The sequence below is a fragment of the Notolepis coatsorum genome, assembly GCF_963971535.1.
Source record: "Notolepis coatsorum genome assembly, chromosome: 10".
In the NCBI taxonomy this organism is placed as follows: Eukaryota; Metazoa; Chordata; class Actinopteri; order Aulopiformes; family Paralepididae; genus Notolepis; species Notolepis coatsorum.
This window is the reverse complement of record NC_140174.1, coordinates 134,635,406-134,763,666: the sequence shown is the minus strand read 5'-3', so window position 1 is coordinate 134,763,666 and position 128,261 is coordinate 134,635,406. Positions and strand designations below refer to the sequence as shown.

At 44.8% G+C, this 128,261-nt stretch overlaps 2 protein-coding genes across 4 annotated transcripts in view; one reads left to right on the top strand and one right to left on the bottom strand.

Annotated features, from left to right (window-relative positions):
- Positions 1 to 26,471: 26,471 nt before the first annotated feature.
- On the top strand, positions 26,472 to 77,903 carry npc1l1 (NPC1-like 1; the record flags this gene model as incomplete). The annotated part of the gene is made up of 21 exons (XM_084323192.1): positions 26,472 to 26,513; positions 28,494 to 28,655; positions 28,892 to 29,782; positions 32,243 to 32,536; positions 32,927 to 33,150; positions 42,208 to 42,308; positions 44,292 to 44,464; positions 48,698 to 48,826; positions 49,753 to 49,935; positions 50,098 to 50,212; positions 50,489 to 50,754; positions 51,298 to 51,387; positions 52,272 to 52,462; positions 58,835 to 58,965; positions 60,304 to 60,424; positions 63,865 to 63,920; positions 64,055 to 64,205; positions 67,330 to 67,561; positions 70,318 to 70,431; positions 70,679 to 70,841; positions 76,761 to 77,903. 21 exons carry the CDS (start codon positions 26,472 to 26,474, stop codon positions 76,991 to 76,993), a joined length of 4,062 nt encoding a protein of 1,353 aa, XP_084179318.1. The 3' UTR covers positions 76,994 to 77,903.
- A 10,962-nt stretch (positions 77,904 to 88,865) lies between these two features.
- LOC311235984 (rapamycin-insensitive companion of mTOR-like) overlaps positions 88,866 to 128,261 on the bottom strand; it is a 121,560-nt gene continuing 82,164 nt past the window's right edge. The window contains exons 30-37 of one of the 3 annotated variants that reach the window (XM_084323536.1): positions 117,411 to 117,640; positions 115,962 to 117,081; positions 112,850 to 113,097; positions 93,276 to 93,476; positions 91,556 to 91,708; positions 90,228 to 90,351; positions 89,389 to 89,527; positions 88,866 to 89,041 (exon numbers count right to left, since the gene is read on the bottom strand). In XM_084323536.1, coding sequence (XP_084179662.1) covers positions 88,955 to 89,041; positions 89,389 to 89,527; positions 90,228 to 90,351; positions 91,556 to 91,708; positions 93,276 to 93,476; positions 112,850 to 113,097; positions 115,962 to 117,081; positions 117,411 to 117,640 — 2,302 coding nt within the window. In that variant the 3' untranslated portion in view covers positions 88,866 to 88,954. Of the gene's footprint in view, positions 89,042 to 89,388; positions 89,528 to 90,227; positions 90,352 to 91,555; positions 91,709 to 93,275; positions 93,477 to 103,021; positions 103,066 to 112,849; positions 113,098 to 115,961; positions 117,082 to 117,410; positions 117,641 to 128,261 lie in introns of those variants that run through there. The other 2 variants (XM_084323537.1, XM_084323538.1) reach the window with 2 other exon arrangements.

Genomic DNA, 128,261 nt, shown 5'->3' with positions numbered 1-128,261 from the left:
CTGGAAATCCACCCCTTTGGTGGGATCAAGATAATCCCGTTTTTTTGGGATCAAATACCAATTCTGTGTTGTCGGTTTGAACTACCCATTTTGAAGATTTTATCCAGATTAAAGCTTGGATTTGATTTCCTGATCTGATCGGTTATCAAAGTGATCCTACTTGGTTTTGAACTATCCAAAATCCAAATATTATCCGATCAGATAGGGATTAAAGGTTTTGAACTACTGGGCCCTGGACCTTTCGGTGGCCCCTTTAATATAGAGTTCTATGTGCCTGGATACAGCGACAGTGTTTTCAAAATGTTTATGAGTCACAACTGCGTGTGGATATAAAAGTATGTCCTCATAAAAGCATAACCCGTTCAAGGTGAAGCTGATGACGAGATAGAGAGGGAATATTACAGCTAGGGAAATAAACAGCATAATATTACAGCATATCATTTTCTTTATGTATTATAGATTATGTGCTGGCTGTTTGTCATGACTCATCATAATCATCATCATCATCATCAATTCTGATGCGATGTTGTGAACTATTTCCCATATCCACACAGAAACTGTGACAACAATCATCCCATCACTTATCTCAAGGCCATTTCAGTTTATCAGGTATTGACAAGCTGATTCCCCAAAAGTCTGGCAATGGAACCATATTTGTCTTACTTTATCTTGACCTTGAAATGTGATCAAACTTGAACGTTATAAAATTCATGTCAGGTTGAAGGATGGAATTAAGGGCATGACCAATTGCTACTGTCTTTAACTCATTATTGGAGTGGATTCTATTTGGATTTTCTACACACAAGCACGACAAGGATGACTAATGTGCTGGGCATTATGGAAGAAAACAGGGGATAATATACTGTGTGAGAGAAATATTATCATGTCATATAGTTTCTGTGTTAAAAATACATATTCTATCTCTGATAGCCTTGACTAGTTTAATATGATCAACTAGTATACAGCTTTAAGACACTAGGCAACAGTCTTGGCAGTGTTCTTATAAACAACAGCCAAGGTTGAGGAGATGACCCCAGTCATCACACACATAATAAACCTCTCCATAAAACAGGGACACGTCGGGGCTTCCGGTATGAGAGCGGAAGAGTAGCACGCATGCGGTGAGGCTCCTGGTCAAAAGAGCGAAAAACGGAGAAATAAAGACCCGAAAAGTGACAAAGTGATCAAAAATCAAGATGCAAACGAGAAGGAAGGAGGAGAAAACAAATATGAAGGAAAGAGAAATGGAGAACTCACAGGAAGAGGAGAGTTCGATGGAGCAGAACCCCCGAGGCGAGACCGAGAAGGAGCAGGCGGAGGAAGGGGGAGTCTCGGCTGAGACGGACAAGGAAATGCCAGGATGGGCCATGCTCATGCAGGCCGGGATATTGGCGACCATAAAATTGAACTCGGACACGATGCAGGCGACCATGAAACTGAACTCGGACACGATAAGAAATGATATTGGGAAGTTACGGGAGGAATTGAGGAAGGAACAGGAGGACTTCAGAGGTGAAATGAATACAGAACTCAAAAGGGTGGATGAGAAGATGGCGGAACAGGACAGAAATGTAACAGAGGTACAGACTAGAACGGCGCAAATGGAGGAATGGAACACAGAGATACACGAGGTGTTAACGTGTGCGATTAAAAAACAAGAACAGATGGAGACAAAGATATCGGACATGGAGGGGAGGTCACGGAGAAATAACATCAGAATATGGGGATTGAAAGAAGGAGTCGAAGGGGAATCGGTGATCCAATATGTGGAAGAGCTTATCAAGGAACAACTGAAGGAGACGGGACTGGAAAATATGGAGATACAGAGGGCCCACAGGGCGTTGGCTCCGAGACCGAAACCGGACAGACCTCCGAGGGCGGTGATTATTAACTTTCTGAGATTTGAGATTAAGGAATTGATACTCAGAACCGCGTGGACCAAGAAGATAGAAATCGAGGGGAAAAGACTGTCGTTTGATCAAGATTACTCGACAGCGGTAGCAATAACACGCAGGTCCTACGCGGGACTGAAGAGAATTCTGAAAGAAAACGGAATGAAATTCCAATCACCCATGACCTCGCTAAGGATTCACTGGAAGGAAGGGACGGTGACGTACGCGACGGCGCGGGAGGCGGCGGAGGAGATGAGGCGACGGGGGATGCAGATGGCGGAGGACAGAGAAGGAAGGGGACAGGAGGGACAGACGCGGAGCCTGCAGCAGAGATTGGAGAAAGCACGCAGATGGACCAGAGTGGGAGATCGAAACCCGGGAGAGGAGGGAGGAGAGAGGAGAAGGCCGAGGTGAGACGTGACAGACCGAAGGCGGAGACGGATGAGGAGGCCAGAGACGGAGAAGGAGAGGAGAGGAGGCGGGAGGAGACGAACGGATGAGTACACGCACAAGAGATTGAAAAAACTATCCAAATAGAGACAAAATATAGAAACTGAAATAACATATACATAAACACACATTCCCAGGTAGAGGCAGGATATAGGAACGAACATAACGTATACATGGACACATAATACACATGCTGACGGAGGAAATAAATGGAAATATAATTAGGTATGATAGACGGAACACAGAACATATTGAAACAAGTACATAGACACACGCTGCGAGTAACACAGTTGGAAGGGATTAAGGGGATAAATGGACATCACATAGAAAATAGAGAGGAGGAAAAGAAAGTAAAAAGGGGTACACAGAAGACACCACACACGGGTTTGGGAGGAAGGAGGGACATTGGAACATATGAGCCACATTGAGAGGGACCTAGGAAATGGGGGTCTTTGATCAGAATGAAGGACAGAGCGCTTTTGACCAGGAGCACGACGGCAATAAAAACAGTAAGAAAGCTGGACAAATATGACTAGCGGTTGGGGGTAAAGGTTTCAAACCCCCAAGCCGTCAGGAGGAGGCCTCTCACTAGGAGAGCAATTACTCCTCACCCACCAGCAGGGGACAGGGGGGGACACAGGGACCCCCCCGAACGCCTTGGGAGCACTTTATGTAAAGTTTATGTTTTTTATTTATGTTAATCATTATATGTATTCGGTGAAGAGAGCGGAGGCTACAACCGGAGGGGGGAATGAATGTGACATGGGGGGGACTGACAGACGAAAGAAGAAGAAAGATGACAATGGTTAAAGGTATAAAAATGATGTCGTTAAACGTTAATGGAATGAATAATACGATAAAGAGGGGCAAAGTGATGTTGAAGTGTAAAAAAAGTGAGATGGAAGTGATTTTTCTGCAGGAGACACATTTGGTAGCACAGGATCATGAGAAACTGAAGAGATTTGGATATGAAAATGCATACTATAGTTCCTTTAAACGGAACCTGAGGAGAGGAGTAATCACGTTAATCAAACGTTAGTCAAATTTGAATTGATCAAGGAAGTAAGAGACAAGGAGGGAAGGTTTGTTCTGGTGAAGGGAAAAATGGAGGGTCAAATGATTACGTTAGTGAATGTTTATGCACCCCCAGAGAGTGAGAGGGATTTATATGAGACCATTTTTGATATGATAGTGATGGAACTAGAAGGGATATTGGTATGCGCGGGAGATTTTAATGTAGTACTGAATCACGACCTAGACACCACGAGTACTAGAAAAGGACGGGCACCAATCAGTAGATATATGAATATTCAGATGACGGAAATGGGAATTACAGATGTTTGGAGGGGGATGCACGCCATGGACAGGGAATACACACATTACTCACACCCGCACGTGACATATGCGAGAATAGACTACTTTTTGATGACGACGGGGGACAGTTACAGGGTACGGGAGAGCAGAATAGGAGTAGCGGACATATCGGATCACAGTGCCATATATCTGACAGTAGATCTAGAAGGGAGACGGAGGAACACGATCTGGAGACTAAATGTAGGAATATTAAATAACAAGGGGGTGGTGAGTCAGATCAAGGAGGAGATAGCCAGGTATAAGGAAGAAAATGACAACGGGGCGGTAGATCCGAACATTCTATGGGACACACTGAAGGTGGTGATAAGGGGGAAATTGATGGAGAAGACAGCAATGCTGAAGAAGGCCAGAACGGAGACATATCACAATCTGATAGGGAGACTGAAGAAGCTAGAGGGGAGACACCAGATATCAAAAGAACAGGAAACGCTCGGAGAAATCAAAGAAGTAAAGGCCAGGATAAATAGGGAATTATTGACGGAAATAGAAAAGAAAGCAAGGTTCATGAAACAAACGTACTATGAAGGGGGACCAAAAGCGACCAGATTGTTGGCTAGGAGAATTAGGACGCAACAGAAGTTGAACACGATACACACAATAAGGGATATAAAGACTAATGAAATATTGAGAGACCCAGCTGAAATAGAGAGGACATTTAGAGAATACTATGAGAAACTATACACACAGCCAAAAGCAGCGGGAGAAGAGGAAATAGAAGCATATCCGGAGAAGCTAGAGTTACCATCGATAGGGAAAGATGTAGTGGTTGTGGTATTCACTGACCTTTGGGAAGTATTTTGACATGTACATGGGCACCCCGGTTGTATAGTGTATCTTGTAGACCAGGCCCATTGCAAGTTGCTGTACTCTGTCGTCTACTCTAAGCCATCCTAGGTTGGCAAAGTGGGCAGGGGTGAGGTGGGTTCTGGGGTTCAGGTCAAGTAGTAGTCTGACCAGTTTGTTTTGTGATGTTTGTAATTTTGTTTTAAGCGCCTTTGAGGTGCTTTGGTACCATGAGGTGCACGCATAGTCATAGTACCCATGACAAGAGATTCAAACCAGGGAGGTTAGACCATGGATTCAGAAGGTGGGAGAGGGGGGGGGGGGGGGGGGGGGGGGCAACAGCGATATGCAAAATGATAGAGAAGGGGGAAATGCAGACACTACAAAAATTAAAGGAGAAATTTGGACTAGAAAACAGGGACCACTTCAGATATCTACTGGTTAGAGACTACTACAACAAAGAAATAAGGGGGGCCAAAGACGAAGAACAGAATGGAATAATAAAGATGATAGTATGGGCATACGAAGGGGGGCAAGGAAGAGTAATATCAGCAATATACCGGGCTATAATGAACAGCAAGGGACACACGACCGATTAGATAAGGGAGAAATGGGAGAGAGAGCTAGAGATAGAAATAACAGGGAAGGAATGGGGGAACATATGCGAGGTGCAACACTCAACAACAGGATCGAGGATATGGAAAGAGTTTGGATGGAAAAACATAATCAGATTCTTTATAACCCCAGAGCTGAAGGGAAAATATGCACCAACACAAAGAGCATGCTGGAGGATGTGTGGGAAGGAGGGGGCAAATCACACGCACATATTCTGGGGATGTCAGAAGCTGAAGGGGTATTGGGAGGAGATAGGGGAGGCAATGATCAGAATATTAGGATACGGGTTACCACAAACAGGACTGGTGCTTTACTTAGGAGACCTGACACACGAGGGAATACAAGGGGGGGACAAATATTTAATAAAGATAATGTTGATAGCGGCCAGAAAAGCAATAACGAGACTGTGGTACAAGGAAGACCCACGCCAATAGCACAATGGGTAGGAATAGTGGAAGAGATACAGGATATGGAGAGGATAACACACATGCTGAGGTTACAGGAAGAGAAATTTGGAGAAAGATGGGGAAAGTGGGAGGATTACAAGGGGAACGAAAACGACATCACAGAGGAAGAACCAAATACACCACAAGAGGGCGAAGGGTAAAGGAGGAAAGAGGTTCAAAGAGGGTCTCTGAACCCATGTCACACACTTAATGTTTTCTAATTTTATTTTGGTTTAAGGTATGACAACTGTTTTATGTTTTTTATTTGCTTAAGTCAGTATTTTTTATTTTTCGTCTTTTGGGTATTACATTTTTTCTTTATTATTTATGTCTGTTTAATAGTGTTGTTGAGGTTATTGTATATGTCGTGTTGTTTGTCTATAAATGTTTAATAAAAAAATTTAAGTTAAAAAAAAAAAAAACAAGGACTTCAAAATTGCGAGAGTAACACCCCTGCACAAAAAAGGCAGTAAATTAGACCCAGGCAAGTAGGCAACTACCGCCCTGTTTCTATCCTTACCTCCATCTCGAAAGTCATGGAAACATTTTTATACGAACAGGTCGAAAAAGAACTTGCGGAAAAAAATCGAATCTACGAATTCCAATCTGGCTTCAGAACATCCCACTCCACTGACACATGCCTTCTCTATTTAAATGACTACATCAAACAAGAGGTGGACGCGGGCAAATACTGCGGCATGGTCATGCTGGACCTACAAAAGGCCTTCGACACTGTCAATCACACCATTCTGATTGACAAGCTAAAAGCAATTGGTTTTGATAGTCTATCAGTGAGCTGGATGCAATCCTACCTGGAGGGGAGAGTAGGGTGACCATGTCAAAATGGTTCAGTCGCAGGACAGCAGCACTGCTTTTGCGGGACAATGCGGGACACGTAGGTGAGGGGGGGGGGGGGGAAGAAAAAAAATAAGATTTTTAATTTTTTAATTTTTTTGCTAATTAAAATGAAAGAAATGTATTTATTATTTAAATGCCTTTATTTCATATTCGACGCAGACGGTAGGCTATATATAGCACATTTAGTTATTAATCTTATTAAACTGTATAGATGCTTCACCAATCACCTTCTCAGCCGCTACTGTCTATGTCACCAACATCTTTATTTAATCACACTTTCATCATTAAGCAGGTAACCCAAGGCCAGATTAAGACTTCAGAGGCCCCTGGGCCAGATTCTTGTGGAGGCCCCCCCACACACACATACATGTGCACGCACGCACAGTGGCGTTTTTATATGTCACTTTAAAAAATATATAGAATATTTAGAAGTGGTGGGCTCTGAGGGCCAAGCTAAAAGGACTTTGATCACCCCTGCCCACTTTGACAACCTAGGATGGCTTAGAGTAGACGACAGAGTACAGCAACTTGCAATGGGCCTGGTCTACAAGATACACGACACGACCAAGGTACCCATGTACATGTCAAAATACTTCCCAAAGGTCAGCGAATACCACGATCACAACACCAGAGGGAGCTCCACAAATCATGTTAAACCCAGATTCGGCTCAAACAAGGGACTAAACACGTTTCGCAATTATGCCACATCAATGTGGAACGCCCTACCCAAAGCTGTAAAGGAATGTGAATCACTACCCACTTTCAAAAACACTCTCAAAAAACACCTATACGGGAGACTGCAATTCGAAACTGGCCCCTGTAAATGTCCTAACCCAACCCCCTCCAATGTACAGTAAATTACCAAGTATGGTCTTGTCAATATTCCAATGTACAGTTTTGCTTGTACAGTTGTACAGTGTCCCCCACCCACCCCTCCTAACCAAACCTCCCCCCCCCCCCCCCACCCACCCAACCACCTCCAATGTACAGTCCCCCCCACCCCCCCCACCTACCCAACCTCCTCCAATGTACAGTTTCTACGTCAGATGTATATACTCTCTTTTCTGGACTCTTTTCGTATCACAAACAGTACTGTATTTGCAAATCTGGTATGTCATAAATGTATAGATGTAGCAGTACTGTCTATCTGTATGTCATGTGTGTCATATATGTTATGATGAATTGAAAATGGGGGACCCTGATGTAAACAAGACGAAAGTCTTTCTCTGGTCTGCATCCCCTTAACAATTGTATGTATTGAGCTGTACTGTACTGTACCCATTCTGCAATCTGTTAATAAAGTTTTCAATCAATCAATCAATGACATTCTCCAGTTTTCTCCAGTTCTAGTGTGAAGCCATAACAAAGCCCTAGAGCCAATCTTTGTTATTTCATTCTCTCACTAGGGCATATTTTGTTTACCTTTTCTGTCATATCTGGTATCTCATGTACGTCATTTCAATTATGTATTTAATCTAAGTTCTGACCAGAGCTCTTTCTCACTTTCTGGTCAGACGTTTAGCATGTCTGCTCACTTTCTGGTCAGATGTTTAGCATGTCTGCTCACTTTCTGGTCAGATGTTTAGCATGTCTGATCACTTTCTGGTCAGACGTTAGCATGTCTGATCACTTTCTGGTCAGATGTTTAGTATGTCTGATCACTTTCTGGTCAGACGTTTAGTATGTCTGATCACTTTCTGGTCAGACGTTAGCATGTCTGATCACTTTCTGGTCAGATGTTTAGTATGTCTGATCACTTTCTGGTCAGACGTTTAGTATGTCTGATCACTTTCTGGTCAGATGTTTAGTATGTCTGATCACTTTCTGGTCAGATGTTTAGTATGTCTGATCACTTTCTGGTCAGATGTTTAGTATGTCTGATCACTTTCTGGTCAGATGTTTAGTATGTCTGATCACTTTCTGGTCAGATGTTTAGTATGTCTGATCACTTTCTGGTCAGATGTTTAGCATGTCTGATCACTTTCTGGTCAGATGTTTAGTATGTCTGATCACTTTCTGGTCAGATGTTTAGTATGTCTGATCACTTTCTGGTCAGATGTTTAGTATGTCTGATCACTTTCTGGTCAGATGTTTAGCATGTCTGATCACTTTCTGGTCAGATGTTTAGTATGTCTGATCACTTTCTGGTCAGACGTTAGCATGTCTGATCACTTTCTGGTCAGATGTTTAGTATGTCTGATCACTTTCTGGTCAGATGTTTAGTATGTCTGATCACTTTCTGGTCAGATGTTTAGTATGTCTGATCACTTTCTGGTCAGATGTTTAGTATGTCTGCTCACTTTCTGGTCAGACGTTAGCATGTCTGCTCACTTTCTGGTCAGACGTTAGCATGTCTGATCACTTTCTGGTCAGATGTTTAGTATGTCTGATCACTTTCTGGTCAGACGTTTAGTATGTCTGATCACTTTCTGGTCAGACGTTTAGTATGTCTGATCACTTTCTGGTCAGATGTTTAGTATGTCTGATCACTTTCTGGTCAGACGTTAGCATGTCTGATCACTTTCTGGTCAGACGTTAGCATGTCTGATCACTTTCTGGTCAGACGTTAGCATGTCTGATCACTTTCTGGTCAGACGTTAGCATGTCTGATCACTTTCTGGTCAGACGTTAGCATGTCTGATTGTAAACTGAGCTACTGTATGTGGAAACAAATTAATAAACTATGTTCTATGTTTTATATATACAAATTGACTCAATCTGAATTCCTACAGCTTACTGTCTTGGCTCATTTGAATATTCCACAACAACAACAAAAAAGATTTGCACTAAGTTCTCTTTTACCTCCTATATTTATTTCAATCATACATTCATTTTTTTAGCCACTGTTTATACTGTATATATAGTCCTGTATAGTGTATGTACATCGTGTCCCATATGTTACTTAAGTTTATAGTGTCCTATATGTTACTTTATGTTTATATTAGATATTTTTTTATATACACCGTGGGAAGGGGGAAACGCAATACAATTTCTCTGTATGTCTTGCACATTATGAGAAGCGACAATAAAGCGGACTTTCACTTTGACTTATATTGGCAGACATATCTTTCTATATTATAGAATTAGTATTTTTGTGAATTTATACAGAAAGAGATTTGCTCTTCATAGATAAAAGAAACATCAGGACATACTTTTGTATATTTGCTAATTCTGAGCCTATTCTTTCAGTCAGTATCAAGTGTTATACATCATATGATTGTGGGCAACCTACCCTTTCTTTCTGGGGCAGTAAAGTCGCCATCATTCTTTGTGTGAGCATGCCATATTTGATTAAAAAAGAAAAGTTGGATAACTCCAAAGTCAAGAAGCTGAGACCCTGACACTGGTAACGTCGAACCGTCCGACTACATGCCAGCTGGGTCAGTTACCCTCCCCACTCCTCCAGACCATAGCACCAGACATCCTCCCATTCCTAACTGCAACCATCAACTCCTCCCTCAACTCAGGGGTGGTCCCCACCTCCCTAAAACAAGCCAGAGTCACACCGCTCATAAAAAAACCAACCATGAACCCCACCGTCATAGGCAACTATCGCCCTGTCTCTCTTCTCTCCTTCCTTTCTAAAACACTTGAACGTGCTGTATCCAACCAACTTACTGCTATTACAGAAAGACCTCCTAGACCCTAATCAGTCAGGCTTCAGGACTGGCCACTCCACAAAAACGGCCCTCATAGCGGTCACAGAGGCACTTCACTTAGCAAAAGCGAAAGGCCTCTCCTCTGTCCTGATTCTCCTAGACCTATCTGCAGCCTTCGACACAATCAACCATCAGATCCTCCTCGCATCCCTCGCAGGAATGGGAGTGGCTGGCTCTGCGCTGACATGGCTGACATCATACCTCAATGACCGCTCCTACCAAGTGTCATGGAGAGGGACCCTGTCGGCCACCCGCCCCCTGCGGACGGATGTCCCCCAGGGCTCGGTCCCCTTCTCTTCTCCCTCTACACTAAATCTCTGGGTAACATTATCACGTCTCATGCCTTCTCGTATCATTGCTTTGCCGATGATACGCAACTCTTCCTCTCCTTCCCTCCCTCGGATATCCACATCTCTGAGCGGATCTCGGCCTGTCTGTCCGACATCTCTGCCTGGATGACGACCAACCACCTCAAACTGAACCTAAGCAAAACATAATTGCTCCACCTGCCGGCCAAATCCTCCCCCCTGACCAACCTTTCCATCACAGTCGAGAATGCAGCTGTGACCGCGTCCCCAACGGCCAAGAACCTTGGTGTTGTCCTCGACGACCAGGTGAACTTCTCTGCTCACATCGCAGTGACAACCAGAACCTGCAGATTCCTCCTGAGCATTGTCAGAAGGATCCGCCCCTTCCTGACAAAAGAAGCCAACCAACTCCTCATCCAATCAACAGTCATCTCCCGCCTCGACTACTGCAACACACTGCTTGCTGGCCTTCCGGCCACTGCCACCAAGCCTCTTCAGCTCATTCAGAACGCAGCGGCATGCCTGATCTCAAACCTACCGAAGTCAGCCCATGTCACCCCACTTCTTAGGGACCTGCACTGGCTCCCCATTGCTGCATGAATCTGCTTCAAGGCCCTCGACCTGTCATACCGTGTGGCAAAGGGAACCGCTCCCGCCTACCTCCGGTCAATGGTCTCTAACTACACACCCTCAAGACCCCTACACTCTGCATCTTCTGGCCCTCTCAGACCCACCACAGTTAGGACAGCCGAAACCCGTCCAATCTTTCGCTGTCGACTAAAGACTCACTTCTTCAACCATTATCTGAAATGAAAAAAAGATAATTATATATATATATATTCTAACCCTAACTAACCTTACTGTCATGCACTTGTCCTAATATACTAACCTACACTGTAGCACTCAACACTTTGATGAACATTGTTACTCAGCTGATAGAGTTGTGCCCTTCCTGTTGACTTGTCGTACAGAACTTTGCATGATGATTTTTCTTTATTGTGTAAGAATTAGTGCTGTCGCTTTGGATAAAAGCATGACTAAATGTAACCTGGGAATATATATATTTAGTATTTAGATGTTTTGAACCTTGTTTTTTATTTTTATTTATTTATTTTTATTTTTTATTTATTTTAACCTCCACGTGAAGTCTAAATACACCTTTACCTCAGTGAGTTACAAACAACCCTTCATTTGGATATTGTCCGGGGCGAGGGCTTTTAGCAGTTAATGCAAAACCTGTGTTTTGTTAGATAACTCAAAAGTCAACTAGGGTTTTGGGAATGTGTGACGAGAGTCTGAAACTGTCTAAATCCCTCAAAACATTCAAAAAAATCACTGAAAGAGGAACTGCTTAAATCATATCTCTAAATAGAATCATAACTTAGGTATATAAATTGTCTGTCTTTATGTATCTATGTTGTATGTCAGTTAGTAGATAGGTGTGTAAGCCTACCCACGTTGTATGTTTTGTTTTAGTTGTTTATTTTTTTTTCTATATTTGTGACAGGCTTCCTCCAAAAGCTTTAAATAGCTTCTTGGGAGACCTGGCACATGCACACAATTGCGTCGTTGTTGTTTCACATGAAGATATGTACATGTAATATATCGTGTGTGTGTGAATAAATTCATTCATTCATTTTCAACTTGGAAAGTAGTATTTCGATATTTCAAACCTCCATGTGAAGTTTGGTGCAAATACACCTTTTCTGCAGTGAGTTAAAGTCCTTTATTTGGATATTTTCCTGGGTGCTTTTTTAGTATAGCACTATCAGACATTCTCTCTCTCTCTCTCTCTCTCTCTCTCTCTCTCTCTCTCTCTCTCTCTCTCTCTCTCTCTCTCTCTCTCTGTGTGTGATAATAGTGAGATTGTATGTAGGTGAAACTATCAGTCTAAAGTAGCTATAACGTTCGACAGGGGCGTTAATAGATCTGATCAAGGGTTGCAACCAGCCAGCAGCTGGCCGTCCTACTTTGTTCCACGCCCTCATGGCAAAGGTAGGGAGGCAGGGATGGGCTCCCCAGCCTAACTTACCTCTCAGATGAAGGTCTAAGGTTCATGCTATGGGATGTAAAAGACCTTGTCCTATAAGCCCTGATAAGATTATTAGAAAATGTACAAAAGGTGCAGTTACCTTGATTGCCCCTCATCGTTCTACCAAAGCCCATGGGAGCACTGGTTGAGAAAATGTTTAACTGATTCAGATCAACTAATATCTACGATAGCAGAGGAGCGCGACCATCAGTAATCCTGAACTCTAAGCTGTCACAATTTAGTTAAATCACAGTGTATATTTATGAATCAGGCATATCGGGGATAGCATGGATTCACCCTGACTTACCGCGTTTGCCACAGATCTGTGAACGTGATAACTGGAATAGTTTTTATTCAAATCTTTTACAATTTGCTGTGAACAATGACAACCTCTAGAGGAGGTTTTATCCAAAGTGCTTTACAATTTTGTTCCTCACGTTCACCCATTCACTCACACACCGACGTCGGATGCAACCATGCAAGGTGCTACCCTGCTCATTGGGGGCAATTAGGGGTTAAGTGCCTTGCCAAAGGACACTTCGACATGCTGCTCGGTAGGAGTAGGAATCAAACCGGGAACCTTCTGATTAGCAGACGACCCCTCTACCCCCTGAGCCACTGTCACCCCCAATTTGGTGACCCCATGACCTTTCAATATTCCAATGAGCATATTTCCTGACCTGTTAATACAATCACAGACATTATACCCAGAGATGCAGCTCTTACTTGGGCAACAAATCTGCCATAAGGATCTATGAAGTCTGCCATACTGGGTTTTCACCATTTTGGTTTCTTGAAAGTTGCTTTTTTTCCAGACTCCTAAGCTGTTCACCTGATTCTCATGAAACCAATGGTGATCCTGTTCTCACAAAACAAAACAAAAAACGACTCAATCATGATCACATTTGAAATGTGCTGTTCCTATGTGATATGATGTTATCAATATGAAAGTGATAGGTAAAACAATATGGCCGCCATTTTGAACAAACAGTGTCCTACTCCTCCTAGGCCATTCACTTGATTACCACTGACTAAACATCTTGTATGGCATCTGCCATCTAGGGACCACCATTAATAAAAGTTGCCTAGAGAAAGATGGTATAGGCCAAACCGTTTGATAGGATTGGCTGTGTTTCTGGGATATACAATTGGCTGTCAGCTGCCAACAGCACAAGTCTAGTTTATTGAAGGCAGTAAAGCTATCTAGAGTAACTACTTACCTACTTACTAATGAGGTTGTCTATCAGTACAGTTCTCTCTCAGCACAGTCCATGCTGTTCTTCTGGATACCTGCAGCTTCAGCTAGTTATAGCCACAAAACCCATGTCAAGTAATGGGGCTAGACTGTATAAACATGAAACCGACTCCATAGATTAGGTAAAACTTTATTGTCATTGCACAGGGTACACGTACAGAGTACAATAAAATGTAGTTGGCATCTAACCAGAGTGCAATGGAGCAGTAAAGTGCATTGTACTGTAATGTGTGTAAAGTGCTTTGAGACACTGTAAGGTGCTATATACAATAAATGTATAACTTTTTTTTTCATGTTTTTTTTTTATTTTTTTTATTATTATTATTGCAAAACAAAATTATTAAAAGTCAGTACTCAACACACAATGCATAATGAAACTAACAATTAAGATGGCTAAAATGACATGCAAGCACAGAAACGGAAAGCAAAAAAAATATATAATAATACTTTACCGTATACAGTGTATATCCAACGAAATTACCAATTATACCAATGTCTTATACAGGATATACCCCTAATACCTGTTATCTAAAACCCTACACACATATGCTCCAGCTCGAACCCCCCCCCTCCCGGACCCCTCTTTGGATAGTACCTCCATTATCCCTCGCTCCTAACCAGACACTACCATTATAAGCTAGCTTTTATTCTCTCCACCACTTCTAACCACATTGACATTTTGGATTCATTGAGACCCAGAATTCTTGCTGTAGATATTTCTTGATAAATCACATCGAGATATGTAAGAAACCAAACTTTCCGGCACATTCTTTCCGGTTGAAACCATCGTGATGCGATCAGCTTTTTAGCTACTGTGATACCCGATAAAACCAATCTCTTTAGCTGTGGATTTACTGCAAACTCAAAAACATCATTCAATAGTAATACAGGGGGGTGTACTGGTATATTCCAAGATACGAGTTTTGATAATTGTTGGGTCACATCTTTCCAGAATGCCTTAACTGGTGGGCAGTCCCAATACATGTGCATAAATGTCCCTTCGTCTCCATTTGTACATTGGGAGCATTTGGAGTCTTGTTTAAGACCCATTCTGTTCAGTCTTATAGGAGTCAAGTATGTCCTGTGAATATAGTTAAGATTGATTTGTTGATGGTCCGGGTTCCTTGATGTAAGTCGGACATTTGCCCATGCTCCTTGCCAATCAAAGTCACTTTCCAGGTCTGGTATATCCCTCCTCCAGACAGAGTCTAGTTGGAGGGTTTCATATGAGGACGTTAGTAATTGATGATAAAAACCTGAAACAAAACCTCTCGATGTCTCTCTTTCATAGAAGAATTTGTGGTATCTGTGGTGTTCAATTGGTATGTCTAATGGAACACCGTGAGACTTCAAACATAGCCGTAACTGTATGTAAAAAAGCCATGTGGACTTGGTGAGATAAAATGTTGTGCATATGTTAACCTTCTGTAGTGTGGTAGTGAAAGGGTTAACCTTCTGTAGTGTGGTAGTGAAAGGTTAACCTTCTGTAGTGTGGTAGTGAAAGGTTAACCTTCAGTAGTGTGGTAGTGAAAGGGTTAACCTTCTGTAGTGTGGTAGTGAAAGGTTAACCTTCTGTAGTGTGGTAGTGAAAGGATTAACAGTAATAGCATAATCTATGCTTTTTTCATCGAGAAAAAACGGATAAATAGTTTTTTTTACCATATTTCTACACATTTCCGCTGCCACATTACAAATTATGAAATCTCGACGAAATACCTCTGAATAAGAATTAAAAAAAAAATTAAAGATTCAATGACTAATTCGGCCAGAAACGGCTTTGAGGCGAAGCGTTACTAAGCGCTTCTGTAGTGTGGTAGTGAAAGGGTTAACCTGCTGTAGTGTGGTAGTGAAAGGTTAACCTTCTGTAGTGTGGTAGTGAAAGGTTAACCTTCTGTGGTGTTGTAGTGAAAGGTTAACCTTCTGTAGTGTGGTAGTGAAAGGGTTAACCTTCTGTAGTGTGGTAGTGAAAGGGTTAACCTTCTGTAGTGTGGTAGTGAAAGGGACCCTGATAATAAACAAGAGACAAATCAAGTTTCAAGATTTTATTAGCATTTAAAATAACACGAGATAAAAATAGACATGCTAAAGTCAATGTTCAATGTTCTGATGGCCTCTCCAGATGATCACTGTGGTCTTTTTGAACCGCCGCTGGATATTTTGGCTGGTGGTGCTGGGCATGTTATGTCCTGGGCTTCCTCATCACAGAACTCTCTGATCTTGTGGAACAGATAGTGTTGTCTTGCAGAGTCCAGTCCCGGTGGTGGCAGCACAGGAAGTCCATCTATAGGCGGCAGGACACGGACGTCACGGAGCAGCTGGAATCTGGTTTCAGCGCCATCAATAGACATCTTTGCCACAACCACACCAGGTTCCTTGGAATCAAAGTTGCAATAATAAAGTGAAACGTTAGTACAGGGCACATAACAATATCAATGCATTTGTATCATTTGCCAATGACATTCTTTGCACTAAAGTGTGAATAATTAATTACAGTAAATACACAACACACAGTGACCACACCCACCTAAAGTGCTGGTACTGCTTGATCTGTGGCAGTGGCTTGAAGTAAGGCCCCAGATGTTCCTGCCAGTTGTAGGACTGCACGATTACAGTGCCATCTTCCTTTCCCACTAGCTGTGGTATGTTGACTCCAGCCACTGAGCTGTCCCTGCAATCTCATCAAGAGTGTTCACCTTGGTCTTTCTGAAACGCTGCTTGAGAAGCCCAAAGAAACAGTCCGGGGAAAACTTTGTGTGGCCTACAATCAGCAGGTGGAGATTGACACGATGGTGAAGACCATGTAGCGCTCGCCACGCTAAGTACCACAACATGTACTTGTTCTTGTTTTGGCCACTGCAGTTGTCACAGTGAAGGTCAACATCTGTCTCCCCAAGACCATGGTCTTTGAAGAAGTGGTGCAGGTAGCTTATGACAGCGTTGCTACCTTTGCTGGACTCCATCCCCTCATCCACCAAATAGTTGACTTGCCGTGGAATCGCCTCACAGCAAACACCGAATATGCTGCACTTGCGTGGAGCCAAGAAGTACATGGGCCCTGGCTGAAGGGGGTCTGATGGGTAGTGCACCTGCAATAAATGAATAAGGATTTTAGAAAGAAAAAAAAGGGAGCAATGCAGTAGTTATAACAATTATAACATGATGGTTGTGAAAGAGGGCTTGGTATGTAGTCACCTTTTGAGCGTAGTCGAAACTGTAATGCATTGTCATGGGCTTGCTTGCCGGTGGCACATGACCACCCAGAGAAAGACCATCACGGATCTCCTTGGCGGCTTTAAGCATGCCCTTGTAGGCAGCCCGCTCGGAGGTTACATGCCCCAGATGTTGTTCCTGCTGCTTCAGCTTTGCAGACTTCTCAGCCTCTGGCAGATTGGCACTTCTGAAAATCTGAAGAAAAAAAAGTTAAGTAAATGATGATTAATATTAATAATAATAAACTGTATTTGTATAACACTTTTCATACAGAAGTTGCAGTTCAAAGTTCATAACACTGTGATGTTCACTAACCAGATAATTGTTCTTCTGACACACCCAGCAAAGATCAGACATTGGTTTGATTGCTGTGATATGACTCAGTAATTGCCTCCAGAGGGACTTAAATGTGGACAGGCCCACTGCTCGCTGGTCTGAAAGATTAATAAGAACACATGTTAGCACAATGTCATTCATTTTCAAGCTTTGTTTTTATTTGACAAAGACCTATTTGACCTATTTCTTTGACAAAGATTTGCTTACACCTACCAACTGGCATTGCCTTGGTATATAAACGGCACACAGATGCCTTGAATGAATGAATGAATGAAAACTTTATTTAACAACTTGCAGAATGGGTACAATACAGTACGGCTCAATACATACAATTGTTAAGGGGATGCAGACCTGAAAAAGACGTTTGTCTTGTTTCCATCAGGGTCCCCCATTTTCAATTCATATAGACATTTATGACATACACAACATACATGACATTTATGGCATAGGGACATATAGGTATTTAGTACTGATACATTTGTGACATAAACGGTATTCAAATATACAGTACTGTTACCCCTAGATCCTGACAGAGTATATATACATATGTTGGGGAGGGGACTGTACATTAGGAGGGGGTGGGTGGGTGGGAGAGAGATATACATATGCGGGGAGGGAATATGTACATGCGGTGGGGAGGAGACTCCCCTCCCCCATGCTGATATATGACGCCCGAATTTCGCCAAGGGGATCAATAAAGGAATATCTTATCTTATCGTATCTTAAAACAGGCATAGCCTATGCCTAAAACAGAATTCTAACAGGGGGAGAGGTAACCTCATCCACCCGTTCTCTTCTCGATATGCAATTAGAAACTGGCCCCGGTAAATGTCCAAACCCCCCCCCCCACCACCAACCACCCAACCCCCTCCAATGTACAGTTTCTTCCCCTTCGAATGTATATATATATTTTTATGATCTCTTTCTCGTCAGTACTGTATATGTGTATGTCTTGCATGTCATAAATGTCTTGATGAAACAGTACTGTATATCATGCCATGTATGTATGTCATAAATGTCTTGATGAATTGAAAATGGGGGACCCCGATGCAAACAAGACGAAAGTATCTCTCGTGACGAAAGATGGTAACAGCTGACCGGTAAAGTTCTTTTGGTGTGCCTGGCGTCCAGGGAGGTGAACAGCATGATCTTCTGCATAATTTAACACAAATTGAACTACTTTTTCGATCTCCTCATATTTTATGCAATGCTTGTTGTTGCGTGGCGATCGCTTCTTTGTGCGAAGGCACATGCCATTTTCTGACATGTGTTTGCTTATTGCAATCAAGCGATCCTTACCTATTCTTGGGAGAGAAGAGGGGGGGGGGGACAGAGAGAGAGATAGTTAGATCATCATCATCATCACAAGTACCGGTACCTGTCTGTACCACACCCAGTCTACATGATTGTGGAGACAGAGAGAGAGAGAGATAGTTAGATCATCATCATCATCATCACAAGTACCGGTACCTGTCTGTACCACACCCAGTCTACATGATTGTGGAGACAGAGAGAGAGATAGTTAGATCATCATCACAAGTACCGGTACCTGTACCATGATTGTGAATGAAGAAACCTGAAAGAATACTGTCTCAATAGAACATGTAAACAATGTGCCTAATTTGATAAATTTTAGTTGAATTGTGGGACAAATCAATTTAGGGAGAATAATTTGATTAAGATATGTGTCCATTTTGTTTTGATCGAAGGTCGTTTCTGATTTATATAAGTCGGAGTAGAATTCTTTGAATGTATCGTTTATTATTTTGGGGTCTGTTTCAAGTACTTGTTGTGCTCTAATGGTAGTTATATCTGCAAATTTTGCATTAATTCTTAATCGCATGGCTAATAGGTGACTAGGTTTAGAACCTTGGGAGTACTGCTGTTGTCTTGTGCTGCGTATTTGTATTTCCGATTGTTGTCTGTATATGGCATTGATCTCTATTTTTAGTACGTTAACTTGATTTTCTAGTCTAGTTGAGTTGTTGTATTTTAAAGAATTAAATAACGTTGAGTAAAGCGTTTCCAGTTCAGACAGTTTTGTGCATTGATTCTTGCGCATTTTGGAGGAAAAGCTATCAGTGAAATCCTTGATCATTCCCTTTACCGACATCCATATTATTCTGGGGTCTTGCACCGAGTTTGCATTCTCCCGTAGGAATACTATAAGAGCTTCTTTGAGTTGTGTAATGAATTCCTTGTTATTAAGCAGCATCGAATTAAAACGCCATCTTGGGGCTTGGGAAGATAGTATACCAAATGTTCCTTTTAGGAGTAAATAACAGTGATCTGATAGTGCATTGGGTATCATTTCCACTTCATATTTATCAAATAGTCTCGGGATGCAAAGACATAATCTATTCTGGATAATGTGTTATGTCTCGCCGATCGACAAGAGTACTTTCGGGTCGTGGGATTAAGTGAACGCCATAAGTCATTTACACCTGTAATCTTCGACCAATCCTTTAATGCTTTAGATGAATTCTTTTGTTCGCTGGAAAAGGCGAGGTAAGATTTGTCGATCCTTGGATTCCAAATGGCATTAAAATCTGCACCTATTATAAATGAGTAATCGGGAAGGTTTAACATTGCATTGGTTAGTGTAGAGAAGAAACCCTCTTCGTACAAATTTGGGGCATATACCGCTGCCAACGCTATTTTCCTGTTATTGTGTACAATCCTAGCTATAGTTATACGCCCATCTGCATCCGACCATACTCCCTTTAAGTCAATATTTAACTTACGTCTAACGACTATGGCTACACCTCGAGTTCTCGTACCAAAAGAAGAGTGACTAATATTATGATATGTGTTATCCGCTAACGTATCTATGTCTTCCTCTAAAATGTGCGTTTCGCTTAGTAGAGCCACGTCCACATGTTCTTTTTTCATCAGTGTGAGCACGCTTTTGCGTTTGTGTTGTTTATTTATCCCACCAGTGTTCCATATCATTATATTCAAACTAGCCATAATCTATACATGTTTTTGTGTAGTTTTTGGTAATGCTTCTGGAGTGCGAAGCTACAATAGATGTACATCCAATTATTGAGGTCCCGTTGAGAGCCGAGCTTAAAAACATATATATATACAAATAAAATCCCCTTTTTTCCCCTCTCCCAGAGAGTCGTACAGGCCTATGTTCCATAAACACATCCTCCGCGTATGACTCCCTCCCTTAGGCCACCGGATTGCCCAAACTGAGTTTTGTAATCCTAATCTTCCTATGCTAATTGCCATAGGATCTAACATTTTCATTCTAATTCAATAGAATGTCGCTTTTGGTCTTGTGCCTTCCCTTACTGTAATGAAATATTATGAAAAATGAAAAAAAAGAATATACCTTCATTGATATATTCATTTGAACCTTCTACTAACTTATGTAGGAAACATCAGAAAAAGGAAAAGATTGTAGAGAAACACTAACACCTTAATATGAAGAACAATGGGAAAGAACAATGTAAGATAAAAAAAAAAAAGGAGTGAGAGCTAAAATAAAACTCAACGTGGAGAAACCACTAGAACAGAATTGAATAAATAGATAAAAGAGAAAAACAGAGACTTTTAGAGCTACATTGTGCCAATCTCTACATCAGTGGAGTGATTATTTAAATTATTAGAATAACCTTGTTGTGCTCATACGTTTAGGTGTGGCTGATTTTTTTTTAAAGCCTTATTAAGGCCTGATTAAACTTCAGTCAATTGATCATATGCTTATGCTTATACACACCGGATGTTAATGTTAAAGTTGCAGGCCTTCGTTGTAATGGTGTATTACTATTATTATGAATGTACATATGTATAATTAACAATGTAATGATATGAAAATGCTAAGGTATATACAGTATTAACTGTATTGATGTACAGTATAAACAAGTGAGTAGCTAACCAATTTAGCCAGTGGTTTAAAATAATATGAGTATGTATGAAATATATATAGAATATGGAAAATAATTAAATCTAGGGTATAAACATACTGTATAGTATGAACAGTGAGTAAACACTATAGACTATAGACAGTGGTAATAAATCTGAATACTTTATGAACTATAGGTTGGATATAAGTAATATAATGAAAGTATATGACAGATGTACGTAAGAACTTACCCCCGAATGGCAGATTGGACCGTAGGACCATGATCATCCTGGTTCTACTACTTTCGGGAGACATTCATTTAAACCCAGGCCCGGTCTTGACCAGAACTCAGGCGAGAAGACTTGGTCTGGCAGCGCAAGAAGCGAAGGTGGTTTCCATCGCGACCAACATCAACAACACGACCCGTGGCAACATCCACTGCGCGGACGGCAACTGTTCCCCAATGACGCCGCAGCAGACGAGCACACGTGAGGCAGAGACGAGAGGAGGTGAACCGAGGGTCGAAACCATGACGACCAACTCGACGCGGGATTTAAACATCTCGACGCCCGATAGCCGGCTAGCTAGCAGAGCTAACAACGGAAACATCCAGGAACGAGTCCTTTGTTGTCCCAGCACGGCGCGGGACCAGACCCCCCCCTCCCCCCTTCTTTGTTGTTCCAGCACGGAGCGGGACCCGACCACCCCCTCCCCCCTTCCCACCCTCAACAACAAAGCCCCCCAGCCCCACACAGAGGAACAGATCACAAACGAACAATACTTCGAACCTGCCAACATCAATGAAATAACCAACGCCAATGGACTGAACATTTTTCACATTAACATTAACAGCTTAAAAAACAAATTGGATGAAATCAAACAATTATTCATAAATGGTAAGGCAAACATACTGTGCTTCTCAGAAACTAAGCTTGACGATTCTGTAAAAGATCCAGAGATAGAGATTGAGAACTACTCAATAATTAGGAATGATAGGAACAAACATGGAGGTGGTGTCTGTATGTACATACACAAGGACACCAAATTCATCAACAGAAATGACCTGAATCATAAATCAATTGAAACTGTATGGGTGGAAATCCTATTCGAAAGGGCGAAATCCCTACTGGTTGGCACAGTCTACAGGCCGCCAGATCATAGTGACTTTTATGATACACTGGATGGGTGTTTAGCTGGAGTTGAGGATGTAGACAAAATTCTTATTGGAGACTGGAACACGGATATGCAACGAAAAGATGCACCCGTCTTCAAGTCATTCAGTAGGTTTTGTGATCTGCACGGCCTCAGCCAGCTAATCACCCAACCCACACGTGTATGTGAATCAACTCAGACTACCATTGACCTCATTCTGACCTCCGACAAGTCCAAGATCTCCAAGAAAGGGGTTATAGCATGCGGGTTAAGTGATCATTATATGATATTCTGTACCCGCAAAAAACTAAAACAAAAGGCTGGCTGCCACAAAACAGTCACATCTAGAGACCTCAAAACCTACTCTAGCGAGGCCTTTAACCTTGAACTGGAGAGCCTGGACTGGTCAGATGAACTCAATGGTACACTGGTTGAAGAAACATGGCTGGGTTTCAAAACCAAATTCTCAACAATACTAAACGACATGGCCCCCCTAAGAACCACCAGGGTAAAAAATCGCGCTGAGCCGTGGATGCACTCCGAAATACTGGCCGCTATGAAAACCAGAGACAAAAAATGCTCTGAGTTTCGTAAAAGTCAGTCAAAGCTTACTAAAAGCACGAGCAGTGAACTCCAAGCCCACGTGACTGAACTCAAACTAGAAAGAAACAGACTAAGAAACGACGTAAACTCCATGATCAAAACTGCAAAAAAGAATTTCATCAATGACAAAACTGAGGAAAACAAAAACAAACCACGTGAACTTTGGAAATTACTCAATAATCAACTAGGATGCAGTAAAAAACTTAAAACCAGATTCTCAAACATAAACATAAAAACGGACAACACGCTCATCACAGACAAGCTGGATGTAGCCAATTACTTAAACATTTTCTTCACAAACATAGCCACAACACTGGTAAACAAACTACCCTCCCACTCAGGGCTTTATGGGGTAGAACACATAGTAGCTTACTACAAAAACCTAGGGGTCCGCAAGGACGACTTCAAGCTGGAAATGGTAACAACAGATGAGGTACTCAATAAACTGAGCGCCCTCCAACCTAACAAGGCCACTGGCCATGACAACATCCCCTCCAAATTCCTCAGAGACTCAGCAGCCGCCATCACCCCAATCATCACACACATAATAAACCTCTCCATAAAACAGGGACACGTCCCCAAGGACTTCAAAATTGCGAGGGTGACCCCTCTGCACAAAAAGGGCAGCAAATTAGACCCAGGCAACTACCGCCCTGTTTCTATTCTCACCTCCATCTCGAAAGTCATGGAAAAAATAGTCTACGAACAGGTCGAAAAGTACCTAGCGGAAAAAAATCTAATCTACGAATTCCAATCTGGCTTCAGAACATCCCACTCCACTGACACATGCCTTCTCTATTTGAATGACCACATCAAACAAGAGGTGGACGCAGGCAAATACTGCGGCATGGTCATGCTGGACCTACAAAAGGCCTTTGACACGGTCAATCACTCCATTCTGATTGACAAGCTAAAAGCAATTGGTTTTGATAGTCTATCAGTGAGCTGGATGCAATCCTACCTTGAGGGGAGGGAACAGATGGTGGAGGTAAACGGTACCCTATCCCCCCCCCTCACAGTGAGCTGTGGTGTTCCACAAGGAAGCATACTAGGACCGCTACTGTTCCTAATTTATGCAAATGACATGTCGTCAGCTTGTGACTGCAACTTGTTCCTGTTTGCGGACGACTCAGCCCTGCTGGTCTCTGACAAGAACAAGTTACAGGTTGAAAAAACCCTCAGCTCGGAACTAGGCAGAATCTGCATATGGCTCGCTGATAACAAACTATCATTACACATGGGCAAAACAGAGTCCATTCTCTTCGGTTCAAATAACAAACTCAGCAAGACCGACGGCTTCTCAGTTACAGTGGGTGACAATATTGTCACAAGGAAAGATGAAATTACCTACCTGGGTTCCATCCTAGAGGCTAATCTCTCCTGTGACAAAATGGCATCCAATGTAATAAAAAAAGTCAACCAACGAACTCGATTCTTGTACCGGATCTCCTCTCTGGTAAACAAGAATACCCTGAAGACTCTGGCAGGAGCACTCATTCAGGGGTACTACGACTATGCTTGCACCTCATGGTACCAAAGCACCTCAAAGGCGCTAAAAACAAAATTACAAACATCTCAAAACAAACTGGTCAGACTACTGCTTGACCTTACTCCTAGAACCCACCTCACCCCTGCCCACTTTGACAACCTAGGATGGCTTAGAGTAGATGACAGAGTACAGCAACTTGCAATGGGCCTGGTCTACAAGATACACTACACGACCAAGGTACCCATGTACATGGCAAAATACTTCCCAAAGGTCAGTGAATACCACGATCACAACACCAGAGGGAGCTCCACAAATCATGTTAAACCCAGATTCGGCTCAAATAAGGGACTAAACACGTTTCGCAATTATGCCACATCAATGTGGAACGCCCTACCCAAAGCTGTAAAGGAATGTGGATCACTACCCACTTTCAAAACCTCTCTCAAGAGACACCTACGGGAGACTGCAATTCAACACTGGCCCCTGTAAATATCCTAACCCAACCCCCTCCAATGTACAGTCATTTACCTAGTATGGTTTTGTCAATAGTCCAATGTACAATTTTGTTTGTTTGTACAGAGTCTCCCCCCCCTCAATGTACAGTTTTGCTTGCTTATACAGTGTGCCCCCCCCCCCCAACCACCTCCAATGTAAATTACCCAGTATGGTTGTCAATATCCCAGTGTACCCAACCCCCCCCACCCAACCTCCTCCAATGTACAGTTTCTACGTCAAATGTATATACTCCCTTTTCTTGACTCCTTCTGTATCACAAACAGTACTGTATTTGCAAATCTGGTATGTCATAAATGTATAGATGTAGCAGTACTGACTATCTGTATGTCATGTATGTCATATATGTCCTGATGAATTGAAAATGGGGGACCCTGGTGGAAACAAGACGAAAGTCTTTCTCTGGTCTGCATCCCCTTAACAATTGTGTGTATTGAGCTGTACTGTATTGTACCCATTCTGCAATCTGTTAATAAAGTTTTCAATCAATCAATCAATGTAGGCAGTAGATACAGTATATATATATATATATATATATATATATATATATATATATATATATATATATATATATATATATATATATATATATATATATATATATATGGATATGAGTATAATCAAAGTTCAGTCTCTGGAATAAGTTGAGTGGGGGTGGGGAGGGACGATGCTGCGGGCCTTCCTCAGACACTGTGCTGGACAGTCTCAATTGCAGGGAGTGGTGTACTGGTGACGCATTGGGCGGTTTTCACCAGCCTCTGCAGTGCTTTCCGGTCCGAGGTAGAGCAGTCGCCGTAACAGACTGTGATGCGGTCAGTGAGGATGCGCATCGGTAGAAGCAAAGCAAAGAAGTTTGTTTTCAAGTATGATTGAGTGCTTTTTACAGTCATCCCATTAACTTCACATTTGCTTTGTGGCTACGTAAGGAGGAGATGGGCATCCAGTATGAAGCACGGCATCAACCACCAACTGTGCTGAGAAAGGACTGTACCCTTTGACCACATTATCGAGGAGTAGGAAATAGGGATAGGAGTCCAAAATTCTGAACTTGTCCTTTAACTACTTTATCTACTGAGAACAAAGAGCCCATAAATGGTCATTGATCCAATGGTATTTGCATTTACTGTAGTTAAACAAACACCTATCATCTGTCATATACAGGAATGTGGAACACCTAAAGTTTACTCTCTCTCTCTCTCTCTCTCTCTCTCTCTCCCCCTCCCTCAGTCATATAACAGAAAGAATTGCAGAGGGGCACATTTTATATGAAGAGTAAGCAGTTGAGTGTCAGTATTCTTTTATTTTATTGTTAGTATTCTCGCATCCATGGTTTCTATGGAACCTCCCAAGCAACCCACTGTAATCATCATCTAACCGTGTTAATGATCAGACAGAGGAAGTGCTCGTTAATAGCTGTGATTGGCTACATCAGGCCAGATAAGACTGGCGTGAGAATGAGATCACACCGCTGATGACGCTGGCCATGTCATGATGTCTCCTCGACTCTTGGCTCCTCAAAACTAAAACAGATAGGGGGAGGGAGAGAGAGGACTGAGACTCAAGGGGCTAACTAATATACACTCCATCATAAGTTGAGGATCTTGACTTTTATTCATAGCTGTGGGACATTGTGGAATACTACCATGGTCTATATCATTGCCCTGAGTACACTTTTGGCTTGTTTGGTATGTCTATCCACCTTATATATTCTGAAAGTCTTATGGACATGCTATGGTGATGGTGGCTGAGATAGCATTTGTCTGGTCTGGCACTGGTCTATGAGCAATTTAAAATGTGTATTAATGAATGTGAATAAGATCGATGTCTGGTTGTAAATAGTAATGGTTTGTTTGTACCTTCATATTCCTGAAGTATTTCCAGCTGTTGAAGTATTTGTATTAGATGACTGTACGTTTAGTTACCGTATTTAGTTACTAAATTAATTGCATATCAATCAATCAGACAATTAATAAGTACAATAAATTACATACAAAATCACCATAAAAGGTCATAGTTTAAAAGAGAATAAATATATATTAATGTCTTACAAAGAGACAACTGTACCAATGTCTCCACAGCTGGGATTGGTAGCATGTAGTACTAAACCTTGTGTGTGATAAAACCAAGGTGGTCATGAGTCATGAAGCTGGCAAATAAATGTATACATGAGACTTCTTAAAATCACTTGGAAAGTATTGATTCCTGCAGCCACAAGCATCTCACTTGCAGTACACCATAGGTCTCTTAAGTAATATTATTATGGCATCATTAGAAGCTACTTGAAGTCTCTGTAGGCTTGCTTATTTTTTGCATAGACTAGAGTTTTCATTATTTGTGCTAATAAAAGTCATTATTATTATTGAACTCTTATTTGCTCTTAGAGTTGTTGGATGTAAAACAAAAATATATTGTAATTGACCCTTGACTATTGATACAAAGGGGTTCGTTTTGTACTGTCCAATTCAATTAGGAAACCTGTCAGAAATATGCATTCAATCATGTAACTACAAGACCCATTGGCAAACCTTTGTTTAAAACTACAAAACAGAAACAGTTGGAAATCAACCTTTTGCTTATGCTACATAGGCCTACATCAATTGCGGTTGTAATCCAACCTTGTACAAGTCATGCAGTGTCACTTTTGTTTATTTATGGATTTACTATCTGCAATGTGACACAAATTACCTCAAATGGCAGACCACACACCACTGTCAGAGACATCATATTATTTAACTAACTGAATTAGATGTAAATAAAATAAAATAAGACCTTTATTGATTTAAGGTAACAGTGTCAACTAAACTTTTTAAAGGCCTAATCAGTGATCCAAACATAAACAAATGGTTAGTCCCACCACCAAAAATGAGAAATAAGAATGGAGACAATGTTTTCAATCTCTAGTTGATTGACTGAGCTCTTGATATACAACTGAATGGACTGAATGAATGAATGAATGAAAACTTTATTTAACAGATTGCAGAATGGGTACAATACAGTACGGCTCAATACACACAATTGTTAAGGGGATTACATCAGGGTCCCCCATTTTCAATTCATAGTGGGCTACCTCTAGTCTAGACAACAGTTAAATGTGAGTTCTTAATTCTATTCAAACAGATCTACAGATCAAACTCTTCAAGAATGTGTGTGAATATACCCCACATTATGCAATGATGATTAAATAGTTTTGGAAGAATCACGGATGGGACTTTAAAGCAAACTTTAAAGAAAATTGAAGAAAAAGCAACTGTAATGATTGAATAACCATATAACTAGAGGTAGTTTAGACACATGCAGAAACAGACATTGCTATGGCCGAATTATACTTCTGTGTGTGCTGCCGTCACGCTGCTTTCTCCGACCATCATACCTACACATTGCCGCTGTCGCCCGACATGCGGTGACATCTTTGACCAGCTGCACACAGACCTCGTCCTGGCCTCCGACGCTGGCAGCGCTACCCTACCCTAGCCTAATAAAGTCAGCTTTACAGTGTCTTCGAGGTTTTAAAACTGAAGCTACATCTACTGTATATGGGAATATAGTTGATCTATTTCAGTGTTTTCCCCTCTACTTTTATTCAAATCGTTCGAGGTGTTTGGCACACATTCTCTGTGTCCCTGCTGCCATGTCTGATTACAGTGTCTCTGTGTCTCCCACCCAAGGTCCTGTCTGAGGCCCAGCACGAGCCGGGCACCTGTCTGTTCTATGAAGAGTGTGGTAAAAATCCCTCACTGGGGGAAACTCTCCTTCCTCCCATTGTCCCCTGTGTCAACCACAGCCCCGCTCGAGCCCTCAGGGGAGAACACTACCAAAAACTCAAAGAGGTTGGTGGCTGCTGCCCGGCGTCTTCCTGCAGACAGGAAAGAGGGGGCGGGGGGACAAAGGACAGGACGGAATAGAGAGGGAGTGTAACAGGGAATATAAATGAAATACAGTCTGAAAGGTGAAAGTAGAAAGGAAGACGAGAGTGGAGAAAGGGCGATGATTTTTAAGCCATCAATTTTAATGAACAACAGCAATGTGAGTCTTGAAGTCAACCTAACGTCTGTTCCTCTTGTAGGTGTGTGCCATACTGGACCGTGGGGTGGACAACACCTTTGCCTGCTGCTCCATTAAGCAGCTCAAGTCCCTGCAGAAAAGTCTGTTTCTGTCCAGGGCCATACTGAACCGCTGCCCCTCCTGTGCTGACAACTTCGCCCACCTTCACTGCATCAACACCTGCAGCCCTAACCAGGCCCAGTCCATCAAGATCACCAAGACTGTGAACATCACTCACCTTGGCGTGGACAAGGAGGCGGTGATCGGCTACCAGGCCTTCCTCTCAACCACCTTTGCAGACGGCGCGTTCCAGTCCTGTAAGAATGTCAGGATCCCAGCCACAGGAGGCTTTGCCATTGGTACCATGTGTGGCCCCTACGGGGGCAAGCTGTGCACCCCCCAGCGCTGGTATGACTTCCAGGGAGACTCCAGCAATGGCCTGGCCCCCCTGGACATCGACTTCATGCTGATTCCTGAAGGAGACACAGAGGGATTGCCCACGGGTGTGGTTCCCTATAATGGGAGGGCTTTGAAGTGTAACGAGACCACTCCGGCCGGAAAAGATGTCTGCTCGTGCCAGGACTGTGAGGAGTCGTGTCCCTCTGTGCCAGCTCCCGAGGTCCCCCCCGGACCCTTCAGACTCATGGGGGCAGACGGCTTCCTGGTGATTTCTATCATCCTGCTCTGTTTCCTGCTTCTCTCCTTCCTGCTCTATATGCTTGTCTCCTACTGGGTGAAAGATGCGGAGAGAGCGAAGGGGGAAGGCAAGGACCAGAACGGGAACGATGTGACTGAGCAGTTGATCCACCCCTCCGAGGTGACCTGTGCGGACCGGAACAGCCTGCTCGCTCAAGAGTGCCTGAGCTCCCTTTTCCAGGCTTGGGGAACTGTCATGGCCTCACACCCCCTTAAGGTTGGTTCCCCTAGCTTCGACTTTAGCATCTCTAATGGAATAAGTGGAATGTACTGTATGCAGGGTTCGTACGGGTGCTGGAAATCCTTGAAAATGCTTGTATTTCAATGTGGTGGTTTCAAGGTTTGAAATGTGCTTGAATTGTGTATAAAGTGCTGTAAAGTTATTGAAATTGTAATTGCACTGTATACTTTCATAATAAATCGCTATCTGACTTAATAGTTAGGTTTTTAGATAAAGAAATACAATTCGGAGAGCGCCTAATTGCTTTCGCCTTTCACGCAAAAAGAGGAGTCCTCTCTCGAGCCTCGCCACGGCACCCCCGCCCCTCCTGAAAGCTTGCTTTAATCCCAGTAACGTTAGCAAGCTTATTTATTTTTTAAAAACGTTAACAAGCTAGTGAGCTAGCGTTGCCACAGACGGCTATGTTTATTGTTCATGTTGACAACAACAAGCGACACCGTAAGGTGAGTTAATAAATTCACTCTGAAAATCTGCTCCGCTCTGATAAACGGACTCTTCGGTCAGAGCGTCCAGTCTGCACAACTTGAGTGCGCTCGCTCTGACACACTGAAAGCCAATTTACCTTAAAACAAATTTCGTTTTGCTAACGCCATTATGCATCGGAGCTGTGGTTTCGCTGTGATCAACATGACTAACAAGCAAATCAATTCTTTCTATTTTAAGGAATGTTCTGTAGGATATGTCGGCAACATAAGAAGCCAGCTACTAGGGGTAGCTGTTTGTGTGAAATAACAAGAGAGGAGACTAGAGCATGTGTCAACTGTGCGTCTGTATTGCAACCAATACCGTGGGCATCATATAGCTTACATCCTGGTCCCTGCTGGGACGTACCAACTGAACACACCACTGTGGAGGGTTATATAAAAATTCTAGGTTGATTTGATTTTGTATACATTTTAAGGCTCAAGGAGCTGATTGACTGCCTATCTCAAAGACTGTTCTCTTATTTTGCACACTTTCAGTAAATATTTGATTGAAATTTAAGTTTTATCTGGTGATTATTTGAGTGATTGTTTCATATTGGCTCAACCAGGTTATATAGGATGCCATGTCTACATCATTTTGGTTGTTTATAGCACAATCACATCTGATTTAATGCGATGGAAGAAGTGAAATTATCATTTGTGTAAATATTTAATTTACCACAGCCGTGTAAGATGCTGGAAAAGCTTGAAAAAGCTTGAAAAGAGCTTGAATCTTGCTTTGGAAACGGTGTATGCAGAGATATCACGCAAATAATCACCTCATTAAAGTTGCTATAGATTAAAAAACAATAATACATCCACCAAGCTTTTAGAAATGTGTGGAATAAAAGTATTGCTTTTCCCCCCAAAATAATTATTGATGAATGAATGTTGTGTGCATGTATCCCCTCCTTACTTCCCATTTCCCCTGATTGGATAAATGCTGGTCCATTAAATGGTCCATTTGCATGTTCTTGGTATCTGATTCTAGGGACATCTATGGATCTCAGGGAATGTATTCCCAGTGTCAGAAATACTGTGTCTGTTACTAGGCTTGAGTAAATTGTAATGAACCAAATGAGAATATAAATTGAATTTATTTTTTATTTTTTATTTTTACTGTGAATAACACCATGCTAAAATTGACCAGACCTGAAAAATCTAAGCAAATGAATAAAGGGAAGATGATTAAACAGAAGGTTTTGTAGATACAGTACTGAATTCTGCCATCCGGACACATGCAATTTGAAATATGATTATAGAATATAAAATATCAGGGCGGCTGGGTGGCGCAGCGGACATTGCGCTCGTCACCAACGCAAGAGACACCGGGTTCGAATCCGGCTGTCGGCGTTGCCTCCGGCTTGGGCCGGCCGTCATACTAACTCAATTGGCAGAGTTAGCGGGTGGAAGTCGATGGGTGGTAATCTGAACGTTGTGGACAGCGACTCCTACAGGTCGGTTGGGGGACGCCTGCACAGCAGAGACAGGAAATGGCGGGGGTAGTGTGAGCCTCCCACATGTTACACCTCGCCAATGAGAGTCCGCGCTGGCAGGTGAAAAGATGTGACAGGCTGCCTCCTCGTGTACCGGAGGGGACACGTGATGCAAGGCTTCTATCCTCCCTACAACCGGCCAGTGGGGGGCATATGTGAGCAACGTTCAAGACAGGGGAGGGGAGAATTGGCACAGCGAAATTGGGATGGGAGAAAAATAGAAAAAAAGAGGAGGAAAAAGTGGATACAAAAAAATGAATATAAAATATCAGGCCTAAAATGGTTATGTGATTAAAATGCGATTAATTAGATTAATTAATTACAAATCCTGTAATGAATTAGATTACATTTTTTATCGCCTGACAGCACTAATTATAATTGAGAGTAGACCCGTCAATGTGATTCTCTTTGTGGAAATGTGTGTGTTTCATGTGTGTAGACACTCATGAATCAATTCCTATTCCGTTTGACTCTAGGTGCTCCTGGCATCAGCCATAGTTGTAGCCATCTTCTCTACTGGCCTCATGCACATCGAGCTCACCACTGACCCAGTTCAGTTGTGGTCTTCCCCCAACAGCCGGGCCCGCATGGAGAAAGACTTCCATGACAAACACTTTGACCCATTCTTCAGAACTAACCAGCTGATCCTGACGGCACCGAGTAGCGAAGGTCACGTGTACGAGTCCTTGTTGTTCGGGACGCAGAACTTCAGCGGCATCCTCTCCAAAGATCTCATTACTGAGCTTCTGGAGCTCCAGTTGAGGATACAGGTGAGTCACGCGTTTACAATGATATCCCTGTATCGTGGAATATGTAAAAAGAGAAATAGAGTCTGCATGTTAGAATGCTCCCATTACATTATAATTGATTCAATCGATGTTTCAACTGCACTGTCCTTTCACAAAAATCTTGAAACGTTGATTGAATAAATGGTTTTGAGAGTATTCTAACAAGTCGTGCAGACTCTATTTTTTCCATTTGACTCTTTCTTCTGTCCTGTGCCTTGCACACATCTTTGGGCGATATACATGATCTAACATTCCTTTCTGTATAATGTGATATGTAACAATTCAAATTAATTCAAATGACAAAATAATAAGTCTTATGTAAATGCGGTCTTCTATATATTCATACCAACGTTATCCTACATTTGCTTATAGAACATAGAATTCTGGTCTGAAGAGCTGAACCGCACGGCATCTCTGAAGGACGTGTGCTTCGCGCCTCTGAACCCGTCCAACGCATCCTTGACGGACTGTGCCGTCAACAGCCTGCCCCAGTATTTCCAGAACAGCCTGGACAACCTTAACAAAAAGGTCAACATGACAGAGCTAGGAGAGACCAAAGAGGTGGACTGGAGGGACCACTTTATCTACTGTGTCAAGTAAGATCATGATGAATGATGAAATTCAACGGTTCACACTTCACAGTGGAGTTCACTGAAATTCAAAATATAGGATAACCTTCGTTATATTTCATTAGCTACGCTTTTCTGCTTCGCCGATGGGACAACGGGCGAAGCAGGGCGCGTAGCCCCAACAAATGCACCCCCTGAGGTCCCCTTCACGACCATCAGAAAAACATGGGGTGGGGTCCGGCCCCTCCTAACGAGGAGCGGAGGGAAGGACGCCAATCATGCGTAGTGGGGCGCAGTTACCCCAAAATGCACAAGGTGAGTAGATAATGCGAAAAACCGCTGTCTACCTCACCATGCACCCCGCCAGCCGCCCGGCAGCGGGATGCAGAAGGGGTTCCAGCTCCAAGAGCCGCACTTCTCCTTTACAGAGGCGGGGTCCCCGGCCATGGCCGCAAGACAGAACCCCCCCAAAGGTCCTCACCCGGATTTACGACAGCGCCCTACCCCCCCCCCCCCCCCCCCCAGGGCCACTGTGCTTCCTATCGAGCCGAGAGGGAGTGCGCACGTGCTTGACCGATGAGTCACAGAGGGTGCCACGGGGGCCAGCTGTCCGAAACAGCTCCGCCGCGGCCCACCCCCGGGTGGACCCCCCCCCCCTGTGACGGCAAGCCTGCCCCACCCATTCCCACACCGGAAGCTCCGAGCCAGGCCTGCTGGGGCCTACAGGTGACCAGTACAGCAGAGCATGCCTGACACCCGGTGGACACTAGGTTAAGACCGACCCCGCCCGGCACGGCCAGGATGAGTCCTGTGTCCCGTAACGCAGCTGCCCCCCGTAAAACAGACAGGGGGTATGCGTTTTGGCCGTAAGTCACAGAGGCGCTAGAGGGACTGACCGCCCGAGAGCAGCATTCCACTGGCCTGTGACCACAGGCCTGCCCCGTTACCCTTCCTTGGGGGTCCATGGCTGCGTCTAACCAGACGAGCCCTCTCACAGAGCCCCCCAGGGGTTACAGGGCATGACCAACCTACAGGCTGACCAATACCTTAGTAAGAGCAGAGCTCGATTGTCTGCCTGGAAAGAGGGAAACCTATTCCAAAAAACCCTCTTCCCCATCTGTACGCATAAAAAACGCTGTTTCATGCCGTTCCGACAGATCTGGGGGCGGGCCTGGTTCCCAACGGCAGTGTTGACAAACACCCGGAACCCGGAAGCACTGACTTCCAACTACCAACACCTCAGGCTGTAGGGGGGCAGAAATAGGCCCACTACCCCCCACCGTATTGGCCCGGCACCCCACGTTCAAGGGGAGTCGGCGAAGTCCGCCACGTGAGATGTGACACAACCCAGTGGCCGAGGTCCCACATCAATGATCGACCAACCAATTGAAAAACGATCTTTTCATTTCAACTTAACAGATTGGAGAACGGGTATCACACCGCACGCTCAATACACCCAGCTGTTAAAAACGATCAGAGATGTGGAACTCAGTCTAAAACTACTCGTCATCCACCCATATACGAGTCGGGGGAAAAACACAGCACAGTGCCACTGTGCGTTCTCGCACCCCATATTCGGGTGACAGGCAGGGCCACAATGCGGGCAGACGTCATCCCCCTTTTCAGCAGGAGGGGGGGCTGTCTAGCAGCCTACACCGAGGATGGGAACCTTCACTACGTCTCCACTTAAAATCAACCGATCGGGAGACATGCGTGGCATGGGTCTGTGAAAACGGGGGCAGACCCTCAAACCAGTTCCGATTGCTGGGACCGGAAAATCGACCTATTTCGCCAACAAAATTTCAGAATGAACCGATTTTGTCTGGTCGTCGTGGCTGTGGCACCTGCTTTATCACAGCAGAGCCAGAAACAGCGCAAGACGAAAAAGAGCCTTGAGTAAACAACTCGAACCAGGGAAGTGCGCACGCAACTCCCCTGGTTGCTAATGCCAGAGCTAGCGAGGGTCCCCATATATCCGCAGACGGATAGCGGGGAACCCCCTTTATGCAAAAAACAGATATGTAAATACAGCCCAGGCGCCAAACTGCCTGGGTGGGACTTCCATGTACACGTCACTACGTGAGGAACGTAGCGCCATCCCTCCCCAGTTTAACATACAAGTGACACCTGAGTTACACTTGCCACCATGTCTAAAAAACACCAGGCTCCGTCACGCCGAAAGAGAAACACCCCCTTAGAGAGCTTTCTCTCCCCAGACAGTATCATATCACAATATGTACGAACAGACTCAGGCGGTTAAAACCCTGCAGAGTTGAGAGACATACAATATGTCACCACCTACCTTCTCCCAGTGGGAGCGGCAACGCGGCGTGTTGCTCGTGCTCATGGTTGACCAGAGGAGCTGGATGTAAGATATTTAATGAATAAATATAGTACAGCCCCTCACATCAGGCCTTCTCCCGAGGGAGAAGACCGAAACGTCGTATACACATATGAATAGATTGTAAAGGACCCCCTTCAGGTATAACGCTGGTCCCATACAGCGGCTTTAATGTTATTATAAATAACACAGACTGTAGCGTCACTGAACAATATAGTATCAGACACAGTCAGAAATCATACCAGGTATATTCTCATGGGGGATAAGACTAAAACACACACGATTAAGTTCAATGCCCCCGCCGAGTGTAACGCCAGTTCCAAGTCTTCAAATAAAAAGAAATGGAACCCCAAGCACCGCTCGCAGTTCTCCGGGCTAAATGCCAGGAGGCAGCGGGGTCAAATCATATTACAATAATAATAGAATCGGTGGGGCACTTGACCAAAACCAGCACACCAGAAAGTCATTTTTACTTTACTGAAAAAGGACCCGTCGATGACAAAAAATGCAAGACCTGCTACCATTGTGCCTCCCCACAGGCGAGGCAAAATGGTGTTAAGCCGTCTAGCATCATATCAGGCATTTTCTCATGGGGACATGACTAAAACGTCATACCACAACAACATGATTAAGTTCGAGGACCCCCGCTAAAAGTAACGCCAAAACCAAGTCTTCAAATAGACAAAATGGAATTTCAAACCACCGCTTGCTGACCCTCGGCTAAACACCAGGAGGCAGTGAGGCCAAATCATATTACAACCATAAATATGTGGTGGGGGGTCCCGGACAAACCTACCCTACAACAGTCAGTTAAAAACCGTGTTGATAGAGAAAACATACAAAATGCCTACCACCCAGCTTTTCAAAACCCTATGAGAAAAGGTAATCGTGGCATCGTCTGGTATCACATCAGACATGGTAACGGAGGAATAATTGCACGTTTGTTGAACAGAACCTGCCGGTTTGACCCAGGCTTTTTTATTTACAAAAAAACAATATAAGCAACAACAAACATAAATGTATATACAGTGCAAAGAATAGAGGAATTATGTACAATGTGGGTGAAAGGGGGGAACCTCGCCGATCCTCCATCTCTGCGCAGGCCACCGTCACCTCGCCGATGGATGAGCCAAAGAGCCCGTCATCGGAGAGGGGGGCGAGGAGAAGAGGCAGTCTTCTGCGTTCCTCCAGGGAGGCCTGCTCCAACCACAGAGCCCTGTGGGTCAGAGTCGCCAGCGCCTGCATCTTCCCGGCGGCTATGCTCTGCAGCTGTACGAGATGCAGAACAGCCCCCATGGATTGAGCCACAACGTCATTGTGAGCCACAACGTCATTGTCGTCCAGGCTCAGCAGCTCTCCATTTGACACCAGTTTCGACATGTATGCCGAAATCTGGGCAATGTTGCTGGTTGCGGCCAGGCTCTGTGTGGCGGCCATGTAGGTTTTGTCAGCCCACTCCGCCAGCTGACGAGCCAACCTGCCTTTCGGCACGGCCTTCAGGCTGGGGTGCCACATCATTTTGGGACATAGGACGGATGCCAACGGTTTGTCAAGCCGTGGCACACCTGTCGTCATCCCCTTCTCCATCCCCTCTACCTGGGTAAAGGGGAGGTAGGCCTTGGTCAGACCCCTAATATGTAGAACCTCCCGGCCCGTGGCAACATATGAGAGGACCGAGGGGAGGGCCGGGCACAGCAGGGCGGGCTTGCCACGTGGGCCTCCCGTGAAAAAATTACCTACCAGGTCGTCTTGCGGAGGTCCTGGTAGCGGTACCGCCGCCATCACTTGTGGAAAAATGATGGCCATCTCTTGACGCTGGACAAGCTCCTCTTGGGCGATGTCCTGTAGGGACGGGTGGTGTACCTGCCCCGCCTCCAATGACGACACCGACATGGGGATGTCTGCCTCGTCGTAGCTGGGCCCAGCGTAGGCCTGGTGAAAGGCACCGAGGGCCCCTAGGTGGGGGTCTATGTCGGGCTCGAAAGCCTCCGGCCCCGCATACTCGACCTCCACTGAACCTGAGGGACCACTCAGGAGGCTCCCCTCCCGGGAAAGACGCCTGGCCGAAAGCCCTCGTTGTAGGTCCACAGTGCTGGACAGGCCGGCGTCCTCCAACGACACGTGCAGCTCGCCGCCATTGCCGCCGCACCCGCTGTCGTCTTTCATCCCGTCGAGTAAAAGCAATGGACGGTCGGGGCTCCGTCGCCACGAAACGGCGGTCCAAAGGAACCCCCGGGCGCGACATGGCGACCTGCCGAACGAAGCGTCCCGGGAGTCCCACCGAATATCTCGTCAAATCCATTATTTTTCTTTCTTATACAACACTTCCCCAGCTAACTACACGTTCACACTGCCGAAGTCTTATGAGCACCAAGTTTCGTTGAACAATGAGGAAGGGGGAGTTGACCAACCACACCTGGGCCCTCATTTATCAATGTTCGTACGCACAGATATGTGCGTAACCCGTGCGTATGATCATTTCTAAGCAAAGTGTGGGACTTATCAATTTGAACTTTGTGCCTACGCACAGCTCCGACCGTGCGTACCTGGCGCCCGGTAGTAGAATATGAATATTGCAACACGGAAATAAGCTTCCGTGCATTAGTTTCAACACTGGCGTGTTCTGTATGGCCCATAATTCATTATAGTTCATTGTAAAATAGCGACAGTAGTGTAATTATTGTCAAACCCTATAAATATAGCATTTGGAATAGGTCTTTCTCTCCGAATGAATGCAGCATGGTTTACATATAGCGTTATCGGGTGCACTGACTGCGCTGGCGGGAACTGTTTACAGAGATAGCAGATAGGGATGAATGAATGAATGAGGGGCAGTCTAATTGCAGAGAAAACATAATATTAACTAGAGTCCACTACCCGAGACACCTCCTTCATTTGTACCACAATTTGGGACCCAAATTGGAGCTATAAGCTTAAAAGCTTTTCCGTGCTTATTTGAGAGGGTCCAGCTGCAGAGCCGGAGAGCAACGCTCTCAGGGCCAAGATAGCACTTATACTATTTTGAGAGAGACAGCAGAGAGACAGACAGCAGAGAGACAGACAGACAGACAGACAGACAGATAGACACTGTGTGTGTGTGTGTGTGTGTGTGACTACTAGTCTCCTAGTAGAGACCCCCCCCCTCTGGACCACCTCCTAGTAGACACTCACCCCCCCCCCCCCCCCCCCCTCTGGACCACCTCCTAGTAGAGACTCACCCCCCCCCCCCTCTGGACCACCTCCTAGTAGAGACTGTACGACCTGCTGCGAGGAGGAGGGGGAATTGCAACCACCGCAAGCTAAACTTAACCCTTTCACTGCAGTACACGGCTGTAACCAGAAAAGGCACACGTTAACCCTTTCACTGCAGTACACGGCTGTAACCAGAAAAGGCACACGTTAACCCTTTCACTGCAGTACACGGCTGTAACCAGAAAAGTCAAGTCATTAATCCTCATCTTCGTCTTCTTCCTAGAGAAGTCTCTACTAGGAGGTGGTCCAGAGGGGGGGGGGGGGGGTGAGTGTCTACTAGGAGGTGGTCCAGAGGGGGGGGGGGGGGGGGGGCTGAGTCTCTACTAGGAGACTAGTAGTCACACACACACACACACACATACACACACACACACACACACACACACACACACACTGTCTATCTGTCTGTCTGTCTGTCTCTCTGCTGTCTGTCTCTCTGCTGTCTCTCTCAAAATAGTATAAATGCTATCTTGGCCCTGAGAGCGTTGCTCTCCGGCTCTGCAGCTGGACCCTCTCAAATCAGCACGAAAAAAGCTATAAGCTTATAAAACGATTTAATATGCTAAACTTCGTTTTAAATTCTTTAATTCACATTTGTTTATTTCATAAAGATTTTCCCGACATAATGCTACCTCCCCCGACCAGATCCGTGACTCTGTTGCGATACAGATGAATTATCTACTCAGAATAGTATAAAGTGGCTATCTTTTATGCTGTAGATCACTGCTGGTACGTGCGTGCAGAACCTTTATTTCAGCGGGGACTGTACGTGTTTATTTGATGTTACTGTACAATATATGTGTGTATTAAAAGATGGAGCTGTCTTTTATTGTAATATAATAATTATTAATATTAAAAATTATAATAATAATTTATAGGCTACCTAATACCGACATCAAAATAGATTGTATGCCTCTATGAATCATATTAAACCATGCAGGTAGAAAATGTACAGATAACTTTAATCCCTGCATTAATCGAACGTTAAAAGAACGAAATGAAGAAAGGCATTCATATTCCAGCATGCATTAATGACACCAACGGCAAACAGTGGTTAATGGTCTTTATTAGTGTTTGCGGTGTCCAGGCAGCAATGGTCTTTTAGGAAGTTAATAGATATAATATCCGACATCACCGTGTACATGTCTGTCAGCCTGTCGTGTATTTCTCCCATAACACGCTTTCGCTCGGTTTAGTAAATTTTTCCACATTTCATGGGGGTGTTCATTACCGTATATGGTTAATTACGGGCGGTTCTATATGCAAATACTTAAAATCGTGCACGAGCGCGGAGCATAGGGCGGAGCATAGGGCATTTATCAACACGGAGTACTTGCCGGTGTGCGTGGGACACGTCTACGCACGTGTGATAAATCCCGATTTTTCTGTGCGTACACACATTCTAAATTCTGTGCTTACGAACGAAAGTAGAACACTTTCTAAGAATTGTTGATAAATGAGGGCCCTGGGCTATAAGCTGGCCGGAGGTGGGCGTGGTCGGACAGATGGGAGGTGCATGTGAACGTTTTCAGTTGACACGCAAGCGCTGAGTGTAATCCCATAGGCGAAGCAGAAAAGCGTAGCTAATGAAATATAACATGAATGTCTATGGTGCATGTACTATTGGAATAACCATAGCTTTCAAAATTTTCAACCGATTTTCAAATGGTTTGAAACAACAATCTTGCAATACTATTATCTCACATAGCCCCGCTGTTCCTGTGTAGCAGGACCTGTATTGTACATACATCCACTAAGTAACTAACGATTATCCTAATTATAGTCATAATATTGTCATATCTTACAGAAAGGTGATCCCACGGGTTCTCGTTTTGAGACTACGCGATTAGAGCATCCATATAGGCTGCACAAAAGTCAGGCATCTTCACTGGTAGGCGTACTTCTGTAAACACAAAGCCAGCAATTTCCTGTATCATAATGTAAGATGTTTAACGAACCAAACTGCTTGGAAATCATGTGCAACTTAAGTTATGTTGAAAAGAAAGAGCAATTCTGCCTCTCCCACTGATGTAAAATTGCTGGGTAAACTTTGTAATAGTAGGTCTCACTCACAGCCAGCTAATGAATACAACCACATCCACAAAGATTGTCATTTAGACAAAAGATTAGGTTGTCATGAAATCGTTATTGGTCTCAGGAAAACCTAGCCTATATAATCATTTAAAATCTCGATTGTGGTCTCAGCCTTGATAACTTGCGCAATTAGCTGTGACACACAACTATGCTGCACGATTAAGTAGTTTTTCGAAAAGAAAAGCTGCAATTTCAACATGTCCAAGCATCCTGAGTCATAGCCACGTTAATAACGTTTGTAATAAACCAAACCGTTTGTAAATCCGTCAAGATTTCAACGAGTTGAGAGTATTTTTGTTTGTGCAGATCACTCACCTTACACGTACCAGAATAGTTGACTGTGACAAGATGGCCACCGGTGAACTACGCTGGAAACTCCGCCTTTGGAAATATATATGTTAAAATATACAAAGAGTTATGCTAAAACCAAGAACTTTATGTATATAAATCATGAATAAAATATAAATATACAGAAAGAAACTACAAATACACAACATATATCGCTCCACATGATACTCGGTCACCCAGATGATGTTTTCAAGTTCAGTCAAATATTACAGGCTAACAGTTAGCTACAGAAACCAAACTAGCTACTTCTTACCACATGTCACTATCAAATGTATCATCAAAAATTAAATATAGATTTGCAGATAAAACGTATTATTCAGTTTTGGGGCGGTCGTCCCACAAGACATCCAAAAGTGGCAGTTAAAAAAGAGATTTATTTGCAAATATGAGAGAGACTTACTAACCTGCCAGTTGTTTCTCTGGGTCCCTCACATGTGACTGGCTGAAGCAACATCTGTCCTTGAGGTGGTGTCAAAAAAGTCCCACAATTGTGTTTTCTTGATGGTCGCCCGAGATGATATTTCATAAAATTTACATATTCGGACAACATTTGTTTGTATATTATGATGGGAATATATGTGCAAATGCTTCATCATTTTGTCAATGAATGCAAAACATGTTATGCCAATTATGCCAAATAGGGCAAGGGATTCTTTTAGTCGATTTAAAGTGATTTTAAGCCGGTTGTCCGAATAGAAGTCAATGCTGGACGGTCGCCCCACATGGAGTTTTGACACTTCAGAAAATTACCAATAACTAAAATGTTTGGAGGAGTTAGAGTGGGTATGTTATGGGGAAGGTATTAGAGATATTTGTTATCTTTTTATGAATTTCTATGTTTTTTGAAGGTAAAAAATGCAGTTGGACAGAAAAAATAGGCGTCACGTCATTGAATGGGCTATGTCACCACTCTGCCCCTAGTGGAGGCTCAAGTGAATTGCACGTTGCGTAAGACCAGTTGGCTTCACATCCATGACACTGTGTCCTTGTTATTTGTGTGTTTGTGAATGTGTGTTAACACGATGGCATCGCATCTGTCTCATCCGTAGCTCCCCCCTGTCCTTCCAAGACATCACTGATTTGAAAATGAGCTGCATGGCCGACTACGGTGCTCCGGTCTTCCCCTTCCTTGCTGTGGGAGGCTATGACAGTGAGTGGCACCACTATCACCACCAGTACCACCACCACTGTGTACACTGTGTATAATTCCGTCGAAGCACAGGCAGAGAGACAAGTCGCTTTCCTGCTAATGGTTTATTTGAAGGCTTCTGTTTCTCCTAATTCACTGTGAAAATGAAATGGAAAACATAAGCCATGTTAGCTTAAAAGAACATGCCAACATTTTGGGAAATTAGCTTATCGTCTTCTTCTTGTCTCTCTCTGGAGAAGACGGTAAGCTAATTTCCCAAAATGTTGGCGTGTTCCTTTAACATAAAACAATAGCAGGCACAGCATGTGGAATAACACTTTAAAATACAGACAAACAGAACAAGTACCTTGTTGGCTGCATGATACGAAAAAGGGAATAATCTTCCGTCTTCAGCGGTTTCCTTATAACCGTCACATCAATTAAAGTCTGTTGACCAGCACCCTTCACCGGAGCATAATGATGTCCATGTGTGCTGCTTGCTTGCAGGTGTCACTTTTGAGTCTTAAACGCGCGAGAGAGCAGCACAACGGGGCTTATACATAACTTTGAGCCGAGACTTCAAAATAAAAGTACTATTTTATAATTACTCATGCGATCCGGATATGGCGTGAATCACAAAAAAAATATCCTAACCCACAAAAATGGCACAATCATACTCCCTTATTCAATAACAATGCACTCTTAATTGGAAAACGACCTATAAGATTCCCTATATGGGAAGAGCAAGGCATACACTCATTAGGGGATGTTTTTAACAAACAGGGTTTTTGTAGTGATAAAGAAATACGCAAAAAATTTAATCTCACCAAGTCCACATGGCTTTTTTACAAACAGTTACAGCTATGTTTGAAGTCTCACGGTGTGATTAGACAGACCAATTGAACACCACAGAGACCACAAATTCTTCTACGAAAGAGAGACATCGAGAGGTTTTGTTTCAGAATTTTATCATCAATTACTAACGTCCTCGTATGAAACCCTCCAACTAGACTCTGTCTGGAGGAGGGATATACCAGACCTGGAAAATGACTTTGATTGGCAAGGAGCCTGGGCAAATGTCCGACTTACATCAAGGAACCCGGATCATCAACAAATCAATCTTAACTATATTCACAGGACATACTTGACTCCTATAAGACTGTGCCGAATGGGGCTTAAACAAGACTCCAAATGCTCCCAATGTACAAATGGGGACGAAGGGACATTTATGCACATGTATTGGGACTGCTCACCAGTTAAGGCATTCTGGAAAGATGTGACCCAACAAATATCAAAACTCGTATCTTGGAATATACCTGTACACCCCTCGGTATTACTATTGAATGATGTTTTTGAGTTTGCAGTGAATCCACAGCTAAAGAGATTGGTTTTATCGGGTATCACAGTAGCTAAAAAGCTGATCGCATCACGCTGGTTTCAACCGGAAAAAATGTGCCGTAAAGTTTGGTTTCTTACATATCTCGATGTAATTTATCAAGAAATATCTACAGCAAGAATTCTGGGTCTCAATGAATCCAAAATGTCAATGTGGTTAGAAGTGGTGGAGAGAATAAAAGCTAACATATAATGGTAGTGTCTGGTTAGGTGCGAGGGATAGTGGAGGTACTTCTCAAGGTGGGGTCCGGGAGGGGGGGGTTCGAGCTGAGTGTGTAGGTTTTTTAGATAACAGGTATTAGGGGTATATCTTATATAAGACAATTAACTAAAATGTGAGCTCATTGGATGTGCCCTGACAATTAATGCTTGTATATCTTATCGTGTGTTGTCATGTTTGTTTATGTGTTTGTTTAAAAAATTATAAAAAAATAAAATACAAAATAAAAGTACTATTACTTGTAATAAATTAAATAATGTATTTAATGAGAAATGCAACTTAAATACATTCTCAATTATGACATTAGGCTTTGAAAAACTATGTAAACCATATAATGGCAACAGTTAGACTGTGCTCACCTTTGACACTCTGTGCTCTCTCCCTCTCAGATGAGGACTACACCAGCGCCGAAGCCCTCATCCTGACCTTCTCCCTCAACAACTACGCCCGCGACAACGTCAAGTTCAAAGTGGCCCTGGAGTGGGAGAGACTGTTCCTGGATATCGTCCAAGAGTACCAGAGAAACCCAGAGACCAACTTCACCTTTGCATACATGGCCGAGGTAATTTAGCTTGTTTCGTCTGTCCCAGAATTCATCATATACAATGGCAATGATAATAATAATAATAATAATAATATATTTGATTTGTAGGGCGCTTTATGATTGTGGAGCAAATCTCAAAGCGCTACAGTGTAAAATAACATAAATGCTAACAAGAGAGTAAAAAAATTATATAAAATAAGCAAGACTAAAACTAGTAAGGAGTAAAAAGAACACTAAAACTAGTAAAAGAGTAAAAAACATAAAATAAGAAGGGCTAAAACTGGTAAAAGAACATAAAAAGTGTGGAGCTAAAACTAGATAAAAATCAACAAAAGGCTATATTAAAAATAAGAGTTTTGAGGCCCTTTTTAAAAGCATCCACAGTCTGTGGTGATCTCACATGGTCAGGGAGAGCATTCCACAGACTGGGAGCAGATGAGCAGAAGGCCCGATCTCCCATGGTGCAGAGTTTGGTCCTTGGGTGCTGGAGGAGGTTTGCCTGGCCAGAGTGGAGATGTCGAGGAGTGAGGGCTGATGAGTTCTTTAAGGTAGATGGGGGAGAGAGAGAGAGAGAGAGTTAAAGGAACATGCCAACATTTTGGGAATTTAGCTTTCTACTGAACGCACAGAGAGGAAACTGGTATCTATCTTCTTGTCTCTCTCTGGAGAAGACGATAAGCTAATTTCCCAAAATGTTGGCGTGTTCCTTTAAGTTCAGTGGATTTCTGGATAGTTTGACGTTGAACCAAGTGTTGAAGCAATAACCTCCTATTTATATTTAATCAATTGCTCATAATTCTATAATTAACTCAACCACCTTTCCTTCTCTTTTTCATCTTGTCCTATCCCCCTCTCTCTCTCTCTCTCTCTCTCTCTCTCTCTCTCTCTCTCTCTATATGGGTAACGCATGTATTCCCGGTAACCTGCCCCATTTCTAAGCCATATAACCCAGGACGTTATACGAACAACATTAAAATCTTTTCTCATGTCAAGAATGATTGTTATAGATGCCAAATAATTCACCTTTAAAAAAAAACATCATGTAAAGAGGGATGGCGGACCTCTAAAGTTGACCTAAGTTACCAGGAATACCAATTCACTATCTCCTCCAATTTAAGAGAGAATTAAAATGTTTTTGTTGTTTTGTAGGGATATCATCATCATGTAACATAATACCATAGTTCTCCCCGAGTTATCTCAAGAGAATTCAAATTTAGCTGAATCTGAAGGAAAAATCCGGGTATGGGATATGAGTCAACATAGTTCATGGCCTTCAATTGATAACAAACATAAAAGGCTTAATTTTCATGGCAGATGCATGATATGTTTTGGGCATGATCTTGGCACCCCAATGAACAACCAAAATGAGTTTAGTCTTTTGTGGCCAATTATTTTAGGAGATAATTACGTTTCACATATTGATCCCAGGTTACCGCGAATACCTATCCTCACAATTACAGATAAACACTTAAATCTCCTATTTTACTAAAGATTGGTGAAATTTTATTTTTTGAAATCATAACAGCAATAATAAGGGTTAGGTGTAAACCAGAATTACTAGAATGTGTTGTGTTTTGTCTGTTAAAATGAGCAAAAACAAGGAAAGGGTATTCCCAGTAACTTAACAAACAAGTGCAAAAAATACAGTTCTAGAACAAGTATTTGAATTTTTTCTATATTCAAGAAAGTGGAAAGGAACCCAACATTTTCAATTGTCTGCACACAGTCGTTGTTTTGTTATTCCAATATGGCATTTGAACAGAATTTTGGAAAAAACAGGTATTCCTGGTCACCTGAGTTAGGGTTCACCACCATGCCCCTAGTCAGTCTACACCACCATGCCCCTAGTCAGTCTACACCACCACCATGCCCCTAGTCAGTCTACACCACCATGCCCCTAGTCAGTCTACACCACCACCATGCCCCTAGTCAGTCTACACCACCACCATGCCCCTAGTCAGTCTACACCACCACCATGCCCCTAGTCAGTCTACACCAACCTGCCCCTAGTCAGTCTACACCAACCTGCCCCTAGTCAGTCTACACCAACCTTCCCCTAGTCAGTCTACACCACCATGCCCCTAGTCAGTCTACACCAACCTGCCCCTAGTCAGTCTACACCAACCTGCCCCTAGTCAGTCTACACCACCACCATGCCCCTAGTCAGTCTACACCAACCTGCCCCTAGTCAGTCTACACCACCATGCCCCTAGTCAGCCTACACCAACCTGCCCCTAGTCAGTCTACACCAATCTGCCCCTAGTCAGTCTACACCACCACCATGCCCCTAGTCAGTCTACATGACCACCATGCCCCTAGTCAGTCTACACCACCATGCCCCTAGTCAGTCTACACCACCACCATGCCCCTAGTCAGTCTACACCACCACCATGCCCCTAGTCAGTCTACACCACCATGCCCCTAGTCAGTCTACACCACCACCATGCCCCTAGTCAGTCTACACCACCATGCCCCTAGTCAGTCTACACCACCATGCCCCTAGTCAGTCTACATGACCACCATGCCCCTAGTCAGTCTACATGACCACCATGCCCCTAGTCAGTCTACACCACCACCATGCCCCTAGTCAGTCTACACCACCACCATGCCCCTAGTCAGTCTACACCACCATGCCCCTAGTCAGTCTACACCACCATGCCCCTAGTCAGTCTACACCACCACCATGCCCCTAGTCAGTCTACACCACCATGCCCCTAGTCAGTCTACACCACCACCATGCCCCTAGTCAGTCTACACCACCATGCCCCTAGTCAGTCTACACCACCATGCCCCTAGTCAGTCTACACCACCATGCCCCTAGTCAGTCTACACCACCATGCTCCTAGTCAGTCTACACCACCACCATGCCCCTAGTCAGTCTACACCAACCTGCCCCTAGTCAGTCTACACCACCATGCCCCTAGTCAGTCTACACCACCACCATGCCCCTAGTCAGTCTACACCACCATTCCCCTAGTCAGTCTACACCACCACCATGCCCCTAGTCAGTCTACACCACCATGCCCCTAGTCAGTCTACACCACCATGCCCCTAGTCAGTCTACACCACCATGCCCCTAGTCAGTCTACACCACCATGCCCCTAGTCAGTCTACACCACCATTCCCCTAGTCAGTCTACACCACCACCATGCCCCTAGTCAGTCTACACCACCACCATGCCCCTAGTCAGTCTACACCACCACCATGCCCCTAGTCAGTCTACACCACCAACCTGCCCCTAGTCAGTCTACACCACCACCATGCCCCTAGTCAGTCTACACCAACCTGCCCCTAGTCAGTCTACACCACCACCATGCCCCTAGTCAGTCTACACCACCACCATGCCCCTAGTCAGTCTACACCACCACCATGCCCCTAGTCAGTCTACACCACCACCATGCCCCTAGTCAGTCTACACCACCACCATGCCCCTAGTCAGTCTACACCACCACCATGCCCCTAGTCAGTCTACACCACCACCATGCCCCTAGTCAGTCTACACCACCATTCCCCTAGTCAGTCTACACCACCACCATGCCCCTAGTCAGTCTACACCACCATGCCCCTAGTCAGTCTACACCACCATTCCCCTAGTCAGTCTACACCACCACCATGCCCCTAGTCAGTCTACACCACCACCATGCCCCTAGTCAGTCTACACCACCATGCCCCTAGTCAGTCTACACCAACCTGCCCCTAGTCAGTCTACACCACCACCATGCCCCTAGTCAGTCTACACCACCACCATGCCCCTAGTCAGTCTACACCACCACCATGCCCCTAGTCAGTCTACACCACCATGCCCCTAGTCAGTCTACACCACCATGCCCCTAGTCAGTCTACACCACCATGCCCCTAGTCAGTCTACACCACCATGCCCCTAGTCAGTCTATACCAACCTGCCCCTAGTCAGTCTACACCACCATGCCCCTAGTCAGTCTAAACCAACCATACCCCTAGTCAGTCTACACCACCATACCCCTAGTCAGTCTACACCACCATGCCACCATACCTATCAGGTTACGGGAATACCTATTTAGGTAACCAAGAATACCTAGGCATGGTATTCCTGGTACCTCAAGGTATTCTCGGTTACCCATAGGTTATGGGAATACCTTTCTCCAGTTACCGGGAATGCTTTACAGATACCTCTCTCTCTCTCTCTCTCTCTCTCTCTCTCTCTCTCTCTCTCTCTCTCTCTCTCTCTCTCTCTCTCTCTCTCTCTCTCTCTCTCTCTTTCTCTGTCCACAGAGGTCTCTGGAAGATGAAATCAACAGGACGACAGCAGAGGACATCCCCATCTTCATGATTAGCTATGCTGTTATCTTCGTTTACATTGCGGTGGCACTGGGGGAGTACTCCTCTTGGAAACGCGTATTGGTAAGATGGCAACAAGCCAGAGAATAGTGCCGTGCTACATTCATTCATTACTATTTTCTACTTGATCATATTCACTAGTAAAGATGTCGGAACGTGACTTTGATAGGTACAGTACAGTATGTACCCACAGTAGGAGAAGATAGCACATGAATCACTGATTCGTGTAATCAGTGAGATAGTACTTCATATATGTGTCCCTGCCCAGCGATTGTGCCCACATGTCTCCATATATAAGATAAGAGGAAGTACTATAGAATGAGGATACTACAAGATAGATCATTAATGGTACAAATATATACTAGTCAGTATGTCTGTGTAACGGAGGTACCGCAGTATATCCACAGTCACGTGGTACAAGTAGTTCAGTGGCTGTGGATGGTAAGCGGTACTGCAAGTAAACTCACTCCCCAGAGGCATCCAAACTGAGCGCTTAGGGGGGATATCCTTTCTTGGCGCAGCGGTTTGTGATGTCGGCCCCGGTGCGGGAGACCGGGGTTCAACTCCCATTCAGGGCGATCCCTTAACAGAGGTCGAATAGGAATTTGAAACACAACGCAGAGCAATACGAGACGGGTTACATCTGCTCTTGTATCTAAGGCTCAAATGAAATGGCTTCTAACACAACAACCCAATGCGATACAAGACAACACAATATAATACAAAGAAACACAATGCAAAGCAACACAATGCAATGCAACGCAACACATTAAGTCATTTGGTGCCATCTTATGATTTCATGAGTGGATAACCTATTTTCAGCAGGGCTCCAGTGCAAATGGAGCCCCTAGTGGGTAATTTCAGTGTGTGTTTTGAAGCTGCTTCGTCCCTGACCAGTTGAAGCTGCTTCATCCCTGACCAGTTGAAGCTGCTTGGTCCCTGACCAGTTGAAGCTGCTTCATCCCTGACCAGTTGAAGCTGTCTTCCAGGTGGACTCTAAGTTCCTGGTGGGTCTGGGTGGAATCCTGGTAGTTGGCTGTTCTGTTCTGGCCTCCATGGGCTTCTATGCCTGGATCGGCATCCCTTCCTCCCTGGTCATCCTCCAGGTGGTTCCCTTCCTGGTGCTGGCTGTAGGAGCAGATAACATCTTCATCTTTGTTCTGGAGTACCAGGTGTGTGTGTGTGTGTGTGTGTGTGTGTGTGTGTGGTAACTCAAACATAGGGCTTCATATAGAGAGAATTAATGAAATGCTGTGTATAATATGTTATCAATTTGTAAGATACTTGTGTGTTATCTCCGTGAGAGCTGGTGTCACAGTGCCTCTCCCTTCCAGAGAGACGTGAGGAGGCACGGTGAGAACAGAGAGGAGCACATCGGACGGGTCCTCGGCAAAGTAGCTCCCAGCATGCTCCTGTGCAGTGTCTCTGAGTCCGTCTGCTTCTTCCTGGGTAAGATGTCAGAGGTCGTTTAGCATAGAAAGAAATGCGGATAGACCATTGAAGATGCGCCAAACAATAGCTAACTTTAATACAACAGAACTCTACGAGAACTGAATACAGTCGATGGAAGACACAATGTTCTATACGCCCTCACGTCTTTCCATCCACTCAAATCAATTGTGTACCCATGCCTGTACATTCATCCATCTGTATGAAGGGGCCAGGGCCTCACTATGCTGTGGGTTCATCTCTAACCTCTATGTCTCTCTGCTGTCTGTCCTCCAGGGGGTCTGTCCACCATGCCAGCGGTCAGGTCCTTTGCTCTGTACGCCGCTTTGGCCGTGCTCATGGATTTCGTGCTCCAGATGACTGCTTTCGTGGCCCTGCTGTCCCTGGATGCCCGGAGACAAGACGACGACCGCTGCGAGCTGGCCTGCTGCGTTACCGTGTCGACCAAGCGCCCCAAGAAGCCCAGCGAGGGCATCCTGATGCCCCTCATGAGGAAATACTACGCCCCTGCCCTCCTCCACCCAGTCTCCAGGATCGTAGTGGTAACACTGCAGCTTCTCTTACAGAAATGATAACATTGCATGTTCAGGATGGCTTACATAGGGTTCACAGCCGATCTGCCATTGATTAAGTTCAGGTGCACATTGAGATGTTACTCAAATATAAAGTCATAGAAAAATATCAACTTCATTCAAATATCGAAATAATTATAATATCCACTTATAATCATACCTCTACCCCCTCTATGTTGATACAATTTGTTGAAAATATTTTCATATTATACCATTTTACCTCTTTATGTGACTTCATCTGACATGTCCAAGCAATTGACAATTAGGTCACGGATTGGAGAAACAGGTCAACAAGATGATCTTGCTAATATCAATAATAACTTAGGTTTGTCGTGATATTCAATCTGTAGAATAACCTCATATTCTATCCCCCATGTGCTCTCTCGCTCTCTCCCTCTCTCTCTCCTCTCTCTCTCTCTCTCTCTCTCTCTCTCTCTCTCTCTCTCGCTCTCTCGCTCTCTCTCTCTCTCTCTCTCTGTCTCTGTCTCTGTCTCTGTCTCTCTCTATCTCTAGATGGTGGTGTTCATGTTCATGTTCTGCAGTTCCATCTTCCTGATGTTCCATGTGACAGTGGGTCTGGACCAGGAGCTCGCTATGCCTCAGGTGAGTCGCCACTGCTGTATGAATCAATAGCTCAAGCAAATACAGTATCTAGACAGTAGGGCTGCGCGATTAATCGTAAAAAAAAATCTCATGTTGACTTATTTGCTTCGGAACAATCCCAGTTGCGATATCAATCACACTTACCCGATACGATGTAAAGCAAAAAACGCTATTAATTCAACATTCAATATATTTTCTTACTTTTGTGTTGACTTGTCGCCAGATTCCTGTTTTTGGGTTTCAGATGAGAGGTAGGCGCTGGACAACACAACGGTTCCATAGCCTGAAGTCATACAGTCCAAAGTTTATAAAAATCCCACAGATTTTTTTTTGTAATGTGTGTACCGGTAGAAACAGCGTGATTATCCAAAATGGCCGTCCACTTCATAACATTCTGACACTAGAGTCGGGACAAAGGTCAGAACAGAAAGTGGTCATTTGATGGAACGCTTGTCAAATGACTCCCTGAGCTGACTGACGAGAGCAAAGTGCATGCGCATCCCGCGCATGGGCGTAAAAGAGGAAAATACTCGAGTTATTTTGTATGTTACAAGAGACTTTTAAGTTTAAGTCAAGCACTTTCATATATGTTATGAAGTTTAAGTCAAGCACTTTGATATATGTTATGTTGTTGTCTGTTTAAGAAGGAGTGCAATAAATGTTTTTATTGAAAAAATAAGAATCATGTGAGAGAATCATGATCTCAATTCTTAGGGAGAAGAATCTTGATTCATATTTTACAAGAATCGTGCAGCCCTAGTAGACATTACACCTAAAATAACGCTTCTTCATCGTCTTCCTGAAATGAACGTGCCTGGCTGTGTTGTCCCCTGAGGACATGCACCTTAAAGACACTGTGCTAAGACTACATTCTTTCACTGCAGGGCTCCTACATGTTGGATTACTTTGCATATCTGTACAAGTATTTCGAGGTGGGCGTCCCGACCTATTTTGTGACGACAAAGGGCTTCGACTTTACTACCGGGAGTGGCATGAACGCTACCTGCTCTAGTGCAGGCTGTGATACCTTCTCCCTCACGCAGAAGATCCAGTATGCCACCGAATATCCCGAACTGTGAGTTGGTATATATAATTATTTCCTGGGGGGTGAAGGCATTCTTACATTTTTTAATCAAATGTGTTTATTTTAAACTTTCACAAAACAAAAACACATCATCAACAATATCAACAACAACACACCAACAATAATAATAATAATGATAAAACTATAAGAAATAATTATGTGTTATATATAAATCCCAGACTAATAATACTAAATAAATATAAAATAACAAGTAAAAAGTAAGAATTTAAATAACAAGTCAAAATAATAAACAAACAACACAAAATACATTAGATACTAGACAGACAGACATACATTACCCCCCCCCCCCCTCCCTAGACCGCCGGACTCCCCAGGACCAACACTCCACGCCTATTCCACCATTACATGGAGTTCTTGATAGCGATGCTCGATATTGGCTTTTTTACCGATACCGATATACCGATATTGTCCAACTCTTAATTTCCGATACCGATATCAACCGATACCGATATATGCAGGGTTTCCCCCCCCCCAAAAATGTAATAATTTCAGGTAATTAACATTACATATCTCTTGTTGTGGAATTAACACAACATTATGCATACTTTGACAATAAATAAAATAATAATTTGTTCTTACTTGCTTGCCTGGGTAAATAAAGGTTAAATAAATGTAAAAAAAAATTTTTAAAACCGATACCGATATTTTCCGATATCACATTTTTGGGCCAATATCGGACATCCCTAGTTCTTGACCAACTTGGCCACAGCAGTCCGCAACTCTATGCCCGCTTGTCCAACCCCAACCATCCGAACAGTAGAAATCTCCAGATATATAACATCCATGAATGTCAAGGACCAATTGATTACCTTGAGATTCTCAGGCTCTTTCCATCTCATGGCAACAAGCTTTTTAGCTGCTGTGATACCTGCCAGGATGATCCTTTTCTGTTGTATGGTTGTTGGTAATAAAGATACATCTTTTAACAGTAATGTTGTTGCCGTGAGTGGAATCGGAATATTACAGATACCTGATGTTTAGCTGTTATAGCTTTCCAAAAACGGGCCACTGGTGGGCATTCCCAGACCATATGCATATACGTACCACCACCAGAGAACATAGCGTGCATCGGGAGTCGGCCATCAGTCCCATAGCAAACCGTTTCCTAGGTGTGAGATATGTCCTATGAATATAATTGAAATTAATTTGTTGGTGATTAGGGTTGCAAGAGGCTAATGTATGGCGACTGTCCAAACAAACTGTAGTCACCGAGAGACTAAATCGGAGAAATAATTATACCTGCCAGACGCGCTGCTTGTCATAAAACCACTGCTCCAGGATACTGCGTTTGGTTCGTTTATTTTTTTTTTCACTTTTTCTCCCATTTCTATTTTTCTCCCATCCCAATTTCGTATCATCCAATTCTACCCTCCCCTGTCTCGAACGCTGTTAGGCCATGCCTCCCACAAGCCGGCTGTAATGTGGACGAAGCCATACATTGCACGAGTCCCCTCCGATACTCGAGGTAGCAGCCGTCGCATCTTTTCACCTGCACAGCGCAATCTTTCAGCATCAGGGGTCTGCGTTTGGAGGGCACGCCGCCCCCGTCGCTTCCTGATTCTACTGCGCAGGCGCACCAACCGACCTGTAGGAGTCGCTGTCCACAACGTCCGATCCCCACCCATCAGCTTCCCACCCCCTAATACTGCCAAATGTATTAGTATGAACGACCAGCCAAGCTGATAGCAATGCGGAGAGCTGGGCTCGAACCCAGCGTCTCCTGCATTGGTGGTGAGCGCCTTGCCCACTGCACCACCTAGCCGCCCACGTTTGGTTAGTTTATTGAAGTTAAAAACAGTTCATATACTAGTATCAAAATAAAGTGAATCACGGCTTGATTTATCTATTGTGTAGCGTGCAGTCAGCAAAATATGACTTCCCCGTTCACCCCCTCATCATTTCCATACCTGAAACCCGCCGGTGAACAGCTGACTTTTACTCCTACTACGACACCACGTGACTCCTTTGTGAATGGCGTAACCATAACAACCCAACAGCTAATATAACATTTGTCCAAACGTCGTCCCAGTCAAACTCAGGGTCAAACCTGTCCCCTCGTCAGACTGTATCTAATGTTAGTTTTTTGTATGTGGATTTGATTAAACGTATATAGACATCTGAGACAAATCCTCTTGTGGATGTCCTGTCACCGATAAGGCCGACAAAAGGGTGTGGGTACACCGTGGGCCCTGAGCGCCGACCTTAGTTGTAGGTAAAGGAAGAATGATTCGCCAGGTATGTCATACAACTCTTTTAGGTCCTGAAACGCTCAAGGACCGTTTCTTATCATATATGTCTTCCAGAGTATGAATTCCCCTCTTTTCCCATTTGGGAATATTAATAGGTTTGTGCCCAACGAGTAGCTGCTGGTTATGAAAAATTGGAGAGTCGAGGTGCCATGGGCATTTAACCGCACAGGACCTCTCTACATTACGACACGTTTGGATAACGTGGGATATGATTGGTCCATATCTTAGCTGCCATTTTGATATAGGCATAGTGGTGTATACTACATCCTGTAGTCTTTGTGGTGAGACCGCTGCTGCTTCTAGGGAGCGCCATGACACAGCCATTTCAGGGTCCAGCCAGTTTATCAAGGGCCTCAGAGAGAAATACCAAAAATACAACTTAGAATCGGGGATTGCCAAGCCCCCATCCTGTTTTCTACGTTGAGTGGTAGTTCTTTTGATTCTCTGGCATTTATTATTCCAAATGTATTTGGATATCATAGTTTGAGTCTTACGCCAGTGGTCTATTGGAGGAGGAATGGGAAGCATTGAGCTGAAATGTATCCTAGGTAGTATATTAATTTTAATTATGGATGCCCGGGCCTGTAACGAGTTAGGGAGGCTCGACCATCTATCTAGGTCCTGATGTATTTTATTATATGTACCTGTGAAGTAAAATGTTGTTGTCTGATTCAGTGTGGGGGAAGATCTCTATGCCTAAGTACTTAAAATGTTCAACTATGGGGATGTCAGCCGGTAGTTGCACTGCGTTGGCCGACTCATTAAGAGGTAGACAAGCTGATTTGGGCCAATTAATCTTGAAGCCCGATAGTTTGCCGAAGTCATCGATTAAATTAAGTAACTTTGGGGCTGATTGGGAGGGGTCTTCCATAAAAATTTATAAATCATCTGCATATAGAGCAATTTTGTGTGGTGTCTCATTGATTATTATAGGGGTACTTTCTTCTGATTGTCTAATGAATTGGACCAACGGTTCGAGGGAAAGCGTGAATAGTCCTGGGCTCAGAGGACAACCCTGTCTGGAAGATCTAGACACCGGGAAGAGTGTAGAGCATAATTTGCCTGTCATTATCATTGCTGACGGTGAAGCATAGAGAACCTTGATCATGTGTATAAATTCCTTTCCAAGTCCCATGGCCTCCAGTACCATCCAAAGATATGATCATTCCAGTCTATCGAATGCCTTCATGGTATCCAAAGACAGAACCATGGCCGGAGTTGCATTGCTCTTGCTGTTATCAATTACGTGCAACAGTCTCCTAAGATTATCTGCGGCTAGTCGACCCTGAATAAATCCAGTCTGATCACAGTGTACCGCACCATCATATACTTCTGCAGCCGACGGGCTAGTATCTTGGCAAACATTTTTAGATCTGCCCAGAGAAGACTCAGGGGCCTATAACTGCCGCAGTCATTAGGGTCCTTGTCAGTAGCAAGGAGATCAAGGCCATATTAACGTCTCTCTCGAGAATCCCCCCTGTTCTAAGTTCTATAAGAGTGATTGGCTTGCCCAGTTCCCCAGCCTCTTCCTCGGATAATTTCTGTATTTTGAGACCTTCGACAAACGCATCAAATTTTATATGATCAAAGTTGACCTCTGAGCTATACAGTTGTGAATAAAATTCTCTAAAAGTATCATTAATCTTTTTTGAGTCAGTGGTGATTGCTCCTGGTTGTGTCCTGATTGAGTGTGTTGTCTATTTATGGTATTTATTTCTTTTTTAATTATCATACGTTGTGTATTTATTTGCTCATTGTAGTTAATCTGCAGTGAGGCGTATATGTCCGAGTATAGTTTTTCCAGCCCTTCTAATTTTTTTAAACAGGATTTACATAGGTTAGATGTGAAAAGCGTGACATGGCTTCTAATAAAGCATTTGCAAAATTGCATTCCATAGGATTCTAGGGTCCTCGACCGTGCCAACGTTAATCTCCAAAAACTCCACAAATCTTCCTCTAAAGTCAGTGCAAAAGTCTACGTTTTTCAAAAGGGACAAGTTGAAACGCCATCTGGGAGCCTTTGTGGAGATCTTGCCAAACGAGGCCACGAAAGAGATCCCCTTGTGATCCGAGAGAGCTAAGGGAATAAAAGAGACATCGACATGATCAAACATACCAGGGGATGAGAAAACATAATCTATCCTGGAGAAGGTCTTATGACAGGTAGGACCTCTGACGTTACACGAAAGAAGAAGAAGGTAGGAATAGTCTCTTGCTGTGGGATTGGTTATGCGCCACAGATCTGTGAGCCCAGTGTCCCCTGGCCCACATTTTAAGAGCCACAGAAGATTGTTTTTGATCATGTGTTTCGGAGGGGCCAGATCTATCCATCTTGGAGTCCCAGCACGCATTGAAGTCACCACCCACTATTAAAGAATATCCACTCAGTTCTAACATAACTTTGGTGATTGTTTTGTAGAAAGCTGCATCAAATGTATTTGGTGCATATAATGAGAATAGTGCTATTTTCCTGTGAGAATATTCCACCTTTGCCATTGCTATCCTCCCCTCCGTGTCCGACCATACTTCTAGGACCCTGAGATCTAGATTGCGTCTCGTCACTATAGCGACTCCTTTCGTTTTTCTGTTGGCAGAGGATGAGGAAATTACATGATGTTGGCAGTTCGCCAACCTTGCTACGTCAGCTGTCATTAGATGCGTTTCCCTGAGAAGAGCAATGTCAATTTTCCTTCTCTTTAATAAACAGGACACTGGTACGCTTGTGCGGTGTGTTAAGTGAATGAATGAATGAATGAATGACTGAATGAAAACTTTATTTAACAGATTGCAGAATGGGTACAATACAGTACGGCTCAATACACACAATTGTTAAGGGGATGCAGACCAGAGAAAGACGTTTGTCTTGTTTACATCAGGGTCCCCCATTTTCAATTCATAGTGACATTTATGACATACACAACATACATGACATTTATGGCATAGGGACATACATGACATACAGGTATTTAGTACTGTTACATTTGTGACATATACGATATTCAAATATTCAGTACTGTTACCCATAGATCCTGACAGAGTATATACATATGATGGGGAGGGGACTGTACATTAGGAGGTGGTGGGTGGGAGAGAAATATACATACGGTGGGGAGAGAATATATACATACGGTGGGGAGGAGACTGTACATTAGGAGGGGGTGGGTGGGAGAGAAATATACATACGGTGGGGAGAGAATATATACATACGGTGGGGAGGAGACTGTACATTAGGAGGGGGTGGGTGGGTGGGAGAGAAATATACATACGGTGGGGAGAGAATATATACATACGGTGGGGAGGAGACTGTACATTAGGAGGGGGTGGGTGGGTGGGAGAGAAATATACATACGGTGGGGAGAGAATATATACATGCGGTGGGGAGGAGACTGTCTATTAGGAGGGGGTGGGGGGTTTGGACATTTACGGTGGCCAGTTTAGAATTGCAGCCTCCCGTAGGTGCTCTTTAAGAGCGGTTTTGAATGTGGGTAGGGATTCACATTCCTTTACAGCTTTGGGTAGGGCGTTCCACTTTGATGTGGCATAATAATTGATCCCACATAAATAGGTTCCAATTGCTTCCAGAAGATAAAGAGTTATTATATAAGGGTTCATGGCTGCCAATAGCTAATTTGCAATGTAATGCCTAACCTGTTATTTGCATTATCAGCTACTATAGGGAGAGGACAGATCACTGCTGATGACGGAAAAGATGTAGAATGAACATGAAATTACAAGAGAAAAATAAACTATAGGCTGGATTTAATAGACATTAAATTACTGGAATGTACCCACAGGCCATGATTATTTGGAATTGACCCACAAGCCATGACTACCTGGAATTTACCCACACGCCATAATTATCGGGAACTGACCTTGAAACTGACTTGGCACTGGAGATGAATGACAGAACTAACTTGGCATGGGTAGAACTGGATGTTCTTGGGTAATCTGGAGAAATTGGCACAAAGCTAAAGTACAGCCAGTCATAGTGTTTCCTCTATGTTTCCAACCCCATGGATCTTGTGATCTACAGATCCTACCTGGCTATTAACCCTATGGCCCTAACCCTAACCCTAACCCTTGTGATCTACAGATCCTACATGGCTATTCCTGCTAACTCCTGGGTGGATGACTACATCGACTGGCTCAACCCTGGATCCAAGTGTTGTCGTCTGTACACCACAATTGGTCCTAATTGGGGGAAATTCTGCCCAGCAAACAAAAGTGAGAATTAGACCTTAGAGCATGAAATTAAATATTTGCAGATACATATGGTCAAATGTGAACCAATGAAGTATCTCTGACTAAGACCCATACTCCATTTTTAAGTTGTCAGAGGAACCGTGTTTATTTTAAACGCTATTATCTGAAGATGGTAAGTTAGAGTGTTGTGTTCATTCATACTAAAAGACAGTAGAGGTATGGTTCTTTCTTCTGATATTTTACATTCATACTCCAAGTAATAATAATAATACATCAAATGTATATAGCGCTTTTATTCTATTCTATTCTATTCTATTCTATTCTATTCTATTCTATTCTATTCTATTCTACAGTGGTCAAATATGCTTAAGTGATTTGGATTGACTTTACAACTGTAAGAAAATACATGGATTGTCCAAAAGATTTCACAACAGAGTTACAGTATATTGACACGGTCACTATGATAGTCATCATTGTTTCTTGTATAATAAGGTTGGTTGGCTTTCTCTTGAAGAGAGGCGCAATAAACAGTGGTATTTGTTTATTTACAAAGCTCTTGGTAAGCTACCACTTTACATCACAATGTTGCTGTTGGTACTTTGGACCCAATCTGACTCGCTCAGATGACTTGCTTGTCCTTAAGGTCCCCCTGAGCAAGTTCTTATCTGAGAAGGTCTGCCTTCTTCCTTAATGCTCCGGACTGATGATGGAACATCCTTCAACACACTTTAAAGATCAATACTCTTCCAACTTATGCACAGTTCAAAACCATGATCACAAACCACTGTATATTAATCGGTCTTAGCTAGGGGTGTAACGGTACACAAAAACCACGGTACGGTACGTACCTCGGTTTTGAAGTCACTGTTCGGTACGGGTTTTCGGTACAGTGGGGGAAAGGTTGGCTTTCCATGTTCCACTCAGGGTTGATGTAGTGTGCAGTAACTAACTGTACTTGTAGGGCTGTCAATGAAATTCAACTTGTAAAAAAAAAAATTATATTAGATTGTGAAAAAAGCAGCCCCCAGTGGGCGGTCGTTAGTGGTTAACATACCGTTGTATTCGTTCAGTACACAGCCGTACTGAACCTAAGGTCCAGTACTGAAACGGTTCGGTACGGATACGTGTCCCTTTACACCCCTAGTCTTAGCTGATTCCTTTGTTTTTATCTTCATTTCTGTTTGTTTTAGGTGAATATTGTTGTATTACTACTTTCGATTTCGTCTTATTTATTTTAACTGTTTACTTGACATTGTAAATGAGGGCAACCTAGTTTTAATGATGATGAGTTTGATGATGATGATGATGATGATGATGATGATGGTTCTGACACCATCTTCTTTCCCCTGATGTATTTAGATGATTTTCTTTGCATGAGGAAATGTTTGACCAAAACCAGTCATAGACCGAATGTGGACCAGTTCAACCGGTTCCTCCCTGACTTCCTGGGGAACAGGCCTGACCTCCAGTGCCCCAAAGGGTGAGCATCACACCGCTACAGTACATGTGGGCACATTGTACACATACACAAACAAATACCACAACATTAATTTAACACATTAACTGCCACGCTTATATCCATCAATATTTGATCACTGCCACCAGTCTAAGTCTATGGAGATGTTTACCTTCTTTGCAGGGCTATAACTTTTTAAATTGTATTGCTAAATTGACATTACTATGGCCCATTCAACATCGATTATCTATCGTTCAGGATGTAGGAACGTTTAACTTTTTCATTCACACATTCATACGGAAATACTGTATAGAGTATAAATATGTTTTTATCGTTTTCTGCAGTAATTCCTAGAACGTGAGATATAGGCATAAATGCATATATTAGATTATCAAATGCCGTTTGATACCGATCCACGCTATATTAAAAATTTCAACTGTACATGGTCCTAAACGTTATGACTGATCATGCGCGGGTGAACGGGGGGGGGGGGGGGGGGTCGTTTATAATTCCGTGATTGTCGTTAAATGATTTATGTAGTATGGGTGATATATAGATCAGAGCAGTTTGCATCGATAATAATAAACAAAAACGCTGCACGTCACGGCAGCCTCCTCTTACCGTTGGGCGATGATACTGGAGCAAACAGATCCCAGTTATTTGATGGGGATCGAGGCGATCCATTTCCGGTTTGTATAATACTAATACACGCCCAAATCATGTCGATTATTGAGTTATGGCAGCGATCCATATCCACGGTGTGTGGCTAGAGTCCTGGGATGATATGCGAGTCGGCGGACGTAATTAGGAGACGCACCGATATCCAACCGGCATATCCGGTTTGGCAACTCGCCGATCATCCACCAGGTGGCAGTATTGAAGCGTTGCAGAGTTGTGCTGAGTCCCACAGCATCAGACAAGGCTCCGTGAGTGAAATATGAATACCATGGCGAAAATATGAAATATGATCAAAATAACGTCGTACGCCGTGATCTGGCAGAATTCGCATGAACTTGAAACCCGTTGTACGACGTTTTTGGCGCAGAAAGTGTTAAATGGTAAATGGCTGCATTTATATAGTGTTTTTTTTCCTCACATTTTTACCCATTCACTCACACTGTAGTGGCCGACTGTCATTCCTAGGTGTGCTGACAGTCGTCCACGATGCACCCGCTAATGTGCCTTTTCACGCTGTACCAAAGTTGTGATGTTGAATGAATTGAATGTCCAAAGTTGCCGCCGGTTCGGTTTACAGGGTTTATTGTTGTCCAAAGGTAAAGGATAGTGAATGAAGGGTTAAACAGAACAGTCGTCAATTGCTCCGTGGTCAGTTCCAACAGTGAAACAGTGTTTGAAGGTAAAACCTCTGCAGGTGCATAGGATCATAGTAATCACCTAGGATACTTATAGCTATATTGGGTGGTGAGCCCCCTAGTGTCCAAACATAAATTGTTCAGTGCATGGTTCTGATATATATATATAATATAATATATATATAATAATAATATAATAATATATAAATTCACCAAGTCGGTTTCTGCCTCTACACCAGGGGTGGGCAATTATTTTTCCCAGGGGGCCGAATGAGCAACTGAAAATATGTTGGAGGGCCGGGCCAAAATTCCAAACTCAATTATAATTGAGTTTGGAATTTTGGCCCGGCCCTACATTTTATTTCTATATAAAAAGCAGTAAATGGCATTGTTTTGACCCCTGGTAAGAGTGTATGTTATTATTTGGCAATTAAAAGGTGAGGTTAGCTTTCAAAAATATCATTTATTCAAATAGAATTTATTTCCAAAATGATAAACAAAATGTGAAACATTAATAACAAAGGGCATTTTGAGTTTCATATACTATTGAAACAAGGATTTTCTTAGCTTTCTAAAGACATCACATCATCTTATAGCCAAAATAAACAAGACATGTCACTGAACTGTGTAAAGAAAAGTGTCCCAGTTTTGTATAGCCTTTTTTACTTTACATGCCTATATTAAACATTTAATGTTTTCAGAACTGTGCAAAAAAAATATCAAGTGTCCCATTTCACTTGTTATATTTCCACATTTTAGTGTTCTTCAGTTTTTTTTTTTTTTTATTCAGTGTGAGAAATCCAGTCTCTGTTGAGCTTTAACAAGTCCATCAAAGTCAGGTTTCATGTCTGAGGTGGAGATGCGAAGCACAGCTGCCAGATGTTCATCAGTGAGAGAGGATCTGTACCTGGACTTGGTAAACGTCATGACTGAGAATGTCTGTTCACATATGTAGGTGGATCCAAAGAGAACCAACATCTTCTGAGCATGGAAAGTTCTCCTCCTTGAGAGCAGAGTAGAACTCTAGCAGTGATGCTGACTTAAAGTGCTCTTTCAGTAGTGAATCAGACTGCAGGTCAATGAGTTCAAGCTGAACAACTATCAACACTGCAGGTAAAGGGAGAGGAAACCAGCTGCATTTCATCCTCAACCTTTTTGAAATCTTGAAAACGCCTTGAAAATTCATCATGCAGTGCTCCCAACATGGATGAGTACCTGTGCCGGTGATCAGCTGATGGTTTGACTTCTTTCAGGGTTTTCATGTGTTTGAGATTGTTGCTGCCTAGTTACCTTGAAATTAATTGCAACTTTGTCATGAAGGCTTTCACATGGCTATGCATTTCATGAGAAAATGCCCTTGCCCTGCAGTTGTGTGTTCAGTAGGGATGGGTACCGTTCACATTTGAACCGATACGGTACCGGTACCTGTGAATCGATACCGGTACCCAACGGTACCTTTTTTCTGTACTTTAGTCTCTAAAAATGTAATCTACCTACCTCAGTTGTGAAAAAAAAAATCCAAACTTCAAACCACACTTTCGACCGTTTTCGGCTTGCCCCGACTGCTTTGTTGTTGAATCAAGTCAAATCCTAGGTAAGCGTATATTGTGCGTGTGAACGTTGACATGAAAATAAAAAAGTAAAAAAAAGAATTTATTTTAATTTTTTATTATCATGTAATCTTACGCGGGCCGTACAATGCCCAGGTCTACACACACATTCACACACCGACGGCGGAGGCAACCATGCAAGGCAACCTGCTCATCGGGAGCAATTAGGGGTTAAGTGTCTTGCTCAAGGACACTTCGACACGCTGCCCGGGAGGAGCGGGAATCGAACCGGAAACCTCCGGATTACCAGACGACTGCTCTACCTCCTGAGCCATTGTCGCCCCTAAAATGTATACCTTTTTTTATTAAAATACATACAGGGCGAGACACAATCCAACACACAAACACACACAACACAACATATAAATGCAGTCCATTTACCATTTACAACAAAGCACAACACAACACAACACACACACACCTAAGCTGCAGCCGGACACCATCTGGTATATATTGGAACAATAGAAAATGCAACATTTTCAAGTGTCAGTGGTTTTAACATAATCATATTCCATATCTCTCACCATCTCTTTTACAACAGTGGTCTAGGAGCCTATGACAAGGCTGTGGTGAGAGACGAGACCGGGGAGATTATAGGTAAGGAATCCTCTCCAATATCCTGATATGAAGATGGAATTTATGTCTCTCTCTCTATTTTCACATAAAAGACGAGCATTGGTGACCTCCCATTCAGCGATGTAGTTTGAACTTGACTTCTCTGTCCCTCCCAGCGTCTAGGTTTATGGCCTACCACACGCCGCTGAAGAACTCCCAGGAGTTCACTGCCGCTCTGCAGCGGGTCAGAGAGCTGGCAGAGAACATCACCGAAGGCATGAGGGCGATACCCGGCACGTCACCCGACTTCCAAGTCTTCCCTTACACGTGAGCCAGCGCCGTCTTTCTTACAGTACTCATAATCAGTCCCTGTTCTCCAGGGGTGTAAAGTACTTCGTTACAATACCCTCCTACACCTGCAGGCCCATTTAGAAAATCCCTGAACATGAACGTGCATTGGTTTATGATAGATTATTAGTTACTGGGTATTTCAAAGTACTTTCCAATGATATAAAATATGTGTATGATTATCATCAATATTATTTGTTATTATTATTATGTAGATGCACTTGAACTTGTTGAACTTAAACTTGAAGATAAAAATTCATTTTCAAGCACTTTCCTTACTTGGGATTAGAAACATTTGAGTGCATGGACATTTTGTAGACAATCTTGTCCTCCTCCATACTCTCTGCCTCAACATAAGCCTCTTGCCTGGGGGCAGGGGGCAGCCACCTCCATACTCTCTGCCTCAACATAAGCCTCTTGCCTGGGGGCAGGGGGCAGCCAGAGTCCTCTGGATCTCAACTTCCTTGTTGATAGCCACTGGTTAGCCAGCTGTCATCTCGACTTCCTTGTTGTTATGCCAGCTGTCATCCTCTGTTCTGGGTTGATACAAATGAAATATATTATATATAGAATATGATCCAATAATGAATCAACTAAATACAGCAATGTGGCTATTTCAAAACATTGCATTCGCTAAATAAATACATTGTTCGTCGGGCACGAGCACGTAAATGGTAAATGGCTGCTTTTTTATATAGCGCTTTTATCCAAAGCGCTTTACAATTTGTTACTCACATTTTTACCCATTCACTCACACATTCACTCACACATTCACACACCGATGGCGGAGGCAACCATGCAAGGTGCCAACCTGCTCATCGGGAGCAATTAGGGGTTAAGTGTCTTGCTCAAGGACACATCGACACGCTGCCCGGGAGGAGCGGGAATCGAACCGGGAACCTCCGGATTGCCAGACGACTGCTCTACCTCCCGAGCCACTGTCGCCCCAAATCTCGCAGGTCTAACCATTTTAATTAGTATATTTTTTTCTCTGGCCGAACTAACGTTAACGTTATTAATCCTGCGGCCGCACTTTATTTAAAAACAGCCAATCAAATCCCCATCAATGGAAAATGAACCCGCCCATACCCATGCTGATTGGTCCTTGTGCAAGACTAGAAAGCGGGGATCATTGATTAAACACCTGCTATCAGAAGAATAGACAGTCAGAAAAAAGGTTTTTACTTTGACTTTTTAGTACTTAAGTAGTACATTTAAAAGTAGAAACTTTTTGCCTTTTACTCAAGTGTGTTTTTAGCCAGATACTCTGACTTTTACTTGAGTACGATTTTGAGACGGTACCCATACTTAAGTATAATTTCTGGGTACTTTTTACACCCCTGCTGTTCTCTCAACTCAACTCACCGCTCCCTCTTCCCTCTTCTACAACAATGTCTTGCTTTGAACACGTCTGTGTGTTTGAGCATTTCTACTGCTGTTCCGTCTACACTGTAGAGTCTACAGCCTATGAAAACGCTAACTTCTTGTGCCCAGAGGTGGTGTTGTGGTCAAGACCCCCTGCCTCTGGAACCACATGTACATTTATTGTCCCTCACTGTCTTCCTACTGTCTCAATAAAGAACCTTCTCTCCTGTGTCTCCTCTACTCTGTCTCCCTCTCAGCCTTCCTACTGTCTCAATAAAGAACATTCTCTCCTGTGTCTCCTCTACTCTGTCTCCCTCTCAGCCTTCCTACTGTCTCAATAAAGAACCTTCTCTACTGTGTCTCCCTACTCTGTCTCCCTCTCAGCCTTCCTACTGTCTCAATAAAGAACCTTCTCTCCTGTGTCTCCTCTACTCTGTCTCCCTCTCAGCCTTCCTACTGTCTCAATAAAGAACCTTCTCTCCTGTGTCTCCTCTACTCTGTCTCCCACTCAGTCTTCCTACTGTCTCAATAAAGAACATTCTCTCCTGTGTCTCCCTACTCTGTCTCCCTCTCAGCCTTCCTACTGTCTCAATAAAGAACCTTCTCTCCTGTGTCTCCTCTACTCTGTCTCCCTCTCAGCCTTCCTACTGTCTCAATAAAGAACCTTCTCTCCTGTGTCTCCTCTACTCTGTCTCCCTCTCAGCCTTCCTACTGTCTCAATAAAGAACCTTCTCTCCTGTGTCTCCTCTACTCTGTCTCCCTCTCAGCCTTCCTACTGTCTCAATAAAGAACCTTCTCTCCTGTGTCTCCTCCACTCTGTCTCCCTCTCAGCCTTCCTACTGTCTCAATAAAGAACATTCTCTCCTGTGTCTCCCCTACTCTGTCTCCCTCTCAGCCTTCCTACTGTCTCAATAAAGAACATTCTCTCCTGTGTCTCCCTACTCTGTCTCCCTCTCAGCCTTCCTACTGTCTCAATAAAGAACCTTCTCTCCTGTGTCTCCTCTACTCTGTCTCCCTCTCAGCCTTCCTACTGTCTCAATAAAGAACCTTCTCTCCTGTGTCTCCTCTACTCTGTCTCCCTCTCAGCCTTCCTACTGTCTCAATAAAGAACCTTCTCTCCTGTGTCTCCTCTACTCTGTCTCCCTCTCAGCCTTCCTACTGTCTCAATAAAGAACCTTCTCTCCTGTGTCTCCTCTACTCTGTCTCCCTCTCAGCCTTCCTACGGTCTCAATAAAGAACCTTCTCTCCTGTGTCTCCTCTACTGTCTCCCTCTCAGCCTTCCTACTGTCTCAATAAAGAACCTTCTCTCCTGTGTCTCCCCTACTCTGTCTCCCTCTCAGCCTTCATACTGTCTCAATAAAGAACCTTCTCTCCTGTGTCTCCTCTACTCTGTCTCCCTCTCAGCCTTCCTACTGTCTCAATAAAGAACCTTCTCTCCTGTGTCTCCCCTACTCTGTCTCCCTCTCAGCCTTCCTACTGTCTCAATAAAGAACCTTCTCTCCTGTGTCTCCCCGACTCTGTATCCCTCACTATCAGTATCTTCCTACTGTTTCAATAAAGAACCTTCTCTTCCGTGTCTTCCCTACTCCGTATCCCTCACTGATTGATAAAGTAGGAATACTAAGGTGAGTGGACTGCCAACTCTCCTTTCTAAAAAGTAACTTGTCATTTCCAAGCAGTGCTGGAGTCTCACATGCCATCCTTCCTCCTCTCTCCTTCTCCTCCTCCTCGTCTTCAGTGTGACGTATGTATTCTATGAACAGTACCTGACCATTGTGTCAGAGGGCCTGTTCAACATCTCAATGTGCCTGCTGCCCACCTTCGTGGTGTGCTGTCTACTGCTGGGCATGGACCTGCGATCCGGCTTGCTCAACCTGCTCACCATAGTGATGATCACGGTGGACACGGTGGGCGTGATGACACTGTGGGGCATAGACTACAACGCTGTTGCCCTCATCAACCTAGTGACGGTGAGAATGGGGCTATACCTCGGGAAACAACACATTTCTTGAAAGCTGCAAGCATTCTGGATTCTAAATGCTGCTCCCCCCCCCCCCCCCTCAGTTCACTGATATTGATATCTTTACATTGCAACATGGCCTAAATATAGGTCACGTCTTTCACCACACACACACACGAGCGTTAATGTGCTGTGTAATGCTGCCATGGTTCCCATTGTCATGCAACTTCACGGAATTGCTTGCTGCGCGTCTTTTTATCTTCATGTCTTATCCAAGATCTAAAAGTAAATTCAAAGCGAGCTCAAAGGCCACACCCAAACTGCTCCAGTACTGTATGCACGTGGCCCTGTGTGTGTGCCGAGTAAGTAAACCCTAAGACCCAGGGACACAATTCAGAACCTGATGTTTTTAACACATTGACCGCCAAAAACGGCTTACGACGTGTTTGCTGGCCATGCTAATTCTGCCAGACCACGCTGTACGACGTTATTGAGATCATATTTCATATTTCGCCATGACATTCATAATTCCGCCACCCAGCCTCTGGTGATACAGTGGGAGCCTGCACAACAGTGCAACGCCTCAATACCGCCGCCTGGTGGATGATCGGGCGAGTTACAACCGGAAGTGGATCTGGTGATCTCGGTGCATCTGGGAAATCCGTCCGGCAGTCACATATCGTTGCGGGACTACAGACACACACTGGCGTGCATATGGATCGCTGCCATAACTCAATAATCGATATGATTTGGGCGTTTATTGCGCCATACAAACCGGAAATGGGCGTAGTCGATCGACGTCAAATAAGTGGGATCTTTTTCCTCCAGTCTCATCGGCGAACGGTAAGAGGACAGTAACGTTACTTTCAGCTTGATTGTCTATTCTTTTCACTGCAAACCGATCAGATCAATATATCACCCATACTACATAAAGCATTTACTGACTATCACGGAATTATAAACGACCCCCCCCCCCCCCCTTTCATCCACGCATGATGAATCATAACGTATACGATCATGTACAGTTTAATTTTTTAATATAGCGTGTATCGGCAATAAACGGCAGTTGATAATCTATATATGCGTTTATGCCTATAACTCACGTTCTATGAATTACTGCAGAAAACGATAAAAACATACTTATATTCTAGAAGGTATTTTTGTACGAATCTATGAATGAAAAAGTATACCGTTCCTACATCCTGAACGATAGAGAATTGATGTTGAATGGGCCATAGTAATGTCAATTTAGCAATACAATTTAAAAAGTTATAGCCCTGCAAAGAAGGTGAACATCTCCATAGGCTTAGACTGGTGGCAGTGAGCCTACATTGATGGATAGAAGCGTGGCAGTCAATGTGTTAAGGGGGGGAGCCCATATTTTGTATAATTACTTTTATCTATTGTGTTATATACTCAAATGAGCTATTATTTGCATTTTACTATGTAATAATAAGTTAAATTGGAATATGTAATTTTAAAGCTTTTCCAACTCTGTGGTACAAATAATTTATATTTATGGTTGTTTTTGATAATTGCTTTATATGTTTTATGAAACTACAGGAGGCCTAGTTGTAGAGGCAAAATATGGTCATATCAAAAAAATAAATCACCATTTATACCTGTGGTGCCTCGCCCCAATTCCTGAAAAACGTAATTTTTTTTTGCAGAAATTAGGTTTATTGAAATTGTGAGACATGGGTCTCATTCTCCAACGGACTTATGACAAAAAGGGCTTTCTCTTAGGGCCATTTGAGACCTTTTCGGGCAAGACATGAATATAGACAATATATTATAATATAATATTAATTATATATGTTTTATTGGGACGGTTGGTGAATCCCAAAATCGGCCCAAAAAGGTCTCAAATGGCCCTAAGAGAAAGCCATTTTTGTCGTAAGTCCTTGGAGAATGATTGTCTCACAACTAATGTCTCAGTGCAGGGAAATTCTTCCAGAATGGCTTATTTTTTTTCTTTCTCTTTTTCCCCCTTTCTTTTTCCGTTTTTCTCTCCCATCCCAATGTTAATCGTTATGCCAATTCCCAATCCCCTTCCTGGTCGTTGCGTGCTCTGCCCCCTACCGTCGGTCTGGGAGGGCGGAGACTATCACATGCTTCCTCCGACACATGTGTAGCCAATCCCCACTTCTTTTCACCTGGCAGCGCGGACTCTCACTGGGGGAGTGTAACGTGTGGAGGACACTACCTCCCCCAGGATCCGACCTCGCTGTGCAGGCGCCCCGACCGATCTATAGGAGTCGCTGTTTTACAACGACCAGGACCCACCCTCGCCGGGTTATCCCACCCTCTAACACGGCCAATTGTGTTAGTATGGACGGTCGGCCAACCCGGAAGCACGACAGCTGGATTCGATCCCACTGTCTCTGTGGTGGTGGGCAGACGCTTAGACCGCTGCGCCACCCGGCCGCCCCAGAATGGCTTCTACTTCACTCCATGACACATTCAGTAAAGAACTATCCATCTGACTCTCAAATCCCCCTTTTCTCCCTGCTTACCTCTGAATCTAAAAGTTAACTATCAGTCACATAATATTTGTGCTCATGCTTTGTTAACATAACATATAGTTCCTCATTTGTTGCTAAGTAGACTACTCATTATTAGTGCCCCTAAAGTAAAGTATTACAGCAGCTCCAGAAAACAAGAGCTCTTGCTTTTGTTATCTCATGGCTTGCTTTTTATTATTTAAGTTCAGGACGGAATAAAGGGAGATGAACCATTAACCTCTTGTTTCTACATGGTCTCCAGGCGGTGGGCATCTCTGTGGAGTTTGTGTCCCACCTGACCAGGTCCTTTGCCCTCAGCACTGAGCGGACACATGTGGAGAGGGCGAAGGAGGCCACGGCCACGATGGGTAGCGCGGTCAGTTCACTACCATTGTTTATTTAGTAATACAAATCAATTATAATATATTAGATATAATTCATTCTAATGTATGTTAAATGTGCAATTAATCACAACCTATTACTGTATGTGATTACATTTATTTTAATCGATTGACAGACCTTGTTATATGTTATGATAAAAACGTGAAATTTGTCAAAGAAACTATTGACAATTACAGTGAGATCTGTCTGTGCTTATGTGTCTGTTTCTTTCTTCTGTAAAGGTGTTTGCCGGTGTTGCCATGACCAACCTGCCAGGCATCCTGGTGTTGGCTCTGGCTAAAGCCCAGCTCATTAAAATATTCTTCTTCCGCTTAAACCTGGTCATCACTCTGCTGGGGATGGTGCATGGCCTCATCTTCCTACCTGTGCTGCTCAGCTACTTCGGTGTGTATTTGTGTGTATTTGTGTGTATTTGTGTGTGTGTGTGTGTGTGTGTGTGTGTGTGTGTGTGTGTGTGTGTGTGTGTGTGTGTGTGTGTGTGTGTGTGTGTGTGTGTGTGTGTGTGTGTGTGTGTGTGTGTGTGTGTGTGTGTGTGTGTGTGTGTGTGTGTGTGTGTGTGTGTGTGTGTGTGTGTGTGTGCGCGTGTGTGTGAGAGACAGAGATTACAGTAAGTCAGACATAGAAAAACCAAAAACAACATGAAGAAAAACTCTAATTTGACTGTTCTGATTAATGTATTACATACCTTGTAATTAGGGATGTAACGGTATACGTATTTTTGTTCAGTATGCGCTGTGTACCAAACAAATGCAACGTTACTTTAACCACTAACACCTGCAGAACTTAATTCAAAACTCCAAGTCCCCCCTTCCCCTTCCCAAAATATAACTTGTGCAAAGGGCCAGATGTTGTTCGTACACCCCACGGACACCACTGAGACGTTACCTGTCATTTAGCATAGCCTCATAGTATGGCGAACGCAAAAGACAAGCCAGAGCTAGAAGATCCTCCCATAACGAAAGCTTATCCTATAACCTAGTTATATGAATACTGGCTGAGCGTCTCGCTCTTCGCCACTATGAGATATCTTTTATCTCCTAGCACATAATGTGCTCACAAACAAACAAATGCACTCACATGCACGTGACCAGGCCACGCCCCCGCGTCCACTATATGACGCCGGACATGGTCACACTCTACCTTCCTCAGAAAGATTTCCAACACTGAAAACCCATCCAAGGGACCTCAGGGGGCTAAGAGCGAGACGCTCAGCCAGTATTCATATAACTAGGTTATAGGATAACCTTTCGTTATATTATCATACTGGCCAATCGTGTCTCGCTCTTCGCCATTATGAGATATGGGGCAGAGCAGGTGCATGGCCCGACAAGTGTACCCCCTGAGGGCCCGTAAGCCCCAACCAGGGAGGAGGGGAGTCCCGTCCACCCGCCTGTCCTAACGAAGGGGGGGAGGCAGTCAACTCCACCAAAGTGTGAAAAAAGGGGGAACCAGACCCCCCTGAAAACGCACAGCACAGGCGGGACCACGTGTGACACAGCACCCCGTGGCACACACCCACACACCCCTGCTAGCCCACCAAATGGTGGGACGCAGGAGAGGTCCCAGACCTCAGAACCGCCTGGGAGACAGAACCCCCAGTCACGTCCACGAGGTAAAACCTAACGAAGGGACCCTGGGAGGACCAGAAGGCCGCAGCACAGATGTCCTCCACCGAGGCCCCCCCTAACAGGGCAGCAGCCCGAGGGGGGACCTGTCCAGCCAACGTGCAGCAAAAGGCAATGCCCCCGCACAATCAATGTGACAGGTGCTGCTTGGACAGCGCCTCACCCGCGCAAGGGCCACCGTAACAAACAAACAGTTGAACGGAAGCCCTGAGAGCCAGAGTCCTGAGGTCAACCCCCAGTGCACGGACAGGACACGACAGGTGAAGGCCCGCCTCCAACTCACTAGCATGAGGAGGCGGACACAATATCCCTGGAGCGAAAAGAGCTCCGGACATTCTTTGGCACGAAGACTGGACTAGGCCTCAGAGTCGCACCGCTATCGGCCAAATAGACAGGCACTCAGGCCGCACCGAGAGAGCACACAGCTCACCCACGCGCTAAGCGGAGGTGATGGCCAAAAAGAACGCGGTCTTCAAAGACAGCCGATCCAATGGCGCCTGCTCAAGAGGCTCAAACGGGGCCTCCGACAACCGGCCCAGGACCAGTTGGAGGTCCCACTCGGAGACAGAGAACGTTCCACAGGTTCGAGACACCGAGCGCCAAGCAGGAATGTTCCACGAGAGGGTGGCTGAACAATGTTCTGCCCCCACACTCAACCATACGCCACTCCCCAGCGTAAGCCGTGGTAGAGGACGGAGCGCGCGCGTACCGGATAGCGTTAACCACAGAATAGTCAGGACGCATCCCCACCAGATTCACACTGTCAGCAGTCAAGCCTAGAGGCTGCCCCAGAACAGGAGGCAGAACAGAGTTCCGCGTGCCTGAGAGAGGGCCCGCGGTGACCACGGAACAGGCCACGGCAAGGCCACCAAGAGCTGAATCAGGGCCGGGGACCACACAGCCGAGCCCCGGCGCGATCAGGACCAAGTCCCGCGCTCCCGACGTACCCGCCCCAACAGCTGAGCTATCAGGTGTAAGGGGGGGAATGCATACAGAATCCCGGACGGCCACGGAATCGGTCCCAGACCTGCCCGACTATGTCTGGACGTAGTCCCCACTCGTCAGGGTGAGGACCGCCCCACGACATCACACCTGCACCCACATTCTCCCTGCCGGGGATGTGGAGAGCCCTCAGGCAGCGCAGATGGAGAACGCCCATAGCCAGAGCCCGACCGCTGCCCGGTGCAGACGGGAGGCGTCGGTGAAGACCGTGATGTGTGACAGCCTGCTGCCCACAGGGACCCCGCTGGTGAGGGCACCAGGCCCTCCCCAGAGGACGAGGTCCCCCAGTACTGACATGGGAACCTTCAGCCGCTTCCACATGTCTCTCACCGGGTCCATTTCCATACTGGAAAAAAACCACCTCTGTATCCTCCTCATGAAGAGGAGGCCAAGAGGGACCACAGCAGCAGGCGCATCACGGACAGCACCGTAACCATCCTAGGACGGAACCTCCTGAGCGCACCGAGAACCATCCACTCGCCGCCGCTCTGAGAGGGATGCCCATATAGACCTTGAGCAGGCTGGTGAGGCAGTCCCCCACCTGACAGCGTCTAACAGGTGGGAGACGGTCAACATTCTGAACCTTCCATGGAACGGGTCCAGTATGGGTCTGACACCCCCCCCCCCAATTTCCCGGGCACCAGAGAATACCGGGAGGAAACGCCATGCATCGTGTCCTCCTTTGGGACCACGACGATGGCTTGCTTCACCAACAGAGATTGGATCTCGTCGGCCAGAGCTGTCACTGCTGTTGACCCTGACAATAGGGTATGTACCAAACCTGAAAACGGAGGGTGGGGTTGTGCAAACTGCAACACAAGTCCCCGCCTCAGCGTTCTCTCCATCCACCTCGACATATGGCACTGTTGTAGCCATATGTGATGATAATCCCAAACGCACCCGCCGCCACTTGGCGCTGGTCCGCCAGGAACCCTAGATAGGCGGCCCGGTCCCACCCGCTGTGCGTTGCCAACCCTGGACTCGCCAACCGCGCGAGCAGGGCGTCTCGCGGAGCCGGGATATCGCACCCTGACACTACCAACGAGGCAATCGCACCAAAGGGGGGACCCCGACAGAAAGGGCCGGTTTGATACGGGGGAAGCTGACATCACACTCCCCCACTGAACATCTCCCCGGCAGGGACTGCTGAGGATCTGTTCTGCAGCTGGACATGCAAGGTGTGTGGTCCCCACACTGCTCGATAGGGTGGGTTCCTACACACCGTAGCCCTGCAGTGATATTACTACCACCCAAATCACGTGTGCCTGACTGACCACCGCCGGTCTTCCGGCCGTGGATGGCACTAACGTGATACCCGGCCTGGCGAGGGCGGGGCTGGGGAAACTCGCGCTGCGACCCCCTGGGCCTCGAGTTCCCCCGCTGACAACCTTCGTCGTTGACCGACACAACACCAGGCTCACCAAACACAGACGCAGAACATGTGGTGTGGGAGCCCTTTGACAGCACAGCATTCTCAGGGACAGACCCAGGCCTAGCCAGCAACTGGGTGTCAGCCCCTGTTCCCACGAGAAGCGAAACGTGGGGCCGCTTGTGCTTCACTGAAGGCACGCGGCCCGCAGCCAAAGGGAACAAATCAGAGCCCGTATCCCGCTGGTGTTGGGGGGGGGGGGGGGGGAGTGACCGGAGAGCATGCTAGACACAGCTAGATGGCGACGTTTTTTTAGGGCGTGCTCATCTAATGTAGCCGATCCCTCGGCCGCCAAGGCTGTCGGCCTTGTGATCACCTGTTGTCTTTGTGTCCAGGGTACCTCAGGCGGGGGAAACATGGCCGCTGGTCGGGGGCCTTGCCACAGCCGCTGGCGAGGCCACGCCCTCACCTCTGGCGGTGTGAGGCGGTGTGGGGCCTAGGTCAAATACCGCCCGCGCTCCCGCGGAAAGACCAAAAGTCCTTCTGCAGAGAGGGGAGCCCTGAGGAGGGAAAAACCTTCTCTCCTCCTCAAGAGGAGACTGTTCCAATCAAAGATGTCTGTGAACAAGCGTCAACAGCATTCTAGCCCTCCCTGCGGTTATAGCTTGCGGCTAGGTCAAAAGCTGAATAACCTCAAAACCTTGCGCGATGTTTTGACGTCGGCTGGCCGGCCCCACCACCGACAACATTTTTGACAGAAAAAACAGCAATTTGAACAATGTTCCCAGTCGCTGCTAATTCTATACCGCAGCGGTATAGGCTTTAACAGCCCACCAGCCACCTGCCGGGCCAACTCGCCTCATGGCGTCGGCCGGGCGGGAGACCGTTCCACCATGTCAGAGGCAAAGGACTGATGCCACCTGCTTCACAAGCACGGAACACCAGTGGTGGCTGCAGACCAAAATGTACTACTAGTGAAGCACTGCCCACTAGTAGGCATGCAGCAACCTCCACTGTGGTGTGCACCCATGAAGGGGTAAATGAATAAATGAACGAAAACTCCACTAACACACTGCAGAATGGGCTAGCACATACACACAATTGTTAAGGGGATGCAGACCAGAGAAAAACACCAGTCCCGTCCACACAATTCATAGATTCACAAAAAGCACACCAGCCCTGAGCCTCAGCCCATCGACCCATGTAAATGGTAAACAAGCCCCCGTTAAACCCCCAACATTAGACACCGATTGACCGTCAGCATGAATGGTTAAGAGGCGGGAAGACCTTTTAGTAAAGACATCCCTCGGCGGGGAACAAAGGAACGGCGTCCTAGCATTGTAGCATTAGCATTAGCCGCGCGCTCTAGGATAGCCGGGAAAACACCCAAAACAGAGTCATGACGACCATGTTTTCCCAAATATCCTGCCCCTCGCGCCAATACATCACTCGGCTGTCTCACGGGACAACGAGCAGTATTACTCATGCTAGTATCAATGCCTGACAACGCAGGCTTTACCTGTGCACGACTTAGGTCGACTGCTAACCGTCGCGCGACGTCCCTCAGTCCGCTGTCACGAGACGAGGAAAACCCAGGACAGGCCCGTTGCGCTGTTTAGGATGTGCCGAGAAGATTCCAGGGGCTGGTGAACCTCTGGCGAATACCCAACATTGTGTAAATTCTCCCTGCGTTTTCATAACAGCTAGTTCACGGAGTGCACTGCTACTCCCGTGTTGGAAACAAAAAAGAGGAAGGTAGAGTGTGACCATGTCCGGCGTCATATAGTGGACACGGGGGCGTGGCCTGGTCACGTGCATGTGAGTGCATTTGTTTGTTCGTGAGCACATTATGTGCTAGGAGATAAGAGATATCTCATAATGGCGAAGAGCGAGACGCGATTGGCCAGTATGATAATATAACATTAAGGTCTCCTGTTTGGGATCATTTTGGATTCCCAGTGAACTACAGTAGCAATGGACAAAGACAGGTGGAGCGGACGAAAGCTACATGCCGGCATTGTTCAACTGAGATCGGGTATGTCGCTGGCTGAGCGAGATCAAACTAATGAAAGTTTACGGCATATAGAACGGAAACTATATCTTTTCCTTGGCGTTTTCTTTGCCCCTTTTCGCTGTTACCCTTCGAGAGGTCTTTTTGTCCTCTCACCAGGCCATCATTGTAGTTCTGCCTGGTTAAATAAACATGTTAAATGATTTTCTTTTTTTTAATAAGAGAGACAGAGATTGGGGGTAGAGAGAAAGAAATACAACTGGTTTTCTCACATGTCTGACTTCCTACATGCTCAGGTCCGAGTGTGAACAAGGCGGTGCTGTTGCGGATGCAGCAGGCCAAGGCCAAGGCCAGCCAGGAGATGGAGCAGAGCAAATACACCAGGCAGGCCTACGACAACCTGAGCTACGAGGACAAGGAGAACACACAGTCAGAAATCAACATCTCTCCCTGCAACGGCAACATCCCTTCGGAAGCAACCGCAACAAAGCAGGTGGAGGAAGAACAGGAACATTCTATCGATCTGTGAGCTGTGAACAGAACAAAATTTAGTTTGTGTGTTTTCACACTCTTGAATACCATATATACCTCCATCAGTAAAGGAACAAGGATGCACAGAAAAAGGACAAAGACGGGAGACTGGGGTCCATATGACGTTTATATGACTGGATATGGAGATTTATTAACTATGATTATGTACCTCAGACAGATTGGTGGGATTGAAGACCACAATACAAAACTGTGCAATATTTCCTAGCATGCTTCAGAGGATGACTGTTGCCCTCATGGTGAACTGGGTCACCGGTGGGAAGATCTACATGGCTGTAGATGTAGTGTTCAGCATAGTCAATGAGGATTCCCTGTCTCAACATTCTGAACATGGCCTGCCTCAGTGGGCAGGGGGTGCAGCTGGGCAGGATATACTGTATTTAAGCAATAAGCCACAAGATTTTTGAAACGCTAATGGGGGGTTGCCGGAGTGCCTACACTCCCCCTTAGCTGCTTAACCACGGCCTGGTGTGGCTTATTGCTTTTATAAAACGGTTACTACATATACCTGGCAAGGTTTCATCAAAAAATGCTATAATTTATCGATAACAAATAATCATTCTTCCACAAAGCACTGTAGCATTTAGCAGAATGGTTGCCTAGCAACACACAGATGTGTGTTCATATAGTATTTTACAATGGCTTCATAATCAAGGACCAGAACTATCCGTTTTATAAATATGTATTATATATATTTTTTCAATTGCAGAATTATAAGAAAAGACAGAAAGTGGTCCGTAAGGGATTATGATAAACAAATGTCCTTGAATTAGTAATTTTTTACTTTTAGATTGTTGTACAAATCTTCCTTGGATAAATAAAGGTTATTTAAAAATAAATAATAATAAAGGAGTAGTTATAATTTAGAAGGTTTGACCTGTTGGGGTGCCAAAGGGAAGGTCATGGGTTCACCAAAATCAATAGATTCCCCTTGGGGTTGAGAATGTGCACAGCAAAGTTGATGTCAATCCGGCCATTACTATTCGATGGTAGCGCTACAGGAAAGGTCATGGGGTGACCAAAATCAATAGGTTTGTTCCTCTATGGGTCAAGAAAGTTCACAGCAAAGTTTGTAACTGTGCAACTAACAGACACACTGTGATTTGGGTTATGAGAAGAAAATAAATTGCAATAGCTGTGACCTTTTTGCGATAGGCCACTCCCATAGCCGTGCCCACTTTTAGCCAATTGACATGAACACACACACACACACACACACACCTTCACATACACACGCTCAACCTCAATGCCAGCCTCCTAGGGCGAAACCTGTGGCTGCTAGAGCATGGGGGTAAAAAAAAGTATGTTCAATAATAAAACGGTATTAATATAGGATAATTATACCCTTTCAATATATCATGCCAAACAACCACGTTTTCATAACTTTGAGTTGGCCTGGGAATGAATGCTGGCCTTAGAGCCATTAGAATGATTTCTTACATCCACACCCAGCAAAGGCTTGTCTATGTTGCTGGTCTCAGGTGTGAGCCCTTGCATGCAGATAGGATTTCTATTCAAACTGATTAAAATGAGGAGACAAGACAGTGTTAGGTGTTGTTCCATGGGTTCCCTGTGGCAGTATTATTCAAAATAGTGTTTTCTGTCTTTGTTTCATTGTGTCTTAATGTCTCTTACATTTTCTTTCAGGTAACTATAACATCTTTGCATTCACATATTCCAAAAATAAAAATACATACAATCCAAATATGCTAACTATTAAAAATTGACATTATCTTTGTCTTATATTGCATTTGAATGGCTTTCTGAAGCAACAAGCTTCATTTGGAATTATAACCCCTTTAAGACCGGACACAACCATTAGTTTCTTTTGAGCATTAGTCTACAGGAAATCTAGAAGACTACACTATTACACACCTGGGCCGTGTATGTATATTGGATGGACAAGGTCAGTTAAGTTAATAATGATGTACAAAAGCTAACCAACACAAGCTAACTAAAATTAACAAAAAGCAACATGGGTTAGTGCTAACATTTAGGCTTTCTTATCATACATTTTCATGATATTTTGGATGCTTTACATGATACTAACCTGTTGAAAACAGCTGAGTAGCCCAATGCACTGCTGCCACCTACGGACCAAAACGAATATTGCAAATAATAATGTGTGTGTAATTAGCTTAATTGCTATATTCAAGTAGACTAATAAACACATTGATTGCCATATGTTGTGCATAACAGCCTTTTGGATCTATAGGGAAAGCTAATTGGGCATTTGGTAGCATAAATCAAATCAAATGTATTTATAAGGCCCGACAACACACGTTAATGTCCCCATGGGCCGTACAGGTCTTCTTTAAACAAGTCAAGAAGAAAACATAACAATAAGTCAAGAACAGAACAAGAACACCATAAGGTCCAAAACATTTATGATAAATGCAAATAAATGAAAGAATGCAAGCACTCCCAGACATACCCCACGCGAAGGAAAAACTCACTAAAACCTAACAATAGGGAAAAATGCTCCACAAGCAGTGTGGAGGAGAGAAACCTTAGAAGGGCCATTCAAGGGGGGATCTCCCTTCTTAGATGTCGGTGATAGTAGTGTTGCAGACTAACAGTTGGTAAGCATGCACTCAAGTGTGTAGTGAAACACAGATGAGTGCATGCAATAGCAACTGAACATTTTGAAAGATTAAAGATAGAGCTAATAGCGATAGCAACTGAACATTTTGAAAGATAGCGGATCTATTTGAGGCACAGGGGCGGCGCAAAGAGGGTCACGTCCTCCCCGTCTTAGTCACGGGACATTCAACACTCCGGTCATTGCTCAGGGACAGCCGGAGACAGGGAGATAGGGGGCGGCGCAGAGAGGGTCGCGAACTCCCCGACATCATCGCGGGACGTCCGGCACTCCGGTCACCACTACGAGACCTCCGGAGACGGGGGGCACGCAGAGGGGGGTCGCATCCTCCCGGCCTTCATCACGGGACGTCCGACACTCCAGCACTCCAGGACAGCAACTCACATACATTCGTCACCAACACCGGGAGACACTAGGATTCGCCTGTTCGAATCCAGCTCCCGGCGTTGCTATCAGCTTGGCTGTCCTCTCACGCTGATACAATTGGCTGTATCAGGGGGTGGGAAGCTGAAGGGTGGGTCCTGGGCGTTGTGGACAGCGACCCCTACAGTTCGGTCGGGGCGCCTGCTCAGCGAGGGTTGGATCTGAGGAGAGATAGTGTGGCCTCCCACACGCTACACTCTCCCCGGTGAGAACCTGCGCGGCCAGGTTGGCCTGCCCCAGGCTGCACATGCGTCGGAGGAAAGCATGTGACAGTCTCCGGTCTCCCGGACCAACAGTAGGGGAAAGTACGCAACAACCAGGAAGGGTGGGATGGGAGAAAAATCGGGAAAAAGGAGGGGAAGAAAGATAATAAAAAAAAAAAATACCCTAAGGTGGAAATGGAAAACTATTCAATCGTCAGAAATGATAGAACAAGTATGGGGGTGGTGTCTGCATGTATATACACAAAGATACCAAAATTACCCGTACTTACCTGAATAATGATGCAATTGAAACGGTATGGGTTGAAATTATGTTCGAAAGGGCTAAAACTGTACTAGTCAGCACCATCTACAGACCTCCAGAGCAGAGTGGTTTTTATTATACACTTGATGGGTGTTTAGCTGGGGTGGAAGATGTAGAAACAATTCTTATTGGGGACTGGAACACGGATATGCAACGTAAAGAAGCACCTGTCTTCAAATCCTTCAGTAGGTTTTGTGATCTGAACAGTCAGCTAATCACCCAACCCACAAGGGTGTGTGATTCAACACAAACTACCATTAATCTCATTCTGACCTCAGACAAGGTCAGGATCTCCAATAAAGGGGTTATAGTATGCGGGTTAAGCGATCATTTTATGATATTCTGTACGCTGCAAAAAAATAAAACAAAAGCCGGCTGACCTTAAAACCTACTCTAGTGAGGCCTTTAACCTAGAACTGGAGAGCCTGGACTGGTCAGATGAGCTCAGTGATACACTAGTTGAAGAAACATGGCTTGGCTTCAAAACCAAATTCTCATCAATACTAAACTACATGGCCCCCTGAGAACCACCAGTGTTAAAAATCGTGCTGAGCCATGGATGCATTCAGACATACTGACCGCTATGAAAACCAGAGACAAGAAATGCTCTGAACTCCATAAAAGTCAGTCAAAGCTGTGGTGTTCCACAAGGAAGCATACTAGGACCTTTACTGTTCCTAATTTATTATTATTCCTTATTTATTATTATCTAGAATTCTCAACAATGCCATTTTGGCTGATCGAGCTACTACCACTGCATATTTGAGAGCATACAAGTGCTGTATGAAGATATGGGGGAAGGGGAATCTGATTGGTCAGAAAATGTGATGACTGCCAGTAGACCAAGGTTTTATTTGGTGGAAGACATCCCTAGTAAAGTGTGTACCGGACGGTATGTGCATATGTACTACACTTGAAGTAGCTATAGGCCTACATAAATCAAGTTCCCCATGTAGTGTCAGTCCATCTGTTAGGCCGGGTCTAGTTTTATCCTACACATCCAAAACCTTACGCAACTGTAACTGGGTTCTGACGGCCAGGCTACTCCTGAAATGAAAAAGTAGGTCATGAGTGAGTCATGTAGCCTTTGTGCCTGGGCGGTCCAGTAGAGAATAGCCCCTATATTCATATATAACCTTTTGCTTGAAGAAAACGATTAATATTCTGTTTTTGATTATGTCATAGACAGTAGAATAACCAATAAGAGAAGGACTAGACCAGGGGTGGGCAACTTTGTATATGGTGAGGGCCACAAAATGTCCACAATCAATCTGGGGGGCCGCCAGTAGTACCCCATCACTCAAATAGCCCTAATAGCTCAACTTTATGAATTTTCAAACAGCTGAATTTAAAAGTATTGCTGTGTAACCCCAAATATATACAAAAATGATCAATTATAATTAAGGCTTCTAATAAAATAAATGTATGAACTTAAAGCCCACTGCTCAACAAACACAAAGCAGCATTCCTGCTGCATTTCACTACAACAGTAAATCAAAAGTGCAATAATAAATGATTTTGTTAAATGTATAAACTTTTATCCTGCTACTAAACAAAACATTATAACACTGAATGCATGTTATGGATATGAAGCACTCAGGAATGTTTTGTTTAGTAGCAGGATAAAAGTGTATACATTTAACAAAATCATTTATTATTGCACTTTTGATTTACTGTTGTAGTGAAATGCAGCAGGAATGCTGCTTTGTGTTTGTGTTATTAGTGTTATCTGAACACTACAAAAGTAAACAGGTAAAGTGCAAGTAAAGTAAAGTGCAATACTACTACTACAATAATAATAATAATAATAATAATAATAATAATGGTCCCCTCTCTACACCTCTCCATCATCTCCCCCCCTCTCTACATCTCTTCATCATCTCTTCCCCCCTCTCTACACCTCTTCATCATCTCCTTCCCCCCCTCTACACCTCTTCATCATCTCCTCCTCCCCCCTGTCTTTAATGAGACACTTGTGGTCTCTCCATTTGGCGCACAATAGCAGGAATGTCAACTTCAATGTTTGTGCATGCAATCTGCATCAGATGAAATAATGTTTCATCCGACAGCCTGTTTCTCTCCTTTGACTTGATGTGCTTCATGTTTGAGAAATTGCTCTCACATATGTATGTGCTCCCAAACATACTGGCCATAGAGAGGGCAAAGTCCCTGAGGAGTGGGAAGCGGGGCTCAGGTAGCAGTTTCCAAAACGAAATTCCCCTCTCATTTCTCTTTGCTTGAAAAAAAGGATCTGACTGTAGCTCGCACAGTTCAAGCTGCAACGGTGGGGGCTGCTCTGACACCGTAGCGGTGAGGGGGCCGGCAAACAGCGCTATCCGTGACTGCATGCCGTTGAAATCTTCAAACCGATCATTGAATTGCATTTGCAGTGTTTCAATGTCGCTCCTGTACTTTCCGACGGCTCAGCCATCGGATTTCTGTGTGTAGCTGCAAGTCGCCATAATCAGTGTCCATCTCTTCCAAAAAGGAGACAAACTTTCTATGGTTTAGTGACCTGTTGCCTCCACGAATTAGATTGGTAACCTTGGTAACCAAATCCATAACATGGCTGTAGTTGTCAAGCTTCTTGGCACAGAGAGCCTCCTATATCAGATTAAAAAAAAGAAAAACTATTTAACGACTCTCGCATATTATTTGACTACACTCGACTCGCATTGGTCATTATAGTGACCCACAATAGATGGAAATTATGTTAGCGAACTTACCTGATGTATAATGCAGTGCAGCATTGGACACTCAACGCCACTCTGCCTTAGAAGCCCGGCGAATCCTGTGCGTTTTCCTTTCATTGCCGGTGCTCCATCGGTAACAACAGCCGACAGTTTATCAAAACCCCCATATTGCTGCACGGCACTTTCAACAGCGTTTCATATGTCCACACTAGGGCTGACCCCTATTAGTCAAATAGTCGACTAATCGATCGAAAGGAGCCATAGTCGATTGCCAACTCTTCTTAGTCGAATACAATACAAAAAAATAAAAAAATAAAAAAATAAAAAAATAAAAGATTATAATTTTTTTTTTTTTTATATATATTGGCCTGGGGCCGCATGGAACGTCGGTGAGGGCCGCCAGTTGCCCCTCCCTGGACTAGACTGTAGAATAACCAATAGGAGAAGGACTAGACTGTAGATTGTAGAACAACCAATAAGATAAGGACTAGACAGTAGAATAACCAATAAGAGGAGGACTAGACTGGGCTTAACTATAGACCTATTTACAAATGTCACACACACACAAACCCGTACCGAACCGTGACTTCAAAACCGAGGTACGTACCGTACCGTGGTTTTTGTGTACCGTTACACCCCTAGTCATTAATTATACAATCCTGTTCACTATGTGCATCCCAAAGAATTCAATATCTGCATCCCCACACAGAGTAGACCAAGTCAAGGAAGCGCTGGTGACCCAGTCTGAGAACTTTGTGGACCGACCTACCAGTCCCATCTGTGACATAATCTATAAAGGCAACTGTGAGTTACATAAATTAATAAATTATAAAGACACTTGACTAAATATTAAATTGTATTTGATTCTTCTCTATTCTACAGACTCTGACCCAGACTTATGAATCCATATTTGGACATAAGATCAAACTCTTGTATTCACATGTTCTTCCAACATGGCTGCCTGAATTTTGAAAGAAAATATAGATACTGTGCAGTGGTAGAGTAAGTAAAACACTGGAAAAGCATGATATGACTTGATTACAAGATCTGGTAATCAAATGATAAAAATGTTGTTTTCAACACATAGCAACCGTTGTTTTGCACATAGTAACGGTTGTCTCTTCCAACATGGAGGACAAATGGGCATTCTGATCCATACCAGACCAAGATGATAGATGATGATACTGTATGTTTTTCTATGGATCACAACCTCCAAACTTCCGAACACTACTGAAACCCAATCATGTCCTATACTAGATAGCCTCTGGATTTGTGAGTCCTGCCCGATGTCATGCTGGTATACTATGGTCTCTAACAATCACAACATTTCAGTCAATCGACCTTTGTCAGGTATCTCAATAAACAATAGAAGTTGTATATAAGGAGGAACAGGGGAACATGGTAAAATCACAGGGCCAAGACAATCAGTTTACACAATAGAGCCAATCAACACTTAGAGGGGGTTGGGAGGTCCATCCAGGTGATAAGATTATTACATTTTTTATTTATATTTTATTATTATTTGTATAGTCGTTTTTGCACAATCGAAGCGGGCATGGCCACCTTCATTTCACTATGTCTTGTGTATGTATGTGATGAATAAACCTCTTGAATCTTGAGTAAGGATAATCACAATGTACACCAACAGTATAATCTCCAATATCAGCATCATTCATAAATGTATTTGGTGTATATAATATTAGAAAATATATTTTTTTGTGAATGTAATGATTGTTTCTCTCCGACACACCTGTCCAGTGATACCATGGTGTGCAAGAGGACGACCTGGGAGTGGATGTATAGATGAGGAGGCAATAGCATTGAGATTGATAGCATTGTGTGCTATGGTTAAACAATTTAAAAAAAGATATTCAAAAGGACCACCCGATATTGATAATGTCACAATATCTTCTTAGGTATGGAAAATCATGTTATTAATCATCCTTCATTCCACAGGGTGATGGGAAGTGTGATATAGTACTGACATGTTCAAATCACTCCGTGAGAAATCTAACTTAATATTATCATTCATTTTAACAACAGAATTGTGTATCACAGTATAAATAAATATAAGATAAAAGGCTTATACGATGACCCAGAAAGTAAATAAACAATGAATATCAATACTGTATATTGCCCAGGCCTACTGTGAGATACTGCATTTTTCTTTTTACTAAGCTGTAAATCTGAGTGCAAAGACACACACCAACTATGAAAAGTGAACAGTCAAAGAGTTTGGGTTTTTCAGAATTTTCATTTTATTAACAATGTATCCCTTTGATAGGATTGTATGCTTTTTTAGGTCATCAATGCCCCAAAACATACTGTACACATTTTACAAGGGAAACCACGATGAAAAAAAAAAAAAAAGGTTTTTTAAATTATAATACACAGTCTTGAGGAAAAAATATAAATAACTTTTTCTTCTCTGGTTGCGCTCACTCTATGGTACAGACATAAAATAAATAGATCTGATCTGACATCACTCAGCCGATCTATCAATCATCTCTCTCTACGAGTCCATTTGTGTAGCAGCATGATAGCAAAAACTAGCTAATGGAAACAGAGATCCCAGTTTCCCTGGAAACTATTTTACCAAACCTTAAATCATCACGTCACCCCACCCCCCTCATCTCAGCCAAAGACAGACGATGATATTGCATTGTGAAAACAATTCGGGGACAATCACATTCCCCCAAAATGCAAACATGTATGGTGACCTATCCTTTAAGTCCAATAAACAATTACAAGCATTTGAATGACAATGGTAAGGTGACAGTACCGCGTTGCCATGCTATTTGCACATGCAGTAGAAGTGAAGCACATAGGTAAGAAGGCAGAGACCATACTGTGGAGCTGCTGGGCCTATGCATGACGAGACAGATTGAGTACAGGTCAGAGAGTAGAGCAGGGGTTGGTACCATGTCTAGAATGAGGGTGAGAAGGGGTACAGTCATCTCTTCCTTCAGGGTGGATAGTTGAGACAGATGGCAGAATAGAGCACCTATACAAAGGTCAACCCACCTCCTGAAAATTCCCAAACCAAGGGTTTCTTAATTAACTTCTAAACTTCTAAGTTCTTAAACCTTCTCAGCCTGGGGGCCAAAATGTATTAATTCTAGCCCAGGGGAACCAGGTTCATTCAAAATGCACTAATGCCTATGTTACATGGAGACCCACAACAAAATGGGCTCCTGCCCCATTTTGGGTCCCACCCCATAGCTTAAGGGTACACCAAGCGTACCCTTAACGCAACGTGTGAAGGAGCGACATTTAAGGGGCCGACAGCAGGTCAAAGATGGCGTGATAGGAACACAAATGGCCCTGCTGTTCTACACGGAGATGCACTGTGTAAGAAAATACAACACGACTGATGTTTGATTGTCTGAGTTACAGGAAATAAGTGGCTGACGCTGTTGACTGGAGGCTACAGGAAGTGAGGAGAAGGTGAAGTGAGAAGATCACAGACCTGGCAGAACAAACTGAGTTTTGGGGCGGGGCATGAGTCCGGTGGGGCCCGAGATAGGGAGGCCTAACTGAGAGTTGGGGCTTTGAGCCCTGAGGGCCACAGATAAAGGAGGGGGGTGACTGAACGTTGGAGTGGGATAAAAGCCAAGAGAGCCACAGATAGGGGGGTGGGCAAACTGAGGGTCAGGGTGAGGCTTTGAGCCTGGAGGTTCCCAGAGAGTTAAAAAAATGACAAGATCCTCTGTAGTGTTTAGTTTGATAAGAAGGAGAAGCCTTATTCATTTCCATTACAGAAAATACCATCTCTGAAAAGAGATCAAATGTCAATTTTTTTTTTTTTTTTTAAACACAGCGTTGAGTCTTTAGTCCAAATGATCCAGCGTCGCTGCATCTCTGAGTATCTCCCCTAGTGACCGTTGCTCCAGATTGCCAGTCCATCTGAAAACAGTATTTGGTTAAACTCCTCCTCATTTACTTTGTTTTTAAATAGTCTGCAAGAGCATTAGGTGCGTTTGGGTTGAAATTCGTCCTTTGTTTTCCAGCTCTCATTTGCTAGAAGGTGAGCGATGACCACCTGTCTTAACCCTTTGACCATGCTGCCTCCCATTCTGAACAACACAAACCTGCCAAAGGTCTACCCTTCCTTCCAGCCTCATCTTTCTGTCAGTTGAGCCATGATTGTGGCGTGGCAGAGAAAAAGGTGTGTAGAGAGGGCAGGGAGAGGAGGGGCTGTGTAGAGAGGGCAGGGAGAGGAGGGGCTGTGTAGAGAGGGCAGGGAGAGGAGGGGCTGTGTAGAGAGGGCAGGGAGAGGAGGGGCTGTGTAGAGAGGGCAGGGAGAGGAGGGGCTGTGTAGAGAGGGCAGGGAGGGGAGGGGCTGTGTAGAGAGGGCAGGGAGGGGCTGTGTAGAGAGGGCAGGGAGGGGAGGGGCTGTGTAGAGAGGGCAGGGAGGGGAGGGGCTGTGTAGAGAGGGCAGGGAGAGGAGGGGCTGTGTAGAGAGGGCAGGGAGAGGAGGGGCTGTGTAGAGAGGGCAGGGAGGGGAGGGGCTGTGTAGAGAGAGCAGGGAGAGGAGGGGCTGTGTAGAGAGGGCAGGGAGGGGAGGGGCTGTGTAGAGAGGGAAGGGAGAGGAGGGGCTGTGTAGAGAGAGCAGGGAGAGGAGGGGCTGTGTAGAGAGAGCAGGGAGGGGAGGGGCTGTGTAGAGAGAGCAGGGAGAGGAGGGGCTGTGTAGAGAGAGCAGGGAGAGGAGGGGCTGTGTAGAGAGGGCAGGGAGGGGAGGGGCTGTGTAGAGAGAGCAGGGAGAGGAGGGGCTGTGTAGAGAGAGCAGGGAGAGGAGGGGCTGTGTAGAGAGGGCAGGGAGAGGAGGGGCTGTGTAGAGAGAGCAGGGAGAGGAGGGGCTGTGTAGAGAGAGCAGGGAGAGGAGGGGCTGTGTAGAGAGAGCAGGGAGAGGAGGGGCTGTGTAGAGAGAGCAGGGAGAGGAGGGGCTGTGTAGAGAGGGCAGGGAGGGGAGGGGCTGTGTAGAGAGAGCAGGGAGAGGAGGGGCTGTGTAGAGAGAGCAGGGAGAGGAGGGGCTGTGTAGAGAGGGCAGGGAGGGGCTGTGTAGAGAGAGCAGGGAGGGGCTGTGTAGAGAGGGCAGGGAGGGGCTGTGTAGAGAGAGCAGGGAGGGGCTGTGTAGAGAGGGCAGGGAGGGGCTGTGTAGAGAGGGCAGGGCAGGGAGGGGCTGTGTAGAGAGGGCAGGGAGGGGCTGTGTAGAGAGGGCAGGGAGGGGCTGTGTAGAGAGGGCAGGGAGGGGCTGTGTAGAGAGGGCAGGGAGGGGCTGTGTAGAGAGGGCAGGGAGAGGAGGGGCTGTGTAGAGAGGGCAGGGAGAGGAGGGGCTGTGTAGAGAGGGCAGGGAGAGGAGGGGCTGTGTAGAGAGGGCAGGGAGAGGAGGGGCTGTGTAGAGAGAGCAGGGAGAGGAGGGGCTGTGTAGAGAGAGCAGGGCGAGGAGGGGCTGTGTAGAGAGGGCAGGGAGGGGCTGTGTAGAGAGGGCAGGGAGGGGCTGTGTAGAGAGGGCAGGGAGGGGCTGTGTAGAGAGGGCAGGGAGGGGCTGTGTAGAGAGGGCAGGGAGAGGAGGGGCTGTGTAGAGAGGGCAGGGAGAGGAGGGGCTGTGTAGAGAGGGCAGGGAGAGGAGGGGCTGTGTAGAGAGGGCAGGGAGAGGAGGGGCTGTGTAGAGAGAGCAGGGCAGGGGGAAAGATGGTCAGGAGGACTCTGAGGGAGGAGGGTCCGTTACATCCTCAGCAGGCTTTGGTGACATCGTCAGGATCAGGTCAGCTTCCTCGTACATCTGAAAAGTCCAACCGTAGTGACATTTCAATTACTATTATTGTCATTCTTTGGAATTTTTTCGTTTGAAAGTGAGTGTGCACTTCAGACATGGATATTCATGTCAAGAGGGTTTGATATTCACTGTTCACAACTGAAAATGGTCAGAATTTAAATGATGCTGCGTAATGATCAGTGACATCACCGGGGACACATTCCACACCTATAGAACCACATGACACACAGCTTTCAAGCAAACATGTTGATTGCCTTTTGAAAAAAAATTCCCGTCTTGATTTCATTTGGACTTGGAAATGACATAATGCATTGGGGTGGAGGAGAAAAGAGAAAGAAAAGAGGATCCCTTACGGGCTGGAAGTGGACGTCCTGGAAGAGTTCCTGTATGAAGCGTCTGGAGGCCAGGCGGAACATACAGTGGGCCAGGAGGTGGGACACCTCAGAGTACAGGCAGATGTCATCAAACGCATAGGGAAACTTCTCCTTTATCCTGAGGGGACAACAGGTCATTTCAATCTGTGGTCGATTAGCTTTCCCCCCCCACCTTCCTTCTCAATGGCTGACGACAATAACGATATTTAGAGCAGGCCAGCCGATGGCCGATATAATGATCTGATAAAACACAACCATTTAAAAATGACAATAGCTGAACTTAAGTGCATTAATGTTATATTAGCCAGCTAGCTTAAGTAGCTTGGTTGATCACCACTTGGTTTGCAGTTGCTAACATTACAATTGTACTAGGAATTGGATATAAAATATTGTAGTATTTATTCCCTCCAAAATATCCCTATTTAGGAGCTCTATTTAGCTAGCATGAAGTGATTGGTATCAACGGATTCCATGTGACCTTTTTCTTTTTGCTTAAAAAACTATATCCGTCAATACCAATATTTTTTAAACAGACAATGTTGGCCAAATACAGTATATCATTAAAAAAATCGGTTCGAGAGAGAGAGAGCAAGAGAAGGAGAGAAAGAGAGCGAGAAAGAGAGCTAGAGAAAGAGAGAAAGAGAGCGAGAAAGAGAAAGAGAGAAAGAGAGCGAGAAAGGATAGAGTGAGAGCGAGAGAAAGAAAGGGAAAGGGAAAGAGCGAGAAAGAGAGTGAGCGATAGAAAGAGAGAGAGAGCGAGAGAAAGAGAAAGGGAAAGACAGAGAAAGGGAAATAGAAAGAGAGAGAGCGAGCCTTACGTCAGCAGTCCCGTCTCGTGGCCTTTTGTTCCTACAGAGGAGCTGAGGTTGATGACGAGGCGCAGCACCTCCTTCCTCAGCAGCACTCTGCAGGCCGGGGCGTCTTCCTGTAGCGCCTTGCCCCCTAGTGGTCAAACAACAGAGCGTCAGAGCTGTACCAGACACATCGCCTTGCCACCTAGTGGTCAAACAACAGAGCGTCAGAGCTGTACCAGACACATCGCCTTGCCACCTAGTGGTCAAACAACAGAGCGTCAGAGCTGTACCAGACACATCGCCTTGCCACCTAGTGGTCAAACAACAGAGCGTCAGAGCTGTACCAGACACATCGCCTTGCCACCTAGTGGTCAAACAACAGAGCGTCAGAGCTGTACCAGACACATCGCCTTGCCACCTAGTGGTCAAACAACAGAGCGTCAGAGCTGTACCAGACACATCGCCTTGCCACCTAGTGGTCAAACAACAGAGCGTCAGAGCTGTACCAGACACATCGCCTTGCCACCTAGTGGTCAAACAACAGAGCGTCAGAGCTGTACCAGACACATCGCCTTGCCACCTAGTGGTCAAACAACAGAGCGTCAGAGCTGTACCAGACACATCGCCTTGCCACCTAGTGGTCAAACAACAGAGCGTCAGAGCTGTACCAGACACATCGCCTTGCCACCTAGTGGTCAAACAACAGAGCGTCAGAGCTGTACCAGACACATCGCCTTGCCACCTAGTGGTCAAACAACAGAGCGTCAGAGCTGTACCAGACACATCGCCTTGCCACCTAGTGGTCAAACAACAGAGCGTCAGAGCTGTACCAGACACATCGCCTTGCCACCTAGTGGTCAAACAACAGAGCGTCAGAGCTGTACCAGACACATCGCCTTGTGGTCAAACAACAGAGCGTCAGAGCTGTACCAGACACATCGCCTTGCCACCTAGTGGTCAAACAACAGAGCGTCAGAGCTGTACCAGACACATCGCCTTGCCACCTAGTGGTCAAACAACAGAGCGTCAGAGCTGTACCAGACACATCGCCTTGCCCCCTAGTGGTCAAACAACAGAGCGTCAGAGCTCTACCAGACACATCGCCTTGCCCCCTAGTGGTTGGATTTCCCAACGGGGGCCACCTGCACTGAAAACTGTACGCAGTCATTCGTCGTAAAGAGCTTTGTTTCCTAGTAATAGAAATGTGCTACGGAAATGCATTAATTCATCCATTCATCTATAGATTCATTCATATTCCGTGAATGAGTGTGAAAATCGGACGTGGTTTTAACCAATATATAAATCCAAGGGTTATGACATAATGTGAGGATGAGCTTGCGGCAAGGTCGTACCGATGACGATGTCACTGGGGGTGGGCGTGCTGCAGACCGAGGCCTGGGACACGACAGCGTCGCTGCAGCCTGACACGCCAGAGAACTTCGACTGAGGCATCACCTCCAAGCGATGGCTGCCCTGGGCGCCCCACGATGGGAACTCCACGTAGTCTGGCAGGAGAGAACACAGTTACACTCTGTACAACAAGGCATGTTATGTCAGTGTCTTATGTGTGTCCGTCAGACCTGGGCCAACTGCTATTTACTAATGATTCTTCTCAGCGTTTTCAGTTTTAAAACTCGTTGCAGTACCGTCGTTTTTTTTTTAGTTAGGACACTTCATAATAGTGTCGGGTTAGTTATCGGTCACAGAACTGATTAAAATAGTTTTGGAGGAATAATCACAGATCCCGTACAGGCAATTCATCAAGTTTAAATTTGAAATCACGATTTTGGCTTCCCACGATCATGAAAGCAAGATAATCCAGATACTGTAAGAATGATGTATTGTGCCGTGTTGCGCTCATATCGTCTTTTGTTGTAAATGCAGCGCACCCTTCCTTCACAGCGGTGCATTCCGCCCCTCCCCCTCAAGCCCAAACAGTAGATTTAGCTCATGTTGAGGGGGAGGAGGGAGCGTCTTTGGTGAATTGAATCAACGAGCAATCGTGTTTAACACTTTAATCGCCGGGAACGCCGTAACTCGTCTTTGCTCGCCATGCTCATTCTGCCGAAGACGCCGTAACTCGTCTTTGATATCAATATTTCAAAAATCTGTGATCGAAATCATATTTCTCCTCCGGAGACATGAGATGTACTGGTGAGCTCCACTCAACTGTCTAACGGTTCAAGAGCGCCATCTGGTGGCCGATCGGCAGGACGTGACGCGCCAAACAGGAAGTGCTCATCCATATTTCGTCCGGGCACTCGCGATCGTTAGCCGGACTCCATCTCAACACACTGGATAATCAATCGCTCGCCCTAACTCAATAAACAGCGTTATTTGGACGTATATAGTATTATACAACCTGGAAATGGTTCATCTATATCAACATCCCATAATCGAAAACTGTCTACTCCAAGCTGATCGTCCAACGGCGCGAGGAAGATACGGTAAGATCTAGCGTTATTTTCTAACGTGTTCCATATAAACTGCTCTGATGACAATATGACCCACACTAGATGAATGATATAACGTTGCCCACGGAATTATAAACGACCCCTCGCCCATCCGGTCAATATCAGATGATACGTAGTAACTTCTAGAAGTACCTCCAGTTGAAATTTTTCATCTGGCACCGATCGCTACCAAACTGTATTTGATCATCAATATAATGCATTTAGGGCTATAAATCAAGTTCTGGAGAAAGCTGCAGAAAACGATAAAAACGGCACCGTGTTCAATTCGCATCAATTGAATAATAAAGAAAATGCTATTGTTATTGTACAAAGCACTATAGGCACAACTGAAATACAGTACAAACAGGTATGAAATAATAGGCCCTCTAGAGGCCGTGTCACACAGCCTTGATGTGACTGCTGGCCTGACCTGAACATGCTACATGATGCTCCCCGGCTGTGCCATGGGAATAGGTAGGTATATTAAAGTATATTAAAAACCGTCTCAGTACTGCCGCCCTATGTGGTCTGATATACCACGCTGGTTAAAAACAAGCCAAGGATTATTTGTATATATACACAGTTAATTCACCCAGGTCTGGTGTCTGCTTGCATTCACCTGTCCGAGTGTGCGTGCTGTTGACCTGTGGGTGGGTGGGGAACCCCAGTACGATGGCTCCTACACAGTAGAGGCAGGTGTCTTCTGTGTGTTCCTGTAGGCCTGTCTCGTCTGACCCCAGGGTGTGGTTCTGGTTCTCCCCGCGGCCACCGATCAGCTCGGAGATGCTGAACTGCTGCTTCAGCGGAGGGGGGCGGTCACCTGCAGGGGGGAGAGACGTGGCATGCGGTTGTGGGGAAAGTGGTGTTGTTGTTGTTCAGCAGGGAGCACTCCGTCCTCTGGACTTGGCTGTAACGATGGCCCTTGCCACGGTGATAGGGGACACAGTACAGCTGTGAATGACGTCCTTCGGATGAGACGTTAAACCGAGGTCCCGACTGAATTTGGTTGTCAAGGAACCCAGGGTGCCTATCACAAATAGTAGGGGGTTCCATGATGTTTCTGGCCAAATTTTCAATCAGGTCTGTGACATCAAGGCCACCTAATCATCCCCCCCAACCCTCATTAATTAGCTGATATCAATCCCTGTCTCCTGAGTCGTTCAGCCATTGTGTAGTGTGATGTGCGCCTGGTGCCAGACAGTGTATGACAGCCAAGGTTGGGTGCTACACATTGGTGAAGGAGGCAATTTCCACCCTACATTGTAAAAAAGCACTTAGTCGGTCTAAAAAAGCACTATATAAATGCAATGATCATTCATGTATTTTGTTCTACTCCTCGATCTACTACTCGTCTTAACCTCTTATTTCTAATATATTTCTATGCTAACCATCCAGCATTCTTTCCTGACCTTTCCTTCGGGAAAAAAAAATGTCACTCTCTTTCCATAATGTATTTGTCACTCTGCGAGAGAATTCAATAACGTGACAGTTAACTCATTGAGCGCCAAAAACAATATATCTCGTTTCTGAAAGCCAACGCTTGATTCTGTTACAGCTGCTGAGCTATATACTATAGCTAATGTCCATCAATATCTTCCTTTTGAATGAAATAGAATCAAGAGAGAGAGAGAGAGAGAGAGAGAGAGAGAGAGAGAGAGAGAGAGAGAGAGAGAGAGAGAGAGAGAGAGAGATATTTACGGCAACAAGGTGTCTTTAGACTAGGGATGTTCGATATTGGCTTTTTTACCGATATTGTCCAACTCTTAATTTCCGATACCGATATCAACCGATACCGATATATGCGGGGGTTCCCCCCCCCCAAAAAACGGAATAATTTCAGGTAATTAACATTACATATCTCTTGTCGTGGAATTAACAACATTATGCATACTTTTGACAATAAATTAAATAAGAATTTGTTCTTACTTGCTTGCCTGGGTAAATAAAGGTTAAATAAATGTAAAACAAATATACATATATATTTTTTTTGAAACATAGAAACAGCGGAGAGAGAGAGAGAGGTTTTTACCGCGACGAGGTGCGTTTAGACCATTGCTCGCAGTTTTCCTTACACATAAAAATAGCGTGACTCATGAGATAAGTTGTCACAGAGCTGTCAAACGCAGGGCTGAATAGCTAGATGTCATACCTGTATCTTCTAAAATTGAATGTCCGCACTGCTCTGTGTATATTATGAAATGACAATTGCGCTTTGACACGCTCACTACCCAAAACCATTACTCGCACACTGTGCTCCTAAATGATTTTTCCGGTTCACACAAATCTATTTTTATGGGCAAATGCGAGTGAAATGCTCGCACTGTAGAGCCCTGTCCAGAGCAATGGCGATCGCAAACTATTGGAGATTATGAAGAAGAAGACAAAACGATCACACTCTGTACTGGGCTCTGTTAAGGAAGGACAGGACACACTCACTGAGAAACATTGCTTTATACTGAAAACTAGGGTAAGCCATTTTAAGTTTATTAGTGAATCTTAAAAGTGAGGAACCAGCTGACTTGATTAAAGGGGCGTGTTTAAAACGGCCATTTTGTTTAGTTAAGTGCCCCCATTAAGGGACTGTTTCCTGTTTACTAGTAGCATCTGATTTGCTGAGTGAGCCATTAAGAGCCTGCCCTGTTTAAAAGCAGAGGTCCACACTGTGTTGAAATCACTCTGTACTGGGCTCTGTTAAGGAAGGACAGGACACACTCACTGAGAAACATTGCTTTATACTGAAAACTAGGGTAAGCCATTTTAAGTTTATTAGTGAATCTTAAAAGTGAGGAACCAGCTGACTTGATTAAAGGGGCGTGTTTAAAACGGCCATTTTGTTTTGTTAAGTGCCCCCATTAAGGGCCAGGTGTTAAGACAGCACTAATTAGTGATAGTGATTTAAAGGCTTGCTGGTGTAGCGTCAGCGAAGCGTCGAGAAACGAAGAGGGACAAAGAGGAGGAGTTTTCCTGGAGTTCACCGCCGAGGGATCCACCGATCCACCCAGTGCTAAGTACACCATAATCCTATATTTCCCTCCCACACTGCTATTTCTCTACTTCCTCCCTGCCACTCTTGACAATACAATGTGTCTCATACCTATATCCACAATCTGCTCCTCCAGAACTGACTCTACCCATCCACGCCAGTTTGCTAGCAACCCGGCTAATCTCTCCTACCCTCCTACAGCCACTAATACACCTGTCACAGTACGGGGAGGCTTATGGAATTGTCAATCAGCAGTCAAGAAAGCTGACTTCATTACTGCCTACGCCCATAGTCTAAATCTGCAGCTCCTGGCTCTAACTGAGACCTGGATAACCCCCAATAACTCATCAACACCTGCAGCATTATCTACAAACTATAACTTCACTCACACACCTCGACCTTCCAGACGGGGTGGAGGCACTGCCCTCATGACATCTCCTTCATGGGCTACAAACGTAACACCACTCCCAGAACTGTCACTCTCCTCTCTCGAATATCATGCAGTATCTGTCTCTAATCCTTTCAATCTCACCATTGTTACACTCTACCGCCCTCCAGGTACACTCGATCACTTCACAGATGAGCTGGACATGCTTCTTAGCTCCTTACCGGAAGATGGTACCCCTCTCCTTCTACTGGGCGACTTCAACCTGCTTGACTCATCTCAGTCAGTCATAGTAGTCTCCCTCCTACAATCGTTTGACCTGACTCCCACTGCCATGCCTCCCACCCACAAAGCAGGCAACTCCTTGGATCTCATATTTTCCCGTAACTCCAGCATCATTAACACCACGGTAACTCCCCTACATGTATCTGACCATTCCTTCATATCCTTCTCACTAACTCTCATGCTTAACCGAAAGGTCTTCACCCCAACTCAAACAGTCTCACTCAGACGCAACCTGCCCTCCCTATCCCCCTCCACCCTCTCCTCTGACATACTATCCGCTCTACCTTTGAGTGACACCTTCTCTGCTCTCTCCACAGAGATGGCAACCTCCACCCTCCTTTCAGCCCTTGCAACCTCCTTCGACAAGCTCTGTCCCCTCGTTGAGAAACCTGCCCGCCGTTCCCCACCCAGTCCATGGCTGACAGATCCAGTGAGAGAACAAAGACAGGTCCTGAGAGCAGCTGAAAGGAAGTATAGAAAGTCACGCCTCACTGCTGACATTGACACATATCACAACCTCTTGTTAACATTCTCCAAAACCATCACTAATGCCAAAGCTTCTTTCTTCCACCATAGGATCGAGGCCTCTGCCAAGAATCTTCGCAAACTGCATGCTACCATGTCCTCCCTCCTCACTCCCCCCCCACCCCCCCCTCCCTCATCTTTCTCTGCCGAAGACTTTGCGATCTTCTTTGAGGAAAAAGTGGAGAACATCCGCAGCTCCTTCTCCCAACCCCCACCCATTCCAAATGCTGAATCGAGAACCTTATCCTTCACTCTGTCATCTTTCTCTCCCATTACAGAAGCAGAGACCCTGACACTGGTAACGTCAAACCGTCCGACTACTTGCCAGCTGGACCAGCTACCCTCCCCACTCCTCCAGACCATAGCACCAGACATCCTCCCATTCCTAACTGCAACCATCAACTCCTCACTCAACTCGGGGGTGGTCCCCACCTCCCTAAAACAAGCCAGAGTCACGCCGCTCATAAAAAAACCAACCCTGAACCCTACCGTCATAGGCAACTACCGTCCTGTCTCTCTTCTCTCCTTCCTTTCTAAAACACTTGAACGTGCTGTATCCAACCAACTTACTACTTATCTCTTACAGAATGACCTCCTAGACCCTAATCAGTCAGGCTTCAGGACTGGTCACTCCACAGAGACAGCCCTCATTGCGGTCACAGAGGCACTTCACTTAGCAAAAGCGAAAGGCCTCTCCTCTGTCCTGATTCTCCTAGATCTATCTGCAGCCTTCGACACAGTCAACCACCAGATCCTCCTTGCGGCCCTCGCAGGAATGGGAGTGGCTGGCTCTGCGCTGACATGGCTGTCATCATACCTCAATGACCGCTCCTACCAAGTGTCATGGAGAGGGACCCTGTCGGCCACCCGCCCCCTGCGGACGGGTGTCCCCCAGGGCTCGGTTTTAGGACCCCTTCTCTTCTCCCTCTACACTAAATCACTGGGTAACATTATCACGTCTCATGGCTTCTCCTACCATTGTTATGCCGACGATACTCAACTCTTCCTCTCCTTCCCTCCCTCAGATATCCACGTCTCTGTGCGGATCTCGGCCTGTCTGTCCGACATCTCAGCCTGGATGACGTCCAACCACCTCAAACTGAACCTAAGCAAAACAGAATTGCTCCACCTGCCGGCCAAATCCTCCCCCCTAACCGACCTTTCAATCACAGTCGAGAATGCAGCTGTGACTGCGTCCCCGACCGCCAAGAACCTTGGTGTTGTCCTCGACGACCAGTTGAACTTCTCTGCTCACATCGCAGCGACGACCAGAACCTGCCGATTCCTCCTGAGCAACGTCAGAAGGATACGCCCCTTCCTGACAAAAGAAGCCACCCAACTCCTCGTCCAATCAACAGTCATCTCCCGCCTCGACTACTGCAATGCACTGCTCGCTGGCCTCCCGGCCACTGCCACTAAGCCTCTTCAACTCATTCAGAACGCAGCGGCCCGCCTGATCTCAAACCTACCGAAGTCGGCCCATGTCACCCCACTTCTTAGGGACCTGCACTGGCTCCCCATTGCTGCACGAATCCGCTTCAAGGCCCTCGACCTAGCATACCGTGCGGCAAAGGGAACCGCTCCCGCCTACCTCCGGTCAATGGTCTCTAACTACACACCCTCAAGACCCCTACGCTCTGCATCTTCTGGCCGCCTCAGACCTACTCCTATCCAAGCTCCGGGAGGGTCATCAAAGAGAAGTCGCCTATTCTCAGTCCTTGCCCCACAATGGTGGAATGAACTACCCACCCCAGTTAGGACAGCCGAATCACGTCCAATCTTTCGCTGTCGACTAAAGACGCACTTCTTCAACCATTATCTGAATTAAAAAAAAATAAAAATCTAACCCTAACTAACCGTACTGTCATGCACTTGTCCTAATAAACTAACCTACACTGTAGCACTCAACACTTTGATGAACATTGTTGCTCAGCTGATAGAGTTGTGCCCTTCCTGATGGCTTGTCGTACAGAACTTGTAAGTCGCTTTGGATAAAAGCGTCAGCTAAATGACTAAATGTAAATGTAAATGGATGATAACGTGCGTTTTCACCAGACTACATTGGACTCAGCACTTCTGGTAAATCATGAAAATACTAGTCAAACCGGCCGAGGACTCGGAGGTAACCTATTCTGCTCCGTGGTATAGTCGGTCCCGAGCACTCCGAGGCCCTACAATGCAATGTCGAGCAAACTATTGGAGATTATGAAGAAGAAGACAAAACGATCACACGTATAGATGATAATGTGCGTTTTCACCAGACTATGTTGGATTCCTGTCCCGTGCTGCGGGTGGTGTCGGCATTCGTGCCTTCATCATACAGTGGCAGGAGTTGGCCGGGCTTGACGTGCCGGGACGGCTTGTACTCAACCCATTGCTATGAAATGTCTGGCCCCATGTGGTGGCCTGGGGGAAGAATCTGAGCCGGAGTCTCTCTGTGCTCCTAGCGTGTGTACGTAGGCGCTTGCCTGACCGCAGCAGCTTGAACAGGCTGTTGTTGGGGTGGTGGGGGTCTTTCATTATTCTGCAGGCTCTGGATTTGCACCTCCTGTTATATAAGTCCTGCAGGGGTGGTAGTGCAATACCCGTAGTACGCTCTGCTGAGCGCACCACTCTCTGGAGGGCCTTCCTGTCCTGTGCCGTGCTGTTTCCAAACCAGGCAGTGATGTTTCCAGTCAGAATGCTCTCTACAGCCCCGGAATAGAAGGAGTGGAGTATCTTCCCCGATACTCTGAACTTCCTTAACTGTCTCAGGTGATAGAGGCGCTGTTTCGCCTTTTTCAGCACAGAATCTATGTGTGTTGACCATGTCAGGTCCTCTGTGATGTGGACTCCCAGGTACTTGAAACTGCTCACCCTGTCCCATTTATCCGCAGTGTGTGTGTCACCTGCTGTATTCTCCTAAAATCCACGATCAGCTCTTTTGTTTTACCAATGTTCAGGAGTAGGCTGTTATCCCGGCACCAGCGTGCCAGTTCATCAACCTCCTCCCGATAGGGCTTCTCGTCATTGTTAGAGATCAGCCCCACCACCGTGTCGTCCGCAAACTTCACTATGGAGTTGGAGCTGAACCTGGCCACACAATTATGTGTGTACAGTGAATACAGCAGGGGGCTCAGAACGCAGTAGATTGAAATAAAGGTGTTCAATTTCAATCTGATTCAATTGGATCTTTGTTTCCATATGAAGTATCATAAAATGTATCATATGAAATATATAAATTATTAAATGTATCATAAATATATTAACAATATAGACCAGAACATTACCTCAAGTGACTTTACTTTGCAGTAACATTGAATTTGTCAACATGCTTCTCACCACTGATAATGGGCTTTGGACTGAAGACTTCCTTATGTCAATGTTTAATTTTCTTTCATTTAGGACACCTCATACATTTACTGATGTAACTCCCGGACCATGCATGCATGCTATATTTACACATGTGGTATTGCTGGATTCAACACAACCACACCTTTCCGAAAAAGCCCTCATCTGTGTTTCTATGACAATCTATGGCAGAGCTACTACAAAGTAAATGAGAACATTCTGCATAGATATACATTTTTTACATTTCCGCTTATTTTAAGTATGTGTACATAGGTATATATTTCCTACATGCATAAAGATATTCACATCCAGGTTTTTCTATTAGGTTAAGCAACTGGCTGACTGCTAGCATGTCAAGTTTGAAAGCTCTTGGAGCTTGTATTATTAATCTACATGAGTTTATATGTCTCAACTCCCATACGGCCAGGCTATATTTAGGTTGTTTTTTCCTTTGGGGGTGTATAACAATATCTATCAATTTAACCATTTTTGCAGTAAGATATTTGTATACAATAATCCATTTCACATATGGGAGACCATAGAGATGAGGAAAAACATTGTTGTTTTGTTCTACCTCCGGTAGGGGTATCTCAACATTTTGGGGGCATTGTCACTAGGCTACAAACCCTGAGGGAAGCCCAAGGGAGGAAAGGCCTGCTGCAGTTCAAGTCCAAGACCAGAATAGGATGCTGGAATGTGAGAACTCTTCATCAAGCAGGAAAACTAGCACAACTAGCAAAGGAGATGAGAAGATACAATGTCAGTGTAATGGGAGTTAGTGAGTGTAGATGGAACACCTTTGGGGAAGTTACTACAGCCACAGGAGAGGTTTCTGTATTCGGGGAGGGAGAACGAAGAGGATCCACATATGCAAGGTGTGGGCCTAATTCTCTCTAAAGATGCTGCAAGAAGCCTCCTTGATTGGGAACCAGTTTCTGAACAGATAATCACTGCCAGGTTTTTATCCAAGGGTCGAAACATCACCATCATTCAGTGCTATGCACCGACAAACTCAAACACAAAAAAGTACAGAAGACCCCAAGGAGAGACATCCAGATAATCATGGGAGATATGAATGCCAAGGTTGGAAGGGACAACAGGCACTGGAAGAACACCAGGTATCGGAGAAATGAACGAGAATGGAACCCTCCTTGCGGACTTCTGCACTTTTAATGAACTAATTATCGGAGGGACTTTATTCCCACACAAGCCCACACACAAAGCTACGTGGATCTCTCCCGATCTAAAGACAGAGAACCAGATGGACCATATAGCAATAACAAGAAATGGAGAAAACTACTCTTGGATGTTAGGGTAAAGAGGGGAGCAGACATTGACTCTGACCACAACCTGCTGATATGAGAGTTTAGACTCAAACTAGATGTAAGGAAAAGGGAAGCAAATAGAGATCAGAAAACTAAGGGATCACCAGGTTAGACAGGAAGCAGGGCTTACACTTAAAACAGATTTAAAGTACTAGCAGAAACAGGAGATGTTGAGGAACAGTGGGGAAGCTGCAAGAAGGCCCTCATTGACACGTGTGAGCCGGTTTTGGGCTATAGGAAAGGTTTAGGGTTAGGGTTAGGGTTAGGCTATAGGAAAGGTGAAAGAAAAGGTTTTGGGCTATAGGAAAGGTGAAAGAAAAGGTTTTGGGCTATAGGAAAGGTGAAAGAAAAGGTTTTGGGCTATAGGAAAGGTGAAAGAAAAGGTTTTGGGCTATAGGAAAAGTGAAAGAAAAGACTGGATTGCAGATGACACCTGGCAAGACATAGAGGAAAGGAAAACCCTTAAAAACAAGTGCAATAGGGAACCAGATATGACAAAGAAAGAAAAATGGAGGCAAGAATACCAACAAAAGAGCAGGGTAGTGAATAAGAAGACCAGAAGGGACAAGAGAAGATATGTTGACAACCTAGCATGTGAGGCAGAAATAGTAGCCGGACAGAGGAACATGAAAGATCTTTACAGAATCACAAGACAACTAGCGGGGAAGAACAGAACCATTAGCCGACTAGTGAAGAATAAACAGGGACAACTCATCACACAGGAAGCCCAACAGCTGGACCGCTGGAGGGAACACTTCCAGGAACTCCTAAATAGACCTCCCCAGAAATAACACCAGAGATCAGCAGTGTACCATCAGAAGCCTCAACTGTGGGAGGATGTCTAAGGATGAAATAACCAGAGCCATCAAAAAGATGAAGGCTGGGAAAGCACCAGGAGTTGACAACATCCCCCCTGATATTCTGAAAGCTGATCCCAAAGCGACCACAGAGGTTCTATACCACCTCCTCAACAAGATCTGGGATACAGAGGTAATCCCAATAGAATGGAAAACAGGCTTAATGGTCACCATTCCAAAAAGAGGAAACCTCAGTGAATGCAACAACTGGAGAGGCATAATGCTCCTGTCCGTCCCTAGCAAGGTTCTTTGTAGGATTATCTTAGATAGGATACAAGCAGCCTTAGATGGTCAGTTGAGGAAAGAGCAAGCAGGTTTTAGGAAGGATAAGTCATGCACAGACCATATTGCTACTTTAAGAATTATTATCAAGCAGTGTGTTGAGTGGCAAAACTCCCTGTGCATGAATTTTGTAGACTTTGAAAAAGCCTTTGACAGCCTAGATAGGGAAGTGCTTTGGAAACTCCTAGGTCACTATGGCCTACCCTCTAAGATCATCAACCTAACAAAGAACATGTACCAGGATTTCAATGGCCGGGTGATCTGCAAGGGCAAACTGTCAGGGGTGCGGCAGGGTTGTCTTCTTTCTCCTTTGATTTTCCTCATTGCCATTGACTGGATCATGAGAAGAACAACTGAAAATCAACGGACAGGAATCCAGTGGACCTTGTTTACCCAGCTCGAGGACTTGGATTTCGCAGACGACCTTGCGCTAGTCTCTGAAAACCACACACACACATGCAACAGAAGACAGATAGGTTACAGACTAACAGTGACCAGCTTGGACTCAAGATCAACAACGAAAAACCAAGACCATGAGGTTAAATCCAAAAACACATGATCCAATCACACTGAGGGGAGAGGCCATAGAGGACATGGAGCACTTCACCTACCTAGGGAGTAACATCAGCAGGGATGGAGGAGCAGACAGGGACAGAGGCAAAGCACAGGTAGCATTCAAGATACTCAGGCCAATCTGGTTGTCCAAGCAACTCTCCAATAACACCAAGCTACGGATTTTCAATACCAATGTGAAGACTGTCCTGCTCTATGGCTCTGAGACGTGGAAGACTACAGAGGGCCTCACAAGCAAGATCCAGGTGTTTGTCAACAAATGCCTGCGCTACATCCTCAAGCTGTGGTGGCCCATCAAAACCACAAATGAAGAGCTGTGGAGGCTAACCAACCAGGACAGCATAGCTACCACCATCAAAAGGAGAAAGTGGAACTGGATAGGTGGACCCTTAGGAAGGACTCAAACAACATCACTAGACAGGCCTTGGACTACAACCCGCAGGGGAAGAGGAAAGCCGGTAGGCCGAGAAACACCTGGAGACGTTCCACACTCCAAGACCTAAAGAACATCGGAGTGAGCTGGCAAGAAGCAAAGGCCCTGGCCCAGAAGAGAGTGAGATGGAGAGCTCTGGTGGACGCCCTATGCCCCCCAACGGGGTAAAGAGGATTAAGTCAAGTAAGTCATGTTGGATTCTAGTATTTTCAAACTGGCTGTTTGGATGTACGTTCCTGAATTTAACGTTACCCTGACGCTGCTAACAGGCACCTAACGTTATATTTAATTATCCTGTTCTGATCCAAGACACTTGGAGCAAGAGTGGAGTACCTGCTGACAAAGGTAACATGTATTTTACGTCAATTTTACTGAACCCCATCATAAAACATGCTTTTGTAATAATAGCAGCATCGGATGGCCAGCTGGCTAGTTTCAGTTCATAGGAAAATACTTCGACTATAATAGTCAGAAGTAAATTAACTATACTCTCTTTTAGAAACTCTGTCTCTTAAACAGTACTGTATATCTTGTATGTAATAAATGGCTGGATGTGACGGTACTGTTTATCTGTATGTCAAATGTTATGATGAATTGAAAATGGGGGACCCTGATGTAAACAAGACGAAAGTCTGCCTCCCCTTAACAATTGTGTGTATTGAGCCGTACTGTATTGTACCCATTCTGAAATCTGTTAATAAAATGTTCAATCAATCAATCAATCTGTTATGCTTAACACTTTGAGTGCCAGCCACGGCATAATTAGTTATTTCATGCCAACCGTTGAGTGCCAGAAACGAGTATGCCGTTTTTTTTAATCGTTTTTTTTTATTAGCGATTTCCATTAATATTTCATCAATCTAGTCTCACGTTACCACTGGCACTCTCTCTGAGCTCGAATTTGGAAAATACCGCCCCCTATCGTCTCTCCGGATGGTACTGCACCCCATTGGATTAGACTGAATGAAACGCATGGGGAAAAAAGAGTCCGGATTCCACATTTGACTTGTCAGGCAAGTAACCGGAGACGATCCCAGTCATTGCCCACCATCAGAACAGCGTGGAATATATGTTTCCAGTACCCAGCGTTGGATCAATAAACACGATCGATATTTGGAATGGCGATCAGGAATTCGAATAATCTTTTTGGAGAACATCTGATCTGAGGTAAGGAATTTATTTGACCAGTATTGGGATAATAAGAGCTGTTTTCACCTATATATCAACGTGTCCCATATGTGTGTGTGTGGCTGTGAGTGTGTGTAGCTGATCAGGAAATAAGAGAATCGATTTTTTCAGCCTGCTTCTATAGCGTGCATAAGTACAGATATACTATCGATAATCTAGCGTTTATTTGAAAACAATTCATAAATAGGCAAAAAAATGACAACGTGTTTGTGTATTACAGTAAAGCGCGATTCCTGCAGAATCTTTTTTTCCCCTGAAAGTTTAAAAAAACAAGCGTTTTTCAAAATGGTATAAAACGGAAATGAACCGATTAAAAAACAATCAACGCGACAATGTTGACTGCAAACAAGTCATTGATAAGCGACTGTTACGGACGGTGTCCTTATGTATGTATATAGAGGGAGTAATGTATGTTATCTGTTGTATATATAGGCATGTTTTGTTTGTTGTTGTCTTGTCTCCCTCTTGTGTCTACATATCCCCACTCTCAGGTGTCTCAGTTCCAGCAACAACAGCAGCAGCAGCAGCTGAGACTCGTCAGGCAATCAGGCTCCACACTCCTTCATATACCCATTTGTGTGCAGTGTTAGTTAGCTCCCTGGTTCGTTTGGTCTGTGTGTGGTGGTAACTATACTTGGTCTGTGTGTGGTGGTAATTATACTTGGTCTGTATCTGTGTGGGAGCTCATTTTGGTATGTCTTCGGTATAGAGCTGGTGAAGGCTCTGGCACTTTGTGCTGTCAGTTAGTTTAGGTCTTTAGTATAGTTTTGTGCTGTTTGTGTTCTGTAGAGCTGTGGCCTGTTTGGCTGGCATTAGTTTGGTAGTTGTACATTTCTGTTTTACCCATAACCTGTTTGTGTATTTGTTTATTCCTCGTCACCCAGCTTATGGTGATTGCTTTGCTTTGTATTAATCTTTTGTTTTGCACACAGGGACATTGAGGACAGGAAGATACCCTGGGTCTACATTTTGCATCACGTAGGTGACCTACTGTTAAAGACACCAGCTTTAGAAGTGAGCACCACCACCTGTACTTTGGGGCGTCCGCGCCTGTAAGGGGGGGTGGGCTTTTATTTCTTTTTGATATTTCATTTGGTGCCGAGTTTTGTGTTTGTGAAATAAATTTGTGTCACTGCACCCTCACCTACCCCGTCTGTGGTCTTGTGTTGCGTCTCCCCACTGGGGTACGTAACAGCGACGGTCGTATTAGACACATAGCCATAATTTAAGATATAGTTTTTGCGTTCACAAATGAGAGTGCTCTGTCATTGAATAGAGCGTCGGCACTCAACGGGGTAAATAGGACACGGAGGCTGGCAGTATTATTAACTTTACTTAATTTCTAAGATTAGATCATTTAGTTATTTTTAAATGTCTGATCTAAAGATAAACAAAGGGTTTTAAAAGTGTTATATTTATCTTCTCTTATAGTACCAGAGAGAAGCTGAGGAGAATCGACCAGCAACAAAAGCTAAATTTAGTTTAAAAAAAAATGTGTATGTATATATATATATATATATATTTTTTTTTTTATCCACTTTTTCTCCCATTTTCTATATTTTCTCCCATCCCAATTTCGTATCATCCAATTCAACCCTCCCCTGTCACGAACGCTGTTTCTTGCCTCCCACAAGCCGGCTGCAATGTGGACTAAGTCATACATAGCACAAGTCCCCTCCGGTACTTGAGGTAACAGCAGTCGCATCTTTTCACCTGCGCAGCTCGATCTCTCAGTGGCGAGGAGTAACGCGTGGGAGGCTCACGCTGCCCCCGACACTTCCTGATTCTACTGCGCAGGCGCACCAACCGACCTGTAGGAGTCGCTGTCCACAACGCCCGATCCCCACCCATCAGTTTCCCACCCCCTAATACGGCCAATGTGTATTAGTATGAACGACCAGCTAAGCTAAACTGAAAGCAATATGGAGCGCTGGGCTCGAACAGGCGAGCCCAGCGTCTCCACATTCGTGGCGAGCGCCTTGCCCACTACGCCACGTAGCCGCCCCATATATATCTTTATTTTTTTACATTTTAAGATTTAACATTTTTCCCTGTGGTATCGAAAATGGTATAGAATAGATACTTTTCAAGGTATCGTATCGAAGTTCGAAATTCCAGTATTGTGACAACACTAGTGTTGTCAGTTGCAACGTGACAGCTCTGTTTACACATCATTTCTATTCCCTTTTAATTGTACATATACCATTTTTGTTTCGATTGTATTGTTCCACTTTTGCTTTGGCAATGTAAACATGTTTTCTCATGCCGATTGAATTGAGTGTGTGTGTTGTCAGTGTGTATGCAGACTAGAGTGTGAAATAAATGAGTCATGCTGCCTGCATGCCCAACGTGAGAAGTTACAGTCTTGTCATTCTTGTAATTCCTACACTACACCGTTACAATGATATATAAAATATCATATTATATTCCCATTCAATATACACATATAATATGTTCTGTCATGTGCATATTTTTTTTTTATCTACTTTTTCTCCCCATTTTCAATTTTCTCTCCCATCCCAATTTCGTGTTATCCAATTCTACCCTCCCCTGTCTCGAACGTTGTTAGACCATGCCTCCCACTGGTCGGCTGCAATGTGGACCAAGCCTTGCATCACGTGTCCCCTCCGGTACACGAGGAGGCAGCTGTCGCATCTTTTCACCTGTACAGCACGATCTCTCAGCGGCGAGGAGTAACGCATGGGAGGCTCACGCTGCCCCCGTTGCTTCCTGATTCTGCTGTACAGGCGCACCAACCGACCTGTAGGAGTCGCTGTCCACAATGTCCGATCCCCACCCACCGGCTTTCCCACCCCCTAATACTGCCAATTGTATTAGTATGAACGACCAGCCAAGCCGGAAGCAACGCCGAGAGCTGGGCTCGAACCCAGCATCTCCTGCGTTAGTGGCGAGCGCCTTGCCCACTGCGCCACTTAGCCGCCCCTATATCATGTGCATATTGCTAATATTAATATTAATAGTATTAATAATATTAATACTAATACTATTACTACTAATACTAGCCGAGAGTAGGTACAATTTTGGCTAATAGCTCTCGGCTAGGTGGTAAATTAAAAAGTAGATCTTGGTTCAAAAAAGGTCGGGCACCCCTGTATAGAATATACGATGGGTCCGCAAACATCGTGGAAATGGTCAATAACGCTGGCACCAGGGAGTAAAGATGGAAAAACAGCGTGGCAGTCAATGAGTTAGGGGGGGGAAAAGGAGTGTTTTTTTTTCTTTCTTTATAAATATATATATTTGAGTCTTTATACATTTGATGTATCCCTCCGTTTTTTGTATTTTGCTTTAGGATTGATGTGCATTCATATAGGCCATAAGGTGAAGCCTGAGAAGTGGCTAGAGAACGATTCACGTTCCCACCTCTGCGGACTACGCAATTTTCACTCTGGGTGGAAAGATAGATTGGTGTAGATTTACCGTTTTGCGCAATCATAATTTTAAAGTCGGGACTAGATCTTTCCTCGCGAACGGATACTTGGTCACTGCGTAGTTACCGTACTTTTCGGACTATAAGCCGCGGCTTTTTCCCCAATTTTTCGACCCTGCGGCTTATATAACGGTGCGGCTTATATGTGACTCGACGTGACCAAACCCGAAAATGTAAAAATCTAAATATTGCTTTTTGACTGCATTGAAATCTTATTTATCTGTTCCCTTATTTGCTAAACTTAATACAACTTGTAAATGAGTTAATTCTTGTTATTTGTCCGACAGTATTGTGTCCCAATGCTAATTACATATGGTAATTAAACATTAAAACACCTGCGGCTTATAATCCAGTGCGGCTTATATATGTACACATCATTCAATTTAGCTGCTGCGGCTTATAGTCAGGTGCGGCTTATAGTGCGAAAAGTACGGTATATTTGATGTAATTGGTGCGAGTTCTGTCACGTGTCTTGCACTCGACCAATAGCAGCTCTCTTTGTTACCAGGATACGGCCGTCGGGCGACAACAAATATGACATCCACAGAGTAATGTTACATCTCGAAAAGTACAGAAGAGGACGAAAATGGACAAAAAACACCTTCTAAAGTTCGCAAAAAGGTTTCTAAACAATGTTATATGCATCTCACGTCTGTTCAGAAAAAACTTGTACAAGATTTTACACAGACACGGTGGGATATATAGAAACTCTGTCGAATGGTGGCTTAACCTACCAGGCGAGAATCATACCATTGCGGAGACATACAAACATTGTTTAGAGATCGATTTTGCCAATGTTCCTGGAGATGCTGGTTTTCACGCTACTTGCGTTTTATCGACAAAAAGCACCTGGATACAGAAACGGGCCACAACGTGTTCTGCAGCTCAAGATGTGGATACACTATTTGATGCTGTGCTGAGAGACAGTTTAGCTGTGTTTTTATAGTTTACATAACTAGCATTCTAGTTTTCTTCAGATACTGTATGCCATCTAGTTGGCAGAGAAATGAGCTGATAATGCGCTGGAAACTCCGTTAGTGGCACTCCAGGATAATCAGCGGAGATTTGGGGGTATTTACTCAGCTTGATGGCTTTTTGTAGGAACAGAATGCAGCCAGGCGCTCAATGATCTTTCGTGTGACGAGCTACTGAAAGTCAAGTTCACTGGACAGGCCCTCGCAAAGTTCTGGATACCAGTCCGGAACAAGTACCCAGTGTTATGTAATGCTGCGCTGATAAAGCGTGTCCCCTTCTCATCATCATACCTCTGTGAGGGAAGTGTAGAAGCGGATCTCTGCCAAAGCGCACATGAGCGCATTTTCTTTTCATGTTCTGGCAACATATTTTGGCAAAATATGCTTCGTTTTATAAATGTGTATACAGAAACAATTCGATTGCTTTTGTTGATAATATTCATTCATTCATTTAATTGATAACATAGTGCTGTAATTTCATTTTCGAAACAACGTGTGCTTTTATTTTGATATTCCTTATTTCCACGTTGAAATTACGCGATACATTAACACTTTGACTGCCACTCACGGCTAATCTCGGGTTTACGATAGTTACGTTGAAAGCCACTCACGAGATTTCTCGGATTTTTATTTTTAGCGATCTGAAATCATATTGCATCACGCGAGCCTACCCTAGCCTACCCAAGGGCCGCCTGCGATCAGATGTGAAAAAAGCGCCCCCTATCGTCTCCCAGATGGTAAATGGTAAATGGAATGGACTCAATGAAAATGGATGGGGGAAAAAAAATATTCCAGTCCACATTTTCCAGTCCACTGATGCAGCCGGGGTTACCAGAGTTCATTCTGGATCCTCTGAGCCCCGCTGATCATGAGTTCTACTGTATACACGTTAGATCTATACACTTATCGATTTTTTCGAATGGTGATCAGGAATTGGAATATACCATTTGGATACCATCTGATGTCAGGTAAGGAATCTATGTTATCAGTGTTAGGATAATCAGACTCGTTTTCGAGGAGATAAGCTTTTTTCTGATATGTGCTCTATCGGTTTCACTGTAAAATCCATGAGGAAATGAAAACGGCTATTATCAGCGCGCGCCTCGAACGTGCGTGCGTGCACATATACTATTGATCATCTAGCGTTTATTTGAAAACGATTCATAAATAGGTTGACAAATATCAACGTTCTGGAATATTCCAGTAAAAGGCGATTATCACAGAATGGGCTGTTTTTCACCTGAAAACGGGCGCTTTTCAAAATGCTCTTAAACGGAAATGAAGCGATAAAAAACCAATCTGCCTTGACAACACTGACTGGAAAATGATTCTTTGATAAGCGACGGGCAGATTAGACACGTAGCCATAATTTTAAACATAGATTAGGCGATATTAACGTTAACATTGGCGCCGATGGTGGCATTCAAGCACTAAGTCGTGCGCCCCCTGGTGGCACTGAAAGTGTTAAAGGGGAACTATTTTACTATTTCTTTCACTATTTGGGCACTTTTACACAATTCCTGTGAGTTTATGGAACACCTCTGTAATAATTTTTTTTTTTTAATTCATTGTTTTGTATTTCTAATCAAGTCCTCAAAAACAGCATTTTTCTACCTCAAGATCCTAAGCCGTTTTGAGGCTGGGCTCCAACCACAATGGTAAGTTACTGACTCGCCTGAACATTATCATGCAGCGGTGTCTTTCTGACATCACAAATTAGGGCTGGGCGATAAAACGATAACAATAACTATCGCGATAAATTATTTCCTCGAAATAAACATGAAACGTGGTCGCAAAGTTTCGATATATCGATTTTCCAAGCTTGGATATGAACACACGCACTAACAACCAATCGGTGAAGGAGATGGCCGACAGTGAAGGAGACCCGCGGTGCACCTCTGGGTAGAGAGGTAGGACTCTAGTAGTAAACAAGGCTGGCTAGGATAACTAGCTTGCACGGCACTATTTTATATATTTACGTGCTGAGTATGTGTGTGGAGTGAATTCTGAGGCCACGTTTATAGTAGTGTGGGGTATACAGTGGATGTCGTTTCAATATATTGGGGCGGAAGAGAGTATTTTAGGGTAATATTTAGTACATTGTCATGGAATACACCGCTTAGAAACAAGAGGCTGGCTAGGATAACTAGCTTGCACGGCACTATTTTATATATTTACGTGCCGAGTATGTGTGTGGAGTGAATTCTGAGGCCACGTTTATAGTAGTGTGGGGTATACAGTGGACGTCGTTTCAATATATTGGGGCGGAAGAGAGTATTTTAGGGTAATATTTATTAAATTGTCATGAGATACTCCGCTTGTCGGCTAACTGCTAACGTGCGCGGACTGATGACGACATCAACTCGACTCGAGACATTCGCTTAGAAACAACAGGCTGGCTAGGATAACTAGCTTGCACGGCGCGGTTTTATATATTTACGTGCCGAGTATGTGTGTGGGGTGAATTCTGAGGCCACGTTTATAGTAGTGTGGGGTATACAGTGGACGTCGTTTCAATATATTGTGGCGGAAGAGAGTGTCATATTTATTAAATTGTCATGAGATACTCCGCTTGTCGGCTAACTGCTAACGTGCGCGGACTGATGACGACATCAACTCGACTCGAGACATTCGCAGCAGCATAAGAAGTTAATTAAACTTGACAGACATTATATCGACGATAATTATCGATATCGAATTATATGAAAATAATTTTATCGCGATAAAGTTTTTGGTCATATCGCCCAGCCCTATCACAAATCATCACATTTTCAGATGACTCAGTTCAGTGAGGGTGAATATTGTGAGAGGAGAATTGGAAGAATGCGCCAATATGATAATTAGAGACATAGATCATATTAATATAAGTCCACATAGCTAGGAAACAATGCTAAACACTGAAAAAGGCCATTTATAAGATAGTTCCCCTTTAAGTGTGGGGTCGCCAAAAAAAATCCTAAATAAAATGGGGTCGTGGTATAAAAAAGTTTGAGAACCCCTGCTGTAAACAATAAAACTAGATGGCATACAGTATCTGAAGAAAACTAGAATGCTAGTTGCGAACTTTAGAAGGCGTTTTTGTCCATTTTCGTCTGTACTCGTCGAGATGTAATGTTACTCTGTGGATGTCATATTTGTTGTTGCCCGTATCCTGGTAAGAAAGAGAGCTGCTATTGGTTGAGCGCAAGACACGTGACAGAACTCGCACCAATTACATCAAATATAACTACGCAGTGACCAAGTATCCGTTCGCGAGGAAAGATCTAATCCCGACTTTAAAATTATGATTGCGCAAAACGGTAAATCTACACCAATCTATCTTTCCACCCAGAGTGGGAACGGGATGAAACGATAACAGGCTTCACCTTACGGCCTAATATGCATCTTTATTTTCCATTTATAATATTTTTTTTTTATTGTCTGTATGTCTGCGTGTGTGTTTTGTTTGTTATATATTTTATTTTGAACATATCTGGAAAAATTACCAAATGATCCGTCATTGTCTTTTCTTGTTTGATATTTTATAGTTGTTGATTATACTCCGATGTGATTAAAAAAAATCCAATAAAAAGAGTATTACAAAGAAAATAACGTGACATTACCATCTTCATCGCCAAAGATGAAGCTCTTATTCTCCTCCGAGGGCGGGCTGAGTCTCTCCTGGAAGTAGGGCGTGTCTCGGATGTGGAACATGTCCTGGATGTCCATGGGCAGCGCAAGGCCCACGTAGTCGTCGTTGCACCCGTAGGCGCTGGAGACCATGGAGCGGACCGAGGAGCAGCGCTGCAGGTTGATGGGACTGAGCAGGTCCTCCTTGTCCAGAGAAGCAAAGCTGAGGGCTTTCAGGAACCTGGGCAGGGAGAGAGGAGGGCATAAAAGATTGGGCAAGAAGAGGACAGAGGATTGTTAAAGGGAGGGAGAGGGAGAAAGAGAAAGAGAGAGAAAAAGAGAGAGAGAGAGAGAGAGAGAAGAGAGAAGAGAGAAGAGAGAGAGAGAGAGAGAGAGAGAGAGAGAGAGAGAGAGAGAGCCTCAGCTAAGAACTGCAGAGCCAACATTAACATAGTAACAGCTACAGGTAGACATATCTACTACCCAAAAAGCTGATGCTACTGCCTAGTGCCTGCCAGTGCCTATAATCTATAAGTGCCAGTTAATGTAATCGGCAGATATTGGCCTAACACAGACATTGGTATTGGACGATGTTTGCCTTTAAAAAAAAAACATTTTACAAAACATAATGCAGAGAAAATGCTTGGGGTCATCTAGAAATTGTGTTATCAGTTTGTCCAGCTCATTTGTTTACATATAACTCAGTGATACTGATAATACTCAGTGATTGTCTACAATACTCTCTGCAGACTCAGTTTAGAGTTAGTTGAGAGGACATCAAATGTCTAGCTTGATAGATTAAAGAATACGTGGTTTAGAGTTAGTAGAGAGGACATCAGACGTCTAGCTTGATAGAGTACGTGGTTTAGAGTTACAGTAGTAGAGGGGATATCAGACATTTTGCCAGTGACTTCACTCAAACGTATTTTTTTTTTAATATTTAATACCTATTATCTCAAAATAAAGATAAATTCATAATTAGTCAAGATTAAGTTATTTAGAGCAGAATATAGAATATAACATGCAATGCAAATTAGTTTGGTTCCAGTTAAAATCTAAAGGTGCTATAGATACAATTTGTATGTAGAGTAATCATAAAATATATATGAATAATAATAATACATCCAGAGCTTTTAGAAAGGTGCAGAATAAAAGTATTGCATTTCCCCCAAAAAACTATTGACTAATGAATTTATAATTTTTGTATCACTTTTTGCGGGTCCAAAATTAATGTTGTTGTTTACATGTTGCAGCCATGTATTTCCCACCCTACTTCCCATTTCCCCACATGGAAAGCGCCTGATTGGATAAATGACATGCTGGTGCTCTAGTCGGCCGCTATTAGGGCTGACCTTCGAATTCTTTTTTTGGAATTCGAAGCTTCGGGCCCGGGGCCGAGATTAGATTTAAATTCGAAGCTTCGAGATAAAAAGAAAATTATAATTATTTTTTATTTTTTTAATGTTGTGGGACTTGTACAGCACTTTGTTCAACTTTGTCAGTGCTGTAAAGTTTAAACCTTTTTAAATCTTAGACAAACAAAACACTTTTCTTTCATGAAATATTGTAAGCCGTCATTTGAGGCTTTATAAAAGCAGCACAATGAACACAAATCTGTCAGTTCCGAGTCCGACCTCATCTTAAATAACAAACAGCATCGCTTGTTGTAGTTAACAAAGAGAGGCAGAGTTGATTTAGCAAAACATTTAAAAAAAATCATATATATATATATATATTTTTTCTTTTTTAATAGTCGAATTTTATTTTCATATTCGAATCCCATGCCCATCGAACAAAGCTTCGAAGCTTCGAAGTATTTAAGACAGCCCTAGCCGCTATATCGGAATATTTGACTTCTTAGAGGGGAACTATTTTACCATTTCTTTCACTATTTGGGCACTTTTACACAATTCCTGTGAGTCTATGGAACACCTCTGTAATATATATATTTTTTTTATTCATTGTTTTGTATTTCTAATCAAGTCCTCAAAAACAGCATTTTTCTACCTGAAGATCTCGAGCTGTTTTGAGCCTGGGCTGCTAAACCACTGTGCATCGTCGTGTTCGCCTGAACATTAACATGCAGCAGTGTCTTTATGACATCACATATAGGCACATTTTCAAACGACTCAGTTCAGTGAGGGTGAATATTGTGAGAGGAGAATTGGAAGAATGCGCCAATATGAGAATTTTGAGACATAGATCATATTAATATAAGTTCACATAGCTAGGAAACGATGCTAAACACTCAAAAAGGCCATTTATAAGATAGTTCCCCTTTAATATCGGCATCAGGCCCCAGGAATCCAGTATCGGTCAGCTCTAACTAAAATACAGCAGACCTGATACTAACGGCCCAGAGTGGAGAACAATACTTCCTGAAAGGAGTGCAGAACGAAAAATACCAAACTACTAGTTTTGGGAACGGGAGAGGAAAGGGTTACACAGCTATGAGAGGAAGAGGGAACGCCCCACGAAACCAAACCGGCCTCTCTGGAGGGACGACGGGCCTACGGGTGACGTGACACTAGAGGGCGCTGTGAGAAGAGAGTGTTACTAATGCACACACGACCAACACTCAAGCGACGGCACGTCTATGCTGAGGGGGGGGGGGGGGGGGACGTCAAGCGGATCCACCCACCGTGGGAGAAGGGTTCTGGACAGCCTGCGGCATCGGTTTATGGTGCTGGGCTCTGGGCAGGTGAGCCTCCTATCAAATAACCTGACAAACAGCATGTCATACATGAGCCATCACCGCTGGACATTAGACTAGTCAAAACAAAAACCTAAAGCCAGAAGACACCGGGGTTGACCCGCACAGGTAACACAGAAGTCACGAGTCGTCCCTCTTTATCTCTCAGGCGCAGAGAGCTCAGGATTCAGCTGCTGATACGCAGTGTGTCGATACTCACAATGAAAACCAGAGGAGATGATGATGACGGCAGAAAAGAAATCATTAGACAAAGAAAATCGATCGAAAAAGAAAATCGATAAAGACTCTAGACGTGGGGAGAAAAACATGGTAGGACACAATAAGGAAAGTATTCTTACAAAGAAAACACAACAGAGCACGCGGCTCAGTCTCAGAAGCCTCGGCAGACTTACCTGCGCGGCGTCAGTCTGGAGTCCAGGCTGCCGCTCTTCATGGCGATGGTGTCGGTGAAGAGCACGTCCTTGGCCTCGCTGGGGGACAGAGACGGGTGTATCCTCTGCTGCTGCAGCCTCCTCAGCGTGGCGTAGCCCAGGGCGTCCCGGGGGCTGGTGTACATGAAGCTGCAGTCCGCCAGGCCCTTGATGGCCAGCGAGGGGGACTTGAGAGACTGCGCGCGGCGGGGGAGGGTGTGCGAGGAGCCCGGGGGCACCAGGGAGACGGAGATGGACTTGGAGACGGCCACGTGGTTGGTGGTCTGAGCCTCCTGGGTGGTGAGGGAGTTGAGCGTCTTGACCGTCTTGGCCGACACCACTGTGTTGAGGCTCACACAGTCGGAGGAGTCCGGCTCGGGCTCGGGGTGCTCGGGGTTCCCCACAGTCTCCCTGGAGGGGCTGGAGCTCATGGAGCTGATGCCGCTGGTGGTGGTGTCCGTGTTAAAGCTCTGACTTCGGCTCTTGAACTGAGTCCCTCCCCCTCCTCCCCCCCCTCCTCCTCCTCCTCCCCCTCCCCCAACCCCGACGCCTCCTCCGCCAGACGACGAGGAGCCACCGTCTCCTCCCGCTAAGCGTTCTCGGCTACTCTGCTCCCTCTCCCTGTTGGAGGACTCCATGCTCTCGTTCTCTCCTAGAACCCCGGATCCCAGCCCCTCTCCCTGGGCGAGCCTGCTCTCCTCCAGGTGCTCCTCGGAATCCCCCCGGGTCCCTATGAAGGACGTCTCCAGGCTGACTGTGGGGCTGTTAGGCACTCCTCCTCTCCCGTTGAACACGGGGGTGAAGTCGTCCCCCGGGCTCGGGCAGAAGGTGGAGGGTTCTGTCACCGTCCTGTTCCGCCTCATGCCTCCCAGCTTCATCTCGGTAGGGGTGCGGGACCCCGCCGCTCCCTTGGGGTCACTGGTGGAACGCAGCTTCTTGCTGGGGAGCGACAGGGAGTTGAGGAAGCGGTTGCGGACGAAGCGCGTGGAGGCGAGGATGGTGAAGGGGCTGCGGTCCTTGCTCGGTTTGCTGCGCAAGTAGTACGGGGAGTCGTCCGACTGATCCAGAACGTCGCACTTGTCATCGTCGAGGATGTACATGTCTGAGAAGACGAGGAGAGTGTGTGTTAACACAATAAGTTGTTTTTGGGATGCATGGGGATGCATTGACATAATAATTTGACTGACAATACAGATTTTGAGAAGTAAACCCCTCCGATACAGATTCCCAGTCTGATCCATGATTTTAACTCAAGAGTACAGACTTACACTATTAGTTTGTGGTAAAAAATGCAGAAAATCAAATGCCATAATTTTTTTTCTGACATGTTTCACATGGTTCTTGCCATTGGGGACATTCTCCAAATACAGACTGGCCTCAGCCCCGATATCTGACCCCAGCGTCAGGATGGTGATAACGTGTCCAACTCACTGGGTTGGGACTCGCTCTCGCTGTTGTGTCGGGAACTGGTGGATTCGGAGTTCAGACTGAGCGTGCTCGGTACCGAGGAGAGTTCGGAGGTCAGCTGTGCTTCAACCTCCTCCGGCGTGACGGGCCACAGTGTCCTGCGACTGTGTCTGACCGCGTCCCAGCCGTACTGCTTCAGCATGTCACAGCCTTGCCTGGTCTTCGAGATCACACCCAGCACATACACACAGGTCCTGAGGAGAGAAGACAGTTAGGAACACAATGAGCGCAACAGGGTCCATTTTGGAAATAAAGATCCCTAACTTTTTCTAGATATATTTTATATATATATATATATATTACATAATTATTGTTGGTACAGAGTCCCTCAAAAAGAAGCTTGTCAACGTTGGCAAGTACAACTTATTTGACGTTTATATAAGATGGGTAAATAGTACTTTACATCTACAGTCTATTGCGCTGTGTTGGCCATTAAGCCGCTATACTGGAGCAGTTTGTATTATTAATGCATAATATACCATTACCATTATTTCTCAGCATCTGAAATGTTATTTTAATGTAATTATCTGATTGAAATGCAAATGAACATGAGCCACATGTAGGCAGGAAACACTCTTACCCTCGTACAGACACATGTAGGCAGGAAACACTCTTACCCTCGTACAGACACATGTAGGCATGAAACACTCTTACCCTCGTACAGACACATGTAGGCAGGAAACACTCTTACCCTCGTACACACATGTAGGCAGGAAACACTCTTACCCTCGTACAGACGCATGTAGGCATGAAACACTCTTACCCTCGTACAGACACATGTAGGCAGGAAACACTCTTACCCTCGTACAGACACATGTAGGCATGAAACACTCTTACCCTCGTACAGACACATGTAGGCATGAAACACTCTTACCCTCGTACAGACACATGTAGGCATGAAACACTACCTTACCCTCGTACAGACACATGTAGGCAGGAAACACTCTTACCCTCGTACAGACACATGTAGGCATGAAACACTCTTACCCTCATACAGACACATGTAGGCAGGAAACACTCTTACCCTCGTACAGACACATGTAGGCATGAAACACTCTTACCCTCGTACAGACACATGTAGGCATGAAACACTCTTACCCTCGTACAGACACATGTAGGCAGGAAACACTCTTACCCTCGTACAGACACATGTAGGCATGAAACACTCTTACCCTCATACAGACACATGTAGGCATGAAACACTCTTACCCTCGTACAGACACATGTAGGCATGAAACACTCTTACCCTCATACAGACACATGTAGGCAGGAAACACTCTTACCCTCGTACAGACACATGTAGGCAGGAAACACTCTTACCCTCATACAGACACATGTAGGCATGAAACACTCTTACCCTCGTACAGACACATGTAGGCAGGAAACACTCTTACCCTCGTACAGACACATGTAGGCATGAAACACTCTTACCCTCAAACAGACACATGTAGGCATGAAACACTCTTACCCTCGTACAGACACATGTAGGCATGAAACACTCTCTTACCCTCGTACAGACACATGTAGGCAGGAAACACTCTTACCCTCGTACAGACACATGTAGGCATGAAACACTCTTACCCTCGTACAGACACATGTAGGCATGAAACACTCTTACCCTCGTACAGACACATGTAGGCATGAAACACTCTTACCCTCGTACAGACACATGTAGGCATGAAACACTCTTACCCTCGTACAGACACATGTAGGCATGAAACACTCTTACCCTCGTACAGACACATGTAGGCATGAAACACTCTTACCCTCGTACAGACACATGTAGGCATGAAACACTCTTACCCTCGTACAGACACATGTAGGCATGAAACACTCTTACCCTCGTACAGACACATGTAGGCAGGAAACACTCTTACCCTCGTACAGACACATGTAGGCATGAAACACTCTTACCCTCATACAGACACATGTAGGCATGAAACACTCTTACCCTCGTACAGACACATGTAGGCATGAAACACTCTTACCCTCGTACACACATGTAGGCATGAAACACTCTTACCCTCGTACAGACACATGTAGGCATGAAACACTCTTACCCTCGTACAGACACATGTAGGCATGAAACACTCTTACCCTCGTACAGACACATGTAGGCAGGAAACACTCTTACCCTCGTACAGACACATGTAGGCATGAAACACTCTTACCCTCGTACAGACACATGTAGGCATGAAACACTCTTACCCTCGTACAGACACATGTAGGCATGAAACACTCTTACCCTCGTACAGACACATGTAGGCATGAAACACTCTTACCCTCGTACAGACACATGTAGGCATGAAACACTCTTACCCTCGTACAGACACATGTAGGCATGAAACACTCTTACCCTCGTACAGACACATGTAGGCAGGAAACACTCTTACCCTCGTACAGACACATGTAGGCATGAAACACTCTTACCTTCATACAGACACATGTAGGCATGAAACACTCTTACCCTCGTACAGACACATGTAGGCAGGAAACACTCTCTTACCCTCGTACAGACACATGTAGGCAGGAAACACTCTCTTACCCTCGTACAGACACATGTAGGCAGCAGGCATGCGTTGTTCATGGGACGGGGTAGCACGGTGTGCAAGCTCACTCGCTATTTGCATATCAATAGCGCCGGTCGTCAGGTGTGTTAAATACGTTCTCAGACACATTCACACCTAACTTGTTGTGAAGACGTGTTACATTCCATTCGTAGAGGCAATTAGGCACTGTCTTTAGTCTGTGCCCAAGCGAGGGGACATTAAATGCGCATTCGCGGGAGCGCGCGCACGCGCCGGGAGCGCGCGTGCACGTGGTGCGTGTCACCCCAGATGATTTCAATAACGCACCACTGGTAGGCAGGAAACACTCTTACCCTCGTACAGACAGGAACACACTCTTACCCTCGTACAGACAGGAACACTCTCTTACCCTCATACAGACAGGAACACTCTCTTACCCTCATACAGACAGGAACACTCTCTTACCCTCGTACAGACAGGAACACTCTCTTACCCTCGTACAGACAGGAACACACTCTTACCCTCGTACAGACAGACAGGAACACTCTCTTACCCTCGTACAGACAGGAACACTCTCTTACCCTCGTACAGACAGACAGGAACACTCTTACCCTCGTACAGACAGACAGGAACACTCTTACCCTCGTACAGACAGGAACACTCTCTTACCCTCGTACAGACAGGAACACTCTCTTACCCTCGTACAGACAGGAACACTCTCTTACCCTCATACAGACAGGAACACTCTCTTACCCTCGTACAGACAGGAACACTCTCTTACCCTCGTACAGACAGGAACACTCTCTTACCCTCGTACAGACAGGAACACTCTTACCCTCATACAGGCAGGAAACACTCTTACCCTCGTACAGACAGGAACACACTCTTACCCTCGTACAGACAGGAACACACTCTTACCCTCGTACAGACAGGAACACTCTCTTACTCTCGTACAGACAGGAACACTCTCTTACCCTCGTACAGACAGGAACACTCTCTTACCCTCGTACAGACAGGAACACTCTCTTACCCTCGTACAGACAGGAACACTCTTACCCTCGTACAGACAGGAACACACTCACCCTCGTACAGACAGGAACACTCTCACCCTCGTACAGACAGGAACACTCTCTTACCCTCGTACAGACAGCAGGAAACACTCTCTTACCCTCGTACAGACAGGAACACACTCTTACCCTCGTACAGACAGGAACACTCTCTTACCCTCGTACAGACAGGAACACTCTCTTACCCTCGTACAGACAGCAGGAACACTCTCTTACCCTCGTACAGACAGCAGGAAACACTCTCTTACCCTCGTACAGACAGGAACACTCTCTTACCCTCGTACAGACAGGAACACTCTCTTACCCTCGTACAGACAGGAACACTCTCTTACCCTCGTACAGACAGCAGGAAACACTCTTACCCTCGTACAGACAGGAACACTCTCTTACCCTCGTACAGACAGGAACACTCTCTTACCCTCGTACAGACAGGAACACTCTCTTACCCTCGTACAGACAGGAACACTCTCTTACCCTCGTACAGACAGGAACACTCTCTTACCCTCGTACAGACAGGAACACTCTCTTACCCTCGTACAGACAGGAACACTCTCTTACCCTCGTACAGACAGGAACACTCTCTTACCCTCGTACAGACAGGAACACTCTCTTACCCTCGTACAGACAGGAACACTCTCTTACCCTCGTACAGACAGCAGGAAACACTCTTACCCTCGTACAGACAGGAACACTCTCTTACCCTCGTACAGACAGGAACACTCTTACCCTCGTACAGACAGGAACACTCTCTTACCCTCGTACAGACAGGAACACTCTCTTACCCTCGTACAGACAGGAACACTCTCTTACCCTCGTACAGACAGCAGGAAACACTCTTACCCTCGTACAGACAGGAACACTCTCTTACCCTCGTACAGACAGGAACACTCTCTTACCCTCGTACAGACAGCAGGAAACACTCTTACCCTCGTACAGACAGGAACACTCTCTTACCCTCGTACAGACAGGAACACTCTCTTACCCTCGTACAGACAGGAACACTCTTACCCTCGTACAGACAGACAGGAACACTCTCTTACCCTCGTACAGACAGGAACACTCTCTTACCCTCGTACAGACAGGAACACTCTCTTACCCTCGTACAGACAGGAACACTCTCTTACCCTCGTACAGACAGGAACACTCTCTTACCCTCGTACAGACAGGAACACTCTCTTACCCTCGTACAGACAGGAACACTCTCTTACCCTCGTACAGACAGCAGGAAACACACTTACCCTCGTACAGACAGGAACACTCTCTTACCCTCGTACAGACAGGAACACTCTCTTACCCTCGTACAGACAGGAACTCTCTTACCCTCGTACAGACAGGAACACTCTCTTACCCTCGTACAGACAGGAACACTCTTACTCTCGTACAGACAGGAACACTCTTACCCTCGTACAGACAGGAACACTCTCTTACCCTCGTACAGACAGGAACACTCTCTTACCCTCGTACAGACAGGAACACTCTCTTACCCTCGTCAAGACAGACAAGGAACACTCTCTTACCCTCGTACAGACAGGAACACTCTTACCCTCGTACAGACAGGAACACTCTCTTACCCTCGTACAGACAGACAGGAACACTCTCTTACCCTCGTACAGACAGGAACACTCTCTTACCCTCGTACAGACAGGAACACTCTTACCCTCGTACAGACAGGAACACTCTCTTACCCTCGTACAGACAGGAACACTCTCTTACCCTCGTACAGACAGGAACACTCTCTTACCCTCGTACAGACAGGAACACTCTCTTACCCTCGTACAGACAGGAACACTCTCTTACCCTCGTACAGACAGGAACACTCTCTTACCCTCGTACAGACAGGAACACTCTCTTACCCTCGTACAGACAGGAACACTCTCTTACCCTCGTACAGACAGGAACACTCTCTTACCCTCGTACAGACAGCAGGAAACACACTTACCCTCGTACAGACAGACAAGGAACACTCTTACCCTCGTACAGACAGGAACACTCTCTTACCCTCGTACAGACAGGAACACTCTCTTACCCTCGTACAGACAGGAACACTCTCTTACCCTCGTACAGACAGGAACACTCTCTTACCCTCGTACAGACAGGAACACTCTTACCCTCGTACAGACAGCAGGAAACACTCTTACCCTCGTACAGACAGGAACACTCTCTTACCCTCGTACAGACAGGAACACTCTTACTGTAACTGAGGGGTTACAATACCCTGACTGTATTAAAGATTGTGATAGATTAAACCACTGCTAGGTATGTACTTTAATTACTGGCCAGACAGTACATCGAATATAGATGGTGAACACTCATAATAACACGGCATTGACAAAGAAATAGTATTTGAGGGTATTTTATTATTATGCAACATTAGGTTACAGAATGAGAATTAGGGTCGCGCTTGTATGGCGAAGAATATGCATAAAGTCAGTCAGTAGCATAAGTCACTGGGAATAGCAGGATTCCTGCGATGGGTATTATACGCCACCTGGCGTATAATAGCAATTATAGAAGGCAACGCTGGTACCGCCTGGAGGCACTGGGTTCCTCCCAGGGTTGTAAGGCCTGGAGGATAGAGGTATGTTCGGATACTCAGTCTGATTCAATGAAGAATAAAGGGACTCCACGTACAGAAGTCAGTCCTTGTAAATCCAACGATCAGCAGCAAAAGCAATAACTGTAATCCAATGCTCGATAGCAAACGATGATAGCTAGCCAGCCTCTGTCCATGAGGCCAGCCCGAGTGTAATCCTCACGAGGTTAAATCCCAAACGATAGTGGAAATCAACGAGGCTCTTCTCCGGGTAACACGTTCCAAATCAATATAATCCAACCAGTAATGGTTCTGCAATCGCCGCCGCTGGTTCTCCTGTGCACATGTCCAACGGTTCTCCGACTAGGCCTCCTCGGGTGCTGGCGACGTATTTAGGCCACACACCCTGGCTAAGGTTCACTAGCTAAATACGAACGAACCGTTAGGTAATGCTACACACGAACGAACTGTGGTTGCACGATATACAATAAATGAACGACTATTTACTTCACATTAAACTAGGTCGAACTTGACGTTACTGCATTAAACTCTGACACTTTACTATTCTATTCGCACGTGGCTCTCAATGCTCTGTTAGACGCACGGTTGCTCACTTCACTGCACGTTGACTCGGGATGAACTTGATGAACAAACACGAAGTGCTGCTGGGCGCACCTGCGCCGTATTTATACTTAAGTGATTATCTAGTCCCAAACCTCAGTTCTTGTCTGGTATCAATACGCTGTCTCCGGGCATGTTTCGACATGCCTGAGCTTGTCTTTGAACCTGACGTTGGGGGCTTGCGAGCTGGCGCCTAGGGCGCTGTCCAATCAGGAGAGCGAATATTACTATGGTTCGAACGCAGGTAAAGGGATATACCGTGTATATATAAATATACAATGTATATAAAACAATAAATGTAGATTCTCAACTTTAATCTGGCCCTTCACAACACTTACCCTCGTACAGACAGACAAGAAACACTCTGTAGAGGCAGAAACAGACTTGGTGGATTTATATATTATTATTATATATATTATATTATATATATATATTAGAACCATGCACTGAACCATTTATATATATATATTATATTATATATATATATTAGAACCATGCACTGAACCATTTATGTTTGGACACTAGAGGGCTCACCACCCATTACAGCCCACTCCTATAAATAGCCAAGGTGATCACTGGAATCTTGTGCACCTGCTGAGGTTTCACCTTCAAACGCTACTGTTTCACTGTTGGAACTGACCACACGGAGCAATTGACGACTGTTCTGTTTAACCCTTAATTCACTATAATTTACCCTTGGACAACAATAAACCCTGTAAACCGAACCGGCGGCAACTTTGGACATTCAATTCATTCAACATCACAACTTTGGTACAGCGTGAAAAGGCACAATAGCAGGTGCATCGTGGACGACTGTCAGCACACAGAGGAATGACAGTCGGCCACTACACACTCTCTTACCCTCGTACAGACAGGAACACTCTTCTTACCCTCGTACAGACAGGAAACACTCTCTTACCCTCGTACAGACAGACAGGAACACTCTCTTACCCTCGTACAGACAGGAACACTCTCTTACCCTCGTACAGACAGGAACACTCTCTTACTCTCGTACAGACAGGAACACTCTCTTACCCTCGTACAGACAGGAACACTCTCTTACCCTCGTACAGACAGGAACACTCTCTTACCCTCGTACAGACAGCAGGAAACACACTTACCCTCGTACAGACAGGAACACTCTCTTACCCTCGTACAGACAGGAACACTCTCTTACCCTCGTACAGACAGGAACACTCTCAGACAGCAGGAAACACACTTACCCTCGTACAGACAGGAACTCTCTTACCCTTGTACAGACAGCAGGAAACTCTCTTACCCTCGTACAGACAGGAACACTCTTACCCTCGTACAGACAGGAACACTCTCTTACCCTCGTACAGACAGACAAGGAACACTCTCTTACCCTCATACAGACAGACAGGAACACTCTCTTACCCTCGTCGAGACAGACAAGGAACACTCTCTTACCCTCGTACACAGACAGGAACACTCTCTTACCCTCGTACAGACAGCAGGAAACACTTGTACCCTCGTACAGACAGGAACACTCTCTTACCCTCGTACAGACAGGAAACACTCTTACCCTCGTACAGACAGGAACACTCTCTTACCCTCGTACAGACAGGAAACACTCTTACTAGGGGTGGACGGTATAAACGGTATACGGTATAAACGGTATTAATTTGCTCTACGGTATGGATTTTGACTATACCGTGTAACCGGTAGAGCAGCTCTAAAATAGCAATGACGTCATGTAACCACAGCGCAACTATTTCAATCGCATTTGCCCCTAAAAATAGATAGAATTAGTCATAGATAATAGATATGTGCAAACTGGAAAAAGTTATTTAGGAGGCTTCGCGCAGTGGGCGTGTCAACACGCAATTGTCATTTCATAATAAACACATATCACCGCAGCGCACAGCAAGTTTCAATTTCAGTTCCTGGCATTTTTAACCAGTGGAGAAAGGTAAGAGATGTCCCTATCGTTTTTCTTATATGAATTATTCTACGTTAATAAAACATACCTGGTGATCAACTACAGTTTGCTGTAAACATTATGATATGTGTGTAGTGTTATGATAACGACGGCTGCAGCTGGAGGACGGCAGCAGCAGTGGATTTGCGAATAGCATGTAGCTGCAGAGCCGCAGAGCCATGGGCGCTTTTAGGTCTGGTCACAGGCCCGCTCAACAGCGCCCCCCCACCCAACGGCTGAATTGCCACCAGACCTGAAAGAGCCCCTGGCTCTGCGCCTCTGCAGCTACATATGCTTCTAGCGAAATCCAGCCCCGCTGTTTGCAATGGGAGCAGGAGTCTCGACTCGGGACTTATTTTATTTGGAATATAATGACTTTATACGCAAAAGTAGCCTAGTTTTAAGTTAAAATATTATAAATCTACATGCCTTGAGGATGTCATTCTTTATATAGCCTGCCTATCAGGCAAAAAAAATTATTCTAACAGAAACACTGATACCGTGATATATGTGATATATACCGTTACCGTCTATGCTTCAAATTATACCGTGATATAAATTTTAGACCATACCGTCCACCCCTAACTCTTACCCTCGTACAGACAGGAACACTCTCTTACCCTCGTACAGACAGGAACACTCTCAGACAGCAGGAAACACTCTTACCCTCGTACAGACAGGAACACTCTTACCCTCGTACAGACAGGAACACTCTCTTACCCTCGTACAGACAGGAACACTCTCTTATCCTCGTACAGACAGGAACACTCTCTTACCCTCGTACAGACAGGAACACTCTCTTACCCTCGTATAGACAGACAGGAACACTCTTACCCTCGTACAGACAGGAACACTCTATTACCCTCGTACAGACAGCAGGAAACACTCTTACCCTCGTACAGACAGGAACACTCTTACCCTCGTACAGACAGGAACACTCTCTTACCCTCGTACAGACAGGAACACTCTCTTACCCTCGTACAGACAGCAGGAAACACTCTTACCCTCGTACAGACAGGAACACTCTCTTACCCTCGTACAGACAGGAACACTCTCTTACCCTCGTACAGACAGGAACACTCTCTTACCCTCGTACAGACAGCAGGAAACACTCTTACCCTCGTACAGACAGGAACACTCTCTTACCCTCGTACAGACAGGAACACTCTCTTACCCTCGTACAGACAGGAACACTCTTACCCTCGTACAGACAGGAACACTCTCTTACCCTCGTACAGACAGCAGGAAACACTCTTACCCTCGTACAGACAGAAACACTCTTACCCTCGTACAGACAGGAACACTCTCTTACCCTCGTACAGACAGCAGGAAACACTCTCTTACCCTCGTACAGACAGGAACACTCTCTTACCCTCGTACAGACAGGAACACTCTCTTACCCTCGTACAGACAGGAACACTCTCTTACCCTCGTACAGACAGGAACACTCTCTTACCCTCGTACAGACAGGAAACACTCTTACCCTCGTACAGACAGGAACACTCTCTTACCCTCGTACAGACAGGAACACTCTCTTACCCTCGTACAGACAGGAACACTCTCTTACCCTCGTACAGACAGGAACACTCTCTTACCCTCGTACAGACAGGAACACTCTCTTACCCTCGTACAGACAGGAACACTCTCTTACCCTCGTACAGACAGCAGGAAACACTCTTACCCTCGTACTCATTTCATTTCAAACCTTTATTTATACTCGTGAAAGCACTGAGGTTTCCCTCATTTACAGTGATGACGAGTTAACAAAGGACACAAATATCATAACAGTTAATAATTACAATGAATTACAATTACTACAATGATGGATTAAAAACAATTACATGATTCAGTACATAGGTCAAGTGCAATGCCTTTAAACTCCATGAATGAAGGGAATGTTCCGAGCTTTAGAGTCTTTTGCAGGGTATTCCATGTGTACGGAGCATCGTAGGAGAAGGCAGACTTTCCAAGCTCAGACCGAACTCGAGGCACCCTAAGCACAAGCCGATCATTCGAACGAGTTTGGTAGGTGACAGCACTCCAGACCAACAAAGATGTAATATAAGGTGGAAGTTTGCCAATAATTGCTTTGTAGATAAAAAAGATACCCATGATAACTATGTC